This window comes from Haliotis asinina, chromosome 11 (assembly GCF_037392515.1).
Source record: "Haliotis asinina isolate JCU_RB_2024 chromosome 11, JCU_Hal_asi_v2, whole genome shotgun sequence".
NCBI lineage: Eukaryota > Metazoa > Mollusca > Gastropoda > Lepetellida > Haliotidae > Haliotis > Haliotis asinina.
In genome coordinates, this window is record NC_090290.1 from 40,737,736 (window position 1) to 40,881,914 (window position 144,179).

The window sequence follows — 144,179 nt, forward strand, 5'->3', positions numbered from 1 at the left end:
AATTAATATTCCATTCTTCTTTAGCGGAGGGGGACATAGCCATTTTAGTGGCAAACACTTGTTTTTGTTAAGCTGGATGGTATATTTCAAGTGATGCCTAGATTGTGAAATCCAAGGAGGGAACTCTCAAATATAATACATTTATGTTTAGTTCACCGAGTATAATGCTTTATCAATATTACGTATCACTTTAAACTTTTTATGCTTTTTATACTTTTTATACTTTAAACGTTGGCTGTATGACGTCATCAGTTCCTATGCAATCCCGTTCCTGCTTGAGGCTATAGCAATGATATTATCTGCATTCATCATGGAGACATCCAGTCATCAGATCAAGTCCGTCCAGTCAAACTCTAACGATGAAGTTTAACTATATTTATATGTCATTATACAATAAAGTGATACATCCACACAATAGATACTCTATACACTGACCCTGAAAATATGTATTCAATGCAGCCTAGATTGTATCACAAGTACTCTCCCAAACAGACCTTGAAACAAATACACCCAGTGCAGCCCTTGCAAGACTAGAAAGTGTGGCAAGTCTGTTCTGTCCTACAGACCCAGAAACAAATGTACCCAATGCTACCTAAAGACTAAAATGTGTGGCAAGTCTAGATTACCCTGGTTTCAGAAAAAAAACCTCTATGGGCTCCTTCATTGATTTCCTTTTAATTTTTTTCTTTGAAAAGTGCCATTTCAGAGACAATTAGTTTGTTCCTTACGTATGAGATATTTGATTGATAATGCAAGGATCAACGGAAACAACCAGCACTGCAGTGGTTGTCAGTAATCTATGATAAGGAATACTGCTCACCGACACATTGAAACTTGATCTGTCCATCAGTCAACGGCAATGTGCGTAACAGAACTCGTTCATTATAACGATAACGATCAACACTGAATGAGCAGTGGCCGCTGATGATCATCTCCCCGAAGGTGTGGATCACCTTGCATCCTAACGTTTGTGATATCATGGCGTCTCACAACAAACGGGTGGACTGTCGACGGATCGTTTGTATACTGTGGTGTCCAGATCGACATACTTGTATCCGGTACAAATGTAGTGAGCTGATTGATTCACAGCAGATCCTCAAAACCCATGCAATGTTCATATGACCGTTGCGCTATGACTGAAAACAACTGGCTCCTGACTAAACGTTCTCTTAGTGACTGACGACGTACAACAAAACCAGTTCAATTGCTTATGTAACAAGGGACATTTTTACTCTTGCCAGACATTTGTATTAAGTTTGGTCCCATCATGAATCCATGTGGAAATTTGGTTGTTGCTTAACGCCCTCTCAAAGACTTGTCTCGTAGTGGCCCCTGAATTTGGTTGTTACTAACTAAATTGCTTTTGTTAATAATAGTGAACATGTGTGTTATCTTGGGTGATTAATGAAACAACACACCAGTTTGAGAAACTTGAAACGATATCTCACTTTATCGTGTGTTAAACTGTTAAAAGACTCAAGGTATTGAACAGAATTCTTTGTGAGCTACAGATGAATGGCATATCATCCCTTTTTGATATTGCATTTTGTTTCTATTCATTTGTTGCAACATTCAACAGAACATGTTTCTTCGAGGTAAAGTGAAATGAGACTGACAGCATACAGTCGGTTGCAAACATTAAAATGTCTAGGCATTACAGCCACGTTATAAATTCACTACACGTGTAAGCAGATCGTACGGTTTTCGTGAAATGTATGCACATATGATACTAAAGCAGGTAGGACTATAAGACAAATTATAAAGACGTACATTGACTTCAAACTGTTTTAGAGGCATTTTAGAAGTTGCTGAGCTGAAGGTGACGGAACAAATTTTATGGATGATCAACTTCTTTATTTTCACAATAGAGACGTTTCGGTATGGATTCTTATACCGTTTGCAAGCTTGAACCCTTCAGCTCAGTTTTCAAGCTTGCAAACGGTATAAGAATCCAGAAAACGTGAAAAATAACGGACTATGTAAAATATCTCTGTAAAACAAAAGTAAAACACATAACGCAAAGTTTGAAAGCAATTCCTCACTTTATATGTACAAAATAACGCAGTATGTAAAATCCTGAGTGCCAGTGTCCCCCTGCTCTAGACAAATTTCTGTCTCATTGTCCGTCTGCTCGGGACAACTTTCTGTCTCGCTGTTCCCTTGTTCTGGACAACCTTTTTGTCACACCTAAACTGTGCCACCGTGTCTTTGATTCCACCTGTTCTACTCTTAAATTGATCAGCTGGTTTTAGACTCATGTAGTGTTACCTGTCATTTTCACAGTAGCCTAGATATATCGGTATACTCTGTCCCGGTAAATCTTTTTGGGTAGAACTTTGAGCGAATGAGTTAATAAGGTTAGACACCCTTTCATTAATTATTCAGCTATCAAGACGTTAGGTACAGTGATGTATAGATAACAATAGTATTACTGGTTCTCTTTGTACTAATGCTTGAGACAACGTTAATTCATCACATGCCACAACATACACAGCGAGTGGAAATCTATGTGATTATATGGCGAATTATAAATATTATTTCATAGGCGTTGTTTGTGATTGGCAGTTCTGTGTAGGTACCAATAATCATGGCATTGGCATTTTTTATGGATTCGGGTTTTTTTAAACCTTGAACGGCGAATCGTCTTACCCATGTACATCAATGTTCCATTTCCATTTCAAATACAATAACTTCATATTTCATTGATTTTGAGCGATCGACATCTGGTCCAATTTCAAAGATCTCTGGTATTATCTTGGGGTGATATAATGTACGTAAATACATCATGGTAAATATGATATTTTCATCAAATGCTTTAAAGGTGTTTCTGAAACAAAGTACCAAGTCTCTCGTAGTTGCATGCTCTTAATATTTCCAGGAGAGTATGCAGGGCTGAATTCAAAGATTGGTATCAAGACTTGCACCAGGTGCTGCCTATGACAAGAACCCAGCTGCAGCAGCAACATTCCAAAACTCCAGTTGTAGAGTAGTGTGTAAATCGTCAGAGGTTTCGGTGTATATAAACTTGATGTAGTTACCATGAAACCATAGCAACACGAAGACAAAGCTGATCCCTGTTTACATGCATTGTCATAGCCGAGAAGCGAGAAGCCTCTATGAACAGTATTGTTTTGGTGCCATAGCTATTCGAAGTGTAGGAGATAGAGGCGCTGACATATGGATGCTTATAACCTTAGACTTATTGTTGATGTATTTCTCAAAGACTGACTTGCACCTTGTGTAGGTAAGACTCATAGGTAGGTTCATTTGGCTGCAAGTAACAAAACATTTTATCAAGCCCTGATATGTATTCACCGGCATGTGACGGTGTTAATGTCATAAACATACATATATATTGTTTTACAGTCTCTGCTTATGTTCAGTGTTAAATATGGACTATATCCAAAGTAGGTAGTACATTACTAGGCAAATAATGTATATAGTGACGACCAAAATTTTGTAAACTTGTCATATAAACAAGTTGTAAAATCGATACATTTTGAGACTGGCAGTAGATTCTGAAAACGTTCTTTTGATCTAGTATTATTCCATATTTTCGGTTGCGAAAAATTGTTTGTTTAGTAAGAAGAAACATTATATTCAAAGGGTCATTTCGATTTTCATTTAATCTTATTATAGTATCAGACATGAGCCACTCTTCAATTTTCTTCCAAAGTCTATTTATCAAATGACAGTACCCCAAAAGGTGTAAAATGGTTTCATTGGAAATTTTATAATAGCTACACAGGAGTGAGTCACTGGCTTTTATTTTATGTTGATAATAGTTTGTGCCTAAGATATTGTTAATTATTTTCATTTGGAACCATGTTACTTATGTACTCTGTGTACATCATAATGTTGTAGGTTTTCCAGTCTGATTCATGAATGTTAGATTCAAGCATGGTTTCCCATTTTAAATTTGACGGGAGAAGAGTGATATAAAACAACTTACTACCCTTATCAGACTGCAACAGTTTATGAATGTAGTAAGGTGCTATAGGCAGTTCTAATGTTATGTGGTCCCAATTAAGTGTAGCAGGATTATAATATTTTTGTAGGTGTTTGACACAACTGATCATACTTTGATAAGATACGAAATGTATTAATTGGCCTTGCAATGACATTTAGTTACACATTCATTAAAATCTAAATATTTTCCATCATTATCCAGTAGATCTTTGACTGACCTTTCTCCTTTCTCGTACCAATCTGAGTAAAAGGTCTTTGATTACCAATCATTAGTTTGTTGTTGAACCACAAAGGAAATTGCTCAACACATGGTGATTGTTCCAATAATGTTTCAGAGTAATCTGCCCAAGCCATCAGTAGATCACTCCGAAAAGGATTATTCATGTTATCTGCATATTCTCTTATTTGGCTTGGGCCGATTTCAAAGAAACTTACAGGTAGTGAGCGGAGATATGTGAAGAAAAGATTTTGTAGGTTTGAGTCTTTTAACAAGATTCTTTGTATCCAAGAAAGTTCTTTGCGATTGGCTTGTTTTAAAGATATGCGGTACTTTAATTCCTCCATCTTTATGAGTACAGTGCATTTCCTCTATATATATTTTGTCAGTCTTTCCACCCCAAAGTGAACTGAAAACAATTCCTTTGGAGTTCATCAACGATACTATGAGTTGGATTAGGTAGTGTTGAGAATAAATGTTACAGTTTAGGCTTAAGAGAAGTGATTTCAGTATTGTATTTCTTCCTAATGGAGTTAATGTCCTGAATGACCAGATTTTCATTACATTTGATATGTTTTGTATTTTATTATTATAGTTTTTTTCTACCATTACATCCAAGTCAACATAAAAGTCTATTCCTAGCATATTAAAGCTCTCTGCCCATTCAAGGTTCCATTTGTTCCATAGTTTATGTTTTGATCTCGTTTTAGATCCGATCCATATAATTTTACTTTTTTCAATGTTAACTTTCAGTCCTGATAACCTAGCAAAGAAAGTGAATTCACAAATGGTTGTATATAAAGATTTCTCTGTTCCATCGAGAATAATAGTTGTGTCATCCGCAAATTATGAGAGAATATATTCAATATGTCCAATTTTCACATCTTTAATATTTTTATTATTTCGCAGCATAATGGTGAGGATTTCTACACACAGCATAAAAACGCATGGTGATAATGGGTCACCTTGACGACAGCCACGAGATATTGGAAAGAAAGGAGTAGCAAATCCATTCACAAGAAAACAAGATTTTATATCTTTGTAGAGTATATTTTGTCATGTTTTTATTACTGGGCCAAAATTGAAAAAAACTTAGTATTTTATCGATATATTCCCAGTCAACTGTATCAAACGCTTTTTCAAAGTCTACATGAAGAAGCAGTCCTGGGATTGGATAGGTTTCAGTGTAATGCATGATGTCATAAATACTAGTAAGCTGTGTTGAGCTTCGCCAATATAACGGCCTGCCATAAATCCCTTTTTGATCTTTTTTGACCAAACGTGGCAAGACAAATTTTATTTTGTGAGCAATAACAGCTGAAGCTAGCTTATAGGAAGCATTAAGGAGTGAGATTGGTCTCCATTTTTTAATCAGTTGTTTAGGTCTATTTCCCTTTATCATACAGCTTGTGTATCAAAAGAGTAATTAATTTTTCTTAAAGTTTCTTTTTGCCATTCTTTGTCATTGAGCATATTCACACATCAAGCAGCAACTGATTATGTCAATTCTGTAGCCGGTTTTCCAACAACGCCTGTGTTGTCCCTCATTCCTTACCATTCGTTTGTCATTAGTATCTTGTTTCATGGTGCCGTTAGTGGAACCATCTCTCACCCCATGCTAATGCTAATGTGTATACTGGGATAATAGCGTCTGAAGCCACTAAATAACTTATATCTTATCAAAACTGGCCATCTAGTTCGCATATAATTCCACATAACCAACTAGACAGTTTACATTAAGAAAACAATACAAAGCAGACATGACAAACAAAAACAAAACCTGAAAAAATCCCAAACCAAACAACAAGAACAAAACAAAACAAAACAACAACAAAACAGAAGAAAGATAAATAAATAAATAGATAAATAAAAGATAAATAAAGAGTTCCGCCCGTAACCTCCGCTTGAAATGTAACCATTTTGCCTCATGCGATACTTTACCAGGGAGGACGCGCTAAACATTTAATAAGTCATGTATGTTAACAAGAACAGATTAAGGTGAACATAAAATGACAGCTGGAATGTAATTGCAGTAAGGAGTGTCTTCCAGCTAGATCAACCAGACACCAGCGAGTCCGACCACCCGACCCTTGTAGCCGCTTCTTACAAGTATAGATTTATATCAGTGGTTCTTGGGGCGTTAATTGAAGCTAAATAACAAATTCTCATAATAGAAGAATGAAAGATTCTCTGAACTGTCGTTTTTCCTCGTAGAAAACATTAAAGCATAAAAGAAAATATTTTTTTTCAATTTCACCTAAAAAGATTTTGCAGTCATTATTCGGCAGAAAAGATTAAATGGGAAAATACGAGTTTTGTAATCGAATTCCGATTTTTGGTTTATTTCAAAACACTGTGATATCTAATGTTGGCTTCCACATGTAACATCATGTAAAGAATCAGCTGAATCACCATGGATTTCCAGCCAAAGCTACAGGTGAAGATCCGTGATGTTCCATGTAAGAGGCGACTAACGGGATCAGGTGGTCAGGCTCGCTGACTTTGTTAACACGTGTCATCGAACCCCACCGGCTTCGATCACTGCTCATGATGATAATCTCAATATTGTCTTGTCCAGATTTAATTATTTACATCCCCGTCATATTGCTGAGTGCGGCAACAAACAAACAATCCAGCCAAGGTCCTTTTCGGAAGCGTGACTGCTTGTCGGTGATTATCGTCATCACTGTCTTCATGGCTGTCCCTCCTTGTATATTATGAGGACGGTGGAGTGGCCTAGTGGTTAAAGCGTTCGCTAGTCACGCCGGAGACCTGGGTTTGATTCCCCATATGGGCACAATGTGTGGAGAACATTTCTGGTGCCACGTCGTGATATTGCTAAATGCGGCGTAAAACTAAAATCACTCAGTCAGTTGTATATTATATTGCCATTGAATTTGTCTTTCCACCCTTGCTTGTACTTTGTTTTGTCATTCTTTGGATATATTTAATTTTGTATTGATTTGTCTACTTGGTCAGGTTTAGAGTTGATAATGGTGTAACATTTCTTTGATCCTTGGAATTCTCTTGCAAAAGGATTATTGTTATGTGATTGTTTTCAATTAGGAAGTCCACATGTAGCATGAACAGTTGCGTGACACACCAAGACAGGCTGTACTCGCGATTCTAATTGAATATTCCATGTTTAATTTAAACAAACTGAATCAGAGACGCACCCCATGGACCATCAGGATGGAGATGAGCTTCGTGTAGACGCGGTCAAATCATCCCAGGGTCCTCCTGATGAAAGTCTGCACAATTTGATTTGCAGTCGGAGCGCTTGGTGTCAGAGCAATTGAATCTGTACTTGTCTGTGTCCAGGGACGGGTCGGTCGCGAACATTTTGGATTTGTTGGTACTTGTACCTATTTGAAACACTGCTGACCACAGACTTGGAATATTGAACAATCTGGCCACTTCACCTGGCTTCTGCTAGTTTCAGCATCAATAGTTCATACACTAGCACTGAAAGAAATGATATGTTTTATAACCTCATGATTTCATTAGCGATCGATGTGTTTCATACATGTATGATTTCGTTAAAAAGGATCGCTACTTTACTGTTTCACCATTGAATGATCTATTTAATTTAAGTCCTCATTTGATTCTTTTTTTTCTAAACGAGATTGATTTGAATCATAATGTATTATAATGCACTATAATTTACAAATTATTAAAAAAATATTCGAATGAATGCACAACTATGATTGTTAGTGGCTGTGCCCTCAGAGGGAGTTGAAGTTGAGTAAATTAATTGTCCTCCGAAGACGGTACTTAAGGCCAAATAACTCAACGTCTTTGATACTTGCCTGAGTTTTATTCGTAGAACGTTAACTCATGCATATGGCTGAATTGTTCACATTTCACCAACAGCTGACGAAATGATTTTAAATCCAGCTAGGGTGAGTGAGTGAGTGATTGAGTGAGTTTAGTTTTGCACTGCTTTATATATATCGTAGATGTGAGTGTCAGCAACGATGCGGAGGACAGGAAGGTGTCGCGACGTTATTATCTCCCAACGGTTTTCAGTATTGACTATCAGCGTCCACGTCATAATTATGTGAGTGGATGAGTGAGCTGCAGAACATTGAAATGATACCTGTGTCATGAGCAGTTTTGAACGACACTGACTGACAGTCAGCAGTCACTTTTTACTTTTACAGTCACCTGACCTCTATAATTAAGAATATTCTAGCTGCTTTTCACTGGATTGTCTGGTTCAGACTCGATTATTTAGAGACAACCGTCACATAGCTGTAATATTGCTGTGTGCGGCGTAAAAATAAACTGACAGTCGCGGTGGCTGAGCGAGCTAGGCGGCTGACTTTGTGTGCTGGCGATTGGGTGCCTGACTTTGAGGGTGCGGGTTCGAATGCCGGATGGGACTCAACCAAATAAGTACTAGAATTTGTACTTTACCGAGAAAGTGAAATCCGAAATATGACATATGTTGTAAACTCACACCCTCTATACTTATGGTGTTACCATAACCTATTACAGTTGTTTGCACGTAAATGAGAGGTCGATTTCGGAGAATCAAGCTGTAGCGTAATAGAAAACAAATTTGATACTGTTGTCGATCAAACCAGACAGAAGAAACCGACGGCACAAAGAACGCAACATCTGGCTGGGGTCACCATCACCATCTCAAAGATTATAGTAGCGCTTCAGTAGCAACAACATCCCAATGCCCAGACGTCCACTGAAGAAAAGTGAGTGAGTGTTTGTTGTTATTTCAGCAATATCACAGCGGGGGCACCAGAAATGGGGTTCACACTCTGTACCCATGTTGGGAATCGAACCCGGGTTTTCGGCGTGACGAGTGAACGCATTAACCACTAAACTATCCCACCCCATCAATTTCAGAAATGCATTCAGCTCGGGATATTGTCTATAGTTGCTAAAAGATAATGTGTTGATGAAATACAGCATTGGTTCTTTTACAATATGGATTCTTTGCTGTATAAGATAAGGGAATACATATATGATGTGTCCAATGCTTTTTCTCAGTGTGTGGACCCGTGAAGGTCCCGGGGTAGAATAGGCCTCCAGCAATCTATGTTTGCCATAAAAGGCGGCTATGCTTGTCGTAAGAGCGACGAACGAGATCGGGTGGTCAGGCTCGCTGACTTGGTTGACACATGCCATCGGTTCCCAATTGCGTGGAACGATGCTCATGTTGTCGATCAAAGGATTGTCTGGTCCCGACTCCATTATTTTCAGACTGCCGCCATATAGCTGGAATATTTGCTGAGTGCAGCGTAAAATCACACTCGCTCACTCAATGTGTGACATGAATGATTCTGTATTTCTATCCTACCGGGTACCTATACAGTGATGGATGATCAGAGGCGTGTATATAACAACGTTCGAACCTATCTGGCCAGCTCAGTCACCCGTATTTCATGCAGTGTCGGATCGGTGGTGTAGTCTAGTGGTTAAATCGTTCGCTCGTCAAGCCAAAGACCCGCGTTCAAATCCTTAAGTGGGTCCTATGTCTGAAGTTCGTTTCTGGTGTTCCCATTTCAGTGATAGTGTTGGAACATTGCTAAACGCAGCGTAAACCTCAACTCACTCACTCATGCGGTGTCACGTGGAATCGTTATCAAAGTACTTTGGTATGGTTACATGTTGATAAACATATTGTTTTATCAGTGCACGTGAACTAGTTTCGATCTGAGGCGCAGTCTAAGTGTGAGTGAGTGAGGAGATGGGCATCATGCAGCTTACAGCAGTACCATTCACGCTTAACGTCGGACAAAGGTCCGAAGTAAAGCGGGTCTGAGACTTCTGTTCAAACTCTCTTTAGTTGTTTTTAAGTACGTTTTAAAGATCATATTAATAATGGCACAGGCTCATGTGAGTAGCATGGCGTCATCTGGCACTGGGCCAGTGTCAGCTAAAGCGCCAGGGGTTATGCCCCTTTATACGAAAGTTCCTCGACTGTTCGCAGTACAGCCGCAGCTTATGTCAGCTTACTGCTCAAACATTTCGCCAGCCATTGACTAGCGTGATCGGGTTGATTCCCTACTTATAGGGGAAACATGCCGGGTGTCTTCAAGGTCTAAGTCAAGAAATGATGTTAAAAGAGTACGAAAGCACTATTAGAAAGCGTTCAAAAGGAAAAGCAGGTCTGAGTGAGTGAGTGAGTGAGAGTTTAGTTTTGCGCTGTTTTAGCAATATTCCACAGCACATCACGGCGAACGAAATGAGCTTCAAACATTGTACACATGTGGGGAATGGAACCTGGGTCTTCGGCCAGAATAGTCAACGCTTCAACCACTAGGCCACCCAACGACACCCAAATAAACGTGTAAGTGAGTATGGTTTTACGCCGCATTTGGCAATATTCCAGAAATACCACGACAGAGGGCACCAGCTATGGGCTGCACACATTGTACCCATGTCAGGGTTTGAACCCGGGTCTTGCCGAGCGAACACTTTAATCACCGGACCACTCTACAGTCCTTAACGGCTAAGGTCACATAGAGAACAAACTGACCTTATCTAGCGTTGCCGTTTTTACCACGATTCCACGCGAAGGCCCAGAAACAAAAGCCACGTGTTGTTTAACGCTGAGAATTTATTACAAACAATGTTCTGCGTGACCCAGCTTTTGACAAACTAACACATGTCGGCGTGTTTTCCCCATATTAAATTAATCATAAACGTGTGTTGTTTCTCTGCAAGTTTGTTTACACAGATCCCGAAAGCTAGCGGATCCTGAGCGCGCTGCTCAGACTCTCGCAACAGCAAAGCAATTACCGTACATCTTCTCCTAAGAACCCTTGAGTGAAAGATGTAAAGCTTTGAGCGAGTTAAAATTTAAGGATGTGAGCTTTATGTCAGCTTTATATCGGCAAATTTTGAGAAAGAAGCAGATAATAACAAAAACAAATTCACCAACGGCGATGGTGATAATGGTAGTGATGATTACGACACTGTGCGCGTCCCGTTGTCATAAAATCACTTTCATGACGTCGTACAACAAATGGATTATCAATATTGATCAGTGGACACAGAAATAAAAAAAGACAGCATTTCCCCGTGAATCATACAACCTTTAACCTTTAACGGTCTTCATTTCTGCTTCCCAGATATTTCGAAAAACACAGCTCACACATGAGTGAGTGAGTGATCGAGCGAGTGAGTGGGCGTGCGGGCGAGCGAGTGAACGGGCAGGTGAGCGGGTTGTGAGTGGGTGAGCAAGGGAGCGAGCGGGCTGGCAGAAGGGTGGGTTGTTGAGTCAGTGAGTGAGTGATTTATATTATGGAGCATCACCTTAAGTAGCAGGAAATGCTGAACAGATGCTTGTCGGCCTCAGATGTTTACCATGTTGAACACAAGGTCATGAGTCTCCGCCAAAGGGAAGCAACTCTGCATTGCACTGAGAAAGAAGCGCCCGTGACAGAGGAAATGCGGTTTCTGGGAGCTTTTCGGAATATAAAGCCAGACTTGAATCAGATCACCACAGGAAATAATCTGATCATGGTTATAGTGTCCTAAGAACTCAATAAGACCGCTGTTAAATCTATCATATTGCTAACATACATATCGATGATCTATAATGATTGATCAGAATATATATTCAGAATGATATTACATCTATAGAGGGACTGCATATGCACTTTACAGATAAATCTCCTAACGCTTCGCATTTGGGTACACGCTAAATAGAATTTTGACTAATTGATGTGCATAAAAGTGGTCACACAAGTACACAAAGCACTAGTCCACGTATATTGTTATAGTTTTAAATTCGTTGAAACATCATATACAGAAATTAGAAACCATGAGATTATGAACAGAATCAATATTTATTCCAATTCTGTTAACGCCGAAACTCTACCAGGCTTCCACGAACACAGCAAGGTTTTCGCGATCGGTTTAATAGTAAGAACATAATCAGCGCTACCTCTACCTATAAGTACGCATTGCCGGTACACGTTTACATCCGACAGTGAGTGTAGGTTTACGCGGTACTCAAGTAATATCGTGGCGCTTCATGCGCTTCAGGCATTGTACTCATGTGGGGAATCGAACCCGGGATTTTGGCGTGACGAGCAAACGCTTAACCCACTATTCTGCATCGGCGTTCCATGTCTGTCACCCAGACACTGGAGAGTCTCAGTATGGCAAGAGTAGATTTCTTCAGCTCAAACATCCAGCGATGATTTAAGGATTAATTTTTATTTAATTTTAATTTTGTATGATTTTATTCCATGTTTACCTTATTGCATGCAGACTGTACATGCTCGCAAACCCACCATTCCAAATTAAATCTTTTTATCTCTCTCCAATTTATAACTCTTTATCAGGCACTAAAGATAAGATAGGTTCGTACAAGAAGTAGACGTGTCTATCAAATACTTGGCATTATATATTGGATTTTCGTGGCCACGGTCCAGTTAAAGGCATGCACAGCCTGTAATACAACCATGGCGTTCAGGAACCTCCTACAGTGAGAGATTACTGCTATGCATTACCTTCAGATAACGGTCAGCTCACACAGACAAGAAGTCTCGTTTGGCTCTGACTTATGGCGAGGATTACAGAGGGCGCTGTTTACGGAAACCAACGAAGACAGTCGGCGTCGTTGACCGCAGTTACGATACCACCCTAACCGATAACGTTATCAATGGCCAGCGCGAGGCGGTAGGTTTATCAGGCGAACAAACGAATGTGGGATAAGGGCTCGTTAGAAACCCGCAGTTCTCGTTTCTGGTAAATGTTATGTCAACTAGACTCTCACATAAGTAGTAAACATTTGCGTATAATTACTACTTCGGGGGCTTAGGAATCTAGCGAATTTCATAAAGCAAATAAATGCAGAATAAAATGACTCTGGGGTGGTGTCGCCACATGGCCATGGTGAAACTCTACCGCGACGGATTTCTGAAAATGTCATATCAAGAAATGAATTTAGTGTTAGGAATTTCTAAGTACGATTTCGCTGCTGATTTCTTTCGGGGGTTGGGGAGGGAGATATTTGTTTCTGGATAGATCACAGAGATTGATAATCGTTAAATCGATCGATTATTGGTAAATATTGGTGAAGTAACTTTAAGCCAAAATGCCAAATAAACAATAAAGAAGCAAATATATCTTACGTCACTGTGAGTGAGATATTATTATTATTATTAAAAATATTATTGATGATTGATAGTGACTTGTTTGTGGATGGACTGCTATTTATAGCAACACCGCGATCTGAACATAGCTCAGAAGCAGCAGATGAGTGTAGTCTGTATATTGTTAGGAAATCCAATCTATATTCTCCATATCTATATAAAACAAAGGTTTTATGCACGTTTTCCCTACTTGACTTGAACGTGCCGGAATCACTGATAGATCAACTGATAGTGTATACACGGTAGTACGGTTCAGTCATTATCTTCCTGAAACTTCATTTTATCAGAAACTCTAGGCATGTTTTGAAACTGCGATATTCTAGAATTGTCAACAATCAAAGGCACTCATTGGATATATCTGTTCCAAAGATTGTATATATGATACACTAAATGCACGGCCAATTATTGTTATTAGGTAAAACTTTTTGCTAAAATGGTTCTCCAGAGAGATTGGAGAAAAAGAGCACAGCTGAGCAAAAGGTAGACTTGCTTCATTAAGAGCTTTTGGCATATAGAAAAGGACAGTTGGAAGGATAAGATGGGCTCAGGACGAGGTTTCATCAAAATGCCTCGACCTGCAAATAGACACTGAAACGGTCCCTTACACCCTCTGACATAATCCTCTCCAGACTTTGAAATGAACCAAAAATATTTCTAAAAATTCCAAAAGTCTACGATATGTTGTAGATTGAGTTTTGGGTATTCTGAAAATGAATAGATTCTCCTGGTTCCTTTCCAATGAAATTCAGCTAACATGCTGATTAGAGACTGATTTCAAGTACCACGGCACTGTTATTGTTCTGTAGCACGTCGACTAGCTTCCTGGTACATCGCATAATTACATTTAATTGAGACTCATCAAAGCGATCCATTATTCATCCACCACCATCCCGACGAGAAGAAATTAGGACAATATGATACAATGCCTCTAATTATATCCCGTTATGAATACACACACCATGCCGCTTAAGATAAACACCACTTACAACTGACCCGAAGGTCAAAGGTCAGGGGTGACGTTCGACTGGGCTATACAGTATAGACTGGTTCTGCGTGTCCGTTACGGAAACAACTGCCAGATGTCCTAAGCGGCATGAAGATAAGTCGCGCGAGTGCCGGTTGAAGTTCATGGGGCAAGACCGAGCCTTAGTCATGATGGGCAAGTCCTAGGCGGACGGACATACCGCTAACAGTGCGTTCGAGGTCCGCGGATTACTACACAGATGGAAGAAGGTCGTTTACCGAAGAGGACCATGTGGAGCCAAGTGATACTTTTAGGATCTGTATTAAGTGGTGAGTGAGTCTATATTTTCATGGCGTCATTTCCTAAACGAGCCGTTTTAACGATGTTCGCCGGATGTGAAGTCGGAGGTGTGTTTACTACATGGGCTTAGGCTATTTTTTCATGTCGACTTCTTGAAAACTGTTGCTCGTGCTGTTGTTGAAAACAACCCATTGTAAATGTAGCCCATGTGTTTTCACGATGCTTTGCCCTTTAAATGTTGCTCTATCTGTCTTCGTGAGCATAAATACCAGGCTTATTTCTGTCAGACAGTTGTAACTATATGGTTGACTGACAGTCGCCAGCCCCGTCCGTGTGGGTGCAGACAGAGCCTTATCATGAAATCAGGGATTGAACTGACAGTTCATGATTAATACGTTAATACGTCAGAACCTCTGTTAGACATAGATTCGCTTTTACTGTCCGCATACGTTGGGAGTTTGTGTCTGTGTGTATTTCGACGCTGTCATTCAATTACGAAAGTCGGGTGGCGGGTAGCCATACGATTAAAGTGTTCGCTCGTCACGCCGAAGACCTTAGCTCGATACCCCACATGGTTCTGAAGCCAATTTCTGATATCCCATGCAGTGATGCCGCTGGAATATATCTAAAAGAGGCACAAATCTCACAAATCAAGATACGCAGTGGGACTGGTCAATACTGATTACTGACCACTGTCCAGTGACATTTTTGTCCATACTATTTTGATACTGATGGGTATTCGGTCAAACAGATACGAACTAAAGAAATAAGATTGATGTATTATTTATGTGAGTTGTCAGGGCCGGAGGTGGTCAAATGTTATTCATCAAAGGTTCCTTCTAAGGTGAGGCATGTATCGTCTTAGGTTCGAATCCCGATAGTGGTTTACTGCAATACCCATACTCGTGATTTCCATAAAAGTTGAGAGCGCCTGCATCAACTTTAATTTTCAACGTCAGTGAAACTGACAGGCCCAGCCACGTAAAACTAAATTCACTCACTCATAATATGTCCGCTGGGGATATAATACGTGTCCAATGGTATGACTATAAATAATGCTATTGTCGCATTGTGTTCAATAGCGGATTGAAACTGTATGCTATCAAATACCAGCGTCAAATCTATAACGGGATGAAAGTCCAAATTTAACGATTTGGTGAACCGACAACCACGGGTATGGTGGGAACATTGATGGTTACAATTGCATCCCATCGGGTACCCATTTTCTGCAAGGCGATTAGAGACACGTTTGAACAAACCCATTTCCTTAAGGTGAGACCACCAGTATCACGTGCATATATCCTAGTGGTTGAAGGGTTCGCCAATCCCGACGAAGTCAAAGGTTCTATTCCCGCCATGGATACGAAGTGTAAAACCCATTTCTGGTGTTCCCCGTTTTGATATTGCTGGAATTTTCCTTAAAGTGGTGTTAAACTAAACCCATTCACGAACATTTCATGGCTCTGTTTAATCTGTTAGCTTTGAGTACTTGATCTAATTAAACACAAAGTTCGAGAGGGTGGACAAAAGGCTTATTTCAATAACAGCTCAATCAAGGAAGTCATCAAACAATGGTATGGTGACTCCATCCTGTTTATGACGGCAAACAATGACAATAAACTATTGTGTAACCTCGCTGAAATTGTCTCTTAATGTTCAGCAGCTGAATGTAGCGAATAGTGAACAGCAAATAAACGCAACGTTTTTGTCACGCTTATAAATAGAACACACAAAAATGAACGCTTACCTTTACGACATTTCATTTTGTCTTCATTTTTTTAAAAGTTGCGTTTCTTTTGTTGTTCAGTAGATATTTTGTGAAGGCTTACAGGATGTGCTATTTTCAAATGTTAGTTCAAGTCATTGTAGGCCCGCCATGATCCGCAGTAACCCATGTTTGTCGTAAGAGGCGACTAACGGGATCGGGTGGTATGGCTCGTTGACCTGTCACCGTGTCCCAACTGTTTAGATTTTCGCTCATGGCGTTGATCACTGAATTGTGTAGTCCAGACTCGATTGTCTAAAGTCATGAAGCAGGAGCATCGCTAGGTGCGGCGTTGCACAATAACCAAAACAAGCCTTCTTCGTGAAGTGACGATAGTGAGTAAACAATACCGTATTGTGATCTAACACTGAAGCAGTGGCAGGAAGCCCAGTAGCTGTTTGTGTCGTATATTGTGACAAGGATTGGGGCATGGTCTGTGTTTGAGTTGGTAGTTCTTTACATGGCATTGCATAAAGGTATTTTTATTCACATGTGTCAGCCTGGCGTATGGCCTTACCCTCACTTCCCCGAATAATTCCGTGCGTCCCTTGTACATTGTACCCGCTGCCCGCCTAGTGAAGTGAGAATATGGGCTACAGGATTGTGCCTCGACGGTTGTTATTTATTTAGATTGTAGTATTTTGACGGCGGTTAGACTGGTGCTAAGACTCTGAATATATTTAATGTTGATTGCAACAAATAAACCAATTTGAATTGAAAAAGAGCCACAGGTAGACTAGAAATTCACAAATGATGCGAACTCTCCAAGGTTTCATTAATCTGTTACAACAATAAAACTTATATAAAAGATGAGGATGATGATGATGATGGTGATGATGATGATGATGATGATGAGGAGGAGGAGGAGGAGGAGGAGGAGGAGGACAATACGCAATACCACCACCACCACCACCCCCACCCCCCAAAAAAATCAAACAAAACACATTAATCTCAGAAATATAATTTTTTTCAGTTTTTTTCTCATTAATCTTATTTTTTTTTAAAAAAAATATCTACAGACCAAACTCAAACGGAGCTCAGAGCAATCCTTAATTTCTGAGCTGACTTCTGCACTTACAAATCCTTCGAAACTTCGACACTTTTCAGCAATATTCCACTAATATTACAGCCAGGGACGCCATTGGCTTTACACAGTGACCCATGTGGGGAGTCTCTACAGTTAGTTAACATTTCAAGCACGAGGGACATGATTTTGAACTTGCCTGTACAGCTAAACCTCGTTTATCCGATCGCAGCTATTTTCAGTACATATAAATACACGTCCGGATCAGTGGATCAAAGGCATAGTCAGTAACATCATTTTTTTATCCTGCCATCTGTGTAATCCGGTGAATCTGTGAATCCGGTGAAAAAATATGGGATGGCTGTGTTTAGAGATAAAGAATTTCCGGAAGGGTGGGGAGGAATGGAAAACAATATGTTTCACATGCTGTGAGGCAGACGAAATAATATGTGGTCTCTGCTAACATTCACTGTCCTCAGAAATCTGTTATCATACAAACTGGTGTATAGTGCAGATATATACTGTCGAATCGAAGCGGCATCAATCACACATCGTTGATTGAGATGTATGTCGAAGTAACAGCAAAATTTATAAGCTTCTGTTTGTGCGTGGACTTGTGCACTCGGAGTATATTTCAGATGTATGAGTAATTAACGGAATCTGGGAGAGGTCATCAAGTGATTGACCTCCTTTGCATCCATCACCCCAGTTTGATGTCATGACATTTATTAATGACGTCAAGAGCTTGACCGTTTAATCACGTTAATTGTTACATTGATGGACACATGCAGATGGAGAAGTCTCATCACACAAATGTCGAGGTTGATTGGAAGCAATGGACCTTTCTGTTTTGTGTTGTTGTGGGGGTTGGCGGTAGGATTGTGGGTCTCAATTAATATTGTCCATTTTTTTCCAGTTGCCCGAGCACCCTCTGAGCAAGAGTCTTTAAAATCTTGGTAAAAATCAGCATGTGCAATTGTACCTTGGACTAACAACTAGTCTCTGAAATGAACATGTTGATATAGAAAGTTAGTTCATATTAACATAAATAAATAAATAAATAAATAAATAAATAAATAAATAAATAAATAAATAAATAAATAAATAAATAAATAAATAAATTGTAATGAAAAGGAGCCCTGATGCTTTCTTCATTTTCTGAAATCTAGACTTGCCACATCTGTAGACATTCGTGATCTTTCTCGGGTGTATTTCCTTAAGGTTCTGTATGACAGACGACATTGTACCTCAACAGTGAAATGTTAACAACAAAGGCTGTTGAAATATTTCTCGACATGAAGGGAATGTAGGCTATTAAAACGTGATCCCCAAAACAGGGAAACACAATTGGTATTTGGTGTTGCTCTATGCGAAACCTTGTAGGTCAGGTCTTGACTTGTAATTACAAACAACGGCGGAAATGGACAACAAACAATAGCCTAATTACAAACAGTAGGCGCAATCTGACCTGATGAACCCCCGCTGTTACCCCTCTGTCAGAGCCCATCCCATGGTCGGCCTCCATCGTGAAGTGGAAGCAGGAAGCTGGAAGCGGTTTTCGGCGTTATCCTAGACACATGTTGCCTTCATCATAGCCATAAAGCTTGTAAACTTTGTGGTACAGTGAGTTTACGAGTGGCCATCGACAGAGGGGCACGGCAAACTCCTATTGTAATGAACCCAAAAGCAACATTAATTTTATTCCGGTACAGCTGTAGTTCGTTACGCATTTCGAGTAAAATGTACAGCTGGTGAATAAATAAGGCTATTCGTAATATCCATTACATGTCAGATCGCTATAAAGACAGCTTACTCAAGTTACACTTGTTGCATGAACTTATACTAACAACTAGTCTCTGAAATGAGCATATTTTACTGAAACATAGTTCATAGTAAAAAAGAAAATAATATCACAAAATGGATCCCTGAGACTAAGGAAATCTAGACTTGCCACATTTCCTAGACACTCGTGGGCTTTCTTGGATATATCTGGTTCAGGGTATGTTCGACAGACTAGTGTGAACTGTGAGAGAGGAGACAGAACAATACCTAAGGAATCATGATTCAATATCCATCGAATATTCTTTGCAGGGGAAAGGGTCACCGCCATGGTATTGCTGGAATATTGTAGCAGCGTCGTAAATCCAAATTCACTCACTCATTCACTGGAATATTCCTCGACATGAAATGTACTGACGCATCTAATAATTTCTGCAGGTGAAGTCCTATTATCACGTACCAGTTGAACGTAATACTATTGTCTTTGCAAAGACCATGACATCATTATATTATTCAGTCCTTATGTTAATACAATCTTCACAATAACGTGCATATATTTGTGACGCAGCGGGATGGACACACAGTTTCCTGACTATGTCTCATCATGACTATATTTTGATCAGTATCAGTCAGAAGCATATATGGTGTCATGGTTACTGTACCAAGTGACCCTCATGCTAAATACACTGGACGTAGAATTGACACTTTTGTGCTTGATGATCCAATTGATTACAAGGCTGCAGAACTGACTGACCCCGCACTGAGCGCCATTATGTATACAGACTATATAATACTTTCTAATGTCTGTTTACCGTTCCCACGTAGAAATATTACCTAACGGATGGGCAAGTGAAACAATACCAATTCGAAAATACTGAATTTGCAAAACGGCAAGCCACCATTGTGAAAAAGGAAAGTGGATTTTAAGAGCAAGAGCATGGGCAACACGCACGCAGTCGTTTCATGAGAGTAGCACCAAAACAAGTCCACTGAATCACCGTATGAATGAAGGAGTGAAGTGTCCAGTATTCGATCACAAATGCAACACAACACACGTGGTCAGTATTTGGAATGTCCACGTGAGCATCAAATTCGTGCTGAGACGTCAGACGCCGTATACCTTGAGCAGGGATTCTTCGCCTTTATCATGAAGGTGTTACTGTTACAAATTTGCCGTGACAAAAGGTGTAAGAAATCCCCTCAGAATCTGAAAAATATAACACTGACCAGTCTAAAGTTTTCAATATTATGTATTGAGAAGTAAAATAGAAAGATACAGAGATTCACAATGGAAGTTTCATGTTCAATGCAGCTGAGCCAAATCTCAATCAATGGGTCACAGATATATTATCAACTCATCAAAGTCTTAGTTTGAGACTGAGAAACAGTTATACTGAATGCAACACGGCGAGCGGTCAGGCAGCGGTCATGTAAGTTGAGCTTTGACAGAGGCAGGCAGTTTGATGTACTCCAGTTGTACTGATTCCTGAATATACGAGCACTTTGTGGCAACATCGCCGCCAACTCAGAACTTTCTCACAGTCTCCCGGAAGCAAAGACAACTAGGGAGGGAGGGAACTCTAGAGCACTAGGCCTGCAGCTAAAGTACTAATAGCACTGAGCATTTATGATACGAAATGTGACCCATAATAACTATCACTTAATCAATAATACGAACTACAATAAAAACGTCAACAAACGTAACAAAGGGTTTGTGTGTTTCGGGGGCTCTTGCACGAATCTGACGATCCAAAGTATCCCACTAGTGTTCAATTAGTGATATGTCAGGTGACCTGGAGGGCAAAGGAAGCACACTGACGTTGTTTCCCTCATGAAGGAATCCATGACAGTATGTGCTGAATGAGAACGGGCGTTGTTTTGCGCGAACACGATCCGGTTAGGGCGTTAGCGTAGGGATGGCTGCACAACCGGACGCAGAATTTGATCATATCGTCTTCATATCGCCATATATGCCACCCCAAACCATGACACCGTCATCACCAAACGGTTCCACTTCCTGTACACAGCAACATTGCACACGTTCTCCACGAGGTCTGTAGACAAGAGCCCCAGGTGGTCACATAATTCTGAACATGGGTCGGTCGGGAAGAAGAAAAAAAATTAAAAACTAATAAAGACAATATTCTCCACATAATGTTCTTGATTCTCAATATTGTAATTCTTCTTACAAAAGAATTACAATGTCTCGAGGTCTTTGGACTTGTGTCAACAACTGATTAAAACATTTTACATAGGTAAACATATTATATGACCAGGCGAGGCGGTACGTTTTAGGATCGAGTCGGGGATGCTGGAATAAAAACAATGGAGGGGTCGGCAACAAAGTTAAAAGGGTCGGCGATGAGAAACACAAAAATATAAGCGCTGTCCTACTGAGGTATGACGTAAAATATGGTGTATTTGGTACGATTATGATCACTAGTGAATCCGAACTATGGATATAATGATAAAAAGCAAGCCAGAAGAGGAGTTGGCCATTTTAGGAGACGTTTTCTCTTAAACCGCTTCACCATGTGTGTAGTCAGTGTTTGGAATAGAACAGCTACTTTGCCTATTCTGCTGGCCTTAAAAGAGAAACTGGGGGCGTTCATTCTTCTTGCCAGGTCCGACCACTTAGAACTACCGATGTAACGATGCATCGAACTATCGATTGTTTGCAGTTGTTGAGTCTCCGATAGCAATTCGCCGTTGGTAGGGACGAAAATCTATCAATGAATCGATAATACGTGTGACGAACGATAGTTTTGTGCTGATAGTTAATGCTTAAACTGTTTATTTGATCTGGTTTGCGAGTTTCGTGATCGCTATTAAAAGAGACGAAACTTGTTTTTGTCGCATATACCTTGTACATTCGTTTGGGAAATAATATCAGGAAAGACACGAGGGGGAGAAAAATACAATACTAATTGCAATAGTTCGTCGCAATACTATGTTGCAATAGACTATCGCAATTGTTGTTTTCTCCTAAATAGTCATCCCTACTTCCAACTCGCAGTCAGCATTATATGATTCTCAGTGAGGATGATAATATGAAATGTAGACTTCCTGAGGAATCCACCGAGATTGCTGAATCAGATCACTCTGACAGCGGATGCCCTTCTTTGACACAAATTACGTATATTTAACGACCACATGGAGCTGATCTTCAGAAAGACGATAAACTAACTATACGCATTTCCCAGAAGAGCATTTCTGAGATGTTTCAAATTTCAAAGCTGCAATGGTAGTTTATTCAGATCTAGTTTAGTACCTTTATGTGCATGGCATGGAAGGATCTTTGTCTCTTAGGAACGCAATGGTTCACATTTTGGGTTCGAGTCCGAGTTTAAGCAACCGTTTCTTCGCACAGATCTCCGGAGAGTTAATTTTGTATCTGGCGTAATGTAAACTCATATTTCTGTGACAATTTTCATCACAAACTTGCCCTCTGGCACGTCATGTACGTTTTTCAGTACGAACATACCTCGCCACAAACTCCAGCAAGGAAAGTACCAACATAAATGTGTTGTATCTTTCTAGATGAGCATATGGTTCGCGTTCTGGAACATGACATGTTAAGGCTTCATCCGTTTACATTAGTGTATAACTCCTGACATATCTCTGCCTTGCCAAGAACGTGGTGTTATTTTTAAGCATGATTTGTATATATGGAAATAATTGAAAAATATATCATAATTATGTCATGGCCTCATATACTGACCTCATTTGGATAAATCTTAACACAAGATCCTTTGCAGAACAGGCACCTGTTATCGGAGGATGCTTTTAAGGTGCAATGAGTTAATCAAATACACCCCACTCTCTTTAATATACTGATAGAGTGGCAGATGTATTTCACGCGGTCCCTCATCACAGATATATTGCCGATGACAGGTGGTGATAACGGATGTTATCCTACTTCTGGTCTCTTTGCCATGGTTTCCATAACGGCGATCTAGTGACTGGTATAATACTGACTAGTCACTGAAATTAAGATGTTTTACAGAAAAAGATGTTCATAGTAGAAACCAACATATAATGAAAAGGAACCCTGAGAATTTCTATATTTTCAGAAGCTGTGTAAGTCTAGACTTGCCACATTTTCTATTTTCTTGACTTGCGTGGGATTTCTTAAATATATATACTTCAGGTCTGTATGCCAGACAATGACTGTCATATAAGCATGGGAAAATATTTATTCGACACTCAATATCTGTTGTGTCGAGTAAGATACCTGATCTTTCTGTTTTTCGAAGTGGAAGAGTATCCTAGCTGAAATTAACTGATACATTTATGGTCATTTGTACCCGCTGTGAAAACGGGACGTACCGGATACAACCACACAATAGCGGTTTCCCTATAAGAAGTATATTTAGTTACGTCTCGGTTCGATGTCATCACGTTTGTATTATAGCACGAGAATACCCGTTTCAGTGAAGTGATGTATTGTTTCATATGACTTGGTGCTGCTTGTTTTATTATATTATTGTGTGATACGAGTTTCATGTTATTGTGTGATATGTATTTCGTGTTATGTGGTATGTTTTTCATGACATTGTGACATGTGTGTTTCATGTTATTGTGTGATGTTTGTGTCTTATTATAGTGTGGTATTACTCCTATATTATTGCGTGGTACAGTCAGTGTATGTGACACATGTTATTGTGTGGTATATTTCTTACGTTATTGTGTGGTATGCTTCTGACGTTACTGCGTGGTAGTGTGCTTCTGATGTTATTGAGTGATATATGTTTCGTGTCATTGTGTGAGATATGTGTAGGCATATGTGAATGTCGTTCATGCTATTGTGTGGTATGTGTTTTCGTGTTATCGTGTGGTATTGTTTCGTGTTATTTCGTGGTATATGTATCATGTTATTGTGGGTTGGCTGTTTCATGCTATTGTAGGGTATGTGTTACATGTTGTTGTGTGGTACGTGTTCCAGTGATAGTGAGATGAGTGTTTCATTTTACTGTATGGCATTCGTATCATGCTCTTGTGAGATATGTGTCTCATGTTTTGTGTGGTATATTATATATACATATACACGTCGCATGTTATTGTATTGTATATGCCTCAGATTATTGTATGGCATGAGTTTCATGTTGTGCGGTAAACGTTTCATGCTATCGTGTGGTTTGTGTTTCATGTTATCGTACGATATGTCTCATGTTATTGTGTGGTATTTGTATCTTGTTACTGTGTGGTATTCGTCTCGTCATATTGTATGGTGTATCGTTCATGTTACTGTGTAGTATTTTTGTCTTGTAATTGTACGGTATGCGCCTCGTGTTATTGTGCGGTATGTGTTTCATGTTAATGTGTGGTATATGCCTCCTGTTAATGTGCGGTATGTGTTTCATGTTATTGTGTGGTATGCGTTTCATGTTATTGTGTGGTATGTGTTTCGTGTTATTGTGGTATGTGTTTCATGTTATTTTGTAGCGTGTCTTTCGTGCTATTGTGTCATGTGCTTCATGTCTTTGTGTGGTGTGTGTTTCATGCTATTGTGTGGTATGTGTTTCGTGTTATTGTGTGGTATGTGTTTCATGTTATTGTGTGGTATGTGTTTCAGCCTGCTATGCTTGTCAAGGAAGGACATGCGCCCAGTGTGTGACGTCAGGAGGAAACTGTGCCTGGTGCTCTGAACTGGTAGGCTGCGTCATATACACATCCTTCAATCAGAAACCGACGTGCTTCCCACTCAGAACGCATCAAATGATATCCGATGATATCGCAGTTTGGTTGGAGTGACAAGATCGCTTTGGGGAACTTTGATATCGTGCAATGTACCAATAAGACCAAATACACCTTACTTATGTGTTTATACACGAGCCCCTGTTTTCAAGTCAATTTTTCATTTATTATTCTTACAAGCACATGCACATTCCTTACACGTATATATCCCTATATGAATTTTCTTACATACATACATGTATATAGATTTGTTGAACTCATATCATTAGCTTACGAAATTTACATATATATGTTACAGTCAGATCGTGAAATCAGTCATTTCGTGAAATGAAATGATAAAAGTGTTAATAATTTCGCTTCATTTTGAGTGACAATATGCTTCAGTCATTTGTGCATTGCACACATACACGAAATGACTAATTTCACAATCTGACTTAACATATACATACACAATACACATACACGTGCATACACATGCACGTACAGATGCACATACACATACATACAGATGTACATACAGATACATATACACGTGCACACACATACTCATACACATACACATGTACATTCACATACACACACATACTCACACACGTGCATATACATATATACCAACCCATGCATGTAGTCATACATATGCACGTTCGCATACATTGACTCCTGCACACGCATATAGACACACATAGACACATACACGTACACATACACAGATGCATACACGTGCATATACACATATTCATGCATATTACCATACACATACATGTACATTCACATATGCACCTACACATACGAATACACATACATGTACATATGCTGCACATGTCAGTTGACATATGGTTGATCATGGGGGTCATGGTGTCGACAATGATCAGAGCACTGCCCACCTCTTCACTCACTCATTTACGTCTACTATCAGTTGTTGGAAATATATAACCTGTTTTACCTTGTATTGCCGCCTATATTTAAACTGTTTTAGATCTAATAACTAGTTTTAAAGTCGAATCTGTCATAATCTAGCTTTTGTTTTTGCTGTCCTTCGGTTTTTTTTCGATTTACCATTAATTATTGTCTATAAAATTAATTGTCCTCGTCAAGATATGGTTGAAATATTGCCGAAATTTTAACTCACTCATTCACACAGTTCAGTATAATTGAAAAGCTTGGTCACAATATCAGAAGTGGCTCTTACAGACAGACAGACAGTTACACAGACAAGTTTATTACTTCACCAACCAAAAGTGACAGATGGGATTACATAAACTCATCGTTAAGCAAATATATACATGTCAGTAAATATATACATGTCAAGTGACTGGACAGGGTCATTTGAATATTACTTAAGGGACATAAACAATACATTCAGAAAAGACGTTAAGACGTTTTAGTTCGTTTAGTGCTTTTATTAAGCAATAATTTATTTTACAATGAATGTTTGTGGAGACCATGTGTCTGTGTGTGTGTGTGTGCGCGCGCGCGTGCGTGTGTGTGTACGTACGTGTGTGCGTGTGTGTCTTTTCGGGGTATGTGTGTCACGAGATGGGTATTTCGTCGTTTGAGAAGGGTTTCACATTTAAAGTTATAGTGAAACTCACCTCCAAAAATTATTAGCGTTGCACAGTTTGCGAAATGTTAATTCATTTCAATTTTAATTCACTGTCATCAGCCTGTTTCAATTGGTAGATTAGTGTTATTTATAGATTATTGTCGTCGCCATTGAAAGGTGTCTACTCATAATGCTTTCTCACTCTGGTAAAACTGGACACACAGGGCCATTAAACATCCGGCTATCGTGTCGTGACCCATCATTTCGTCATATAATTAATTAAGATTTATTTTTCATGTTTCATTTTTTGTTATATAGTTGAAAGCAGAATAATGCTTAACAAAATAACCATGATTCAGATTTTAGCGGTAATATTTGAAACATAACACCAGATTTCTGGCAGTTTTCTAAGGGTGACGATGTATCCAGAGATCTACTGATTTTGTTGGATAATGAGGATGTACCTTAGCAGTAAGGATGCAAGCTAAAATTAGAACGTATTCTAGCGATGACAGGCAATTCTACGAGTAAGGATGTGCCTTAAAAGTAAGGACACATTCAAGGGATGATAATGCACTCTGAATGTAAGGGGGGCATATATACAAGAGATGAACGTGTGTCTTTCGAAAGAAAGGTAACGGGTTATTCAGTATTTTGATGGTCAAAGTGACGTATAGTGGCACCGATACAGTTTAGAAGTTCAAGATATTTCAGAAACAATTGCATATGACCGTAAACAGAGCCTTACCGGAGTCAGAGTAAACAGAGCATGAACAGAGCGGGAACAGAACGTGAACAGGGTGGGAAACAGTATGTCATGAGTTCTCGGAAGAATATCCGGTGACGATATGAGAAAACGGGTTATTATGCATTTTGATAGTCATATTGACGATTGGTGGCGCCAATACAATTTAGAAGTCCAAGACATTTCAGAAACATTTGCATATCAGAGTAAACAGAACCTTACCGGAGTCAGGGTAAACAGAACGTGAACGGAACGTTAATAGAGTGGAAACAGTGCGTCATTAGTGTACGCCACACGCCGCGTCAGTCACCGTTTGCTACTCCAGACATTTGCTCTCCCAGACAGCACTTAAATCAGCTGTGCAATTATCCAATTACTGTCATGCGGAACTACAACTCGGAATCAGCAAGACAGCATGTCCCATTCTGGCAAATCGGTATCTCTTGAATGTCAGTTTAGCCCCGATTATCACAATTTGAATTAATTATCCCTCCTGCGATGTGTTCATCTCGTTACAATGGTTCAAAAACATGCATACATGTCAAAGAACAAATTTTAGTAACACAGTCGTATTTGTTTCTCATTTGCGTTCGGACGTGAAAAGAAATCAAAATTTTACCCTGGAAATTAGGAAACCGATGTTAAAACAAAAAATACTCCTTTCATCTCTCGGTCCCGGCTCATTGGGATCTGTCTTAAGCTACATTTCTTCAAAATGCGTTTCCAAATCACATCGACTCATTCTTCGTTAAATATACCAAACGTTTGATGTCAAGTGTTATCAAATTCAATGCACAATTTATCAGAGAAAAAATATGAGTTTAATCGTCCTCTTGACCGATATCTTGCTAACTTAAATGTGAAACCCTTCTCCAACGACAAAATACTCATCTCGCGACACACACACCGAACACACACACACACACACCGAACACACACACACACACACACACACACACACACACACACACACACACACCGAAAAACAGACACACACACATACACACGCACACGCACGCACCTACGCACACACACACACATCTAACGTCGATTTCAAGTGACTGTTCCAAATTTTATTTTGTTCAATTTTTGTGTGAGCATCGGTCTCAAATGAAATCAAACGGTCGACTGATGTAACCAATGATTGCGTCTCTCTCATGACACCTATACGATCACACTTGACCATTTTATTCCTAATTGCCACTTTGCAAGTTTAAAAGACGTCTTGCTCAGGTCTATAAGGTAAGGATTAACAGTTAAAATGATATTTTCTAAATGAATACACTAAGGTACACAATGTTACGCTCACATACTGACTGTTCGCTTATCAAGAGTTGCCCCTTTAAAGGATGACACTACCAATCATTCACGTGGTTAGCACTTCGTGCAGTCATCTAAGAAAGCTAACTGGCCGCGAAGTCTGGCTGCTAAGCGTTTCATACAAGTTTGATTGTCGTGCTCTGCCCTGTCGAGTTCAGTCTGCTGTCTTGCTGTGACAAAACATGGCCGGAAATAGCACTTGGCCAACAGGAAGTCGATGGTATGTCTAGTACGCATGTACAGCTGCCTCAGGAGGTCACCGTGATACACTCAGTATGACCAGCCTGGGCACAGGACATGTAACGAAGAGTTTTGTTAGCTGTGTTTATACTGAACTAACGTATATAACCGACTGTCGTATATGGCGGTCTGACGTATATGACGAACTGATGCGTATGACGAACTAACGTATATAACGAACTGATGTTTTGGCCAAAGGTCAAAATGACCACAATTCCTAGTCGAAATGGCCCTACCAAAACGTCAAAATGTCCATAGAAAAAGTGAAAATGGTCATACATTAATTTTCCATGTTAATATATCGTTCTTGAAATGCTTTCTCAACTGCTAGTTTGAATTTGTTACTTAATATTCTGACACGTATTTTTTAAACTTTTTATCCTGTACTTTGAGATGTTTTCTTATCTAAAAGATTGATCTGTTTACGTATTTTACTCTCGCAATGTTTTCTTGATAAAAGAACTAATGTTGTCATTTATACAATCAGCAGCCAGGAACATTATTGTGCACCAGATATCAATATCAATGTCAGCAGTACATTCATGAAAACCACCAAGTAGAAAATATGATCATAATATCATCATCGTTTGCCCACAAGATGACAGAGCAATCTGTGTATATTGCTACATCAAGTATATCAATGACATTTTCATACAACGGAAATCCAGAACCAGGACACCTTTACTAAGGGATCTTCACCACGCTTCAGGAGACACAAGTGAAAATGAAGGTACGATGCATGGGCATTGAAAGATGACCACCTATCCTTTAATTGGCTCGTTAACTACTAATCAGCAGTTAATGGCACACATCGTTTAACCTTATACAAGATATGAATTAGGAGGCCTTGTTAACTAATTAAACCGTAATTGATTAATTACTTGTTAATCTCTGTACTTGTTGTAACTGTTCTTATGCTTTTCAGGTGAATGAAGCAGCCATGGCAAGTCTACAGAATTCTGTTCGTTCCACAGCTGAAAAGCTGACCATCAAGGTTGTACGCGACAACCCAGTAGAAAAGTACATGTACATGAAGAAATAATATGTATAGCTTATGTATTGTCGCCTGAAAACCAGAGTTTCCAAAGTTGACTTTTTGGGAAAACAACGAGTTTTGTCTGTCATACATAAGGTGAGTTGCTATTCTGTCCTCCGATGAATCGGATTTCAGTGTTGGTGTCCAGTTTTTCCAAGTTAGGTCCAAGTGACAAGGACCTATCTGGTTTTTGAGGCGACGATATGTCTTGTTATTTGTTGAACACGGGATTTGTTGATGTGTAATAAACACCAAGCTTTGTCTGATATGACTTCTTTTGTCATTTTTACGCCTTGATATCAACTAATGCAACATGGGAAAATGTTATGAGTATTTGAAAAAAATAGTAATTGTGAATGGTCGTTTTCACTTTTTGGTGTGCCCATTTTGACGACGAATTTGTGGCCATTTTTTTTGTGTGGCCATTTTGACGAGTGACCATGTTGATTAAGACTCTATAACGAACTGGAGTATATAACGGACTGACGTATATGACCGACTGGCGTATATGACGAACCTACGCATATAACGGACTGACGTATATGACGAACTGATGTATACAACGAACTGTCGTATATAACGAACTGATGATATATAACGAACTGATATATATGACGAACTAATGTATATAACGGACTGTCGCCATATAACAGGAATATTGCTGAGTGCTGTGCCAAACTAAACTCACTCACTCACTCCTCATCGTCATCCTACTACTTTAACTACAATTACTACTTTTACGTTTAGTAAAAACACCGTTACTGCTATCACTTTTACTTACTTAACTGGAAAATTGCCTAAGTGGCGTTAAATATTAACTTACAAGTACTTTTACCACTACTACTACTTAAACCAAAACATACCTGTCATAGTGTGAAGTAGGGATGGTAATAGCATTCAGTGCAGATTAAATTAAAACAAAACCTAAACAATGATAAAGTTAAAGAAAGAACCCCATGAAGTTAAGGTTCCATACATGCATATATATAAGGGATTATGGAATCGTGTTCTATATATCATGCGTTACAATATCAATGTTCTCCAACTGCACTCCATCAGAACTTCCCTTGTCTCATACCTTGACTCGATGTTCATGCTTTGGGTCCCTAGATAGTCTGATCCAGACTCGATTATTTACAAACCGCCGCAATAAAGATGGTATTTTGCTGACTGTGGCGTAATTTTAAACATACTCACCCATGACCTGCGTTGTTTCCAGGTGATTGTCAACCCAGAAGACAGATGCGGCACCATAGAGGAAATAAACAAGACCTGCTCCTTAGCGAACATCACCTTCCCCAGCAACAACATCGAATATAACGAAGTGAGTACCGACTGCATTGGAATTATCTGGGTTAGATACATCTGTTAGTTGTAAAGGTCAATCAGTTATATACGTCAGTCCGTTCTATACGTAAGTTCGTCACATGCGTCAGTTTGTTATTTACATCAGTCCGTCATATACGTCAGTATGTTATACATCAATCAGTTATATACGGCAGTCAGTCATAAACGTCAGACCGTTATATACGTCAGTACGTTATACGTCAATCAGTTATATACGGCAGTCGGTGATATACGGCAGTCCGTTATATACGTTAGTCGGTTATATACATCAGTACGTTATGTCAATCAGTTATATTCGTCAGTTTGTTATGTTATACTTGTTAGTCCGTGATGAACATCAGTACGTTATACGTCAATCAGTTATGTTCGTCAGTTTGTTATGCTGTACTTGTTAGTCCGTTATGAACATCAGTGCGCCGCTATGTACGCTCGTTATATGTAAATTCGTCACATAAATCAATTCGTCACATGCTTCGATTCGTTATATACGTCAGTCTGTCATATACATCGTATATTAAAGTGGTTTTGAGATGTCATCTAGCTTGTCGTCATAGAAACTTACTAGAAGGGGATAGGTGGTCAGTTTGCCTGAATTGGTTGATGCTTGCCGGGTGATCACGATGTCAGTCACTGGGTTGTCTGATCCTTATGGCTTGTGCTGACTACGGCGGTTATTAGTACACCAACAAACAATATGCAAAGGAGCTTTGACTTTTGTATTACGCCATTTCGACTCTCTAAATCAGTCCTCATGTGTTCATTGTAGGGCGGTGGGGTATTCTAGTTGTTGAATGAGTGAGTGGGTGAGTTTAGTTTTACGCCACACTCAGCAATATTCCAGCTATATGGCGGCTGTCTGTAAATAATCGAGTCTGGACCAGACAATCCAGTGACCAACAACATGAGCATCGATCTACGCAATTGGGAACCGATGACATGTGCCAAACAAGTCAGCGAGCCTGACCACCCGATCCCGTTAGTCGCCTCTTACGACAAGCATAGTCGCCTTTTATGGCAAGCATGGGTTGCTGAAGGCCTATTCTACCCCAGAACCTTCACGGGTCTCTAGTGGTTGAAGCTTTCGCTCGTCACAATTAAGACCCGGGTTCTGGTACTCACAATGGTACAATATGTAAAGTCCATAGCTGGTGATCCCGCCGTTTCGACTATTTCGAAAGAAGGGTCATGATTATTGCTTAAACTTCGGTTGAATCGAAGATCGAGCAAGACGTCAATTCGTGATTTAATTTATGATCTAACCAAAACACAAACATCGTTTGTTTTAGCATGTCGTCAGCGTGTTGACAATGGCCTAGCTTTTCCAAGTTCTCTTCGCGCTAAGACAATCCTAAGTGCCATTAACTTACGGCTACTTTAGCGTTAGCAGAACTACGAAAATCTAGGTCCATGTTCTTTGTGGAAAGAGACGTTCAAAGACCCTGTTTCGATTCCCCATATCGAAGGGTTAGTGCCAGAACAAATTAAGTAAAAATTGTGTCAAATTTAGGTAATTGTATTAATGCATTCACAAACAGGTATGCTACTCATACACAAAAGCCCACAGAAATCAGGGACCTAATTAGCTAGTTATGCGTCAGAGTTTAAACAACTTATCAATTATCTCTCTCTTCAGTTTAGACCAGGTTATATTATGTTAATTTACACCGTTCAGTCCTGCTCAACTCCTCTAATCACGCTTGATATTCTCATGCCAGAAACCGTTAACAATAAGTGAAGCGCATTTCAATTATCACCCTGTGCAGTGTATAAAATAGTTTTTCAGGCTAACCGTGCTGGAATGTCTTAAAAGTTAATTTACTAACCAAGCTAAATAATGATACAAAACTCTAATAAGAAGTTATTTATTATTTATTTCCTGAAGTTCAAAGTTAAACATCAACGTTACAAATTGTCAGGAGCAGTTGATTCAGGAGAAATGTCAGGTTCATAACCATTTGTACAGTGACAGTCCAGATAAGAACTCAGTCAATCAAGATACACACGAAACCATGGCACCATTTGCAAATGATGAAGGATGCGTCGGGTATTTTGACTGATGTTTATTTGTTAACACTTCTTATCACGACGCCTCATAGAGACGGGTAAGGATTTCGGCTTCGTGTGTACTTTCAATAAGCTTAGAATTGTCGGCTTCAAAACAAAACAAAAAATGCTAAAAGAATTAGGACATTATGGTAGAAAACGCCATAGAGATAATTGTTCACCGACTGAACATTCGCAATAGCAACCCGGCTACCGTGATTTTCTTTTTATTTGCCCGTGGAAGTTTTACCTTAGCATCAGACTAACGGGCGAGAGGTTATTTCTAACGCTGACCCTGTGATATTGCTGGGATATTGCCAAAAGTGGATTAAAACTAAACTCACTCACTCATTATATAAACTAGAACCATGAAAATGGTGAAATGGAATTTCACCCCAGGGAACTCACGCCCATACGATGTTTAGTCTATATATACACAGGGTATGATTATACAATGCCATTTTAGAAAGTGTACAACCAAAATCCAAGTGTACTTTACTAGGAAAGTGTAATGATAAATACAACACGTGTTATACAACAAGGAACTCATCCATTATTGCATGTAGGGCGTGGTGGCAAGATACGATTTCTGGCTACATAACATCATGCGCCACATTGAGAACACCCACTATCCTGCTTCCTTCCCTTGTGTTGGCATGTGGGGGAAGGGTCTGTCCGATGGACCTCTTTGTTATTTATGCGTATAGTTATTAAATTCATGTATGAATGTATGTACTGCCCAGGGCCCAAAGTCTGGGAAATTTGTATTTTTTCACAAAAACGAAATATTCCTTGGCTGTTCTATTTGTGACAACCGCGGTAAATATGTGGATCAGGTCGCTGTGTTTATGTGGTGGCGAAAAGGCGCCTTATCCTTAGAGTGTGGTTTTGGAACCCTTATGGGACCCAACCCTCGAAAAACTACAATCTGTACCGAGGCAGTCTTACATGGCTCGTAGCGCATCCTCGGATGTGAAAGTGATAAGGGACCAATAAACAAACAACAGCACACATATACACACGCGCACGCTTGTCTTGCAAACGATCGATATCGATCATGACAGACATTTGAGATGGGACAGTCCTGAGGTTTAGGCGTTTGTTCGTCACGTCGAAGACCCGAGTTCCATTCCAAGATGGTTGCAAAGTGCGATGCCCATTTGTGATATCCCATGGCGTGACATTTCTGGAATATTGATAAAAGCGGCATAAACCAACTCACTCACTAACGCAAGATTAACACAAGAAGGCACACTTATGCACGTACATTAATAGACATTAAGTGCAATAATCGTGATGACATAAACCCCGTTTCACTTTATTTTGAAAGCTTGAAATAAATTCGCCGATCGGGAACCCACGTCACTGATGAATGAACAAAGACCAATGCAAGGTAAAGCCACAGATCTGCTTTGCTTTCGCGCCTAAAGGATAATAGTTAGAGTGAATCGAACACGACGACACCATAGCTACATCCGGTCAGAACCGGGGGGCGCAACTCTCGTAAAATGATACGTTGCCAGTCGTTATCAACGTGGTCGTAATTAGTCGGAATGTAATTATAATATTTTAACACCAATGTAATAAAGAACATTTGTCTAGCAGAAATATAACATGGACTACTCGGCTAACATGAGCTGAATCGCGATGTTCGTTCATGTGTCTGGTGTAAGAAGACGGTTGAAGTGACGTCTAGGCTTACGTTTGTTTGTGTTTGGTTCCGAGATTTAGCCACAAAAGACGACTATGCTGTCGTAAGAGGCGACTAACGGGATCGGGTGGTCAGGCTCGCTGACTTGGTTGACACATGTCATCGGTTCCCAATTGCGCAGATCGATATATGCTCATGTTGCTGATCACTGGATTGTCTGGTCCAGACTCGATTATTTACAGACAGCCACCATATACATGTAGCTGGAGTGCGACGTAAAACTAAACTCACTCACTCCGAGATTTAGATATTACACTGGTTCTGTTAGACTGTTGTGTATTGACACAATGAGTAATAGTCCAGTTTTATGACACATATCTGTACCAACAGCACTGGGCCAATCGATCGTTCTGCTACGACAGACGTAAGTCTATGTTAACGTATAGGAGTTACGGTCACCTTAGTGCTACGGTCGATTTGTGAAACGGGGCCCTGATCTATTCAACATGGGTCAACCTTAGCGCTACGGTCGATTTGTGAAACGGGGCCCTGATCTATTCACCATGGGTCAACCAAGTCAGCGAGTCTGACCACCTGTTCCGGGCGACAAATTTATACTTCACAAACATTGGAATGTTTATCAAAATGACGCTATTGATCTGCTTTTGTTGATATTCATTTTATGCTGGAGTTATGCTGGATATTGCGAGAGTACTAATGCGTGCGTGAGTATGGCTTCACGCAGGTGTTTAAGACACAGGTATATACTTGCTGAAATGTTTAAGAGATTTTAGACGTAGAGGAAATCTCACACATGCCCGTTATTCACAACTGAATAACCAGTGATCATGTGCTAAAATATGAAGATGCACCAGTTCTGTTGTGTTCCCTTTTCATGAACGCAGTGGAGCCAGGTGGTTCTCTAGTGGTTAATGGCGTTCGCACGTCGCGCCAAAACCCGGGTTCGATTCACACATGGGTACAATGTATGAAGCCCATTTTTCTGTCCCCTGCCGCGTCGTGATCTTGCTGGAATATTCCTAAAAGGGGCGTAAAGCTAAAGTGACGTCACTCACTCACTCACTGACACAGATGTGAAATATTGTCTCCATGAAATATGTATACATCAACGCTAAGATTTAGGAGTTAATCGCTATTTGCATAAATTTAAATAAACACGGGTAAATTAGCGATGTATACGTGCTTTTCGTCATCTTCATCTTGTTTTCAGAACACCAATGTAACCGATGGCGTGGACGGCAAGGAATCGGTGCAGCTGCAGCCACAACGACTGACACTGCAGATCCGCCCCAGTGAGTAAACTCCACATCTTCTGAACAGCAAAACAAACGCAACTCTTATTTTTTCTTTGTCAATTTTTCAATAAAAAGACATAAACATAAACCATTCTTTTATAAGATTTCATGCTTTTCGAAACTTGCGTTTCTTTTGCTGTTCGGTATATATACTCAATGCCATGGATAGCGCAAGATGCAATGATACTAAACCTGAAGTGACAACTAGAAGTAATAGTGCACGGGATCACATTATCAGTTCAAGGCTTCAACGCAAAATATATTCTCGTGTTAACAGATTCGAGATGAGATTTTTACATTTTGCATTTACATTTTACGAATAATTGTTTGGTTTGGGCTCAGCAATACTCCTGCCTCGTCACGTCGGGACGAGTAAACAAAGAAACCAGTGATTGATATTGTGAGCACCGATCCATACCATCGAAATATAACACCGAGGTATCAACCAGACAACAAGTCAACTGAGGAAGGAGTACCGACGAGTGAATGATGGACGCAAGTTTTACGGCGCTTTTAACAATGTCACGGCGTCACACATTGTACTCATCTCGGGATTCGAACCCGCGACTTCGGCGTGACAGGCGAATGTTTCAACCACAAGGCCACCCCACCTCCCGAGTTCCTGGAAACTTCTTCAAAGTGCTCCAATATGCTATTCTGTACAATTGTAGATGAAAGAGTTTGGTTATTTTTTCTGAGGCGCAAAGGAATATTTATGTTTATTTAATAACCGACACTGTCATTAGGCTGGGAGCGGTGGGGTAGTCAAGTAATTTAGGCATGTGATCGATTCCGCACATGGGTACAATGTGAGAGACCCATATCTGGTGTTTCCCGGGGTGATATTACTGCAATATTGCTAAAGGCGGCATGAAACCCAACTCACTCAATCACTCATTTCAGTAACCCAAGGTTGTCGTGAGAGACGACGAAAGGGATCGGATTGTCAGGCTCTCTGAACTGGGTGACTCATGTCAACGGTTCCCAATTGCACAGGTCGATGCTCTTGATGCTGATCACTGGATGGTCTGATCCAGACGCGATTATGCATATCCCCAGCTTATCACTGTAATATTGCCGAGTGCGGTGTAAAACTAAACTCATTCACTCACTCACCCATAAGTAACCTGGAAGATTGCTGAATAAGGCATTTGCAAATCCCCTTGTTACCTCACACGAGTCACAACACACGTATAGCTCGTTCAACAACGGGTCTACTACACAAGCCTTTGTGTGTAAATTGACATACTATTGGCATACAAACGCCAAATACATTTCACACAATGCAGCAATTATCCTTCGTCCTTGTCCATGGTTGGTAGTCGTTACGACCGTCGTTACACAATTTTCAAATTACGATGTCATTATGTTGTTTATCATGTCATCCCCTGGATATATTACAAACATATGGCAGCAAGAGCACCAGAGATGTGTCTGTCTCCCTGTAATTACTGGCAATTTAAGATGCGTCTTTCTGAGTCAGGATGACAAATAGGCATATCTGACATTTACACACACGTGAGTACAAGGAGGGTGTTAAATGGACCTTTAGTAAGTTGCAACGAACAAAAGCAGTTATACCGTTGAATCATTGTCATTGCTGCGCTAGATCAGAGGGTAGCACTGTCTATTTATGGGAAATATTTTTAAAATGATCAATGATTTTTAAGATCACTTCATCAGAGTGTTCATATAAACCAGCGACCAAAATAAAAACGACTGTAAACTGTCAAAACAATTGTCAGTCTGTTTGTAAATAGCGAAAAACACATCATGTCTATTCACAGAGAACACTTGCAAGTGTACTGCAGACAGTGCAAAGTGCGGTACTGCAGACAGTGCAAACAGCGGTATACTGAAAGTCTATGTTCGGAAACGCCAAAATCAGTCTTTGACGAGTAATGCTTTGGCAGTTGCCTTGCAAAAAGAATGGCTTCGGATCCCTAATGAAGACGTCAGAAGACACAGCTACTCAGTTTAATGCGGGGTTCTGGGGTGGCCACACCCGGTAGTGAACGATATGTGCTGCCAAGAGAGTTGTAAAATCTTCCCATCGATTCTACATCGGTGATCGAATACTGGATAATGCTGAATGACTGCTTTTCACAATAGAACATTTAATGTTACCATGTTTTGCTTTAGTTTTGTTTTAGACCAGAAAAATATTTGGTGGCGTTTCTTTTGGACGTTAGTTCATGTGAAACCGATTATAATTCAAGAAATTCTACGTTTGCTAAGGATCTTCAGATTTTGGTCTTGCGTGCGTGTGTGTGTGTGTGTGTGTGTGTGTGTTGGAGACTTTGGGTCGCCTAGTGGCTAAAGCCTTCACTGAGGAACCAGTTTCGATTTCTCACATGGGTACAGTTTGTGAAGGCCATGTCTGATGTCCCCCGCCGTGTTACTGCTGGAGTATTGCTAACAGGGGTGAATATGGTATGACGAATTGAACAGCCGGGGCGATAGAGTAGGTGCTTGTATTTCTTTGCAACATCCAATTTTCGAGGGGACCTTGCAGTATTCCATTATATGTCCTTCTGGAAGTAGAATAAAATGAAAATGAAAAGGAAAAGAATTAAATAAAAACCGTAATAATCAATTATTCATCTTTCATGCGTGTACCAAGAGGTGCACAGTGGTAGTGATGTCTCTTGTGCGAAGACACTGACCTTGAACTACCAATACCTTGACAGGATGACTTTGACAAAGTACGAATAAGGTAGATGCGACGATAAAGTTCGAGATATCGCATGTGCCATTTATCTTCCAGATTCCAAAGTGACGGTTCCGCTGCGGTATCAGGCTGCCAGGAACTATCCAGTGGATCTCTACTTTCTCTTTGATTTATCCTTCACCATGAACACTCACAAACAAAAATTGGCTAACTTAGCGGGAAAGATAGGTGAGTAGTGTATGTTTTGAAATCGTATATAATTACAACACCTTGATCTCAATATATTTCGTGAATAGATACTAAATTACAGTACTAATGATAAACACTTTACTTGGATCCTGTTCTTGAAATTCAGTTATTTGCTCTTTAGTTCAATTTAATTTTAAAGCACCTAATTTCGTAAATTTGAAAGAAGAAGGGAATAATGGAAGTAATGATAAAAAACTCGACCTTTTGAGGAAATATTTGAAATAACGATAAAATAGTCGAAACTTTTTTTTTCGCAGTATATTTAAAATAAGAAAATGATGGCAATTATGACGAAGCATTTATGCCACGATAAAGACATTAGCATTTACCAGAAAGAGTTGATACACTTTTTTACCTCGTCCTTTTAATTTGCCAGTACAAGGGGCTGGCTAGTAAGCTATGCTGAAGGCCCGGGTACGATTCCCGTAACTACTTAGCTGCTTGTTTAGCGCCACACTCGAAATGTGTGCTTCGTAAAAAGTCAAAAAGTTTGTTTATCAGCAACACAATCAATTGTTGTAGTCATTGGTGAATTTCGTAAAATAATATCTATTTCTTCATTTACAGCTAACAAAATAGGGTCGATTTCCAACAATTACCGTCTTGGATTTGGATATTTTCAAGACAAGGTCATTCTTCCATTCACTAATACAGTTCCCAGTCGGTAAGTCAGATCCTGATTCTGATACCCGCTAGGTCTTTGATTACGTATGTAATTTAGTTGCATGAACGGCTTCACGTAAGGGGACATGGTGTGGTTCAAGAACTTTTGGAGAAATTAGAGTTTGCACTTTGGGATTGAATGCCTGTTTCTTCTTTCGAAAAGGCTGAATATACGTGATTTTCAAAATGCGATAGAGTGGCTAACAAAGGCGATGGGAATGTATTAGATGTGGAGGCATGAACAATGAACCCCGGCAGCGGAAATACGGGCCTTGTCGTAAAGGATACTTGTACTGAAGGTCTTTAAAGAGCCGTTGTCATCAAAGGTCGTTGTGCACAAACGAGGTAAAAGAGGGCAGGTGAAGACGAATGTTTGTGGCAACGCGTCCTTATGTAAAGGGGGCTTGCAACTAAAGGGTCCTAGCTGTCAAGAATCCTTCTATAAACAATGTCCAAGTTGTGAAGGGTTCTTGTGTTTTGTAATCCAAATCCTACTTGTAAAGGTTCCTTGTAGTAAAAAGTCCCACTTTTACAGGGTATTTGTATTAAACAGTACAGTTTCCTTGTTGTAAATGATCCGTATGTAGATCGGGAACCAGGAAGCGTTCAAACCTACATGCATCCAAAATTAGCTTCTATGTCCAACACAGTACTACGATAGGATACGTCAGTTTGGACCATGTGTTGGCAGCCCCCAAGGTTCTTCGTAGTAAAAGGTCGTACTTTTATGAGCTCCCTGAAGTAAAAGGTCCTAGTTGTACCGGTTCCTTGTAGTCTAAGGTCCTCTTTGTAAAGATTCTTGACTCATTATTCTCGTATATTTTTTAAAATCCTCCTGAATTCGCAAAATTAAGTCAGATCAGTTGAATTTTGTGTCATGATACTCGTAAAGCCACTTTCATTCACTTACATCCTTCAAAACATTGGAAAAGATGTATTTGGAGTAAAAGGAAATATTCTCGCCCATGGGCGAGATTGTTTTTAAATCGCTCTAAATTAGCAGAATTAAGTCAAAATGAGTTGGATGTCGTGTCATGATACTCATGAATATGCTTGCATTCATTTACAAACTGCAAAACATGTAAAAAGATCTGTTTTGAGTGAAAAAAATATTTTCTCGGCCATGGGCCAAAATGTTTTTCGCCCATGGGCGGGAGTTTTTAAAATCGCTCTCAATTAGCGGAATTAAGTAAAATGAGTTGACATTTCTGTCATGATGCTCATAAATGTACTTTCATTCATTTACATCCTCCAAAACACGTGAAAAGATATATTTGGGGTAAAAGGCAATGTTCTCGCCCATGGGCCAAAATGTTTTTCACCCATGGGCGAGATTTTTAAACATTTCTCTAAATTAACGGAATTAAGTCAAAATAAATTGAAATTTGTATTATGATACTTATGAACATACTTTCACTCATTTACAACCCCCAAAACATGCAAAAAAATGTAATTTAAGTAAAGGTCAATATTCTCACCCATGGGCCAAATGATATTTTTAAATCAGCTCTAAATTATCAGAATTAAGTCACAATAAGCTGATTTTCGTGTCACGACACTAATAAATATACTTTCATTTATTTTGCAAACTGCAAAACATGGAAAAAAACATGTATTTTCAGTGAAAGTAAATATTCTCGTCCATGGGCCAATATGTTTTTCACCCATGGGCGAGATTTTTTAAAATCACTGTCAGTTAGCGGAGTCAAGTCAAATCGAGCTGAAATTTGAGTCATGATACTTATTAACATTTTTTCATTCATTTACAACCTCCAAAACATTTGTTTTGGACGAAATTAAACACTCTCGCCCATGGGCCTGCCCATGGGCCGCTGTTCGACCGCTGTTCGCCCATGGGCGAGCGAGTTTAAATTTTCAGTTTTCGAAAAAATTGTTTTTCATTTTTTCATCCTTAGCGCATATTCATAATAGCTGCATGTTTATTTTTGCCAAATCTCTTGTGAGAGAGTGGCCACAGTGCGGAGAGTTTCTGGACTATTGTGAGTCCAGAATTAAATTGTGACGTGTTTTGTAGTAAAAGATCCCATCTTACAGGGTACTTGTGTTAATAGTACAAGTTCCTTGTAATAGTAAGGGGTCCCAATGCTTGCATCTCGTGAACCAGGAAACACACAAACCTACATTAATCCAAAACAAGCCTAGAGCTACGCCCAGCACAGTAAATGCGATAGGACACTGTAGTTTGAACCATGTGTTGGCAGCTCCCATAGTGGGCTATTTACACACCACTGACCCGACAGTTGCCCTACAACCTATGCTTAACTATAATCATAGCACTCCATCTTCTCGCGATAAACAAATACCATTACATCTGGCGTCATTTACACTTCCTGTGTATGGTGTATAGTGTGCAACAGCGTTGTAGTGGCTCGTCTTTCAAGACTAATTGGGTAAATATATTTATACACCAGATGAGTGAGTGCACGTGAGTACAGTGTTACGGCGCTTTTAGCAATATTCCAGCAATATGGTTTGTAGAGGGGGAAGGGGGGCTAGAAAATAGTTTAATACATTGTACCCATGTGGGGAATCGAACCTTGGCCCATCGGCGTGCCGAGCCAACGCTTTAGCCACTAGGCTACCCCACCGCCCCGAGCGACTGATGAATCTCCTTAATCCGGACAGTAGCAATGTGGACTCTGCCGCTCAACAGACAAACAGATCCTTGTATAGTTTCATGTTCTGTGACCTCGCGCCCAGGACTAATGCTTCGTCACTGAAGCATTAAACGTTTATTGACAGAACCAAATGACTGCAGTTCAAATGAAAAATGCCACTGAAGGGTTAAGGTTTCAGAAACTGTCCAAGAAATCCAATTTTCTTATCGGTGTATAAATTAGTAAGGATGACTGGGAAAAAGGATATGTTCCCCGGACTATGAGTCAGACTGCAGCTTGAGTGTAGATCGGTTGCTATTACGGTAACAGATAATTATATTTAGTGGTTTCTAAGGTTCAGTATTATGATATGAGCATGAGCATGAGCATGGGTTAACTCCCCTTACCCCCAACCCCTACATCGAATCATTTTTGCCAAAATCTATGCATTTTCCTGCGGGACTACTGCTATTGTCCCGCAATTCACATCTACTGAACCGAAGGCCATGTACCGCAATATGTACTGTACCGTGGTAAGAACGTACCGTTTCACCCCTACATGACATAATCGACATGTTGTTTGAATGACGCCATACAACATTTAGTCAGACTTGTGAGGTAGCTCAGTGGTTAAAGAGTTCTCTCATCACGCCGGAGACCCCGTTTCGATTACCCACATGGTACAAAGTTTTAGTCAAATCCTGGTGAGATGTTGCTGAAATATTGCTAAAAGTAGCGTTTAAACTATACTTACGCACTCACATTCGCTCACTCACTCATTCAAAAAGAGACCATACCATATGCGTTACTCCTATTCTGAAATATGTATTACCGTGCGGCTTCACTTATTTTCCCCAGTCTTTTGTTTGCCGAGAGTTGACCGTGTATCGCCAAAGCCTCACATGTTAACTTGTTTTGTAAACTGGTCCAATTATTCGAGAGCTGTGATAATAGCCGCAATAATGATCGTTAATGTCAGAAGGTCAACGGAGTGACTGGGTGCCGTCTCTCTCAATTACATCAGTGTCAATGATATTGAAAGGTCGGGCGATAAACCCCGGCGTCTTCGTCAATCTGCACTTGTCATCATATCACATTGACTGAATTTAATAATTTATAAGATTTCATATGATTGACCCTTACCGTTAAAACCAGAAAGATCCGGGTTAGAATTGACCTCCAGCAACACACGCAACACAGGCAACTAACGGGATTGGGTGGTCAGGCTCGCTCCCAAGTGTGTACATCAATGCTCATGCTGTTGATCACTGGTCCAAACTCGATTATTTACCTTTGACAATATGATATGCCATAGATATAAATCTTATGAATATTTATGAGTCGTTGATACAAAAGTAATACGAAAAGTTGATACGAAACTATAGCAATCGAAAGTCAATTTTCAAGTGCGGAAGCTGCGTCAACGATAGACTTGTGACCGTTGTTTGAACACGTCCTTGGCCCTTTCCAAGCGGTCATTCAGCGAAGCGGATAACGAAACATTAAGGAAGCGGAACGGTTTCAAAACTTCCGACAATCGCTTTAAGTGTCACAATTTCAACATAAATATTTCCCTCTGTAAAGAAAACCAAATTTCATAAATAATACAGAAAACAGATATGAGAAAGGCCCATTTTATGTTGATGTCCATATAATTGGGTGCTGAAAATAATTCAGATATTCCATGGTGCTTTTGAACAGGTCAGTGTAAAACAGCGACAACCTCATCGTGCTTTTTACAGATAATTATGTATAGTGGTTTACAAGGTTCAGTATTACTATATAAGGATGAGTTATCTCCCCTTATTTGACAAGGTGCGGTGATGCAATATGCCTGTATTACGTGCACGGTGCCCTTTTCGCAAGACCACAACAATCCACAACATCATGGCATGACATATGCCACCTGATTGAACAATTGACTTGTCTGTGCATGTGTTTGTTCCAGTATTCAATCATCAAACAGTTGATGATATGCAGTGACTCAAAATTGTTACATAATCAGGATCGACAATGCCTTCAGTACATTTCATTGATATATTTAGGTTTGTTTCCGAAATGGAAAATATCGTGTCGGGTTTTTTTTCCATTCATATGTGTTAAATTTCAGACTAGTAGACCCGTGTAATAAAGACGAGCGACCAAGGTGTTCGGCTCCATACGGGTACCGACACCGGCTAAACTTCACGAAAGACGTGTCTATGTTCGTGGTAAGTATTGCCAGAGTTCTAGTATTCTTCAAACCCCAGTTCGTTCAGTCTTGTGAGTAATAGCTGAAGTGGTTTAGTGAGTGAGTGAGGGAGGGAAAGAGTGAGTAAAGTTTTATGCCGCTCTTTATGATCAACAGTCATAAAACACCTTCAGATCAAAACAAAATCAGTTTTAAAGTATTTCGTCAAATTCCGCCAGCGTTATTCAATTTTCATTCGGAAACGAGATAACTCAGTTAATACACAGACTTGTGAATGTTGATATCATGCGCTCAGTCTGACACAGTTCCTGACGCAAGAATTTCCGAGATGACGTTTATTTATAAAGGGAAAATAAGTGACCATATATTTCAGTCCTCTAGCAAAAGTAAGTCTTGTTGATAACAACTTTTTTATTATGCCGTTATCAAGCATGAGTTAAAAGTAAGTAATTTTTCTCGACAGATATCTCGATTTGGCAAGGTCCAAATATGTTCGATGTATCGTAGCTCATTTGAAGTATCGTATCGAGATATACATCAATATATAACTTTGTATCGATTCACTGTATCGGCCGACCTACGGATCGCTACCCCATAAGCATCTACGCTTATCGATTAATCGTCACACCACTAGCCAAACCACCACCTGACACACAACTCACTCCGAGCTGACACTACATCAGGCTAAAGTGATCGATATTTGGAAATGTCATTGATAGGAAAACTTACTAATGATTATCGCCATGAAAGCTATATATCCTATCGAAAGTATCGTATATACTTTCATTCTTGTGATAGAAAACAAATATTTTTCACACACAATATGTAATATTTTAGGACTGTAATATTTTCAGACATTTTTGTCCTTTTTTATAAAAGTCTCCGATATATAGCGATAATCAAATTATTTTTAGATTGTCTTATTATTGATCTCTATGATCTAAATCGATAGATAGCCATATTAACTCGACATTACTATATACATATGTATTCGATAGTCCATATCGACAATACATCGAAACCATTCTCAAACTACGGACAGATCGACCGTCCCCAAGAATTGCATTTATCAAGTAAATGAGTCAGCGGGTGAGTTTAGGTTTACGTCGCTTTTATCGATAATCCCGCAATATCACAGCGGGAAACACCAGACATGAGCTTCATTCATTGTACCCATGTGAGGGTTCGAACCCCTCTCTTCTGCGTGACTGTTGAATGGTTAAACGATCCCACGGCTCAGTATGTGGGAATGTTTCATCTGCACTTGCAGGATTTTTTAAAAATTATTCCTAAAGACTTGCATTCGAATTGGTCTGTGTTCACTAAACCAGGAGAGTGTTGAATCTGCTAACGTCACTGGGAACATAGACGTACCTGAAGGAGGCCTTGATGCCATCATGCAGGCTGTAACATGTGAGGTGAGTACAGATACCACAGATACTTCAGACTGGGTGTTACAGTCAATGTGTGTTTGTTTGCTAATTGTTTATCGCCGAACTCAGTAAACAGTCCAGCTCTATGGCGGCTGTCAGTAAAAGGTCGAATCTGAATCAGACAATCCAATGATCAGCATCATGTGCATCAATTTACGCCATTGGGATACAATGACATTTGTCAGCCAAGTCTCCCAGTCCCGTTAGTTGCCACTTTTGACAAGCATGGGTGGCTGACGACCAGTTCTAAGATAAGAAAAGATAATATTTTATCATCCCCAAAGAAATTTGCTGTACATCGCTCACACTGAAAACACATACAATACAACAAAGGCAGCTATCAACAGCTCCCAATATATGAGGTAAATATATGTGATGAATTAATGGTAATATATTTAAGATTCTAACCCGGATCTTCACGGGTCTAACAGTTAATGCAGGTGTACTAGAACATTTTATACCCAGTCAGAAGGATTAGAAAGTGTAGAACAAGCCAGACTGAAACATCGAATGTATTACATCTTTACACCTCATGCGTTCATATGTTTGCAATGGAACTGGTGAATGTTGTCTGACTGGCATCTAATCGACAGACAGAAAATATCATATGTAAAATCTCCTACAAAGCAACTTTATCTCCTTAACAACGCTCTGATAATTAGGAAGTAATGCAAGGCAGATCAGTCATGTCATGTCGATCTGAATCCCGAGACACTAACCCGTACAAACCGTCCTGCAAAAACGGGTATAAAATATCTATCTTCCCTTGATGTATGCTTTGTTTGTTTATAGCTGCCGTCAGTAATAGTTCAGCTGTGTGATGATGTCTGTAAATAATCGAGTTGGATCAAACAATCTTGTGATTGACATCGAGAGCATCTATTTCCGTCTTAGTAATGCTATGACATGCTGAAGCCTAATTCTAACCCTGTTTGGCAAGACTTAGAAAGACAGTCACTATTTGGAAGTTTCGAAAAGAGTAACGTGTGTTTCCAAATACCTATTTTGCGCCACACAACCAGATCTTGAACTTTAGAGGCATGAAGAATATTTTGAAGTTTCGAAGCACTGGGTCTCACTTAACCGTTGTATCCTCTGTAAAAAGTAGCGTGATTTATCAAAAGCAAGTTTGCTACACACAATAACATCTTCGTCTTCAGAGGCAAGATGCATGCCTATGACATGTACAGTACAGTACCTACACTTTGAGCTAATGTGATTTCACTGTCTCGATTACAGAAGCAGCTTGGGTGGCGCGAGTCTGCAAGGAAACTTCTCATCTACTCCTCCGACTCAACGTTCCATGCTGCCGGGGACGGAAGGGTGAGTACAGGTCCAGGAAGCGTAACATTTCGACTTGTCGTAACTCGATGTGTACCACTGGCTTTCGAATGACGTAGTGCTGAGAATGCTTAGTGGATAAGCCTCGATCCACAAAGCGTCCTTAAGGTTACGACTTGTCGTAACTTACCACGCATCACTGGCTTACGAATGACGTAGTGTAACGAATGCTTTGTGGTTAGGGTTCATGGGTCTCCATAGGGTTCATGGGTCTCGATAGTGTTCATGGGTCTCTATTAGGTTCCTGGGTTTCGAACCGCAAAATGTTTGTTATGCAACGACCTTCTTAAGTCAATGATAAACTATTGCGTAACATTACGAACTCGTGGATAGCGGCCGAGGATAACGAAAACAGGTTTACAGGAGTACAGGAATAATGATGTGAGTATGATATGCAAGATGGTGAGCTCTAATGTACGAATGGATATTTTGTACAGAGTTTTGTTGTGTGGGACGATGAATTCTAATTTTCACGTAGCGTGTTGGAACTCATTTACAGGTGTGCACCAATGTTTTATTATTTATTTATTTATTTATTTATTTATTTATTTATTTATTTATTTATTCCGGTTCCGACAATTATAGTTCATCACCGTCCGGTCATCATATGATTTTTAACATTATGTCTTTATTGAGTGTTCTACTAATGATAGCTATCTTGTTCAGTAAATCGTGTTCCTCGTCAGTATATGGTTGACACAATTTTGAAGTCACGTTAAAGGTTTAACTCACCCACTGTGTGTCACCTTGTTTGTGAAGCTATATGACAGTGGTCTGTACCAGATAATCCCGTGAGTAAACGTATGAGCATCGATAGATGCAGTTGATTTACGATGACATACATCAGTGAAGTCAGCGAGCGTGACCACTCGATCTCGTTAGTCTCCTCTGATGACAAACACGGGTTGCTGAAGACCAGTTCTAAACCGGGTCGTCATATTGCATAGGACGGTTACCTTTATTCGTAGCTGCTAACACTGTATGATGGCACTGGTATTTGTCTGTGTTCTAGCTGGCTGGCATAGTCATCCCTAATGATGGACAGTGCCATCTGGACAGGACTGGAAAGAACCCACAAGAGTTAATCCAGGTAAGTTTAACTCCCTGTACTCAGTGCGAGAGTGATTTTAGCTTTACGAAGATGTTGGCAATATTCCAGCAATATCATGGGGACACCAGAAATGGGCTTTACACACTGTACACATGTGGGGAATCGAACCCAGAAATTCTGCGTGACGAACACATGAACAATTACACTACCCATATGTATTCAGGAATTGAGAAGCAGAGATAATGTGTCCGTGAAGATTCTAATGATTATGGCCTGATAAAAATGTTCATCATATCAGAAACTTAATGAAGAAACCCGTATCATATCGATGATGCCTTACTATCATCGTTTGTGTATCTTTTACTAAATTTCTACATTCATTTATCTGCTAGCGAGTTATTGTGTGGGCGATTAACTTTCTGGCAGAACTAGCAATCATAGCAAAACTATTTTGCACATATCTGCGATTTTCATTCGTCTAGACTCCGATAAAACGGACTCCTTAGCATTAGGAAGCGTCGATCAATGCTTGGCGTACATTTGATCAAAATGTTTGATATTTTCTGTGTGTTTTCAGGATTATCCGTCGGTGGGTCAGATCGCCTACTGGGTGTCCAAGAGAAAGGTCAACATAATTTTTGCCATTGCTAAACAAGATGCCAAAGAGGACTACGACAAACTGAGTGAAGTAATCGTTGGTTCTAGCGTGGATGTCCTTGACGCAAATTCCAGCAATGTCATCAAGATAGTGAAAGACAACTACGAGGTTTGGTACAGCTGCGGCTGTTATTAAATTATCAAAGTCTAATTACTGTATCTCGCTCCTCGGAACTATTTTAATGCCAAGATGACTGATTGTAGATACCATGCCGTAATAGTCTATCACAGCCGCGGTGCTAAGGCCGCCTAATTAAAAAGAATACCGTTCATCAAAGCGACCTTGAGGCGCAATGGACTGTAATTACGATAATTAGATCTGAAGTGGTTGTCGGAAGAGGTGTAGTTCTAAGTCTGTTGGACTAACACCAACTAACTTCTTATACAAACAAATAACGTCATATACGTTGAAAGGGAACCCTAGTGAGCTCTGAGATTCATGGACCTTATATAGTGTGGTCCAGGGCGTGAGAGACAGACTTTAACAGAGTCGCAATCCATTTTGTCTGTACGAGAGTTAAAACAACCATACACTGTAACACATGCTCCAGTCATATGAAATTCATTACCCACCAAGTATAACAGTCATATGAAACTCATTAAACATGAAGTGTGACAGCTCGTCTGGAGTCATATGAAATTCATTACTCACCAACTATGACAGCTTATCTGGTGTTATATGAAAGTCATTATCCACCATTCATGGTAGCTTATCAAGGGTCATATGACCTTGACCGAGATGTGCTAATCATCAAGTTAAATCTTAATTTCATGACTTATTTTCGTTCTACCACAGTGATGCCTCTCTCTTACATACACCCTTCCAATATGTGATATTTTTGGTACTCAAAGACCCACTAATCCGCACTAACTAGGTTACAGTTTACCCAACCTCTGTCTCGTTATCAGTTGCAAAAATGGTCATTTAAAGCCAAACGCACTAATACAACCCTCGTCAACTCGATTTGAGGATCATCGAAATAAGATCAATTCATCCGATGTTTGAGACAGGCGAGGTCCAAGAATACTAATTCCGCATTAGACGATGTCTGGAGCTATTTCATATCGTGCTAAAAGGTCATAAACATGCGTAGAGTTGATCACCCACTTGGGTAATGCAATACTGATTCTATTTTTAAAACGACAGGCTATCATTTCGGAAGTGACGCTGAAAGTGGACGCACCGCCGAATGTGACGGTGACTCTGATTCCTGATTGTACTTCGTAAGTCGACAAATATATTACTTAAGGCCTGTTCGATTATTGCGTAACTGGTTTGTGTTTCTGACGAGTATCTTGTTTCGCCTACATGGTTTCAAAGTGAAACTAGTTTCTAGTTTTATAAACGATTGGATTGTTTCACCGTTTGGTTAAAAAAGAACACACCAAAATGTCGCAGCTACGATATATATAGAACGAATTGGATGATATCATTGCCCATGGTATTTTTATCTCATTTTTTATGTCAGAGAATTAACAAATAATAAAGAGATGAGATGCTTGTGGAGGTAAATATAATTCTTTGTATACAAGATACATAAAATAGTTAGGTTCATTTGACTGGGGATTTAGATAACAGTTTCCTTGTATCTGAGCGTCTGTTTACCTGTCCTTTCAGTTTTGTTTGCGGCAGGTGTGTTGTCAGAGAACGCGAAATTGCCTCGGAGATGGTTTCAGTGTTTCAGAACCCAGTTTTAAGTTTCAACATAATCCGGTTTTGTTTTTCAAGCAACCAAAACCGGTTTAGCGTAATCGAATAGCCTATTAATGTACTGTGTATTAGACTACAGGTTTAATGAAAATTTATTATTATTATCATTTTTTTTCAATAAATCTTTTAAACAAAATAGTCGCTGTATGTACAGCAATTTTGGTGTATGCATTACATGTAGAGAAATCCTTAAAATTTGGTAATAAACCATTATCTGCCATGCTGAAAGTTGGAATCTGATTTTAACGGATGATATTTATGAGTTTTAAAACCTCTGTTGTCGCTTTTCACCATTGCCATTTTATCAAACTTCGATACAGTCTTTCATGAAGTACAGTTATGTACCTACTTCCTCAATGCATCTTTTTTTTCAATCAGTTGACTTCATTTATTTGTCTATGTCATTTTCAGGAAAAACAAGGTTTTACCGGAGAAGTGTAAAGGAATAACTATAGGGAAACCGGTAAATATCGATTTGATTCTTATAGCTTGAAAAGGGGTATAGAGTTGTGCACCTTTATCATGGCGATTCTATCATTCTGGGTGCTGATATGACCGTTAAATGTTTCTTAGTTCATCATCGCCTGCGGCAGTGGGGTAGCCTAGGGGATAAACCGATCGATCGTCATGCCGGAGAACCGGTTCAAATCCCTACATGGGTACAGCTGTGTGAAGCCCATTTCTGACATCCCGGTCCGGATGATGTGGCTGGAATATTGCAAAATGCGGCGTAAAACTAAACTCACTCACTCACTCACCAAATGGAGCTGATCTACACTCTGTCAAATCACTGGAATACTGATAAAAGTGGTGTAACAACAACTTACTCACGAATATGTAGCACGTGCACAGAGGATTGTCACATGCACTGTGTGCATCATCATTTGGAGAACCCATCTGATAGGAAAAGCGGATTGTCCATTCTTTAATACAGTTTTTGATGCGCATGTTGTTTTACGCTGCACTCAACAGTATTCCAGCTATATGGCGGCGGTCCGTAAATAATCGAGTCAGGACCAGACAATCCAGTGATCAACGGTATTAGCATCGGTTAGCGCAATTGGGACACGGTGACATGTATGAGCCAGGTCAGTGAGCCTGACCAGCCGATTCCATTAGCCGCCTGTTACGACAAGCGTGGGTTGCTGATAGGTCTTTCACACTTAAGGCGATTTTAGCCGGAATGCTGTCGGAATGAACATTTCTGGATATTCCTGGAAATTAGAACTGAATTCTAAAACTTCTTACTGCACTCCGAATGCACCCCATCTATTCCTGGCAATTATTACAATATGCCCAAATCATTTGAACATGTTCAAAACTTTCGAAGTACATACTGAGTGGACAAATATCAAACAGCATTTGAGGTGCAATCAAACTGCATTATAAGCCTCTTTACTGCATTCTAAGTATTCTTACTGCATTCGAAGTGCATTTCATAACCGAGGAAGACTAGAAAATGCAAGCCACTTTCAAATCCTGTTAGAATATTTCGACTGAAGTTGGAATACAGTTCGAATGTGCAGCCAGACCGTTCCGAATGCTTTTCAAATGATCCCGACGTCGCCACAACGGCGCCGTATCGCACAACAACATGTCCACCTTACACTGAAATGACCGATAGCATTTGGGGGTCGCATTCTTAATAAAGCTTCAAAGAATTGGTTATTTTGATATTCTCTTCCGAATGCGGTTCCAATTTTGGATTTTTTTTTCTGGCTGATTCTCTTTGATTCCTGTCAATTGAGTGTGAAGGAATCTCGAAGACGTTTTATCCCGAAGTCCCTCACTTATAGATGAGGACGATTTTATAGCATTGACACTTGCCGTCATTCTCAGCTATGACAAGCTTATTTTACTGAAGGTCCATTCTATCACGAATAGGGTAGCCTAGTGGTTAAAGCGTTTGTTCGAAACGCCGAAGACTCAGGTTCGATTTCCTGTATGGGCACAATATGTGAAGACCATTTCTGCTGTGACCGGCCGTGATATTGCTTTAATATTGCTAAAAGCGGCGTAAAACCATACTCGCTCACTCAGTGCAGTAGGTTACAATATGGATTTACTTTGCTATCAAATCCTATAAACACAACCGTTGCTGATGCTTTGTTTGTAACGGACAATCTATTTGAAACATTTGATCTACTGGGGATTGGATGGACACAGTGATCGCCTAGTGTAATGTATGGCAGCGTTACCGTGGTCCTATAATATGTTCGAAAAATATTTTACAAGGGATATATAATTAAGTTGTCAGTTTTCTCCTTAGTGACTACACTATGCAATGATGCTTTCTTTTCAGGTAGATTTTGAGGTTGAGATTCTGGCCACCGGGTGTCCGGCTGACCCCGCTGATCGGGTTCAGAACATCACGATAACACCGGTCAATCTGCCCGAGACTATGACAGTCACCTTGGAGTTTATATGTCAGTGTGACTGCGAGAAACCGGGAAGAGGGGTCAGTTTGTTTGTTTATCTGTTTGTTTGAAGCCGCACTCACCATTGTTCCAGCTATTTGTCAGTGGTCTGTAAATAACAGAGTCTGGTCCAGACAATCCAGTGATCATCATACAATGACACGTGTCAAGCAAGTCAGCGAGCCTGTCCACGTGGTCTGTTAATAGACGATTCTTGGCGAGACAACCCAGTGGTTAACATCATGAGCATCGACGCATGCTACTGGGATGCGATGTCAACGAGTTGTTTGTTTTGGTTGTTTTGAACGCCCCACTCTGCAATATAACACTTATATGGCGGCGGTCTGCAAATAATTAAGACCAGACAATCCAGTGATCATTGTCATCATAATTATAATTATCTTTTTAGGAGGCAAACAGTACCCGCTGCAGTGGGGGTAATGGTACCTATCAGTGTGGGGTGTGTTCCTGCAACGAGGGACGGTTCGGCAAAACCTGCGAATGCAGCAAAAAAGACCTGTCAACAAGCGAGACGGATTCATGTCAAGGGTACGCTCCTATTTGTTTATTGTTTTACGCAACACTCAAGCATATCCCGGCCAAATCAACACCAGGAAGCTTCAGGAGAAAAAAAGGAAAGTGGGCTAGTGCTAATGACTAGTTTTGTTCTTTTCAACACTTGGTGTTCCTTTAGTTACTGGAGCAGGAAGTATCACTGAAAATGAGTAAACTGACTGTTTATATCGCTACACACGTGCATAATGTATAATGTTTCCTGTTAAGTTTGTCTACAATGGTTATATGTCGTTACACGAGCACAGGAAAACACTTTGCATATAACGTTTCCTGTAAACCTTTCACAATTAATACAGTTATTGTCAATACAGTTATGCCACACATGTGCTATTACATTTGTACATTTATCATCAACTCTATACTCCGGCACATTGTCTAAGTCGGATTCTTTCTTCAAGCCCTATGAGTGCCGAATTACACAGCTTCCACTCTAATTTGGTTTTGTGGGTGTGAAAGTTCAGCAGGATGTTAAGCACTTGTCAAATTTTGTTCTTATTTTGTCATAGTTTTAACTTCTTCAGTACGGTCGTTTTGGCAGTGTTACTATTTGCATAAAATGTACTGCACGTATACTGAGTCAAGGTCTCGTTGGTACTTATTCACCATACATTTTAGCTTCCTTGACTGTATCCAATAGGACCCGTGAAGATCCAGTTTAGATTTGATCTTCAGTAACCCTTGCTTGTCGTGATATTTAGGTACTAACGGGATCAAGTGGTCAGTCGTCGTATCCCAATTGCAGAAAATTATATCGATGTTCATGATGTTGATCACAGGATTATTTGGTCCAGACCTGATTATTTACTGACAGCTTCCATGAAAGGTGGAATATTGCTTTTGCGACGATTAAAAGAAAACAAAGCTGTGCCCTTAATATATATATATTTATAGTGGAAGCTGTCAAAACCGTCATCTCTCCAATCCGGCCAGTTGTCAACACTGGCTTAAAATCTCAGTCCCATCCGTGGCTTGTACATTTATCATCAGCTCTGCAATCCGGCACATTGTCTAAACCAGATTATTTCTTCTGTCCCAGTGTGTGCCAGACTGAGTTCAGGCAGCTTCCACTGTATTCGGAGTGGTAAGTGTTCGGATTAATGAGGTTTGACAGTATGTGTCTGTGTCTGCAGCCCCAACTCGACTGTCCCGTGTTCTGGTGTTGGGAAGTGCGAGTGTGGACAATGTGTCTGTAGACGAGGTTATAGCGGATCCTTCTGTCAGTGTCATGACAACGCCTGTCCAACCTACGCCGGACGCACGTGTGGGGGTAAGTCACCGTAATGCATTGGCCTCCTTTCACAAAACACTAAGGTGATCGTAAGTCACTAAGGTAACCGTAAAAGCAAGGGAGAGAAGGTTAATCTTGGTAAAGATTGCTTAGTGAAGGAAGTCCTTGTTGAATATAACCCGTGAACAAAGATGGGTTCGTTGAAGACGACATGCAGTGAAGGGAGTTCGAGTTAGCAAGACATGTTTTGTGGTTTATAAAATTATATAATGTGAAAGTGATGCTTTTGTTGGCCATGTACTGAAGGAGGTTCGAGTTAGCCAGTTTCACCGTCAGGAAAATCATTAACTGTAAACGCGATGTTTTTGTACACTCAACAAAAGCCGGTGTTCAATTAATACGACATGTAGTGAAAGAGGTTCGAGCTAAACAGATTTTACGATCAGTGAAACTATTAAATGGGGAGACCATGTTTTTGTAGGCCCGACCCAAGGCCGGTGTTCGTGTGGAGTGTGTCTCTGTAACGATGGCTACACTGGCAAGAGCTGTGAGTGTGCAACCAGCACGGCCGGCTGTCTGGATGACAAACAGGTACTTGATGGATCGTGGGACTGATGATATGGATCATAGCACGATAAATAGTCGTGTTCATTTCGGGGTCAAAATGTAGCTGTAACATTGCTGAATACAGGCCAGCTTGGTATAGCTGTAACATTTGCTGATTACAGACCAGCTTGGTACAGCTGTAACGTTGCTGATTACAGACCAGCTTGACATATCTGTAACATTGTTGTCTACAGACCAGCGTGATATATCTGCAACATTGCTGACCAGGCTAGCTATTCTCCAAACGTTCGTAGCCCTACGAAGTTCTTAAGCCCATTCTTAACACATTGGCTACGACCCAAATTAAGAATTCTTAGGGCTACGAACGTTTCGACAATAAGGGCCCAGGGCTCCTTTTCTTGAAAAGTTGTGTAGCCCTAAGAATTCTTAACTTTGATCGTAGCCAGTATGTTAAGAACGAGCTTACGAATTTCGAAGGGCTACGAACGTTTGGAGAAAAGTAAGTCAGGCTGGTATATCTGTAACAGTGCTGACTGAAGACAAGCTTGGTATAGCTGTATCATTGCTGATTACATAAGGCTCCGTGTAGTTGTAACACTACTAAAATTGCTGACTGCAACTTAGTATAGCTGTAACATTGCTGATGGAGACCGTTTTTGTTTACCTGTAGCACTACAGACTACAGGCAAGCACGGTATACCTATACCATTAGAACCTAGTCACGTATGAACTCGCGTTATGTTGCAGGAACTGTGTAGTGGTAACGGTACCTGTGTGTGTGGTCAGTGCAAGTGCCGGGAAGGCTATGTGGGTCGACTCTGCGACAAGTGTCCGGTAGGTCAACATAGCTCATGTCATGTTCATCTTAATGATGGACATGGTGGATTTCAAGAACAAAATATTTCAAGTGGACCCTGTTTGTTGGCGAGGTTATATTTGTTTTGTTACTTTTTAATTTTTTAATAAAATTTACTTTTTAAAAGATATCTTCATCAGAAGATACAACATGTTGAGAAAAGCACGTTCCTTGTCACAACGGTTGTGGCAAATCTTCCCCAGGTACCCCGAAACATATCACTCTATGGTGTGTATTCCGTATTTAATGGTAACCTATTTATATCTCATCTAAATAGTTGCTCCGTCTTTACAAAGGCAATGTATGAAAAAATTAAACAAATACGCTCATAACGATAGATTCATAAATAGATAAAGGCATGGATGAATGGCCGAATGAATGAATATTTTTCGTCGATAGATAATGTATGGGCGAACGAATAAATTGGTGGAGAGGAGGAGAGGATGAATGGATGGATGTGTTGAAGAATGAAAGGTGCTCGGCAGTTAGGACGTTTATACCATGCCTTACGCCAGATCCAAAAACCTCGATTGATTTAGCGCTTAAATGTGACTTGAATTACCTCGGAACTTTGAAGTGCTAACTCCAATACCGTGGTTGAAGAGTGTAATGCAGTGTGGCAGGTGTGTGTGGCTATCGTCCTGCAAATCACCACAGTTCAGATAAGCAGCTGTATGTGGTATCGCCCCATAAACATTATCAGCACGCCCCATCACTTATTCAGACATAAATGATTCTGCTTTTCATTGCATGACATCCATGTGTGTACCATGATGGAGAGAAGGGGTTGTCTCAGTATTTGTAATGCAATTAATAGGAACCTGTTTATGAATTTATGAGTAAGTGAATTTAGTTTTACACCGCTTTTAACAGTAGTCCAGAAATATCACGGTGGGGACGCTGTAGTCCAGAAATATCACAAGAGATGCCTTCATCAGGGTGTGTTTCTGAGATGCATGTATATGTGTGTAATCTGTGTGCGTACGTATCTGTGTTTCTGTATGTGTGGAGATGTTATAGTGGAGGGAGTGAGTGAGTTTAGTTTTACACCGCATTCAGCAATATTCCAGCTATATGGCGGCAGTCTGTAAATAATCGAGTCTGGACCAGACAATCCAGTGTTCAACAACATGAGCATCGATCTGCGCAGTTGGGAACCGATGACATGTGTCAACCCAGTCAGCGAGCCTGACCACCCGATCCCGTTAGTCGCCACTTACGACAAGCATGGTCGCGTTTTATGGCAAGCATGGATTGTTGAAGACCTATTCTACCGAGGGACCTTCACGGGTCAGTTATAGTGGACAAGTTCCCAGTTTTAACTGATCTTCAGCAACTCATGCCTGTGGGAATGATCGATGATCATATGGTGTTAATCACTAGATTGTCTGGTCCATATTCGATTCTTTACGGACCGTCGCCAAATACCTAGAATATTGTTGAGTACGGCGCAAAACTAAATTCATTCACTTACTTACTCTCTACAACGTCCTTCAGTTCTTATGTAGCCTACCGCGCTTGTATAATTTGGAATATCGATAACAAATGGAGAGAACCAATACTCATTCTGTTTTGATGCTGCCAAATAACGTTTCACATCTATAGTCTCAGCAACAATTGCTCATTTGATTTCTTGTCTGTTTAATAGATTTTGTTTTCTTGTCTCCATTACAACAGGAGCGTTTCTGTGTTACAGACATGCCCAGGCGTATGTGCCGACAGTCGCACTTGCGCAGAGTGTGTAGCCTTTGGGACCGGACTTCCGGAAATTGAATGTCTAAAGAAGTGTGGTCACGTGATAAAGGTCGACAACATAGAGGGTATAAATGAAATGGCGTATTTTTATTGAATCATGTACATGCACGCGAAAAAACCTGATTATTTGGCGAAAAATATAATGTAAACGAGGTTCAATGGTCATGGTGTGCATAGGCGGATCCAGAGGGAGGTGCCAATCCCCAACCCCTTTTGTCCTGAAATTTTGTTAAATAATTATTTAAATTCGGGTGAAAATGAAGTATGCACCCTACCCCCATCTTTTCTCAAAAGTGTGACATATTACTAATTTATCTATGCTAAATGACATTATTGTCACGCAGTAAACGCGGGTTCACTAAGTTATATTTGTATTTGCATGGTGGTGGTGTACATGTAGCCTAGTGATTAAAGCGTTCACTCGTCACGTCGAAGACCTCCGTTCGATTCCCGATATGAGTACAATGTATGAAGCCCATTTCCGGTGTCTCCCGCCGTGATATATGCTGGAATATTGCTAAAAGCGCCGTAAAACTTAACTCACTCACTTCCTATTTGCAGAAGATGACAATGGTACGTGTAGACTCAAGGACGAGGATAGATGCACAATGAAGTTCAAGGTCATTTACAACAGTGACCGGAACACGACGATACTGGTTCAAGACGCTAAAGGTGAACGAACCCAAAACATATGATCTTATATATTATCGTTAATGACCATGGGGACACTGGGATTTGAACAGATAGTGTACCCACAGGCCATGTCATTGTGAGGATTAAAGATTTTTTAGAAAACATATATATAAAATTTGAGGTGACCCCGACTCGAAATGTCCCTCAGTACAATACACCACGTCATAATACATTGCGCCGTGGAGTCATCTCAAAAAGAATAGTTTTTAAATTTCCTTAATTGCAAAGACACGAGCGCCTGTGGGTGTACCGGCAAAAGTAATCTGCGCCGTATTATTCATCGCGTTTACAGGAGGATGTGACTTCCCCCATCACACCCCCTTCACACACTGACACATTACAGTGTAAGCTGCCTACCACTTTTATTCTGCACCGCATTACCCTGTCTCTGCTTAACATTGAAAAGAGATATTCATATCGAGTTATTTTCAGATTGCCCTAAAGAGGTGGACATCGTGCCCATTGTACTTGGAGTCATCGGCGGGATTTTGGCAGTGGGACTGCTGCTCCTGATCTTGTGGAAAATACTGACCTCCCTATATGACGGAATTGAGTACGCTCGTTTTAAAGAAGAGATAGATAACCCCCGATGGGGCCAGGTAATTACCTTGCTTCTGTCTAACCTTGAATCTTTTCACCACGTTTTTAGGGAAGTAGGGTAGCCTAGTGGTTAAAGTGTCGCTCGTCAAGTCGAAGACTCGGGTTCGATTTCTCACACGGAACACCATTTCTGACGTTCCCGCTTGATTTGGCTGAAATATTGTTAAAAGCAACGTAAAACTATACTCACTCACTTGACGTTTTTGTTAGTTATTGCTAAAAATGCGAAAACGCCCCTGCTGTGGTGTGCAAATTAAGATGATATATTCTGCATATTAATGATAAATTAAATGTATTTATCATACTGCCGTATGCGTTACGTCTAGACTCATGAAGAACCGGGATGGATTTTGTCTCTACCAATCTATGCGACTGACCGGATGTGGTGGTCTTAGTTGACCATGCCGTCGTATCGAGATCAATATATATCTGTGCTCATGATGTCAATCAAAACTTAGTCTGGTCCATTATTACAGAAAGCCGGTTTTATTGCGGCTGGATTATTGCTGAGTACAAACAAACAAACAAAACACCCTCGAAGGGACACCTGCAAGATTTACACGGGTTGTCTCCCTTACATAAGGCGCTGGTCGACATGGCCATTTTGATGATATTTTATGAACGCTTCGATATATATTGTGAGCTACGTCGATATTGCGCTCATTAATGTGCAATTTTCTTTTTCATTTTAGGTGAGGAATCCAATCTTTAGAGACCCTACAACAACTTTCAACAATCCAAATTTTGAAAAAAGTGAACCTTTGGCGGACGATTAGCCGAGAGTTAGAGAATAACATCATCATCATTTATTTATATCCATGTTATCTTACCCGAAGTCGGTGTTTTGAAAGACAAGAAGATTTGATTACAATCAGCTGACATGGGCTCACATAATTATATAATTAAATGTCTTAAATGCGATCCACGTGATGTAGCACCCCTGTAATACGACCACCTCAGTTAACCAACAGGATCAACCAAACATAATATGAACAATTCATGATCCGACTCTTTCTTTAAATACAAACCCACTTTTATTTTTCCATTATAACGCCGAAATTGACAGGGTGCATCATATATTAGAAAGAGGGTTACTATTCTGTATTTTGCATAGGGATTCGGCAAGTGCTTCAGTGAGAATCGCTTCCCATAACGGGTTTGCTACGACTTTGCTGTCTGTTGAGCAATACAGATACGTCCCTAGTCTGCTTTGGCAATACTATTTCAAGACGTTTTGGTCACACTCAGTTCTGGTAATTTAGTTTGAAATGCTATATCTAAATTCTAAGACTCTAAACGGAGAATGATCACCCCCCTACTGGAAATATAAAATATATATAAAAACGGAAATGCTTATCTCAATTCCGATTCCGATTCCGATTCTTAAGAATTTGTTTCGAAGGTTTACTTTGTGATGATTTCTGAAACGTCCTTGTCCTGGTGTATTCACGATAACTTTACCAACTTCATCAGGATCCTCTTTAAGGTCAAGGTGAAAGATGCCCCCAGACTTGCACTGAAGTGGGTATTGCAGTGAGTTGAAATGCGTGTCACGGTTTTACACAGTGTCCCAAGAAAGGCACACGACCGAAAACGAAATATGATCCATTTGCATCCTTAGACACACCAATAGACGGCAGTTTTGACGTTTCCATTCTACCCTTGACGTCTACGTTTCTTAGTGCGTGTGTACCCAGATGAACCAATGTATGAGAGTTGGGGTACAATTCAACAGGGTGGTATACGAAGCAAATGTTTATCCGTTCATTTATGATTCCACCGCCAAAGCGGTTCCCCATGAAACAGTTAAATGTAGTCATCGATCGACCTTATCAAGCGGAGTTAATTCTCAGAGTAATGCCATCCTCTGCTTTATTTAACGTTACGATTTTATAATCATTTGCGAGATACGAACAGTTTGGTTATGCTGGGTGTAATAACCCCGTGTCGTATGCAAAAAAGGTCACGTGATAATTTGCGCCGTCCTGTCTTAATGGTATCAGTCGATGACTCCCTTTAACTGTGAATGTAACTGAACTAGAAATAACCTAAACAAATGTCCGATATACCTAGCTTCGGTTTTTCAGAATTCAAGAGTATTGAGGACATGCTGTACAGTAAATATTTGTATATATTGGATGTATGTTATTTACCAGAATACCCGTCTATGTATATTGGGTGATTAATTAAACTAAATTACTGCCAGCATTCCAGTGCTAAGATGTCAGCCGGTATCACAGTATACCTCTCGCGTCAAAGTGTGTCATTCCCCAAATACAAGTGGAAAAAAGATAAGCACCCAATTTTTATTTTCATATTGCCATCTTTTAATTACTCGGGTATACCATTATCATGGCAGAATTGAATATTTTTGTAATATATGTCTTATAACCTAACAACGCCTGATGAGAACGTCACACGAATGCACAGGGAATTCTTTCCAGCCACCAGTATCGCGTGGTTTCGTCCCCCTCAGCGCATCATGTCTGAACGCGCACGTAAAATCTCCAAAACATCATCACCGCTTGATGAATGAGTATTGTTTTACAGCGCTTTTAGCAATATTCCTGCAAAAATATCAAGGTGGGGATGCCTGAATTCGCTTCCGGCATCGTACACATGTGACGAATAGAATCGGGATATGCGTGGCGACATGCGACCTTTTCAGCCACTAGGTTAGCCCTGTGCCCTTTTCTGAATCTTCCATCGCATTAGCACACAAGCGCACACGCACACACGCACACACGCACACACGCACACACACAGTGCAACTCACGTCCAAAATGATTTGGCAAGTCTTAACACAGAAGGCATTTTATTGATATCAATTGGGGTTTCCGTATTCTTGTTTAGTTCATGTATTAAGATCGTTTTCATATTTCTAGTAAGAAACGTTTGTCAATGAACGTATACACAGGGCAACTTTACATAACGAAAACATATGAAATTATTAGAAGACAGTTAAATACTCAGTATCCTATACATATATCTATTTAATAATTACATTTTGTTTCGATTTGTTTTTATAGAAGATACGTATTCTTAAAAATGGCAAATTCGTGCATGGATGTATTTGGTGCTTAACTTTTTTCCAAGTGTATATGTATATGTTTTACATTCTTTGAGAGAACATTCCTTGTAATACATGTATAACAATATTTTAAGATATATTTTGCGCATATTTGGACTGAGTTTGCTGGTGGGTTAGATTTTGGCAGCAACTGGTGAGTGATTTACGTGCGTTTAACGCTACTTTCATCAGGACTTCCGTTATATCAGGGCAGTTTGATGTGGAAAACTAGAATTTCCCCAGTGACCTCCATATATCCTGCATCATACCATGTACGAAAGAAGTTCCCAAATTTTGCTAGCCATTCCGGCTTGCTATTCTTGAAAGTTAATATCGCACAAAATAATTCACCGAAGTTTGAATGTAGAAACTAAGCAAATTATATTTGTAAAATTACCCCATGTAAATTCTCTAGCCAGTCGGGCCAGTGACTGGAGATTTACAGTCACGACCGGAAGTTTACTAGCCACGGGAGTCCTACAGTCCTTTAGTAACGGTAGTTTGAAATTATACCGTTGTTTTCACGGGTATTTTTCTCACAACTCTGCTGACTATTAATATACAAGTGCAGCATAACAAGATATTGATATGTATTGATGATACCTGTCATTTGACAATAGAATAGGTCATCTGACAGGTGAGGTGGATGAGATTGTCTTTGTCCTAAATTTCTAAATTTCATTTTATATTGTCATCCTCCACACAAACTCGTCCAAATATTCGTGAACTGTTGCTGTGGAACCTTGGACTATTGCAAAAAGCTAAATAATCTGGCACGTACGACTTAATTACTTTCTGTCTGAATGAATGAGTTAAGTTTTACGCCGTTTTTAACTTTAGCAATATCCTAACAGCAGAAATGGACTTCACATATTATACCCATCTGGGAAATCGAACCCGGGTCTGCGACGTGACGGACGAACGCTTTAACCACTAGGCTACCCCACCCACCCACTTAACTTCTGAAGTCACCAGGGCATATATAGACCTTGGCTGAAAAGCCGCCTGGTTGTCCACTTTAATGAGGTTCCCTTGTACAAAGACTGATGCTGAGGATGCTCCAAAGTGTCTTAATACATACTGAAGGGTATTATTAACATGTTATGAAACGTTGGAATTTTACACTGACAGGTTGCTATCTTCTTGTCCACTATAACGAGGTTTCATTATATAATGTATTTATGCCATATTGTGCTAATCACTGGTGTCATGAGTCGGGAATATTTTTTCAAACTTTTGACATAGAATATACATTGATGAAAGGCTCACACTTGTAAAGGAGGCATTGATATATTGGTGTCCGGTATAATGAGGTACCATTTTATAAACTATGGTATGTTTTGATGCACTATAGTGCATTAATCACTCGTGTGAAGTATTAGTTCTGTCGTTAAACCCTTCAGGAATACACAATGTACAATGAGGTACCATTGTACAAAGAACATATATTGAACAAAAAAAGAAACGCAAGTTTAGAAAAAGCATGAAATCTCATTAAAGTAACCGCTCATGTTTATGCCTGCTATTTGAAAGCCTGTCAGAAAGAGTTCTGTTTCTTTTGCTGTTCAGTATATGTCGATGTGTCAATGTGTCTTAACACCAAGTGCAATGAATCAGTAACATGTTTCCAACCACTTAACGGAGAATTCACTTTTAGCTGAAATGTTTACACCCATTTTACATTGAACGACTAAGTGTCTAGAACACACGGCATGGGAGTATGTTTAATGATATATTTTATTGTATATATTGTAATATAGACGAACCGTTCCATATCTATCGCTGCGTGTTATTTTTGTATACCAAAGTTGATCATTTTACCAATGTGTATAGTTATTGATTGTTTCCACAGTCATTTGTTTTGGGGCGTTTTTCGGACGCTGTCGTGACTTTCTGTGTGAAGATGAATTTCTCCTCCGCTGACGTTGAAAGTCATTCTACCGTTACTTGATTGTGATTGGGTAATCAAAGTCATTCAGTGTATCTCACAGTTCAGTAGTATCGTAAAACACCCGGTGTATAAATCTAGATGCGCAAAGACCCCCTTTAAGAACACGATATCTGTGTTTACCTCGCCATGTTCTATTAGGGACCATGCCAGGCAGGAGAATACTCAGTTTCGCTTAGATTCCTGTAAGTGAATTAGGTTTTAGCAATATTCCAGCAATAGCACGTCAGGAAACACCCAAAAAGGGCTTTACATATTATACCCATGTGTGAAACGAACCCGGGTCTCCGACATGACGATCGAACACTTTAACCACTAGGCTACCAGTACATGTTTGTTACCTCGCGTCGAATGTGTTGACGTTGCATGAAAGCGATTCGAGCAGAGTTTGTATTAGCATATGTGATAATTGGAAAATATTTCACGATTATAAAATACCGTTTCAGCTCCTCGCGAGGTGTTTTCGGTGTTCCCCATCAATTACACCAATCACTACATCTATTCTTGTATACTCTATACCAAAAGAGACCAACAATTTACACGTTTGAGGCGAAATATACTCTTAGAGTAAAGTAAGGCTATACAGCGGTCACCGTAACAAAACATTTAGTTCGTTATACAGTTACGACTTACGACAGGTCGACTTACACTTACGACAGGTAGCCGGGACAAAAGAAACAATTCCTTATATCCGTCAGTTCGTTATAAGCGTGTTCGTTATAACCGTATTTTACTCTGTATGAAGACACCCGCTTTAATACTGAGACCTCCGTGAAACACCCTGGATAATATCAGTCAGAGAGTTGAACTAAGTACACTTGAACATTGAGATACTACTGTAACTTGACTTTATCCAGTGGTATTCGTCTGTCAAAATCTCCTTGGTGGAATTCAAATAGATTATGGATTATGAAAATGTATTATCCCTAACAAAGTATAAGTAAAGTTTACACCAACGAACACGTCATTGATGATTTCATATTTTTATCGCCTAATGCATACTATTGAGTCCATTGTTCTATTTGCATTGCTTTTTCAACGCTTCAATGTATTGCACTGTTTAAGCTTGATTTGTTGAGTGTGTTTTACCCGTCTTAAATGATTTTAGTAAAATAATTTAATACAAACCAATAAAGCTTGTTTTTATTTTCCTCTTGTATTTGCGAGGAACTGGTATTCACACTTAGGCAGTGCTGACTAAACTTTTGACATGCTTTAGCCGGAAACACACTCTCCCCGCTGGTTGGTTTGTTGGTTGTTTTACGCCGCACTGAGCAATACTGCAGCTATAAATATATAAGCGGCGGTCTGTAAATATTCTAGTCTTGACCAGACCATCATATCATAAACAGCATGAGCATCGATCTAAGCAATTTGTATGTGTCAGCCAAGTCAGCGGGACTGACCACCTGATCGTTTTAGTCGCCCTTTACGACAATCATGGGTTGTTGAAGGTCAATTCTAACCCCGGTCTTCACGAATCCGCGTGGACTGAGTATGGTACTGTCCAGGAGTGGCTGTTTACTGCTCACAAAAGCGGAACGGTTTTCCAGCTGGACTGTGTTTGGATTAGCAGGTCATCTTTACTCGGAGTTAATATCAAGGCGAGGTTCTGATCACGAAGAACAGTTCACGCAGGTCACGCATTCTGACGATCTACTATCGCAGCAGGCATATATACATATTGGTACGGTTATATGATGCAAATGAATGAATGAATGAATGAATGAATGAATGAATGACTCAGAGAGTATATGTTTGGGTCTGTATGACCCGGGAAATGTCGCATATGTATGCGTGCTTCTGTATGTCAGTCTCTGTGTTTCTGTACTTCCCTTCTCGACGCCCACCACTCGCGTACTTGCCTCCCTTGCCTGTGGCAGGATCGCTTGGATTATAATCACAGTGACCATACTACATACAATGTTACATGCATTTAGTCCTTGACACCCACCCACGAAGACGTATTAACTGAATATTATATATTTACTATAATTCATTTATCGTTCTACTTTGAACGATATCATGAAACGTTTCAAGCTTAGAGTAGGGAAAATGATGTCCCCTTTTCACTACCAGCAGCATCCGCAATTCGTGCAGTTTGAAGGTTGGAACAGGCTCAAAACAGCAGTGAACTTCTTGACTCACAAATCATCAGCTCATTTGGTAACATGTTCAGAAGACAAGATTTGCAAGGTTATCATATTTATTATAAAAATGTGCAATAATATAAATACAAATACATTTAGTATATACAGTATAATAGACAATAAAATCATCACTATATTCATCATCACCATCAACATCATCACACTAACGTTGTCGGGACACGCCCCATACACATATGCTAATATATTTATAAGGGTTTTTAATCCGTTTCTGTGCAACACCATGGCTCGAGAACTGAGAAATCAATCAATAGCTTCTCTGTATCTGAGAGCGACCATTCTTAATAACTATTAAGGAAATATCGCCACAAAATTGTGTCAGTTCTACACGTATTTATTATAAGCAAATCAACAAATGTATATCTACATCTGATTCTTTTCAATATACCATTCATAATTAAAAATTAGTTCAAACTGCTTCAAGTTTTTTGTATGTATGTCATACTAAAAAATATCCCTTTCATATCTCACTCCTTGTGAGTGTGCCTGTCCCTTGCATTCTGTTTATTCGTACCGCATATATATTCATTCTGCTGCTGGCAGAGTGTTTTTCCTTTTCAATTTTGCACAAGGCTAAAGACGATGAAATGTTCCGCATCAGCGCGTCACTTTTATTTGTGCGCGTGACATTTTTATTGCCATCTGAAAAACATAATTTTGACTTTGACGCGTCCAGATCATCCATTTGTCCACTATAAAATGAGTGTCTGTAAGAACAAATGTGACTGAACCTACATCTCATTAACACGTGCTAAACATCCCAACCCGTATTTCTGAGAGAACAAGAAATGAAAATGTGTTCCTCCCTCGTCACTTATTTTCAAACAAAACTTTAAAAAAAGTCCTATCGCCGTCGTGACTTTTGACAAAAATGTGCCCGAGAAACATTTAATTATTTCTATGCAGCCTAACCTGTGCTCAAACCCTTTCTGTCATGAATACACTATGTTTATATCAAGATAATTCCCCTTGGCATATGGTGATGGACGTCATGGAGTGAAGAAATATCACTAATAATTGCTGTTCAAAGTAAACCATTTACAGATCGTTAGTACCATTCAGAACTATGCACTGTTTGCCATTTCAGGTCAATAAGACTTTGGATATAGATGATACAGCACCTCTAAGAACACTTAAATAATTCAGTTATACAAGATGGCTGCTTGCAGCCGCACACATGATCTGATGTTTTCGTGTTAATTAGGTTCCGTTCGTTCACAAAAGTACAAATTGAGAATTTTTCCTCGTGACCATTTACAATGGCCATATGAACTATGTCCTGTTCTGCAAGGCCACTAAAGATGCCCACAGTGTCCTCATCATATGACAATTCTTTTAATTACATGGACAGAAACAAACGGTGAAAAATATCCAGTGAGTATTCACTTCTTCTCGCATACCCACATTGGCCGGACGTCGCCGTATAAACACCTAGCGAGCTTGCGCAGTAGATAGTTCACTCTGCACACGGTAAGTCCGATAACTTGTATTGTCAAAGTGAAACCATAGAGGGCGCCACTTATGACGCCATAGACGTTAAGACGGGACAGTGGCGATGACACTCCCATGTAGAAAAACGACAGCAGCGCCAACCATAGAGCGTTGATAACCAGCACTGCTGTCAAACTCCTATTCCTTAGTATCCGCAAACGTTCCGCCAGTTCTTCCTTCTCAAGGCCAAGGTTGACGTCATTTCCGAGAAGTGATCCCCGTAGGTTTTCCCAGAATGCATTTTCGTTCCGGTCTTCTTCACTTCCGTCCGTCAGATTTGTAATTTGTGAGGAAACGGTCTCTTTCAACAGTTCGCCGTCATCTAATTGGGAAAAAAATATATCTTACACGTCACTTTACATGAAACTAAATGAATTTATTGAGAACGTTTCTATTGTCATTAAACTTGATTGCATACACACATAATTGTATGATTACTGTGACAGTTATATGTATTTTTAAAAAGAAAATTGAACAAAATAAACAAAGCAAACAACACACCCTCACTCCGAACTCCCTTGTTTTTCTTCTTTCGTCTGAACTTCTTCAAAGGCGCAAAGCATGTCAGCTTAGGTATTTTAGCCTTGGTCTAAGAGAGAAGGCAGAACATTACATCACCGTTTATTATGAGTACTGTAGAGTCACGAAGGTTGCATTCGATACTGGGAAAGTGAAATGATCCTACATATACCCATTCAATTTATACACTTAAAAAAAGTAGGAGATCTTCATTTCTTTAAATTTACGATTGAAAATATTTAGGAGATTTATCGGAGTCAATCAGTGTTGATATGATATTATTGAATGTTTTGTTTTCCTTACAACCATAGTTATTTGGCATGTAGTCGTTTTTGAAGGATGATTGGTGTATGGCATGTAATTTGCATGTATACGATTTTCATTTTAATTTTTAAGTTTAGAAACAAACACTAACAAATGTTTGATGCATGCTGAGTGTCAAAATTAATGTTCTAAGTGATTTCTCCACCTTCTTAAAAAAAACGTCAAAATCAAGAATGGGATCCCATGCGCGTGTGTGTGGCTACTGCGTTGTGCACGTGCATATCATGCGTTGTGTTTAGGGGTGGTAATAGAGGGAAATGGTGGTGCGTTCAAAGGATCTCTGTCCTTGAAACGTTTGTTAACGTTTACACTTCCTATCCAAATTGAAAGTTCATTATCCCTTACTTTTGAAGAGTATATTACACCTAAAGTTGATCAAATGTTGATCAAATATCTTTAAATGTCTACTAAGCAGCATGTAACTACACTTCATTTAACAACTGAATGTCGTATCTTTATGGCGTGTTTACTTGGCGCCATAACTGGTTTATCCACCAAGACAGTGAGAGAGTGAATGAAAATGATTTTACGCCGCTTCTAGCAAAATTCCGGCAATATTACTGCACCAGAAATGTTCATCACACATTGTGGGGAATCGAACTTGGGTTTAGGCGTGACGAGCGAACGCTTGAACCACTATGCTAACTCCCACCAAACAGGCGTTAACATGCCGAAATACTTCTAGAACATTATAGTAGCTAAGCCATATTCCTGCTACGTCTCCAATTACAAATAAAAGCTCTCTTACCAGCAAAAAGAGTGACTGATATTATGAACACAGGATTGCGGCAGAGAGTTACAATGAAACCAGTTGTACTACATCATGTAAGACACTGAGGACACTGAGGACTTACCGAGTCTCTCGTGCCCCAACTCTGGTCAATGATGTTGGCGATGCTGTATATGGGGAGAAGGACGTGCATGGCAGGGAAGATGAAGAGGTAGGCGAAGCCGTATACAATCTGGTAACTCTCTCGTGGATGGGCCAAAGCAGCGTACACCAGACTCAAGGTCAACATCAAAATGACGTAATGTTGCTGGAACCGGAAGTGACCGACAAAGATTTCTGAAAAGAACCGAAATGAATACGATGATATGCTCATGATGTCAACCACTAGTTGTTCTAGTCCAGAAACGATTCCATACAGTGCGCCGCCGTAGAGCTCTAATATTACAGAGTACAAAGTTAATAAACAGGCAAAACGAAAAACATATATTGATGATGTGGGTTATGTGTTTTAGATTCCGTATCGTCACTTTACTTTCACTTTTGCTGGAATAACCATTGGCGTAAAACCATTTTCACTCACTCACTCACTTTCAGCATTGTATTGACCTCCATTTTCGGATAAGTGCATATATTACTTTGTTCTAAAGAACATCGAGTTATTGAAATGTTACTTTACTTATGTGCAACATTTCGACCCACCGTTGACCATTGTAGCAACGATCTTATACGATCCCCAGACTGCAACCGCAAAGAATACAATTCCCATGAAGAAAGTCAACACTGACGTCGCTATGGTCTGCCACCGAGTGCTGGCTTTGGTACAGAATATGGCGTAAACATAGACTATGACAGCCATTGGCACCGTGGTGTATATGTAGGGGACATCGAACACCAGTTCCAGACCAGCAGTGATCATGACGATGGCAGTGCCGGGGGTGATGACGTTGTTAACGAACATGTTGACGAGGTAGCTGACGTAGACGAAGGTAAAGCAGTCGTTGTTGCGAACGAGGCGTACAAGGTTCTGGACCACTAGGAGAGCGTTGGCGATGTCGGAGAGAATCCACCGACGTCTTTGTTTGAAGAATTCCTCGAAAGTGTCGGGGCAGTAGGTGGTGTTGTCGGCGAAGGCGGAGAAACGAAGACGCCATCCGTTGATCATCATCAGCGTTGCCATCCATCGGTCCTCACCTTCCAAAACACAATGAATGAATGAATGAATGAGTGAGTGAGTTTTATTTTATGCCGCTATTGGTTCTATTCAAACTATATGACGACAGGGGTAACATGTGGAAAATCGGACCCTGAGAGACGCCAGACTCCACAACCCGCCCACACAACATTCCATCTAAGTCTATTTATATTTGATAAATATATGATGAATGCCCAAATATGTGCTATATCAACAAACTGTAAACATCTTTGCTGAACTGAAAAGCTGATAGAATGAATTCGACTGCACCATGAACATATGCCTAACAGGCGGCAGGCGTCTCTAAATACACGTAAAGACAAGTCAATTCAGAAGCCCGTTAATCAGATTCAGTGTTTCCGGGTAATTGGTACTTCCATAATCGGTGGAACAGAGGTATATATGTCACCGACTTCTTCACGTATCAACTTTTTGTTTGTGGTCTTTGTCGATTTTTTCCCACTTTGTTTATCTATTCTTTAATACCTCCACTCTGTTACATCTGCCCTACAAAACAGATTTTACATCCATCTTTCGTGAGCGGGAATCAAATGTCTATCCGATGCTGATGTGTTTGATAACGAAATGTGTTTCGCATTTTAGACCTAGAATTTGTTTCAGTTTTCATTTTTGCTAAAAAGCTTTTATAACTTGTAAAGCTTCGGTCGAAACACTGAGCGACCAATGCATGTCACTACCGTTCAACTTGTCTCTTTGCTTTGAGTGAATAACTTTGGTTTTACGCTGTTTTTAGCAACATTCGAGCAATGTCACAATGGACGCCAGAAACTTGCTTCACACAATGTATCCATGCTTGGAATCGAACCCGGGTCTTCAGCGTGACGAGCGACCGCTTTCATCACTAACCTTATCTACCATCACCTCTTCGCTTTGACATAAGCTGATGTTAGAAACAAATCTTTTATCAACTCAAATGGTAAATCCGAATTGAATCCCTTGTTCATAATTGGAGAAATTAAGTTTGCACTTAAGGATCACTGAGTTTTTATGCTTAAACGTACTTGCCCTGCAACCTTTCAAGACATACAAGACTGACCCGTTATGGTCCGGGGTAGAATATGGCTTCAGCAACCCACGTTTGCCATAAAAGGCGACTATGCTTCCCGTAAGAGGTGACTAACTGTATCTGGTGGTGAGGCTCGCTGACTTGGTTGACACATGTCATCGGTTCCCAATTGAGCAGATCGATGCTCATGCTGTTGATCACTGTATTGTCTGGTACAGACTCGATTATTTACAGACCGCCGCCATGTAGTTAGAATATTGCTGAGTACGGTATGAAACTCAACTCCCTCTCTCACATACAAGACTAGGCTTTTCGTTTACGTTTTCCAACCAATTCCAGAATATGTAAATAGAAAAGCCACCATGCGAAGTCTACACGCAATGGCGATTCCGTTGTACAATATTTGACGAACAACTAGTCACATTCAAAGCAAAAACACTATCGCAGCATCCACCTCTCGTCATTTCTACCGTGATATGTTTTTAACACCTTGATAGAATTCTTAAACAAACACGTCTCTTAACACAAGCCCGTCACCTGGGTCAACGTGGACTTCAAAAGTAGGTAGGGCATTTTTCTCTAACCCCCTCGTCCCCTCCCCCAACCCCGCTGACGTTAAAGACGTAACCACACGTCGGTGTTGAGACGTGGGGTTGGCCGTGACACTCTCGGCGGCGGGCGACCATGCATCACGACCCCTGGGAAAGATTATCTGATGTGCGTTAGACACACGTGAGGAATGCCCAGCGTGGGATGTGACGACATTCTCGACGCCCATATACACATGTACCTTTTTACTTCTGTTTAAAGTCGAATAGCTTAGGTAAACATAAAATTCTGCACTTAAACTTCCGTTACTGTTGAACGAATATATGTGAATATAGCGGGTTAAACAATAGGACTAAGAGAGTAAAATGTAATAGTTCGAACGAATTGTTTCCCTGCTCTCATGGCATCTTCGAATTCATTACAAAATACCCAAAAGCACAAGTATGACGTTATATATTTAATATAAACGCTCTGATCTTGCATTAATCTCTTAAGCTTTCGACCAGGACGACACCCGGGTAAGTCTTTAACAACCCATGATTGTCGTAAGGGGCAACTAAAGTGGTCGGGTGGTCAGGCTCGCTGACTTAGTTGACACATTGTCAGCGTTGACACATTGTCAGATCGATGCTCATGCTGTTTCCTCGCTGGATTATCAAGGACCCGATTATGTACAGACCGCCGCCACATACATGGAATATTATTGAGTGTGGCGTTAAATAAGAAACACACTAACCACATGTTAACGATGAGTTGCAAAATGTCACATTGTCTTCGAACAGGAGATATTTTTACAAAAAGGAACCGTTTACAAGTTATCTTAATAAAACGTATCTAAAAGGTGTCCACATAATTCCTTAATGTTCAGAAAGTGTAAAATTCAACACAGCAAATATTATAGATGTGACCGGGCTGTATCACACGGGCAGATGTACGCGCCAAAAACCAACCAATTTATGAAACACATTGCAGTGAATTTATCATCCCATTGGAACTGTTTGATGAAACATTCAAAATGATAACAGAGAGGGAAAATGTACTTGTTTCTTTTAGATAAATTTAAGTCAATCTTTTCCTATAATATTCGAGCAAGCACTACCCAGGTTGACTGGTACTACGTGTAACAGGGAATCAGAAATAGAATATTACTTATAAAAAGAAATTATTTAATTTTAAACCATGATGTGTCGAACTCAGGCCAATGGAAACGTTCGACTTATCCGAATGTTCGACATATCCTATAGAAATAGTGAGAAATATAAGACAATGGGCAGGGGCCGAGGGATACGTTCGATACAACCGAAAATTCGTCTCAACCGAGTTCGAGACATTGGACTTCGACTGAACAGTTAACTACAGTTGTAACGAGCTCATTTGCGCTATAACAGTAGTTCCTTGCAACGGCCATGTTTCACGGTGGCTGAAATTTAAACAAGCAAGAAATGATCATTAAATGGTAAATAATGCATTTTTATCACGAATACCCCAGCTCTGGTATTAACCAAACGTTTGCTGCAATTTAATAACTTCCTAAATGTTTGGTCAGATTGTATTCTTATGTGTATCATTCCCATGAAGTTTATCTATGAAATTCAGGTTGACATTCCTGTGTTGCCCTACTATGTATGCTGGCATATGAGCACGGCCCGAGTCTCCAGTGCCACACTGTCGCCGCGTAAAGGTCATCAAAGGTCATTTCCGCCAGTGTTCTCACTTGCCTTGACCTTTATAAGGAAAATACGTAGTATAGGTTCACAGAGACAAAAATTCGAGAAATGCTGAAAAAGTCGTCGGTACAAAGGGTGAAAACTGGTGCAGCAAACATAAGCGCTGAACTGAAATAGTTGACAATGTTCCAACAGCCGCATTAAATCATAAGAGTGATGTATCCTCCAACATCAACCACCCGTGAAGGTCCCGGGGTAGAATAAGCCTTCAGCAACCCATGTTTGCCATAAAAGGCGACTATGCTTGTCGTAAGAGGTGACTTACGGGTCCGATTCGCTGATTTGGTTAACACATGTCATCGGTTCCCAATTGCGCAGATCGTTGTTCATGTTGTTGGTCACTGGATTGTCTGGTCCAGACTTGATTATCAACAGACTACCGCCATATAGCTGGAATAGTGCTGAGTGCGGCGTAAAACTAAACTCACTCACTCACTCCAACGTCAACCAATATAAAACTTTTCGAACCTGCGTGAAAAGAATCCAGTCATTCACTTGACGATATGGATATGGAAGCCTAAATTCGGAGGATCGGCATCAACCCATTCCGATGCTTCAATGGCTAAGTGTCCAACAAACCTCCAGTGATAATACTATTGTTCTCGAGAGGCAATATTTCTTGTCATATCCCGATGCGATGAGGGAGTCATTACTTTAATATCATCCCTCTGCCCTGGGATATTACTTCAATATCATCCCTCTGCCCCCGAACTTTGAATTGGTACTTGTTTTGCCGATTGACATGACTACGTCTTGTCATCTCTAAATATGATAGTAAAACGTGACATTGTTGACAAGTTCCAACATGCATAGTGCCGACACCCGGTTTCGAAAACGTATCCTTTCCCTTACTAGCACGGCGATTTTATCCATTTGGCTACGAAGAATCGTGTGAAGAGAGATTGTTTCTCGTTATGAACCGTGTGTTCCTCGCAAAACGGTTAGTGCAAACAGTGCATGTGTAGGGCACGGGCAGCCCGTGCGAAGCACATGTATTGCGCGTGCAAGGCGAGGCGTCGACTGACAGTCTCATCCCAGTTAATCTTCATCACTGAGAACCACATACTGAACTTATATCTGAAGTATATCCTTGGTAGGTGTATGAGATCGGTAAAGCATGACCCGTGGCCATTACGAAGAAGAAAGGCAGTTTTGCCGAGGGCATTCCTGAGGGAAAACAACCTTTCTTCTTCGCAATGCCCACGGGTCATGCTTTATCCTGTACTTAGTTTCTTAAACATCATAAATCTGCTCTCTTCTGCAGCGTAGTCTAAATAGCTAATGTCATAAGAACTCAAAATCTTCAGTTTTATCAGAGTGCCGTTGTACAAAGCGCTCTAAGGGCCAAGTTGGTCGTTATCTCGTATATCGACTTGTCTAAAGTCCTTGTTCATGGGTGCACCCTCTTTAGGAAGCAAAGAACGTGGAAAACTATAACCCTGGTAAATCAACTAAAGGCTAACAAGCTCCAATTAAACGGATTATCGATAGGAAAATGCAATGCGGTTATAAAAAGGAATGGCGCGGGTTAAACATGTAACCATGTAACATTAAACCCGTGAAGATCAGCGTCCTTTGCTTGTCGTAAGAGGCGACTAACTGGGTCGTGTGGTCGGGCTCGCTGACTTGGTTGAAATACCATCGTATCCCACTTGATTAGATCGATAACCATGCTTTTGATCAGCGGGTTGTCTGGTCCAGACTCGATTATTTATAGACCACAGCCGTATAGCTGGACTATTCATGAGTAAGTCAGCGAAAACAACATGTGTCCGCCGTGAAAGATAACCGGCAACACCGGTGGCATTAAGTTTGGCAAAAATGAGTGTGGTTAATACTAAATCCACACAGTACGACAAACAGATAAACATATTCGTCATTTTTACTGTTTAACACTGATACGGATATTTCTGGAACTATCAGCAGGTGTTATTGTCATCATTCGCCATGCAAATTTTGCAGTCACAGCACAACTTCAAAATCCCAACAATAGAAAACTATGCACCCATAAAATTATCAGGGAGGCACAATAAAGGAAACTAACAATAGTCACAAAGGATATTGTCAATACAACGATGAAAGCATACCTGTGTCTTTGACGTAGACAGTGAACGGGGTTTGTGTGGGCGTGGCATATTTCTTCATGACGTCCCTGATGGCGCTGGCCCGATAGAGACTGAAGCATCCTGGAGCGCACATCACCGACCCGATCACGTTCTGGGCGTTCTTGATCATCCAGAAATCTGAAAATTCAAGAAGGGCATTTTATACAAATTGTTTTCGTTTTCTCCATCACAGAAGCAATGCATTACATATTTCGATATTAATATTTGGTAAACATTATGATATTGTTGACTTAATGGAAATAATATAACAAGTAGAAAAGGCTAATTAATGACTCCCAATTTGATATTGAGAGACCATTGATTCAAAGTAAAGAAACAGCTGTGGGATTAACCGTCGTAAAGTCAAATAAAATCAATCATGGTGACTTAGCTCTGTAATACAAGTAAAGGATCTGAAATTATGGAAAAATAAAATGCAGTGAAGAAAGGTTAAACTTGGAACGCACCTTTAGCATATTCAAACTTCTGATGCCATACGATGGAACTGACATGTTTTCCAACCGGATGTGTTCGTCCACAGGCGCCACCTAGTCGGTTGTCGCTGTTACAAAGGTGAAGTAACTCTAAGACTGCATCATCTTTAAACTCCATGTCAGCATCGGTAGCAAGGATGTACGTGTGGTCATCATCGTACTCGGTGTCTAGGTTAACCCGAACTTGACCTCCTTCCTTTGACCAGGGGTCACGTTCTCCGTCCAGTTGCCTTCCTTCCGGGATGAATCCTGCACCGGAAGTTACTCCTGGTTGACCTTCCTTGACTGGAAATGGTTTCCCGTTGTCGTCAATAAATCCAATATTGAAAACTCCTTTCCGATGTTCTTCCTTCTGGTCCATTTCCACGGAGTTAGAGTCTGTGCTCTCCGTGTCAAGTCGAGCTTGTGAACTACTGTGGCTAATGGGAGGGGATGATTCGTCGACTGAAGCAAACCCTTGGTCATCGCTGTCCATGTTATCTGTCTTGGTGTATCTTTCAAGATTGGGGTACAATGACTCCATTGTCTTGTTGAACTCTTTCAGCACAAAGCTGTTGGTTTTGGCTGGCTCGGCATCGTAAGTGGAATCAGTTGAAGCTAAGGTTTCTCTTGTGGGTGATTTGGTGAGTTTCACGTTCTTACAGTTTTTCTCCCCAAGAAGTTTTCTGTACTTCATGACGTAGTTAATGTACATGCACTGACTCCATCTTTTCTTCGGTTTAACCTTACCGGGATCCTTAAAATGTACAAACATAGGCATTCCTCCTGGGAAAGTCCATCTTAGCTGTACCCCATACGGTGTCTCTATCGTCCTAGCATGGTTTATGTCCATGCCAAGATTATGGATCAATAACCCGATAAGTTGTTGACCAAACTCTTGTAGTTCTCTGCCCCGGACGCCATTATCCATGAATATGTGAGCCTCCAGTAAACACCGAGTGAATTTCTCAGACAAGCTCAACCCTCTCAGACTGTATAGCAGTCTTTCTGTCTCATAATCAGCTTCTCTGTACATTGTTGTACAAACGTAAATCCTGCTCGTCTTTCCAGCGTTCTTCCCCAAGGTGAATGCTCTGTCAAATCCATCATGACGGTACGATAAAAGAAGGTGCTGGTCAAAGAACACGCTACTCCATCCGTATGAGAGGAACATTGTCTCAAACGGTATGTACAATGAAGACGGCTTTCTCACAAACTCTGACGTCCTGATGATATAGGGAACTGCCCAGGATATCGCGAGAATTCCGCTTGCGATGAGAAGAGGGGTTGTCCCGCCGAAATCCTGGACCTCCTCAGCAAGGTACACATAGGGAGCCAGAACTCCTACGCACAATAATATGGCGGTGACTGTTGATGAGAGCGAAGGTAATACCATCCCTGCTAAAGGTTGGCAGAAGGCAACAGAAAGGTACGTGAATCCATGAGCTAAGAGCCCTGCCAACATGTTCAGTCCCAGAGGGAGGAGCAGCTTGTAAGACAGCACCCCTGAGAAATTATCTCTAAACTGTGTCAGCATCTCCTGCACGCTGGAGTCCGAAGTTCTGAGGAAGACTTCAAAGGCAAGGAACACGATAACAAAGATAGTCCTTAGAAATCCATAGAATAGCTGGACCCTCTTTGGGCTTGGAGTAAACCCGAGGCTTGTTGTCTGAATCTGTGTCTGAACTGATGATGTCCAGACGATGGCCAGTCCAAGAGTTGACACACCCATGCTGATTGCCTGCAGCCAGCCCAGAACTCCGTAGAACCAAAGAACTCCTGCCGCCAAGCTAGGGGCGATTACTGTGTACACACCTCCTATAGCCCTTCGCCGGAAGCAGTGAGACCCTTTTGACTCGCCACTTTCATCATCAGTCTTTATAAAAAAGAAATATTAGTATTAAGAAATCATATAATGTACTAACATTTCATATAATATATACACCAGTCAAGCAATGTTGTGTCGGACTCTGATAATTCGATATCTTGGAGAAAGCTATACATACACTTAAATATACATAAAATGTACAAGATTTTTTTTTCAGAATGATACGTGATGATATGCCCTTGTCGGATGCCTCGATCGCGAAGTTCGGTTAACTCGATATATTTTCTTGAGTATCGGTACAAAGGTGTTCGACTGTATATCAAACCATTTATTTACACTGAACAAAACAATAACACTGATGCAATTAGAGTGGACATAAAATATTTAGGTCTTAGTACTCAAGGCTGCCCAAAAAATAGAGGATTGAAATTACCTTCTTGATGTCATTCATGATGATTGAGATTGAGAACACGCCACTCATCGCCGGAAGTATGATGTATACCGGAAGTACTGTAGCCACCACGGTGGTAAACACAACTACGCATGCGCTTTCCACGATGCAAGCAGTAATGCCCTACAACAATATTTGCATTTTCTCTTATTATTCCCGACAAAGGAAACATTCCTGCACATGTATTAGATTAATGAAGGAAGTATGAGAATAGACTTTACAAATATAAAAGTAGAATTTCAATCAGACTTTAAATCTTGAAAACACTCTCTTTCGTTCAATTCATTTTCTTTATTCAGTATAAATATCAACGGCCCCTGAACAAAATAATACAAAATAATCATTATCAGGACAGTGAATGTCTGAGAAATAGAGAGTGTCCCTAATAAATGTTGCAACATTCAACGAAATATTTGTGCCTCGTTCATGCACCTACCAAGACGAGATTTTTCAAGGGAGGTAACTGTGTTTCCTTTGCCACAGTAAGAAAGGAGATGTTCCACAGCATCTCAAACATGGAGAACACATACGGAAACAGGATCAGTAGTCCCACAGTGAAATACCTGGCAAAGAAAGGCACACATAAGGTGAAAAAAGCAGACCAGCAATAAAGAATTGAACGCGATTGAAAACAGTGTTTAAACCAACACAATACATGTTATCAAAGCTGTTTATGCATTTACGCCAAGTAGAGAACACGGCAGTGTGTTGAATTTGACAACTCTGGTCTGACCTGCAACGTTTCGCCTTTATTATTGTCTTTGCTGAATCACAGCCATTGATCCTGATCTACATGAGAAAATACCAGTGAGTGAGGTTTTTTTTACGCAGCAATTAGAAATTTTCCAGCAATACTCCGTCAGGGGACACCAGAAATGGACGTCACACATTGTACCCATGTGGGAATTTCAAACCGCGCCTTCAGCGTGATTAGGGAATGGTTTAACCACCAGGCTCCCTCACCGCCTCAGAAGATAACAAAAGCACATGACCAGGGCCCACTTGCACAAAGTGATCTTAGCGCTACAACTATCTTAAGCCTATACTGGAGAATGGGAGTTACAATCATTGTAGTGCTAAGATCGCTTTGTGCAAGTGGGCCCTGATAATATGTACTGATAAATAAGACGTTAAACTCGCTCATTCACTCACTTACTCACGCACGTGCCAGCTGACTTACCCCGCTTCAAAGGAGACGTCAGAATGTCGAAGAACCCTGAGCGTCCACACCAACGTCACCTTCTCCATCGTCATCAGCACCCACATGATGACGAAGAGCAGGCTCGGAAACACCACCTGGTAACAGAGGGAAGCAAGAACCTTGTCACTTAAAAATCGTAAAATACATGTGTACCTTTCACCCGAAGGAGTAAATATTACGAATAAACCTACGAAATTTCGTGGTTAACAATCTATGAAATTTCGTGGTTAACAATCAACGATTTTGATGTCCGAAAACGGTCTTTGACGTTTACAGTCAAAATGTTCAATCCCAACCTTAATACAGGCGTCTCATCTACGAGACAGTATTGTCGGAATGCCCTGTGATATCTACTTTCTCCAGCACCTCCACTCCCAGCCCCATCTCCAATATTTTTAACCTCAGGGCCCACTTGCCCAAAGCGATCTTAGCGCCACGATTATCCTAATCTTGTGTTGAAGAATGGGAGTTACAATCATTGTAGCGCTTACATCGCTTTGAGCCAGTCAGCCCGGAAAGTTTAATTATATGGTAATTATCCCAATCGGTACCCATTTTCTTTGGGATCAACGGAGTATTTGTTGGGAATCCTAGAAACTCTCAAGAATCAAGCAGACAACGCATCCATCCTCCATGGAAAGTACTCACTGTCTGTGATTAACGGTGTAGTAATAGTAATATACGTTTTACGCCACTTTTAGCAATATTCCAGCAATATCACGGCTGGGGACACCAAAAGTGGGCTTCACTGTACCCATGTGGAGAATTGAAACCGGGTTTTCAGCGTGACGAGCGAACTCTTTAACCAGTAAACCACCCCAACCCCCCACGCGTTGCACATCCCACGCGTTGCACATCATGAATTGCAAACGTAGAAAGCAAGGAGATATTTAAGGCATTCGTTGTATTAACTGGTACATGTATATGTAACCCATTGAGATAAGCGGATGAAAGAGGTCACTCATTCATGAGGAACATTGCTTTCGTGCTGTCGCCATGAAATTGAATCTGAATTATTGTTTGTCTTCATCAGAGCTGGTTGTCTCATCTGCTTTAACTATTTGTGTTCCTTGTTACCACACACGCGAAAAGGAGATTAATGGATAGACAGACACCTGTAAAGCTTTCATTCCCCTACAGTGTTTGTTTACACCTGTGTCCAACAGGTGTAAGTTCGTGCTTCAATATGGCACTACTTTCCTACTTCCGCGTGACGCTCTCTGTAACAGATTCATACGCCTGGTGGCCCTTGAAACGGGACAAAAAGCAGGTTTAATGTTTAGGGACATGTGTACTTGGTATTATGAGTTTTAGTGACAACGTTCAGAATATTACAAAATAACACTACCAACTGTAATTCAGTCTCTAACAGTTCCTGGAACCATTGCTAGCGGACGATGACAAAGAAACATATGCTAACACTTTTCACAAGACTTTTATGATATTTTTCGCTTTTATTTACTTTATAACATTTGTATAATATCACGAATTTGTCACTCTTCACATTATTTCTATCTTTTCGGCATATCGTTTTTGAAAAGTTTACAAAGTTATCGTGTTAATGATGATATAATACAGTACAGCTCAAATTCATGATGGAAAAGGATAGGTTGGGCCTCTATAGCAGTGGATACTTGACCATCGTTTTTTTCCAAATAAGCTGATGGGTAAGTGGATAATTATATTGTATATATGTATTTTATTAAGAGGGCAATATTTTAATTATACGTTAGACATTTAACGGAAGATATGTGGCATCTTGGATACATCAGCAGCAGCAGCAGCAGCACTGTCTTCATCAACGACATCGTCCACAGCTATGTTATGTGGCGTCATATTCATGAACGTCATCCATTCATCTATAAATCACGCATGGTCAAACCGACTACATAATCGAGAGTGATTTTATTTTGACGCCGAGCTCTGCAATATTCCAGCCACATGGCGGCTGTCGGTAAATACCTAAGTCTGTATAATCAAATCAAGACCAAACAATCAAATGATAAACAGCGTGAGCAGCGATATCCGTATATGGGATTGGATGGCGTGTGCTAAACAATTCAGCGAACCTGACCACCGAACGACAAGCACGGGTTACTGAAGATCACCGGCGTGATATTGCTAGAAGACTGCTAAAAGCGGCGCCAAATCATGCTCACTACTGAAGATCAGATATTAGCGTTTACAACGAAATTATCTATTTCAAGCAGTTGAGTAAAGAATCCTTATAACTTGTGATTTATTGTCAAAATTGTCAACATTTTGCCTTGAAAGCAAAGATGTCAAGAATTACTAAATCATAAAATCAATGTTGCTTAACTGCGAAACAGATAAAAGAGCATATATCGCATGACGACAAGACAATCCAGTGATCAACAGCATGATTAACTACGGTATGTTGTGGAAATGCAACACTGTTGCAGTTGTGACTGTAACTGCATATGCTTTGACACCAACCTCGACCTTACAGGCAAAATAACGGTGAACACTAAGTCGGTGATATATGGTAAGTGAGTAAGAAAGTGAGTTTAGTTTTACGCCGCAATCAGCATTATTCTAGCTGTACAGGTAATTGGGTAATTAATCTGGACCAGGCAATCCAGTGATCAGCAGCATGAGCATCGATCTCCGTCACTGGGATACGAGTAAAACCAACTCGGCGAACCTGACCGTTAATTGCCTTTTACGACAAGCATGTGTTACTGAAGATCAGTTAAACCCAGGATCTTGATCGCTTACAGTATATAAACTTGATACCCAACAGACAGCTAACGATGCAGTAGTGATGTAAGCTGTGAGTCATAAGTCGTGAAGATTCCTTTTTTCGATTTTGCAGGAAATTTTGTTAATCATAATTATGGAAGTCCCCCCCGCCCCCCCCCCCCCTCCCCAAAAAAAAAAAAAAAAAAAATCATAACGCAGAATCCTATATATTTTCTGACACCTGACTAAAGTTTAAAAGCTGTTCCAAATTTGTCTTACCTTTGCAACCATCTGCATGGTTGTCGACTGCGTCATGTCCGTCCACGATAAGCGTATCCTTGCACAAATCTGTAACTCTGATGTACTGAATATTCCGGAGGTTCTGTGAACAAACCGTTTGACCACTGGCTACTTTCCACTGATACAGTTCACCATATCCTGCATCTGAAACCATCATCATCATCATCATCATCATCATCATCAAAACAATTTTATAGCACCAATTCCAGTCCAAAAGTATTTCTTTGTAGCGCTCCCTGAACAACTCGAAAAAGAAGAGTTAGACACTCTGTTTTTTTTTCAAACAAAAACTCTTAACCTTATATAATGACAAAAGTTTTGAAACCGCAAAATAATCATTGAAACACACATAAACAACACAATGTGTTGACAGAATATGAAGCTGTAAAGCTATAACCTAAGGGTACACAGATCTAAGAATGGTCTGAATATACTTCAAATTGTTAACAATGTCGCTTATTTAATGGAATGCATATAAAGAAACATACATTTGCATTTACAAATATATAAATCTGAAAATATTTTATATCTGAAACAGAATGATTTAATAAAATATTTCTCTTTTTGTAATCAATAAAAAATATATAGACAAAAAAAGTCCCCGGGGATGGCGAGACCACTTACCCCTGTCATGCGCCTCAACTCTAAAACGCGAACATGCAAAATTCTCATTTTATACTCGCGAGGAACTATGGGATGAAAAAGTCATCTTCTACTTTCCCGTAAGTTGACCTCCAATCTCAAAGGTCAAACGAAGAATTCTTGTACGTCGTTTGTAGTCACGTGATAGAAACATGCCTCACCGCGCATGTCTGAGATTTAGCCTGGGGGATCAGTGCGGGCCAAGCGCACGGACACACATGTAACATATAGGGATTTAGGAATTGCGCTTGAATTTTCAAATACGATTTTAGGGATGAGGCCGTTGTTCCTAGCCGTATCTTATGTTAGGAGGAAGTTTATATCATCGTACTTACGCGATTTTAGGACTCTGTATCCTTTAAACCTAAGATTACTACTTAATGTTCCTCAAGTCGTGACGCACGTATGTTAAGGACCGTGATTACTTCCCGTGCATATTAATATTACAGAGAGCGATCTTCTCTCTGGAAAAAGATATGGTATTACAAGGCGCGAAACATCTGTAGAAAAGATGGCATGGAGAACATGTAAGAAGATATTCCGTGAATGTAAAAACTAGATCAAGTGCAATACATGTTCAACCTCCCCGAACGTCTTGTGTTTTGAGTGATATTTGTTTCGTTTTACATCCAGAATTTTCTAACTCATGGTACCAGTTGGAATCTGTTTCTGAAGATCTTCGAGATCGGGTATTCTTTTGCATTGACGTTTCATATCTTTTTCTGTCGAAAGAAAACAAACCAACTTACAATAGTGAGTGAGCTGGGTTTTACGCCGCTTTTAGCAAAATTCCAGCAATACCAAGGGGTGGGACACATCACAATGTACCCATGTGAGGAATCGAACACGGGCCTTTGGTGTGACAGGGAAACGTTTTAACCACCAATGCTAACAATATAAGCGAATCGTTTGTTAATAAGAAACCTTGTCTTTGGGATATTTTTTCTGGTTTTGCTTACTGAACAATATTCCAGTTTTTTGACAGAGGTGCGACTCTCGTACAGACGTGTGGTTGATGTGGTGAGCAAAGATCCACCCCACAGTCAAAAACGCCACAAAACCATAAACACGCCATAAGACCACCCGTTCCACTTAGCTGCCCTTTATGATAAGCATGGATTTCTGGGAGCCAATTTTACCTCAGAAACACCATGGCTAGGAAGCAGAATTGGATCTTTTTTGCCAACATAAAGGCCGTGGGGTACGCTTGCTGCGCCAAAGACCCGTGTTCGATTCCCCACATGTGTACATGGTATATTTCTGGATTTCTGGCGTTAAACTAAACTTACTCGGTGCGAACGTTTTTAATTCTATGACTCCCTTGCTCAGTATGTGCACGGACAAAGTCGGACATAGATGTACGTATGTTTTCAGGCAGTTTTAAAAATTTGGAAAGTTGGCGTGTCAACAGAAAATAGATGAGGCTGTTCCACGACCCGGCGTTTCCTTCCTGGTGAATCGCGGAAGTTTATACAATTATGCAGTCAACCTGAGGTTTCGTACCGTTATGAAATACTGTATCGTCACGTTGTTGGATGTGGTTTTTGCTGCGGTGGCTGCAGAGGAGCGGATACGACACCATTGGTTTCCTTTTCCGCTACGAGCGTTGAAACCTTCGCATCAACATCATATCTCCACCAACGTCAAATATTTTTATTTATGACAAGATTTTTATGGTGTTTGGTTTTTGTCATAGGGTGGCTACGTGGTCAGAAGAACGTATCTTGCTTCAAATAAATAAATAAATAAATAAATAAATAAATAAATAAATAAATAAATAAATAAACTTACGTTAGACTAAATCTGGTTCTAAAGAGATGGCTTTTCACTTGTGCTTAAAACAAACATCGTCACCCACGTTGGAAACATTACTGACTGCTTTCGGAAAACAACTTGTTTCAGTTGGGAATCCCAAATAATAGTACAATGTTTGATTCTGGTTCTGTTTGCTTTTGCCTTGTAAACCGGTGCTGACATGGTGATTATATCTTAAAACAGTTCGAGGTAAAAAAAACAATATAAACGGAATCAGTGTGATATACATCCAGGAGTTTTCGCAATGTTATTGGTAATAAATTCACTGGTTCGCTGTTAACCTCTACGCCGCTTCTGACAATATTCCAGCGATATCACGGCAGGGAACACCAGAAATGGTCTACACACGTTGTGCCACATCTGGGAAATCGAACCTGTCTTCGGCATAACACACAAATGCTTTAACCACTGGGCCAACCTAGCGCACAGTTAAATGATGACAACTATTTTTTGTCTCTCTCATACTCCCCTTGTGGTTATTTATGGAACAATAAATATTTACTTTTTCTCAAAGTGAATGAAAAAAGATTCAAATATTTAACCTTTTTGAAGGTGACGTGAGGGGCAAAGAGGTGCAACATTGCTTTCAAGTGTTTTACACTTACGTAGCGAAGTGCATGCGTTATTAACACCAAGCCCGGCAGTCCTTTCAGCAATGCAGCAAACACGGGGTGACGTCTTTTGAAGACCCTTGGTACGTTGAGGTCGAAATCGAACCACCGACCTATCACTCTCAGGGGAGGCGCTCTATCCTCAAAACAGTGACTGTGTTTTTTGAGAACTGTCAACAGCACTTGATCAAAACTTACAAGCATGTTCAGCGTAGATTTATTAACTGTGTGAAAGAGTATATGTTTACGCCGATTATAGTAATATTCCAGGACTATCGGTGCGGGGGATACCAGAAATGGGCTTCTGCTTTTGTGGGGAATCGAACCCGGGTCGTTGACGTAACGAGCGAACACTTTAACAATAAGGCTACCTCCGATCCCGAACCTTTATGTAACATGTCAGCTGTCAAACTCTTGATGTTTTACAACAAAATCGGTCAACGTGGGTGTAATGTCAGTCAAATTTCATAGTAACATTAATATTCTGTATCCGTTTCTTCCTCTTTGCCTATTTTCACCGCTTTTCAAAACACCGAGGCTGTCCAATTAGGAACGTAGAAACAGCATCGCTCCTACTGACACTGGGGCCTTACATTAGGCACTTCTTTTAACTGGACACATCGAATTAAATAGATTATATATGCAATATATTAATGCAGGACTACAATCTGATTTGAAATTCTTGACAAAGTCTGTTTGGCATGTCTTGTGACTGTAGTATCTGAAAATGAAGTTATATGTCTGTTTAAGTCATGAGTAAAACTGTGGACATTGTAACACAGTACAAGTACCAAGGCACTGTTATCAACAATAAACTACAGAGGGGCCAAAACACTGATTTTATTTTTAGGAAATGCCAGCAAAGATTGCATTTTACGTGCAAACAGGTATTTACACATAATCAAACAGGTGATGCTATTTTATTATTGTTTTGTTGAAAGTATTTTTACCTTTTCAAATCAATGGCGGTCTAAATATCAATAGGAAATCTCATCTTAACAAAATGTGTGCAGTTGCAAGTAAAATCTCTGTCTGTTTCCAATATACCACTTTTTAATTCCTATGTCCTTGGTCTCGCTGAAAGAATTTTATGTGATTCCAGCCATGTTTTATTTTCTGAACACATGTATAATGTCTCACCCTCAGACCGCCGACACCAAACGCCTCGTTTTAAGACAAAAAGAGTTCATTTTTCCTATTCTAGAAGGTATTCGCCTCTTAAATGACTGCTAACTTTGTTGTGTTCTTTTGCATTTTCTTTACCTTTTGTGTAATTTTAATACTTAATTATGTGACAACTTTTGAATGCAAAATGATTTACCATTAGTTAATAAAGTATTATTGTGATTGTTATTGTCATCGAGCGTTTCTGGACTCCTATTCATAAAATGTTATTGAGACAATTTATAAAATCTGTTTCTTTCGGCTCAATATGTTCGTTTTGGCGACTACAGATGTCGGACTAGGGGCGCATGACATTAGTGCGACAGGACATGCATTGGATTTCGGAAACCTGTTTTGTGTTCGTTATTTATCGCCTCTCTAAGACATTTTGCAGCTATGTCTATAACGAAAAACTAGTCCAGAGTCCATCAGCTTGCATGAACATCGATCTCCGCATCGGAGATACGAAGACATTTGTCAAGCGAAAGAGCGTGCCTGATCACCCGATCGTGTATATCTACATGGGATTTCATACATTTAGGAATATCTATACGAATATTTGAACTATTAGCCCTTTCAATGTTATTATTCCCCCGAAAGAATGGGATTTTAGTTTAGGATTAATACTTTGAATATGCCATCAAAGTAATGATCTCAAATGGCTACATAAAACGTGGTACTTGAGTGCATCTTATCAAACAGACAACATAAAACCAAAGAACAAACTCTTCAATACAAATGCCAATGAGAATAAAATTACAGATTTAATATATAACAAAAGGCACTCAGAAAATATTCAAAGCACAAGAATGTATATTAACAGTACAAGTAGTTATTAAAAATTAAACTAATTTTTAAAGCGTTCTTTTGCAGAAAAGAGGGATATTTATGATATTGTGATACTTATTGCTCGAGGAAGATTATAATTTTTAAATGTATCTTTTCATAAAACCGTTCTTGTATGCACATTGCGCTGCAGAATGATTACCTGTCACAGACACCTCTCGACTTCATTGGCAGGTATGTGTCCAACCTCCAAGCTTTTCAGTCGTCTGTTAACAAGAGGAATACAGATGCTGAATGAAGTTCAACAAGCCTCTGAGAATTTATGCAATATCGTGCCAATGGCGCATGCTCCTGCAGCTTGCAGCTGACGATGCGCCGTATACTAGAAGTACGGTAATTGACGTTGATTATGCAACGGTTGTGTGAAATCCTTGTGTGCAGAGTTTGGCTTAGACGGTCAGTCTTTCCAAGTGGGCATCGACACGTTCTTCAAACACTGGGATACTTTAAACTCGGCGAAGAACACACTACACAAGATTCATGTGTTGTCACTACGTGGCATTGGTGTATTCTGCCTTGGCCTGTGCGTACGTTATATCGTGTCTGAGGACAATATGACAGCTTGTTGTCTTGTACAGAGTCAGTTTTAGATACTTGTTGAGAATTTACGCATTTCTTGACGTGAATGGTCAACGTATCTACATCCCCATCTCCCACCATCCCTCCTCCACCATCGCCACCAACCCTCCACTACCACCCCCACCCTCCCAGTCGTCATTATTTGAGCATTCATGTACCTACAATATGGCTGAATTAATCCCAACTGAAATTACTCCCGATCTTTATCGCTATCCGTTATGCATGATTATGTATTATACTAGACACTTATACTAGACACTGATACTAGACACTTATACTAGACACTTATACTAGACATTTGTATAGCTTCGATATTCACTTCGTCAGTTCAACTGCTCAAGGGCGCTTTGTTTTTCCCCCGATCATTGGATGTCTATCACAACGGCACATCGTATTTTCAATCTCAACTCCGTGGGGAACATACACTATACACTAAATCATAGGAGGTATTTGAAGTGCAAGTGATGGACATATTACCGATGGACATATGAACTCACCTTCAGTCAGATATTCATGAAACACATGGCATGACACACAACCACAATTAATAATACTGAATCAATTAACACGGCGCCAACTCCAAACACTATGTGCATACTCATACCGCTGCAAATATTAATATCAACTCTGTTAATGGAGACAAACGCAAGACAGTCGAATTTAGTCCATGTCTGACTGTCGGATGAAATGTTTTTAGCTGGGATTTGAAAAGCGAAAATGTTTCGATTTCATTTAGTTTAGTTCCGAGTTTGTTCTGTGAACTGCACAATTGAAAGATCTTCAGCCAGATCGTTAGAAGCTAGTCTCTGGAATGTGGAAGAGATGCTGGTGTGCTGAAAAGTAAATATAGTTTCATTCTACTGAAAAGTAGGATCAATGCCAGTATTGATGTCATTATATCAACACGAGTATAAACGTATGAATGAGAAAAAGGAGAGGAAAACATTTTTTTTGCAGATAAACATTTTTTTTCATTCACAGAGATGCGATGTTATGGGAGGGATTCTTTTATAACGGTGATAGTATCTACTCCAAAACGTTGCATCTCTTACAATAAAAAGTATTCTACCCATAAAAAAGGTGTCCCTCGTTCCATCATACCAGGGTCTAAATACCACTTAAAGACAGAATCAGAAATAGATACCATAATCGATAGATGAACCAACATCGGCATGCATCAATAACATCGGCAGTATCGATGTATGATTCAATGAAAGTAGCAGTAGGTATCAATACCATTGATTAGTATCTGAATCAACACATCAAGCATTACAGTAAATACGAATACTATAGATTAGTATAAGAATCAATGCAAACATTATCAATAGTTCCATGCCATAGGTCAGAATCAATACAAGCACCATCAATACGTATCAATTCCAAGTGTCAGTATTGGATCAGTGAAAGCGCAATTACATAGTATGAATGAGTACCATTGATCGGTATTACAATCCATCTAAGGATTATTAGTATGAATAGATATCATTGATCGGTATCACAATCCAAGCATTTTTAGTATGAATGAATACCGCCGATCAGTCTTACAATCCATTTAAGCATTGTTAGTATGTATTCAAACTATGGCTCAATGTCAGAATCAGTGAAGGCTTTGTTAGTATGCATCCAAACTGTACTACGGGTCTATATCATAATTAATACAAACATTATATACTGAACAGTTAGAAAAAGTTTCGAAAAGATTAATTATCATTAAGGTAAGCTTTCTTCTCTTCTGCGTCTTCTCTCTAAAAAAACATGACAAAAACATGACAAAAACATTGTTGCGTTTCTTTTCCTATTACGTACGGATATGTAACAAAACCTGGGTGTACCGCCCCTGGGCAGCACGTAAACTTCACGTTCCTATACACTATTTTCAAGAATAACAGAAATTATCTTAAAGAAACAGATCAAACACAAATAACTAAATCATTTGACCATTTCTTGGTGCATGTATGGAAGTACAGGAAGTGCTGTTGCGTACAGTAATGCATTGGTGTTGTTGATGGACATACAGTTCCGCATGGCTCAAGACTTTAAATGATTCACTACAAGATGTGTGAAACGTAGGGGCTTTAGATGATGTGGCGGCAGAACATAATCTCTCAGAACAAGAGACAAAGCCCAGTACCTTTGACCTTACCGCTCACGGAACTACTTCAGATGTCTTCACGTGAGACAGTTTAATGCTGACAGTAAAACCACGTGTGATGACGTAGGCGGAGACCGAGAGACCTTATAAAGCTAGAGACCTTCCAGGCTCATGGTTCAAGTGTCTCTGTATCAGCGTGCCCTCGATCCGGACTTGACGGCTTAAGCTTTAAGCATGTAGTTTCTCAGTTCGTGATTTTGTACATGGATACTCTACGTGTTAATACTGCAAACGTTTTATTTTGTTTTGACTGAAAGAAAAAGAGCATCTCTGATGTAGGTGAAGTCCCTATGATGATTAGGAAACATTTTGGATATTAATGACTGCGTTTAGTTTAACGCCGCACTCAGCAATATCATAGCTATATGACGGGTTAGCGACATTAACAACATTGTACTAGTATTTCAAATCTTTAACCGACATTTAGAAGTGGAATTCATCAGAAAAGCAAGATTTATGGATGTCAACTTGTTTGTTTGTTGTTTCGGACGTGAAGGATCAAGCATACACTCCGAAACGTCGTACTATTCAGAATAAAGAAGTTGGTGTCAATAAGCCATGCTTATCTTGCTAAATTGTTTATTGAACAGAGCGATGTTTCGGTGTAGATTCTGACATCAAGCTGAATGTGTTTGTTTATCCTTAGCGTGATAATAAACAGGAAGTTGTTATCCATAAATTTTATCATTGACACGCTACCGTGAAGAATGCCTATAAAAACACGTGTATATGGAATATGTTATAAGCAGGAAGTGAGTGAGTTTAGTTTTACACTGCACTCAATAATATTCTAGCTATATGGTGGTTTGGAAACAATCGAGTCTGGACCAGACAATCCAGTGATCAACAGCATGAACATCGATCCACGCAACTGGGAGACGGTGAAATGTGTCAACACGCCAGGGAGCCTAAACACCTGATCCCGTTAGTAGCCTCTTACCACACGCGTGGGCTACTGAAGATCAATCTTCACGGCTATATACAAACAGGATGGGATGTGGTCATTGGTTTATGGAAGAATTGCTTTTTTACTTTTCCTTCTCACAGCTTCAGTTTTCGTTTTATTTTCCAAAACATCTGTTACTGTTTTAAGCTTTTGCAAGAACAGCTTTGTGCTCTAATATATCAGGGTTATTGAAAGGTGTTTTAATGAAAACGGGTTGTTAAAACAGAAAATATATCACAAAAACAAAACAAGCTCGTTTTACAAACAAAACAGAAAATGTGTTAGATGGGCTAGATGTTTGAAATGGTGTGTAATGTCAAACTGGTCTGACCTGCTTATCCGGGCACAGGCCGTCGTCTTGTTGTTTATAGAAGATTTCAATAATCTGCTAATTAAGAAACAAAGTCTATACACACGAATGAGTATCAAAATTAAACAAAACTAAGGCGTTAAATCTTTGAGAATACACATGGCATGACTGAATGAGAGAAAAAGAAATAAATCAAGCTCTTAAAGAAACATTCCATTCAATACATGATGTAGGGTTGCTGAGTCTATGGTATGTCGAATCTTAGGGGACGTGTTGGAAAAAAAGTGCTCTAACGAACTTGACGTGATATTGATGTTAGTCCTGGCAGTAATGTCTGAAGACATCTGGAGGGGAGGCTCTGACCATTGTGTAGTCGAGTGTTTAGACCATGGAAATCCTCTGTGATGGTCACCATTATAGTTATGTCTTAATTTGCATATGCAAATATGTGAGTCCACCATCCCCTTTGTCAACATATGGAGAATCAAGGATGAATTAGGTCCCCTAGATCCACATGTGACTAATGGGGTGAGACCGGATCCACATCTGTTTACGTAAGTATGAAGCGCCGACTTGACATATGGAGACAGACACTAACAAATAAAACAAGTAAATATACAGAAACAGAACAAATGCACAACCAGTCTAGAAAATCCTCAGACGCAGACTCTATTTGGTGCAATGGATAAGAAATCGATGGAATTTATTTCGTATTTCGACGACCGGAATTACTGTTTGTCACTCGCAATGAGACTGTCAGTGAGTACCCTATTTTGACATTCTGCATTCCCATCCATACTCTGACATGTTTAACAGCTGTATCCCCGTCTGTGATCTGACCTATCTAACAGTAATAGTAATCCCAGCCATGCTTTGACATATTTAACATCAATAGTAACTTCCCTTCTCTTACACTATTATTATCAGTAATAACATCCATACTCTGATATATTTACCGTCAGTATCCCCGTCCACAATATAACATATTTAATATCTGTATTCCCATCTGTGATATATGTTTAAAATCAGTAATAGCATCCATACTCTGGTATATTTAACATCTGTACCCCCATCTAAGATATGATATATCTAATATTAGTAATCCCAAGCATGCTTTGACATATTTAACATCAGTAATAACATCCATGCCCTGATATATTTACTATCAGTAATGACAACCTCACTCTGATATATTTAATATCAATAGTAACATCCCCCTTCTGACATACTGAAGCTGGCAGATCAACATCTCGCCATTAGTTAAAGAACCTCAGACATAAACTCTACTCCCAAGTACTATATACTTACATTGATATAATAATAATATTGTTTAATTTATGCAGGGATACACATTAAGATAATCAATTTCAATACATTTCATGTTTATATCGTGAATCATGCTAATGACTACTGTATGTTTTAACTTCTTTACAGACGGAATATGATTAAACAATGTATCTCTCAGTAAGTAAGCGCATTTGCCTATTTGAGCTAAAACTAGGTCAAGCCCCATTGTACTTTTGACGAATGGAGGCACTTTCTCTCTTTTGTCTCCTATGTGGTCAGCTCCCACCCTTATCAATGCCATAGTTACTGCTCTGTAATACCCCTTTCATTACTATGACATTGTTTGTAAGAAACTCTTTAAATTTAAACAAATTCTTGTTTCAATAAAACTTCAGAGCAAAAGATGAAGGGAATGTGAAGCAGGAAGAAAGACTACATATGAATGAAGTTTCTAACCAGGTACCAGTAAACCTCCATGCTCTCGCCTACTTTTGACAGATAAATTGCAATGTGGCCATCGTACTGAGATGGATCACTGTAAAAGAAATGATACATCGCCGAAAATTAACTTTGACCAAAATGTAGGGATCTTTTCATATCGGTGTTTGGCTGACAGACTGGCATTTTATACAGCCTGCAATACACGCTATATTCTCGTGATTGGAGGGGCTATGGGTAGCATAGTTGTTAAAGAGTCGGCCCTTCACGCTGAAAAACCGGGTTTGATTCACTATATGGGTACAATCTGTGAGGCTCATTTTCTGGTCTCCTCGGCCGCGATATTGCTGCAATAAGCAATCATACTCACTGGATATTGGACAACATCTTCATTTTCAGTTCAGCTGCTACCTAAACATTTCAGAATCGTATAGTAAACTCACCATGTAGCAGAGACTTCTTGACATTTTGTCATCATGGAAATGACTTTTGCCACTTCGATTAGTTCTACTGTTGGGTAAAAATACACTCCAATCTTATTCATAATTATATATATCTTATATGTTCAGCAACCTGTGCTTGTCGTAAGAAGGTGGTCAGGTTCACTGACTTGTTTGACGTATGTCTTCACATCAAAATTTCGTGTAACGATTCTCATGCTGTTGATCACTGGATTGTCCGGTCCAGACTCAGTTATTTACAGACCACCGCCATATAGCTGGATTTATTGCATGTGTGGCGTTAACGACAAACCAACCACCCATGTGTCCTGACTGAACTGTGCCCACATTCCAAGCTATTTAATTTTTCAGCAAAAAGATTGACCACATGACATGGACATGCAAATTCTAAAGCTTGTTAACACTAACTTCCACGCTACTGGCCAGTGAGATGAGGAAATAGGGTTGCTTTATTTAGAAATGTATTGGCATGCATTTCCTTGTCAGGGCTCAGGTTGCTGACACGCGAATATTCCCGACCCCCGGGCTGGAGTTAAAGGGTGCCACGAGTGATGAGCGTGGAGATGAGATGACGGAGTGACCTTTCACCACACGAAAAAATAGCATTTCACAAATGTACTTACGATAGGTAATACAGCAACCACATGAGCAACGTTTGTGTATTATATTTCACAATTGCAGAAGTTATCTGGCTGATCGCTTCTGAAATATCACCAGCTACACATTAAAAACAAAATGTGTATATATTAACAGTTTCCAGTGTAAAATAATCTTGTAGAAAAGTGCAAAAATTCACATCATTCTTGCAATTGAGTATGACCAAGTTTAGAATTATCCTATAGTCCATACTATCCTATATGTTATAGGTAAATGGATTATTACCATATTGATAGACATACACATTTATCTCAATGGATCCGAAACATATCACCACCAATTTTAAAACTTCACGGGTCTCCCTGGGTGATATCTGCTTGGTACCTATTCTATCAAAAATAGTTGAACCTTTAAATCCTGTATTTGTTTTAAAATGTTCACTAATCCTGTATTCAGATAATATCGTACATTTTGTGTCTTAAGTTGTTTGCGTAGGTAGTTATCGTAACATAATATCTTTTATACACGAACACGTTATTGATCCCTTAAAGTCTTGGACACAACGAAGGATGATGAGAACTTTAGAAATGTTATAGTTGCCATAACTTGTTCAGCGAAAACATTCAAATTTCTGTTCTGTTGTCAGTTTTACAAAAAATCCAAGATCTTAACTTACGCTTTAACACATTTTCACAGAAAATCAAAAGTGTTCTCGTCTGGAAATAACCTAGTGATAAAAGCGTTCGCTCGCGACACCGAAAGCCCGGGTTCGATTCCCAGCATGGGTACAGTGTGTGAAGCCTATTTCGTTTGTACCCCGTGCTAGAATAATGCGTATTCACTCATTCACAACTTCTCATAAGATGACCTGATCATCTGGCCAATCCTACCGGGACCAATGAGTCACAATACATGAGAGGCTGCTGTACAAATGTGCACGCCTCCTGGTGTGATTTTCACATTCAGTATGATAGTCGATATTACAGCAAATCTACAAAGCTGTATATAAAATGTAATGTGGTGTAATATATTTCCAGTTCAAGCTTAATTTGAACCTCATTCACACGATCTAGCTTCATAAACAGTTAATGTGACATTAGATGTCTGCTAAATGTGTCTGCCTCACAGTTCTCATTCGTATTAAAAAGACCGATTCCTTGGCGTTTAGAACGGTCCTTGTAACGATGTAAATGTACTCAATTCATTCTGAGAATTCAACATGCACATTCGTCGGTTAATCTCAAACGTACGGGTGTCTTGGATTTGCACCTTTTGAAATGTTTGAGAAATATCCAGATACCGCAAAACCTACAGCACCTTTGGTGCACATAGACTGTATTGCTTGGTGTATGTTTTCCCACAGCCTAGGTATATCTTACAATTTTCAGTACCAGCTAATTCTCGAGCAAAATCTTTGTTTTGAACTATGTGGGAGGCACTGCTATGACTGTGACTGTCATATAATTCTACATTGTGAACATTGTATTATAGCAGGAATCATTTCCTTCTCAAACTTTTAGATCTTTTTCATGTCATTGTGTCTGCACAAATAGAATTTCTACCAGACGATTAAATAGTTTCTTACTCCCTAGGTGAAATAGCGGTTATATGTAATTTCATGAAGATCGAGTACGGACATATTGTTATATGTGAGTCCTGACTATACGTAGACTAATATCTAGTCTCTCAAATGAACATATTGACCTGAAAAAGGTTCATAGTGAGAGAAACCAGAATGAACTGGTAAAAAGTCCTGAGACATTCTTCCTTTCTGAAGCTGTGGAAATCTAGACTTCCCACGTTTTATAGACGTCGTACGTGGGCGTTCTTGGTTATATTTGCTTCAGGGTCTGTACGAGAGACTAGATCATACGTAAAGCAGATAGCTGTTATAACCCATATACTATCATCGATATCCATTAAGGCAAAAACGTAAATCGTATAAATATTTATTTATATAAAATTATATTCTTACCTACTGTATTAATATGAGTACAATGTGTGAGGCCCATTTTCTGGTGTCCCCCGCCGTGATATCGCTGGAATATTGCTAAAAGCGGCGTAAAACCAAACTCGCTCACTCACTACTGTATTAATAAGCATCAATCTACACAACTGGGATACGCTGAAATGTGTCAAGCAAGTCAGCGAAGCTAACCACTTGATCCTGATATTCGCCTTATACGACAAACGTGGGCTGCTAAAAACAGGTTCTAAGTCACAACTTCACAGAAGTTATATATACAGACAATTTACACATAACATCTTAATTTCATACAAACTTCGGGGACGTCAAGGTCTGGGGACAATCGGCTTCCTTATTGCAAGTAATGACTACCCATAGAACTTGGTTTCTCTTCAATACAACATCAAGATGGCTCTACTCAGAGTAGTACACTTTTGAATGTTCTTGACAAGGGTACCAAAATATATACCAAGACGGTTACATACTAAGACGGCACATCAATCATGCATAATCATATCATATCATATCATACCATATCATATCGCAATATAAGTACATTTTTCTAAACGTTATTATGTTTATATCGTTGAGACAATGGATAGTAGATAAAGTTTGACAACTTACGGTTAAGGGCGTTGCCATCAGTACCCATTAGCAAAGGAACTTTCACCCTATCAGGATAACCATTGTAATATGCGAGGACATTTTTTTCCTAACTCCCAAAAGAACTGACAAATAAAGAGGAAGTGATACTCATCTTCTACACAATTAAGAACACAATACATGTATGTACAAATTATATTTTCTCTCTCTATTTTATGATATCTCCCTGTTTCGACTGCAAAGTTAAGTGAGGAACACCTAAACCGAGCAAATGCCTTTCGAAATTTCTTGATATTTGTGAAACATGCCCAAAACCTATTGTACATGTATTTAACAATTGTGGAAAGTTAGTCACCCAATTAGTCCTCCCGTTCTTATCGTGCATTAACATCATTTCATAACACCACCTCAGGACCAAAAGTGAGCTTCACGCATTGTACACATGTGGGGAATCAAATCACTGTTCTCTATGTGACTAGGCTACCCTTGACACAAAGTAAACAACTACTTGGTAGGTATTGTGAAACCTTTACTTATACAGTTTGTATAACTTTCAGTCATCCCCTCTTCGCACCATAAAATGGGGAGGTGGAGTAGCCTAATGGTTAACGCGTTCTCTCATCACGCTGAAGACCCAGGTTCAGTACCCCACAAGGGCACAATGTGGGGAGCCCATTTCCGGAAGCCCCGCCGTGATATGGATATATTATGTCTATAAGCGGCGTAAAAATCAGTCACTGACTACTTGCTGCCCATGCATGACATGGAACTGATATTATTTCCGGGAATACAGTGAGAGAAGAGGGATGAATACTGTTAGAGATAACGAAAACTATTCTGATTTGTTTGGATTGAAAACAAATTAAATATATTCAATGTCCATAGGCGCTTTTCTGCTCAATTCTAGCCAGAGAAGAAAAAATATTTTCCCAACGTTCTCTAGATTATTTACTGTTTGCCTGTTTTAAGAAATCTGGACCTGTGTGTGTTTGACTATTTATTAACCACAAGTGACAACGGAGATGTTTTAGCACATACTTGAGTACACAGACGCCCTTTCGTAAGCTCAAAGGTAGTTTTGACCACGACCTCGCACCACTGCTTCCCCGCCGTGATATTGATGCAATATTGCTCAAAGCGGCGTAAAGCTAAACTCACTCACTTGTATATTTAAAAACGATGAGTCTGTGCTGTAGATATGGCGTTCAGCATGTCGATGTGGACGCCGTCTCAGCGAACCCCTCGACCTATACTAATACCGAAATACCACGACCGACAGCATGACACCGGTTAATGCAACCTTTTGTGAAAATTAACGACTCCCAAAAACTGCCATTTTCAGAATTAGTTTCATTTGCCCATGAAATGCCTAGCCGACGAAGTTAAGTTCTAAACAAACAGTGGTCTGCGCATTTGGTCTGCGCAGAAATGAGGGAACGCTATAGCGATGTCACCGGTCACGTGATATCAGTTCGGCAGCAAACAATTTCCCGCCACGCAAGACGTGCCAGGGAGGAGAGTCATCGGCTGAGTGTGACATTTGGCGACGTGATGAAGTTTTAACGTTACATTCTGTGTGAAAACGGCGATGTTGGGATAATGCGGTATTAATACAAAGTGTAGCAAGCTTTTCTTTGTCTTCCGTACGACTAACACCCGATCAGTGCAGCTTACGTTGCGACGAACTTTGACTTTCCGTTGGGGCAAAACAGTACTCTTGTTAGCCTGTCTCACAGTCCGTTGTACTACATTGTACTGTTAAGCCGTTTCTGCAACGTGAATTCTCTAAATCCCTAAATGAAGCAAGCGTCTTTATTTCCTCAGCTTGAGACCAAATAACCACTTCCCCATGATATTCTTCCTCAAGAATATGAGACACACACACGCACGCACGCACACCCACGTTCGCGCGCACGAGCGCGTGTATGTGAAGCCTCGGGTTCTTGGGGAAAGGTGTCTTGGTGAAGTGCTTATTCGTTCTCAAGCTGAGGAAATAAAGACACTTGCTTCATTTAGAGAAATTACGTAACAGACAATATGTATGTATGTATGTATGTGCGTGCGTGCGTGCGCGCGCGCGTGCGTGCGCGGGTGTGTGTAGTTATGTGTGTAGGGCCTTAGTCTACGATGTGTGATATAAACACCAATGTGATTGGTGGTGATATGTACATTGTTATAAACAACGAACCATATGGTGAAACGTATAATTACGTTTGCTACAAGGAAAATGGTATGAGTATACAGTTTATTCAGCCACACAGTTTCTTCTTATCTTTATTGGAATCCATACACAGTGGCCATATGTTTAGATAGTACAAATGAATAGAGCAATACAATGAGACACAGACATAATCGTTATGTCGATGTAATGTGAATAAATACAAACAGAATGGTCATTATTCAGCATTGACGAGTATTAATCCGAACACTTCCTAGCACTGAAAAAAAGAGCAATAGACACAGCTGAGCACTAAAATATTCAATCTGGCAACAGTTCACAAGCACGTGGGGTAGTTCAAGCATTATCACATCCTGCACTGGTAGGTTATAACCTGTTCTGTTACAAAATCCATTTCATCGTCACTGAGATCTTCAAAGGTTGTATCGCCTTCATCAGATATTACGACGTTTCCAATCTGGTCCTCCAGGTGGCGCACTTCATTTCCCTGAATGGTAGAAAAGTCTGGGACAGAGTACGTTGAAAACGAGGGAAACTGTTTCTCGACACCAACATCATCAACAACTACATCACCAGTAGCTTGTTCTGCTACGTTACACAGCACCACACTGTCCCCATCCTTCTCCTCTTCATCTTCGTTCTGTTCTTCTATGATCTCCTCAAAAGATTCATCGGGGCCATCTTCTTCCTCTTCCTCTGCTGCTGCTGATGACGACTGGTTCTGTTCTTCCCCATCCCCATCTTGCTTCCATCCGCTGTCGTACATCTTGGATCGAGCGTATTCCAGATATAGGCTTCTCACGCCTTCAATGGTGGCCAGCCTCAGCCTCAAAGAGTAGAGATAGGCCGAGTTTAGGTTACCGTTGCTGATCTTGTAGCGCCTGATGATGGCGCTGATGTGGGTGTTGAGGCGTTCTACAACTTGCATGGCTTTGTGGAACTCCCTTGTAGGTCGTAAGTGGCCGCTGAGCTCAGTACGTATCCCATCCATTATCTGTGATGAAACGAAAATGACATTGAAAAAGCACGTATATCAAATTGAACACATAGATCAAGAATGAGATCCGTGAAGTCGAAAAATATTTCGATATCCATATACTGTGTGGCAACTTGTTGGCTAAATCAGCCGTGCAGTGAGAATTATTAAAAGTAAATAAATGTATTTGTGATTATGGATATGTACGACAAATCATATATGAGTAGCAAGTAAATACACTTGTGATTATGGTGATGTATAACACACCATTTGGAAGTAGTAAGTAAATGTAGAATTCCGCAAATGCAGTATTGAATATGGATATATACAACACACCACTGGTGAGCTGTCAGTAAACGTAGTAGTAAGTATAAGTACATATATAGATATAGATATATATAACACCATTTGTGAGTAGTAAGTAAATGTAGTATAAAGTAAATGTAGTAGTGTGTGTAGTAGTGAATATGGATATATACAACACACAGTTTGTGAGTAGTAAATAAATGTAGTATTAAGTAAATGTAGTAGTGTGTGTAGTAGTGAATATGGATATATACAACACACTGTTTGTGAGTAGTAAATAAATGTAGTATTAAGTAAATGTAGTAGTGTGTGTAGTAGTGAATTTTGATATATACAACACACTGTTTGTGAGTAGTAAATAAATGTAGTATTAAGTAAATATAGTATTAAGTAAATGCAGTGTTACGTAAATGTAGTAGTGAATATGGATATATACAACACGCTGTTTGTGAGTAGTAAATAAATGTAGTATTAAGTAAATATAGTATTAAGTAAATGCAGTGTTACGTAAATGTAGTAGTGAATATGGATATATACAACACGCTGTTTGTGAGTAGTAAATAAATGTAGTATTAAGTAAATATAGTATTAAGTAAATGCAGTGTTACGTAAATGTAGTAGTGAATATGGATATATACAACACGCTGTTTGTGAGTAGTAAATAAATGTAGTATTAAGTAAATATAGTATTAAGTAAATGCAGTGTTACGTAAATGTAGTAGTGAATATGGATATATACAACACACAGTTTGTGGGTAGTAAATAAATGTGGTATTAAGTAAAGGTAGTATTGAATACATGTACTAATGAGTATGGACATATATAACACTCCATCTGGGAGCAGTGTGTAAGTTAAGTACTGTGAAAAGTGTATGTATTTTCATCAAATAAACATAAACGTGTTAGAAACTATGAATAATTACATCAGGCCACGTGGACGTATCAGGTAAATGTATTACGAATAATCTATCTATCTATGTAGAAAGAATATGTAAATGTGTTATGGATAATTATGGACATTTACACACCTATCAGCCTTATCATGTACCAAGTAATCTAAAATACATTCAAGTCTGCAGGAAATAACAGGTTAACTTGCTAAGAAACAAAGTTAAGAACATTTACGTGAACCCGCAAGAGTGTACCCAGAAAAGATGGCCATATGCATCCAATAAGCACTGTGGCTAACTCTAGTTTTTGTGTAATGTCGGAAACACGTAATCAAAATAAAATAATATCAGTGCAATATATAAATATCTGAAGAAAACAAATAAAAAAAGCAACATTACTATCGAAAACACGTCCTATATAATATGTATGGTGAGAGTTACATACCTCGTCTTGCAGCTGTTGTATTCCAAGAGCAATTATCCAAGAAGGTCTGTGGTCAGGCTTTAGTCCAGTTTTATATGCCTCAAGTCCTGTCTTCGAAAATCACTTAATCTTAGTCACTAATCCACCACTGCTTCAAAAGCTGGATATTGAAGATGGGATGTGACAACGAATTAAAGTATTAAACATTAGACAATTAATGATGAGATCGGGTAGCGAAAGATTAAGGATTAGGATTAAAAGATTACACTTGACGGATGGAGAAAGTCTTAAGTGAAAGACGCTCTCACAACAAAGGCTGGATAGATAATGCACACAGATACGTGTAAGCCGAGGTTATTGCATAAACAATCATAGATCCTGGGGTAACAGCTTTCGGGGGCCTACCGGGATTTTTACTTAATCTGTAATCCTGTCAACACTGACCCGAATGTGATTTTAAGCCGGAGGTTATAAATTTAAACGGTTTACAACGTCTGGTCCGTTTTGTCCATAAATATGTCGGAAAGATTTAAATCAGGGTGAGATAATTTACTAACGCTATAAAGTTTGAAGAATTAGTTGAATGTTGCATCCTGTAACGTTGATGCCTACTTTCGTTCATATACAGCCTTTAAAACGTTCATTTTAAGCATGTTAACATTCTCACTAATCAGCGAGATAATTTGTAACCTCTAAACAAAATAATGTTAAACAGACTAATGTTACAATGAGATAGATTTTGCGCAATGATACTTATCATTCACGTACAACCTCAAACATTTTGTGAACAAATATATATATATATATATATTGTCGCCCCTATCGGCAAGGTAGTTTAAATTATATGTCTCTAAACTTTGGGATTTCTAGAATTGAATTGTGAGGTGCTAATTTCTTACTTTCATTGTGTCATTTAAGACACTAGATTGTGAAACAAACTGAAACACGCTTTGATACGTGATCCGATTCAGTTTATCTAATCAAATGGGTCATTGCAGGACATAAAACAGTTAAACACATATTATTCTTTGTATATATAGATGCAATTACTTCAAAATATATCTATATATATATAGTTCATTGATATTATACAAGCTACTTGGCAAAAAGGAAGCATATGCTTGAAAATTCACCTGTTTTCATTACTGAGTAGAGAGACCTACTGAACCCTTATACCTACTGAAGAAATATGCACATCACTTACTGTGAAATATATATTGATATAGAGTATGCAATATCGTATGTTTCCCACACGAAATACATCGCAATTGAATAACCACTTCTTGTTAGTTTTGTATCTTGCAACCGGCAACCATAGATGAATATTTTCTTTTGTAAGTCACTTTACGCGCAGTCTAAAATGCATCTCTACTATCAGTCTGACTAGGAGCTTTATGCCCGTATCTGTAATCCATATGTGAGTGTCCAAAACATTTAAACTCTCAGCATGGAGCTTGACATCTTTACAAGGCTGTCCATCTCCATCAGGATTAGGACTTTCCTCCATACATATGACATGAGCTGCCTGTAGGCTCTATAATTACTGGCATCAAATACTAACAGTAATCTTCTTAAATTGTTGCGCTGGGCACGCGATTTATTTTGAACAGATCTCAAGGCTGAATTGGTTTGATGTATTGCCTGTTGTATTTTGTAAAGTGTGAACACGTTCTTTCAAACAGAAAGTAATAAGTAATAAGTAATAAGAAAGCAGCAAGCCTCAATGGAATGACTGTCTATCTATGTATGTGTGTATGTATGTCTGTGTGAGCGTGCGTGCGTGTGTGTGTGCGAGTGTGTGCATATATATAAAATGTGTGTGTGTGTGTGCTCAGATACACAATTCACACACTGCATTTTCGATAGTTTCATAATAGTTTCAGTGACATATTGTCGTAACAATATTTTAATGGTGTTTGAGTCGTTTTGCAAACGCAAGGACAAAGTTCTCATACCCGTTGCGCAGTTATACAGACAATGTGATCGTTCACCAAGCCTGGTACCGATCGATCATTCGATCAGTTTGTTGCCTCTTACGACCAACGTGAGTGTGGGATAATTCGAAAGCGGAATCCTCATGAAAATTGTACAGACAATGTAACCAAGACCTGTAAGTTAACTATTTTACGAGTGCCTGGTCATAATCAGTCAGACACACGCACGCACGCACACACGCACGCACGCACGCACGCACGCACGCACGCGTTTACGTGTTTTGTTCCATGATACTGGGGTCCTGTTTTAATCCAGAACCACCACGGACTGCCCAGTTACAGTTAGTGAGTGAGTTTAGTTTTACGCCGCAGACAGCAATATTCCAGATATTTGGCGGCGGTCTGTAAATATTCTATACCAGACAGTCCAGTGGTCAACGACATGAGCACCGATCTGCACAGCTGGGAGCCGATGACATGTGTCAGCCAAGTCAGTGAGTCTGACCACCCGATCCCGTTAGCCTCCTTTTACGACAAGAATAATCGGCAAGCATGGGTTGCTGAAGGCCTATTTAACTCCGGACCTTCACGGGTCTGTCCAGTTACAGATAATACTAAAACTATATGACGACAGCGTGTATATCTCAACCAAACAATCCAGTGATTCATGCTGTGAACGAAGTGCCACGCCACCAAGAAAAGACCACACACTACATCAACCATGTCACTGACCCTAACCACTCGACCCACTTGGACCCTGAACAAATACACATTAGTTGCTGGGGTCAGGGTAAACCAAGAATCACAAGACGGACATACACCCCGTAACATATTTTTAAAATATCATAAACCTTTAGATGGTTTTGATCTACTCAAACAAACCGGGGTCAGACCAAGTCGACTTTCTGAAGAGGAATAATCTGATAGTAATCGACTGGGTAATTTGGGCATCAAACATTAAGAGAATACACAGTGCCATTTGGTAAGTGGTCAAATGTAACACATATTATATTTGGGATTACACTTTCACTGTAATTACGGATTCTTGCATTTTGCAAGTCCAAAACGTGATTCGAACCCATACCCAATCGTAGGCGAACAAAGTCAGACCTACGCGATTTGCCCATTAAGCCACCGTGACTTGCACAAGAAGTAAAAAAATATGGGCTATCATGTGGTAGAAAGAATATTTAAATTTCTTCTTTTGGAAAAAAATACATACTGTATTTTTCGTTTCGATACTAAATTCAACGCAGTAGTGTTTCTGTATATTTTGCTTCACCGTCCAAATAACCACATACCACGACAAACAAACATTACTTAAGATGTCTGCCAACTCATGTTTACAACCCTACGATAATCAATTACCGTAATCAAAATAGAAATAAATGCGAACAGTGTAACTTGTGTCAGTTTTCCGTTGGGGAGTAATTACGCCGTCTGCGCAGAGAGTAAAAACCTGTTTGTTTTGTTCGTGTATGCTGAAGGGCCACGAGCCTTTAGGGACTCTAGACTTCATGAAAATATTTTCCAAACAGTTTTTGAAGAGTTACGGAGAACCGTAATACCTATAACATCGTTGTTTGCGTTGCGATGAAATGTGATAGTTTGACAACAGTTGTATCGCATCACGAACATCATACCACGAAATTAAGACACGATCAGCTTAGTCCTTGTTTATTGAACTCATCAGTATTTCATCTGTTTGGCGACGGTCTGTAAATAATCTAGGCGGGACTAGACAATCCAGTGATTTACATTATGGGCATCGACCCACGAAATTGTGGTACGATGGTATGCACCAGGAAGGCAGCGAGTGGTGAAGACCTGTTCTAGCCCTAATGTTCACCGTTTTCTCCAAACCAGCCCCTTCGACCCGATCCGATTAATTTTCGCCACCTCTCCCGACAAAAAAATTGTTAGTGTACACCTGTATTCTTCCTGGGACCCTAGATATTGTACTAGATGTCCAAGCACGTCATGGGAAGGCAGACAAATGCAGGCTCGTGCACTGTGTGCCTCTGAGTGTGAAAGTATTAACACTAATCCCGTATCCAACAGCTTTAAGACGAAACAAGTGAATAAGTGCACTATGTCTGTTTACATCTATGATATCCACAAATTAAAGACTACTTCAATTTGTTTACACGACTTTTAGTTTTATGAAATATTTTAGGTTGTTTGTATTGTTTATACTTTGGGTGCAGGCTTGCAGCTTCATTAGGTTTATGTTTTAACTGTTGACTTCATCTGGGTTTCAAGGTTTGTTGTCAGGTGTTGATGGAGACTGTACATTCATGTGGAGAATGGTTTCAAATAATACAATTCAAGGGGAAAAGGTTTTTGCAACAGTGTAGCAGTTCACCTGATGAAGGGGTCTGGAAAGACCTTGAAACGTTGTGTTTGAAGAATTAAAAAGAAGTTTAATCCATGACAGAACTTGGTCATACATAACATATTATAAATGCCGCTAAAAGACATATAGTATGGCAAAAGTTAGTGGCAGTAGGCTATAGGTATGGCAACAGCTGCAGTATTGTGCAATACACTATTGCTATTGTTTCATCGTCAGTAGTCACCCCTACTTTACACAGAACCTCTGACAAGAAGAAAAGTGCGTGAAACCGTCGAACTGACTTGTCGCGATTTTTTCGAACAGACATCCAGTGAATAATCTGGATTTGTTGCGATAATGTTTTTGCATCATCTCTTGTTATAAACAGAACAGTGAAACAGTATTAATGTTGGATAATTTTGTGACCAAACGAAATTGTGTACTCAGTCTTCGATACAAACAGAATATTTTTCATTATCTCTAACACAACACATTTCCTTCCTTTCACTGTAATCCATTTGATATATTTGATGACATGCATGAGAAGCAAGTACTGAGTGAGTGAATTTGGTTTTACGCCGCTTTGGCACAATATCATGGCGGGAGACACAAAAATGGGTTTCACCCATTGTGCCCGTGTTTGGAATCGAACCCGGGTCTTCGGAGTGACGAGTGAACTCTTTAACCACTAAGCTACCCCACCACCCATGGAATCGTGTTTTCATAATCCTTCATCGATCTCATCAACAACTTCTCTTTATACCTGGCTATGTAAGATCGCTTATCACTATCGAAAAGTAAACACTGTCTTTGGGGAACACTCAATAGGAGGGAGACAACTCCGTCTGGCTTGTGTCGTTACTGGCCACTGTTAGCTGTTCGTAACACAACCTGCCAACGTAATTTCCAAAGTTTGCTAGCCACTCGGGATAGCTATGCTTGAGAGGTACTAGCCCACAAAAATATTTCACTAGCGCGAAATTTGAATGTAGACACGGGTTTTATTACATGTACTTATATGCTGATCTATTTTATTCAGGCCAAACTGTTGTATGAATAAAACATAACAAGTCGGAAAGAGTGATATATTTACGTGATTGTACAATTTTACCTATCCCTTTATATGGGTCTGAATTTTGGGGAACAAAATATTTTCACTGGTTAGAAAAGGTACAGGCTTCCCTTTTTAAAAATATTTCCCTAATCTGGAATAATTTGCTTCCAATAAGGCTATCTTGGGTGAAACCGGCGTTGTAATATCTTTGTATTAAGCAGAATAAAAGTATTAAAATTTTGGCTTATATTATTGAAAATGGAATGGTTTAGATACCCAAGGCAAGGCGATGGTTAAGTTAAACTGAACATCAGAGGTTAGACATCTACTTTTTGTAACTGGTTTCTGTTATGTGTGGATAGCACAGGATTCTGGAAATGAACAGAGTTTTCTATGTATATTTAAGCAACGCATTGAAGATATTTTTCGACAAGAATGGTTGATGTCAGTTAACAGCTCCATTTTTTTAGAACTCTTCCCAGAAAACTCTGTTAGAGCCTGAATTATATATCATGCATTTGCAAGATAAAGGTCTGTTGAGGGCCTTTTGTAAATTAAGAATAGGTTTCCATGATCTTAGAGTTAATCATGTACGTAAATCTAAAAGGGATTTGTCTGACCTAAGTGTATCCATTTGTAAAAATTGTAATTTAGGGGATATTGAAAATGAATTTAATAAAAAATTATGTTTTTGTGTACAATGTACTCAGATTTAAATTAAATAACTGCAATTTATCTCACTGCCTGTTACAGACAAACATACATTGTCCAATCTTATAAATTCTAGAAATATTGATGTTATTAAATCAACCGCAATGTTATTTAAAACATATTTTTAATATAAGGAATGTAAACAATACCACGTGAGCATAAAATGCATCTGTGTTTGTACTGTAGGCCTCAAGGCCCTAAATACTGAATAAACCGAATCTGAATCTGAGTGATATATTTACATAACAACCCCTTGAAAATTCACTTGCCACTGGGGCTAAGACTGTGGAAATTTACTGGTCTGACTGGATTTTTAACAGACATCTACTAGCAGGCCAGCGGATTTCTCACACTTTTGTGTTGGGATGGATGCAGTATAGCAGGAACACCACTAGCCAGTGTACATATCTAACTTGCAGACATCCTGATGTAGGGATTGAAATGCGAAACAATGACAGCATTATTAATATTATTAACATTTCATGGCTGTCTCACCGCATGGACACGTTGGTTGGTTGTTGTTTTACGCCGCACTCAGCAATATTCCAGCTTTAGAGCAGCGGTCCGTGTATTACCGAATCTGGACCAGCTAGTCCAGTGATCAACAGCATGAGCACCGATGTACGCAATTGGGATACGATAACATGTATCAACCACGTCAGCGGGTCTAACCACCTGATCCCGTTGGTCAATGGACAAGCATAAGATGTTGAAGATCAATTCTAATCCCGATCTTCACGGATGCCTTTTAATCTCAAATTTGTCATTCCGATTGACGTATGTACATATTGTACAGCTTTCTTACTTCTAAGGATTAACCTGAAACAGAATATGAAACGTATTGGGGTCACCCTTGGTTTTAAATATCGTCATGTTGGCGTAGGTATTTATGCCACCACCTTAGAATCAACAGACTTCTACATTGTTTCCTTAAAGGTCCTGGCTTCCAGTTAAGTCATAACCAGTTGGCTGTGAAAGGTTTCGCTATAATCTGCAGATCGGCGCGGGTTCCTGCATGGGTTGTTGAAGATCAATTTTACCCAGTATCTTGACTGGGTCGCGAGAAGAATGTAGGATTATGATTTGACGAAACAAAATCCACAAAGGTTAACAGCTTTAAATCACTGCATAATGTTACATAATACGAATGTGATACGTCCACATCGATAAAATGACTTCCATTATACACGTAGTTTCAGAAAGGCATGCATTCTTGCGCTTGTCTGTTCTTGCTCGCTCTAACCCGTGAAGGTCCCGGGGTAGAATAGGCCTTCAGCAACCCAGCCACAAAAGGCGACTATGCTTGTCGTAAGAGACGACTAACGGGATTGGGTGGTCAGGATCGCTGACTTGGTTGACACATGTCATCGGTTCCCATTTGCGCAAATCGATGCTCATGTTGTTGGTCACTGGATTGTCTGGTCCAGACTCGATTATTTACAGATCGCCGCCATATAGCCAGAATATTGTTGAGTGCGGCGTAAAACTAAACTTACTCACCCCTCTTGTTCGCTGTTGCTAACAACAATACCGGGTCTGCATTTGCAGAAATTATTCTTAAAATATCTAACATGTTACCATACGTTACCTGTGAAGGAAAACACCACGGGATATACTAACAGTGGTCACAACGATAAGTGACAGGATTTAATTTTACTTATTTTGAAGAAAATATAACATGGTAAAATTCTAACACAAGTTTCAGTTGTAGCACAGAATCCTTGTTTCACCGACACAAATTCAAGGTCAATCTCACAACGCTGATTGATTGACACCTATGTCCATCCTCCTGGAACCTCGCTGAGAGTACGCAACAATCATTCCGATGTCCCTCTCTGTGAAGCTGTCCGGGAACAGGTGGTCCACGTCAAAATCTGCGATGGCCTGCACGTGAGGATCTTCCTCATCTTCCCATGGGAAAACGTCGACGTTGGTGATGACCTCGTTGTCAAATATGTGGTCGTCCTCGTCATCCGCATCGTCGTCCTGCGAATCTGATTCATCAGGCCTTCCTGCCGCCATAGCGACGTTGTCCGCAGTTACCTCCCTTTCTGAACCTCTTCTTTCCATTATCTCCCCTTCGGAACTCTCGTCCCCACTGTCTTCATCTTCTGTATCATAGTAAAGAGCGTCGAACATCGTCAGGCGGCGGTATTCGGCAAGCTGTTTATGGGCGTACTCCAGAAAGGCACTGCACATATTCCTGGTTGTCATCAATCTCAGCTTCAGTCTGAACAGCCAGGTTTTCATGTTCAGCCTGCGTGCATTGCGGTAACGAATCCCGACTTCTTCCACCTTCCGAACCAGCAGGTACGCTTGTTCCAAGGCTTTCTTGGATTTCTGGGCTGCTCTCCGTATGGCACATCCTAAGGCTTTTCTCTCGCCCGATGACATCCTTTTGTGGACACTAGCTGTATTTGAAATATGTTAAGCTTAAATTCAGATTGAAACGTGATCCTTGAATTCTCTGCGTCACACTAACACCCCTGGTCTTCTAAGCGTCAGTGACAGGGACCCAGATACCGCGGTTTTACCCCTATCGACAGCTTTATGAGGTGTTCCTGTCAATGTACTGTTGTGATAAGTCACACAATGGACATCCACCGTTAGACAAAAGCCCCTAATAAAATGTGCATTTTGTATATTTGGGAGGTTAGAGTGTTTAGGGAGGTTGCAATGGAGAGGGTAGGAGTCGTTTAATGCTTAACATCACATTACTTGGCTTAGTCGTTGCTCGATGGTGAAATTATTAAATAAATAGTCAACGCATTCAATTTCCTGTAACGGAACGCACAGCGACTTATATAACTATGCAGTTTGTTGGGATAGTGTCATCACCGTGTTGCGACAAAGGGTGACTTTGCAACTTCATATCGCGTTGATATACGGCATCAGGACAATAAAAACATTTAGGATTTTGTGCTCATAAAAAGGCTTATTGACATACCATACCCATATGCTGAATAACTTTTTGTCTAAATCCCTGTCACTAATTGAAGTGTCTACATGAACTCAGGTACTGAACTTAAAGAACGTGTATACACTCCTGAAGTATGCGTTTGTTTCAACATTAAGTACAAGCACTACTTGTTCAACTTACACTAAAGGCAAACGTGTGGTATGGGTTTACTTACCAGGGAAATGCACTAGACGTAAATTGGTTTTATTCTTGAACTCATGCAGGTAATAATTGCCATGCAATTCCTGTTTATTGCATAATACGCTCAGGGTGTAACATTATGTAATGAATTGAGTTACAGAGTTTGAAGCGCTCGTAAATGCTGAGATGTACCTTCCTGTCATCACGATGTAATAAAACACTGATTGTTCAGTTCTCAGTCACGACCAGCTTGATGTAAATACCCATACATAATTATGTTGCTGTTTAAATGATATGCTTTTTCTAAAATAAACGGATCAGTGAACTGGTAAAATTTCTTTGCAACAACATTTATTTCACGCTAATGTATCCGTTCATTATATGTCATATTTGGGATTTCACTTTCTTAGTAAAGTATAAATTCTAGTAATTTAGAGTCAGGCACCCAATCACCAGCACACAAAGTCAGCCGCCTACCTCGCTCAGCCACCCCAAATATCCCAAATATGACATACGTTGCATTTAACTACTTTCCAAGTGGCATTGTCTACTCATAATATACACGTTCATGTATAATACATACAGTCTTACGGAATTTTTTTCGCGACAGTGTTTGGTCATTCAAAAACTACAGGTACCATCTTTTTCAAGTTTGGCATGATGCATGATAACTGTTCTACCAATGAGCATTTTGAATTTCATGACTTATGGTTTAATAATGGAAAAGTTGTCAATAAGCTATCTTTGTGCCAAGACTTAATGACATCTTCACTGTCGAGGGCGTTAAGCTACTACTCGGAACAACCACCTGACTATGTACATGTGCATAGTGTCACTACCAGTGGTGGACGAAAGTGTGAAAGGTTTTAACAAAGGAGTTTCTTTCATTTCCACAACCGAAATATTCTCTTCCTAATGAAATAGATACACACCATTCGTGCACATTCCTAAGCAATCTATTTTTTTCTTCTAAGGCTTAGTACAGGCATGTAAATCATTAGTAAACCACAATAAAATCTAAGTGGACGTGCACGTGTGCTAGTCTCTGTGTTGTCTTTCTAATTTGAAAACAAGGAACAAAAAATGACACAACTTCAATGGCTGTGCTTTGATGTTCAACAGGTGCGTTGGTGCAGCTGTGTCTTAATCTCCTCCTGTCAAAATAGACTCGCTGATTACAACACAAACAGATGGACTAACTGGCGTCAGATTATTGTGCCTCATCCTTCCATGACACGGAAACTACGAGAAATGTTTGACACACTGGGCTCTGGAGACAAACAGCTGAATGATTCTATTACCATAAGACGTAACGGTTGCTAGTAAAACCACCCTCCTGGTTCAGCTACTCCAACAAATCACGATCTAGTCTTTGAAGGGCATTTAGAAGTGAAATGCATAAGAATGAAAATTATATGGATATCAACTTCTTTATATGAGAACACAACGTTTCGGAGTTAATGCTTACTCCTTCATCAGGTGACCTGATAGGTGTTAATGCTTACTCCTTCATCAGGTGACCTGATGAAGGAGTAAGCATTAACTCCGAAACGTTGTGTTCTCATATAAAGAAGTTGATATCCATATAATCTTCATTCTTAAATCACGATCTGTTGAAGTTGACAAAAGGGGGTGTCTGTGATGCAGGTGTCTTTGAACAATCACTTTCATAGATAAGTCAAATAATTCCAACATTTTCTCTGTAATCGTTAAAATTCAAAAGGGGTAAAGGTTAGGGTCAGGGTAAGGCTTAGGGTTACGGTAGTCAAGATGGGTGTCCTTTGCACTGACTATTTAAATAATAGCTAAGACGGTTGATATATTGAACACGACAGAGGCTTAGTACCATTGTTTTGGCTAAGCTACGGGAGATACACCTTCACCACCATCTGTTGGTGGTGACCCAAATACACGACAAGACTCCGTTGATGCAGTGGGTATAGAAGCTGTAGGGGACGTTGAGGAATACCACTATCTGTCAGACGTTCTATTGGATAGATATTTGGCATTTGAAGAATATGATGACGAAGAAGATGATTTTCCTATCCTCGTCACAGTCCAATCAAAGAGCAGTCAGCATCATTCTCACCAGCTGTCGAAAAGATGAGCTATGGAGTCAGAAATGTTTAGCATTTTTACATGGACATAATGAAAACTTAAGTCAAAACATATCGCCAATCAACTAGAACATCTCGGGTTACTGACTCACCATGCTTGAGTGAGTATTGTTTAACACCAATTTTCGGAATATTGCAGCTATACCGAAACACAAATATGCACACTCCGGAGGAAACCAGGGTAGGGAAAAAGAAGTTTTAGGTACTATATGTTATTGTCCATAATATCCAGCTTTGGAAATGATACATTACGTGTAATTTCTTATTTAGTTTCGGAATTAAGGTATCAATTTCACAGTTTCTCTGTAATGGTATGGTAAAAACGAAGTACTTCGAACTGCTGCAACTATATCTCCACCTATTGGAACACTTCAATGTACTGGAGCGGCGTTAATATAAGCTTCTTGGCTTGTTCACCTATCCTGATTCCATCACATTTTGAAATAGAAATATGTTTAAACCAAAAACGAAGCAGATGAGTGAATCGTCTCGGTGGGGTAAGAACAAAAAGTGGATCGAGAGTCCTCCTGAAAGTTATGGAAGATTGATGCTTTGATTCCTGAATACCAAAAGTTTTTGGGATTAGGGGATACAAGAAAGACTGATCGGTTTTGAGATTCAGCATGCTTTGGTTTTGTCGGTAAGCCTTTTACTGAGGCATGTTACCTCAGTCTGCTATCACAATTACACGTACATCGACCGGGCTAGCGCTAGCACGAACAGACACATACATGCATGCACAACGCTGGAAGTGGAAATATACATGTGACGTAAGACTCATGCTCAGCGTCACCTCACCTCATATGCTTCAAAAATTCATGGGCGAAGGGTGCGATCTGTCAAAGCGTACGTAAAAGCTCTTTCACTCTCAGTATTAGTATTCCCAGGAACTGGCATCAGTTTTACCAATATTATGCCATAATTTATACGTCGATTCCAAGTGTGGTCAAATGCATTTGGTCAAATTGCATTGCCATTGAACCCGCCACTCAATAACATAACGTGCCTTCTCCGGAACTCGAAGTGTTAGTCTGAGTGAGCGAGATAAGTTTTTCGCCGCTTTTAGCAATATTCCAGCAACCACGGACAGGACTCAAGAAAGGGTCTTCACACGTTGTTCCGATGTGGGGAATCGAAACCCGGGTCATTGGCGCGACGCGCGAACGCTTTAACGAATAGGCTACCCAAATGCCTAGAAAAACATTTTAAAAAAAACTACTAAGAAAATATACATTGTCGTGAAGGAAGAGTTCATACATTGTAAACGCGAGAGCAATTTGAATTCGGATAAGTGGTGTGATATTGTGTGAAAAGGACCCTAAAATTGAAGGTTCAAGACGTCTGCATTTATTAAGCACTAATTGCAGTGAGGATTCCGCACCCTGTCGTAGATCTCCGACATCAAGAGATGCAATAGTGACGGACAAACCAACACTCATTTTCCAAAGATGGTTAGTTACGCAATCGTAACTGAACACTTTCAACACACGCAAATACGTCACACGGTTTGATGATTAAATTACGGTGTTTACATGGCAGCGTTAATTTAGTTAGGTTCATCGCGTCAACTTTTGTTCACTGTGAGTCAATAAACGCCCCAGTATTAATAACGTTTCGCATCGCCAAAGAAAGCTCGGTCGATAGGAAAGTTCCTGAATACTATTTTTACTGTGGGAACAAACAATGTTCATTTTTATTTCAGGATATCTCAACGAATCTAGCGAACAAATTAGTTTCCACTTCTTTGGATCGTTTTATGTTTCAAAACCAGTTTTGTATTAAGATGATGTATCTGAATCGATCCTGACATTCCATACGAACCACCATTGTACATATCAGGGCTGGGTTATCGTCTCTTCGTACTGGACAAGTTGACGTTGCGTCTCTTGCTATGCAGAAGGGTAGGTTCGAATCCCAGAGAACATTGATCATAGCTTCTTTAAACATATTTATTTTCTGAAATCTGGTTTGGTACATAGGCATTTTCATGCTTGTGTAAATACCGCACAAGCTGCAGCAACACAGCAATTTCAAGATCGTGACGGATACAAGGAAACGAATTAAGTTGGCAGCTCATGCTTTCATAAATAATAAAAGCATATGTTCATACGCAAATGACCCAAAGATGCAATTAACGGTACGATATGATGATAAGTGATGTAATGACGGCAGGTAGACATAGAGTTACAAATTGATTGCTTTTATTTATGAAGTGATGAACAGATTTTAAAATATTCATTTCAACATTTTACTTAGGCTCTTGTAGTCATATAAGACAGTTTCTAAATCACATCTGTAGATGTAAAAGAAGGCTCTTTTTCTGGATTCACTATATTTAGCAAAAGTAAAGAAATATTGACATGAATTCTCATTTGGTGCCCACAAGAAAGCAGCTTTTCTGATATAGAAATTTGTTCCAGTTAAGATTTGATTCCTAGCCTCAGTCGACTGTGGATTATTTGACATTTTATACTACCATAATATACATCAAAGTAAGTATTACATTTACACGCATCTTGTTCTTTGATAAGGGTTTTGAAATCAGATAGAGGTATACCATTTCTAATTTCGAGCGGCAGTGAATTCCAGCCTTTGATTGTGTCTGGGGTGAATGATTTGACATATCTTGCTGTTCCGCAGCAGATGCTTCTCAAATTTGTGCCATCACGTAAGGGATAACGACCACTTTGCCCGACTAACTGGGATAACAGATTGCACAGCTAACCTGGAGATAAATGATGATACATTTTGTAAAACGTTAGCAATTTATAGTATTTTCGCCTTTCACACAACGAAGTGAAGGAAGTTTTCATGTCTTGCTCCACGGACAGCACTACATATTGTTCTAGAGGCATCTAGATGTAAAAATAATCTAAAGTAAGAGCTTGATGATCTCTACAGCTGTCCCAAATATGAGAGCAGTATTCAAAAGAGGGAAGAATACATGGTTTGTACATAGTCTCTAGCGTTTTCCTAGACAAGCGATATTTGAAACTTTGAAGATAATTTATCATGATGCTAACATTTTTAATAATGGTGTGAATGTGTGATCATAGTTCCAGCTTTATCAAAATCATGATATGATATCCAGTGATCAACATCATGAGCATCGATCCAAGCAACTGAGATACGATGGCATGTGCCAACCAAATCAGGAAGCCTGACTGCCCGATCCTGATAGTTACCTCCAACGACAGACAAGGATTACCGATGGCCAGTTCAAACCCGGATTTTCACGTGTATTAGAACGTGAGCTCACCATGAGCAGTGTTTTGACAACGTTTTTGATAACGAATAACGGTCGAATCAAACTTTTAAGAACGAAGTTTCCCTTGCTCGCGAGTTAGTACACGTGTTGTGGATGCATGTGTCTAAAAGGGACTTGCTCTGTTCCCGCCTACATTACGGACGTCAACAAACTGGTCCTATTTCTCTGCGCCTACATACCGCGACACGTCGACACTGCAAATGAAATGTATACAAACTAATTAACCTTTGAGTTTCAGGAATCAGGCGTATCATGTGCTCACAAAGGTCAGAAAATGTATAATGTTATAACTTACCAATACAGAATGGATACTTTATCTTATCTAATTTATATTTAAGATGGATCCTGATATCCAGGAGAAAATATACCTGCTGTATTACTTGAGCACACGGCTATGTCTGAAAATTTAGTGCAAGATGAAGAGAGATGGTTACAACTGATTAATTAGGTTTCTAACGAGATTTGTAAGATTTAAAGCTATGGCAATATTTCATGTAACTGTACCTTTAATATACCAAGTATAATTTTAATACACTGTATTTGTTCATAAAAGAAGACACTTGAAGATTAAAATTAAATTCAGTTATCTCCGGTAAATTGACACTTATAGAGAGTCAAATAACATTTCCTCTTTAATACCAAATGTCTTGCTCTTCATACAGTGTGATCACTGAGGGTTATAATTATGGTAAATTAGTTTTTATTTTCAATATGCTTGTTTTACTGACCTTTAGAAAAGTTAGATCATGCTCCACTGTGTGGCTGTATCAACGGGTATGAGCACATTTTACCGCTGATACCACGTACAAAATGAGAGTAGACACATAAAGTTTAAAAGCGGTAACTGAAAATAGGTAACTATGCTTAATTCTTTAAATCGATTTGGAGTTATCGAACACATCTTCTGTAGGTGTAGCAGACATCTTTATTGAATATTCCATTTGTATATTTAGAATATGTTACTCACCAATTTCACACATCTAAGAAGTCTCGAATATCCGTTTAACATACCTAAAATATCGAGTATCAGTTTGACGCATCTAAAATATCTGGAATATCCGTTCAACACAGCAGGATTATATCAAGCATCATTTTAAAGTCTCTATAAGATCTTGTTGATCAGTTTTCGGATACGGAAGATAAACATTTATGGCGTGAATATAAGACAACATTGGCACCAAAAATGTTTCCCATCGCAAAGATAAAAGAAAATTCTGTAGCATTTTAATATTTGTATGTTTTCATTGCATGCTGTATCGATTCAGATTTTCCATTTCTTGAGTCCTTTTCGATTCCAAAATTTCTTTTTCTAAACCTTTCTCGCGAGAGTGCTTGAAGAGACTCTTTGTGGTTTCGCATTTATCATTTTTGTCGTAATGTCTTAACTCAGTTGGCAGAATGAAAAGATAAATCCCCCACTTAAATGTGTGCCATCAATTCATGTTTTAACTTGTTGTCTTTTAACACATGGCTGTATTATGTATATGCGCATTTATATATGTGTTTTCAACAGCGGATATATCCTTTTCAAATGGACAAACAGAATATTTAGATGACATGAGATATAGGGTAGGACCTCAAACAGCGAAATATATCCGTGGAAGCTGTCTAAACCAGCACTCATCGGGACTGAAGAAATAATCCGGTTAAGACAGTGTGCCGGATGGTACAGCTGATGATAGATATACAAGCCACCGACGGGGCGGAGATTTAATACCGGCATTGACAACTTGCCGGATCGAACAGATGCTGGTTTTGACAGCTTCCATTGAATCACATTCGCACCAGATACATTAAGACAGATGTTAGGAGTTCCTTGAGTTCCTTTCATTCTTTGCCATCTCGTTTACACATCCATTTATTACAGAAAAAACCCATATGGGTAATGGAAAGAGAGAATCATTTATCTTAAGGCTGTACATCAAGTGAAACACGTGAAATATTGAGACATGCTAATAAATAGTACATTTGCACTCACAGATCGTTATATCAAGTGATAAATGGCATAACACATCTACAATAAAGAATGTATGATTTACCCATGCAAACAATTCTTTGTATGTCCCAATATTTATAAAAAAAGATCTGGTCAGTAACTTGTTTGATTGCACAGAGCTTTCCACGGATTAAACGCTTGGAACTCAGTCGTTAAACTCGATAGCTATGTAAATCTTAGGCCTGTAATAGGTCATATCAAAGCATGCATGGCTACCTATTGTCTGGTTCAGAATCAATAACTTTTAAACTGCCGACATATCACTGATTTTTGTCTTCTGAGCGTACCGCGGAACGAAGGAACGAACGAAGAAACGAATGAAGGGCATACCTCCGCTTGCGATGGTTGAGGTCTTATACCGTAGCTCATAGAAATGCTATTTGTCTCCCAGACCAGGACCTCTGCACCAGGTGAGGCCATTGAAACTCATCCTCGACCGTCTGGGGAAGAATATCTCCCTATCGAGATATGTACCATGTGTCCACTCACAACCTCAGGTTAGGATGTGACGTCACTTCTCAAGCCCGTTAATGGAATGCTTTGGACGAATATTACTGGCCATGTGTTCGAGTTTTCCACGAAGCGACGCTGGAGAACGATTCCTAGGGATTAGTCTAAATGAATACATTAGATTCAGATTATTATTTGTTCAAGAATTCAGACGTATAAAAACACACATGTACGTCATGAAATCTCAGACAAATAGCCTGTCTAAGAGGATGTGTCATATCTGGAATCATACTCACCAGGTGCATTGAAGCCAGCTAGGAAACAACTATTAAGAACTATCCTGTGGTTCATATTGCGAAACAAAGTCCAGATTCCAGAATCTTTTGATTTTGAGTAAGTGGGCGAATTTAGTTTTGCGCCGCTGTTAGCAATATTCCAGTAATATCACGGCGGGGAAACCAGAAATTTGCCTTCACACATTGTACCCATGTGGGAATCGAACCCGACTTGTTGTGTGACGAGCTAACGCCTTGCCCAATGCCCGTTGATGTTCAGTCTCAGAAGTGTAATGGTGAGTTAAACGTAAAGAAATTCTAGAATCTGTACACTTTTTTTATAAAGTGCAATCATTTTGCATGAGGTGCCTTCCTTAAAAATGAAGCGTTTTACAAAAACAGAGACTGGCGCATTATGTCTTCTTAACAAATAGGCAATGTGGACAACGAACAGGTCATATCCCAGCGCTGTATCATTCTCTACGTTTTGTTGAGTACAACGTTCACAACTGGGAGTTAGATTGTTGGCTTGGGAGTTGATAGATTGCCTTCTGCCAGCTGATTACCGCCATTTGTATGGCAGTCCATTGATGACGTATGGCGCTTGTCTTTCCGAGAACCCGGATGACGAATCTTTTCTGTCAGCTTCAGGTCGAAGTGACACGCGACATTTTTTGCGAGGTCGCAGAGTGTACACACGTTAACCTTTGCCTCGAATGTCAAATAAACGACTCCAGCCATCTCAGACTTCCATGTTTGACCACCGGAAATCCCAAGGGACGCTGACATGTAAGTTGCTCGAAAACATTCATAAGGACAATTTATTCCTGTCGTTCTTAACAGGGGCGAGTACAGCTCTATTAGAAAGTGGGGTGCACACTATTGAAAAAAGGATGATGGTGGTGGTGTGTGTGTGTGGTGTGGTGGGTGGGGTGGGGGTTGGGGGAGCTGGATACTTTATTTCATTGGAGGGGGTACCCCTGCATATTAAATGTACATTTAACATGAGGTATGCTGTTTGTAATTTTGGTTTTTGATGGGGATGGGGAGTAAGGGCGGAACTCTTACCCCGAGGCCATGGGACACTGGATACTGTGGTTAGAAGACTGACTCTGAAGTCTGGTTCAGTTCCTTTCCCTCGCCACAATGTATATTTTCTTAGTATTTTCTATGTTTTCTGTGCAGAGGAGTAGCCTAGTAGTTAAATCGCCCGCTTGTCACGCCGAAGACCCTGGTTCGATTACCCATATGAGTACAATGTGTTAAGACCATTTGTGGTGTCACCGATGTGATATTGCTGGAATATTGCTGAAAGCGGCGTAAAACTAACGTCATTCACTTACTTTAATTTCTGTTACAAATATGAACATAAAGTGACATAATGTTGTTTCAAGCCGCAATTAGCACTATTCCAGCTATATCGCTATCGGCATTAAATAATCGTATCTCATCCTGACAAACAGTTTTAGATTTTATGAACGCCAGCCTGCTGTAGTGGACTTAGGACACGTGATCAACCACATCACATAATCTGACGACTTCTCTAAATTTTCGTCACCTACAACAGACGGAAATACAGAAGCGTTAGTTAAGGGGTGATTCTTAATCATTAAATACAACAGACATGTATAATCTTTATCATATGCATCCATTAACCAATCTCATATCACCTTATGTTTTGTGTTAGTTGACGTTGCACTCAGAGATATTCCGTGTATATGGCTGCGGCCCGTATGTAATTAAGTCTGGCTCAGACAATCCAGTGATGAACAGCATGAGCATCGATCTACCCAGTGGGGACACGATGACATGAAGTTGTGTCATCCATGTCAACAAGTCGGACCACCGATCCCGCTAGTCGTCTCTCACGACATGCATGGTTTCCTTAAGATCACTTCTCAGATGGATCTTCACGGGTGCAAGCATTATGCCAAATAGTTTCCAAATTTTGCTACCCAGTCGGACTAGCTATGCTTGAAAGGTACAAGCCGACATAATAATTTACTAGCCTAAACTTTAAATGCAAAATGATTACAAAAAGCTGAAATATCATTTTTCAGACATTAATGTTACACGATTTACACGTGCATAATAACTTCATACCGAAACATTAACCTATTCAGACAGTGACCTACTTCTCAGTCGATTCGAATTTTCTAGTGTGAAAGTGAAAATAGACACCACAAACGACTATGGTTAAACTAAATTCCAATTCCTTACTCCGTAAGAAAATGGTATTTAAAAATCAATTTTATTTTTAAACTTTAATAACACCGTATTTCTATAATTTATGTCGAGATTCAGGCAGCATACTTTAACTAAGGAATCACAGACTGCTCCTTTTGATGAGATCGCAAAATGATTCACAATGCGTCTGCTTCACTGGTTAAACCTGTAATGTATTTTTGCGCATATTCAGCGTACGTCTGTGACGCACAGTGAGGTTGATGTAATATCATTTCCTTACCAGACCGACAAACTCTTCTATCGACACAGCCTAGTTTTGAGATTTCCACTATTTCGAGATTTCCTTTTGTCAGGGCTCGCTATAGCACGATGTATGACATGTTTGGAATGAATAGAAGGAGCGTGGTGTTGCAATAGCCAAGAGTGTAGACTTATCAAATCATACTGATTCATCCAGTTAAATGAAAGTAAAAAAAATCTGGACTGGTTATCGCACAAGTTGCGCAATAGGACGAAACCCAGTAAACAGGAAAAGAAGACTGTTCTGTAATCAATGTTTTGACAAGAACCAGTGGGTGAGAGTGATATATTCAGAAAATGACTTAATGAAAATGCACTAGCGAGTCGAGCCAGTGGCCTGGAGATTTGCTGGCCCGACTAGAGTTACCGGGCCAATGACTATTTCACACACTGGGTGAAACCATCTACTAGACGGGACGTCGCACAACGTTAGTATGAACCATTGCGTGCATGTTCCAAACAGTTTCAGCATGTCAGTACAACAAAAAAAGGTTCATTTTATGGGATAATAAGATCATTAACATTTACTTACCCTCAGTTAACAAATTAAAACTTTAACATCTTTGAATGCATGCATTCATAAGTGTTTTTCTTCCATTCCACAATAAAATGGACATGACGGTAAACGTGTGGTTCATCTCCTGCAATCTCTTTACAATCAGGCATTAGGTAGCTAATTTCTTAGAAGAAAAGAAAAAAAACCGATATGGTGTATTTTATGCTTAGTTCTACGCACAGATCATCGAATTATTACGACAAGCAAAATAATGCTATACATATGAACTGAACCTCGTCCTTTAAGAAGAACATGCTGGAATAAGGAAAGGCAAATAGTATCTGCTTGTGGCGTACATGTGCTTGGCATATACTGAACAGTAAAAGAAACGCAAGTTTCGAAAAGAAAGCTCATAAAAATAAACCTTTATGTTAATGTCTTGTATTTACAACTTGACAAAAAACAGTGTTGCAATTCTTTTGATGTTCAGTATAGTTCAACAATCAAACTCACATTCGTTCCTGTCGTATTGTTGTTGATGACGACGTTGATGACGACGTATCGCCATCCACGCTCATGCTTGTCTAATGACATGAATGTCCTCCCTCAAAGCACCATCCCTCAAAGGATAGAGGGAAGATTTCCGAATGTAGAACCTGCTTCCAACTTTTAACCTAACCCTACTCATAAATATTATTACCCAACTCTTTCTCGTCGTATTTAGGTATTACATTGAAGGGTTTAATGCTTCTATCCTGGCGTTATCGCTTAACTCGAGACAGGAGTTACGGCCAAATGTTCCAGCAACACAAATACTGGCGGTCCCCTTTCAATAAATGCAGTAAGGGAGTGGGAGGCTCAAGCTGAATTTTAGTTTGAATTAACTAAATCTTGATTTTCTATCGAATGTTCCTTCCGATTATTTTCGAAACCGTCTTAATGATTTCCCGTGGGAGAAGTGATACTGTTCTCAAAGCATGACACAGCATTCTGTCTACTTGAAAATGACAAATGTCACTTTCTGAAGGTGATGCATGTACATGACATTCAAATGTACTGTCTCTATTGATACTGAGAAAAGCGTTTTCATCATTTGTTTCATCGTCTGTTGAACATAGTGACCAATAAACATTCATTTCTGGACTGACTGCAAATGAGAAAATTCAAGGCGAAAAAAATACTTACAGCATTGCAATTATGGGACTCGATAGACTGTCGCCATGTCAATAATGTTTTGCAAAGACTATCGCTGTACCAATAGTTGTTTCCCTTCAATAGTCACCCCTACGGTAGTAATACGGACTAATGACCTATGAACGAATTCACATAAGTATCCTAAATGTATATTTTTGACAGATGATGGAGAAACCGAAGTCCTATCACCAGTGGAAGAGTTGATGCAGCACCACAGCAAGAACATGACCCTTTTCAAGAAATGTCGCACTCAAATGATTGTCCTTTACAGACGGTTGATGGAGATTCAAGACCGGCTCCAGCATGCTCGGGACAACCGGAAGGAGCAGTGGGTGTACACACACTACTTGCGCATGCTCATTGTGGAAGGACTCATTATGGCGTTCCAAGCCCTGGCTTCCAAAACGTTCGACAGACTTCTGGAACTGGAAGTGAGGATGGGTATGGAGGAGGACTCTGAAATGGACGTGTCTGATTCTGAAGACGACCTGGACGACGCCTGGGTACAGTTGTAGGTCCACACCTAGCTACCGATTGTTCAACTGTACTGAGGATTATTGCTTTGAACATGGATCCGTTAGACCGACTGCACAGATATTTAAACCAGGGGGTGCATTCCCACTGCTCAATCATGCTGCGTCTGCTCAATCCCATGGAAACAGGACCCATATGTAGTGCAGGTAGTGTCGCTTAACACTCACAGTGGACAATGACTTCACTGAAAGTGTGTGTGGAAAGCCAAGACTTGAAGTGGTAAAACTTATTCTGGTACCTCTTTTCAGAGTATTTTGTGTCTCTTTTTGGATATCACTGTTCAATCTCCCCATCTTCCACACAACACAGCCCACAACCCAACCCCCTACCCACATCCCCTAAACACCCCTTCCCTACATACTGAAACACTCAGCAGTATTCCAGCTGTATGACGCCGGTCTGTAACTTTGCTTAGCAGATGACTAGTTGTATAAAACCGGCAAGGACCAGATACGTTCAAGCGGCCTCAGATATCCATGCACGTTGTTGTTACCTTGACCTCGACGGATGATCCCTATTTCACACAACGTCTTTAAACTTCAAGAAGTAACCGCACTGTTCATTCCATACCGGCTATACAGACACCGAGAAAGACCGGTAACCAAAGCCGGTCCAAACACAGTGATACATAATACAACAAAGTCTAACCTAAATTGCTTTGCGTCTTGAACAATCGACCACGTCGTAAAGGTCGGTTGATGCCAGCGTCCATGCTGTCAGCGCGCTGTAAACAACGTCGATTCATTGCGTTCATGAATGTTTATGCCTGTCCGCCGGAAATTTCAGTTCCAACAAGTAAAGCTAACTGTAAGTCATTATAGGTCGTTTACATCACCGCCAACATTCAGGCTGGAGAGTCTTTCGACTACAACGTCTCGAAAGGCAACACCCATCCGGAATATTTTAGTCGATGACGTCATCGACATGTAATCCCTGCTTAATCCAACATTCGGCAGGTTTATCGTTCCTGGAATTATTGACTTTCGGGAAATAGCGGGGTGTTTCCATTGATTGTGGTATTATCATTTCAGCACGAAGTGTGGACAATGTGAATTTCAGTTTGAATGCTATTAAATCCATTGCGAAGAAGGGCCGCTTAACTGGCCAGTCGATTCTATCTCTGTTATCGACCAGCGTTGCCTCCTCGGCGAAGACAATCAGTTAATTGCCGTATGTTTTCTTATCATCAACACATCAAAGGCAGACTGTATGGGGACTTGGTCTGAGCAACGTGGTCCGTTGATGTTGACTGTTACAGTTGGTCTCTGACACGAGGGATTAGACGGCTGATGTCAGGCTGAAGATGTAATTATGATAATGACAAAGGTGACGGAGTCAGTAGATTAAAAGTTATCGACTTTAGTACCGTTATCAAACACTGAGTGTGCGCTTTCACTACATCCATCCTCGTCGTTCGATACCTAGTTTTAGGTCTTCAAGCAGCTGGTCATCTAGGTTTTATATTCTGTGAACGGATTTGTTTTGTTTCTTTATGTCTTAACGTCACATGCACTAATGTTTCAGCTGTGTGATGACGCTCTGTATAAACTCGAGTCTGGACTAGTGATTGGCATCATGGCCATCAACAGAGCCAGCGAATCTGAAACACCCGATCCAGTTGGTCTTTGTAGAGGGTGGATGTTTTCCTATTCGCACCTATTTCATACACTTAAGAGTGCCAATTATAGGAACCAATGCTACATTTATATGATGAATTAAATGTACACTAACATAAGTGAAATGTCCTATTTAGAAGAATAAGGTTGCTGAAATGCATTAAACTGCGCTATAGCGGACTCTGAATGCATTTCTATAGCAGCTTATATTGAATCCTAAGTGTAGATCTTTAGCAGTTCATACTGAATCCTAAGTGTAGTTCTTTAGTAGTTCACACTGAATCCTAAGTTTAGATCTTTAGTGGTTTATATTGAATCCTAAGTGTAGTTCTTTAGCAGTTCATGTTGAATCCTAAGTGTAGTTCTTTATATAATTAATGGTTTACATTGAAACCTAAGTGTAGTTCTTTAATGGTTTACATTGAATCCAAAGTGTATTTCTTTCGTGGTTAGTAGTTTATATTGAATCCTACGTGTAGTTTTTTCTTACTTCCTATTGACTCCTGTGTGTAGTTCTTTAGTAGTTTATGTTGAATGCATGTATACACGCACACGCGCGAGCACACGCGCGCGCACACGCACGCACGCACGCACGCACGCACATACATACATACATACATACACACACATACATACACACATACATAAACACATACATACATACATACATACATACATACATACATACATACATACATACACACATACACACATACACACATACACATACATACACATACATACACACACACACACATACACACACACATACATACACATACACATACACACACATATACATACACACATACATGATTGTCTATATTAACACTTGGCCAATGTTCTGACGATGAAACCAGAATTAGCGGCAAACGTTCTTATAAGGAACGAAAGAGGTTTCCCATAAAACGTGTCATGTTTTCATTTTCTTCCAGCTTGTAAAATATCATTACAGACATCAAACACGGGAACATATGGCACAAGTCCACGAAGGGAATTGCCGGGGAATTATTTGTGTTACTCATGCGCCCAATTTAGAAATGTCCCCCACGTGCTATCATAAAGCGTTGAAAACATTACTGATGCCTTGAGTGCTTGAACTGTGATGAAAGCGCTGCAAACGTGTTGAATGACGTTCTTTGAATCGATCCTAGATGAAGACGAGCGATAGTATCCAACAGCTGTGAAATGTACACTCTCGTTTCATATTCCAAAGAAGTATTTTTGTTTCTTTGTTCTCTTATAATCTTTAAAAACCCATGTCATTCCCCCTCCTACCTCCCACCCCTACCTCCCAAAATCATTAGATATACACAGAAAGTTTTAGGACTAACTACTGGATTAATTGGAAGATGTAAAATCGTTATTTCATTCGACTGGAACATGAATTAACACCACAGCTATTTCAGCAAACCGGTGGGTTTTTTTTTCACTTTTTATAATTGGCCTTATACAAGTTGGTGATTCAAAATTGAAAGATACAGCTTTATGGATTACAACTTCTTGTTTTTAACGAATTATCATTCAGGATAGCGATGTAAGAATCAACATCGAAACGCCGCTCTACGTAATAAACAATAAACAAGAAGTTGTAATCCATAAAGTTTCATTTTAGGTGATTTTGTTCAGTTTATTGGGCGGGGAGGCCGTTTTTCCTAAGAATATTCATCCTGTTCATGGTGTGTCAGCTTCATGTTGAAGGAAATGCACAGGAGATGCTTGCTTCAGACATTTCACACGTTGGTGAAACCCGAGAGCAGGTTTACGCTGACATCCTTTGAACATAATCAAGTCAACACGCGATTCGAACCCACAATTATAGGTTTATGGCCCAGTGGTCAACAATGCACAGCAAATTACGGCGCTGAAAATGACCTTTGTCCTGAATAAGATCATGACGGTAACACAAATACCAAATAAATAGAACATTTGTCTTCATTTGTAGTTATGTCATCTATCCTGTGTGTAATATAAATGTGACTGGCCTGAAACAAATTGCAGAAATTCTGCGTTTGTGTCCGACAAATGATAACATGATATCACCCTTAGGAATTCACCTGTATAAGACAGTTTCTTATCTCAGCTGATGAGAACACAGAGAACAAACCCAAGCCTCCTTGTCGGGGGCAGCTCGGCAAGTGTCCAGGCGTGTCTGTATTGTATTTCCAGGAACCTTCCCATTGTCTAACGCAGTTTCCTCGTTCGTTCGTTCGTGAGCGAGCGAGTGTGGGTGAGTGCGTGGGTAAGAATGGTGGGAGGTTGGTGTGGTGAGTGTGTGGGTGAGGTGGGGATGGATGCTGGTAGAAGGCTGCTTGCGTATTCGAGCCTGTAAGTGGTCGGGTTTTCAACTGATCAGTGAGTGAGAGTGAATATAATGAGAGGAGGTAGACAGGAAAAGGAGAGAGAGAAGGGAGTTACTGACGATGTAGAGAATGAGAATGTTCAAGACGTTCACACATCACATGATATGGCAGTCGTTGAAAACTGCCATCCAATTGTCAATCCTCATGCTGTAGGGTAAACTCATCTTTTTTCCCTCACTGATCGCCAACTAATGCCTTGAAGATGCGCCGGGGCGACATGCTGGCACCGACTTTCATCTGCTGTGGTTCAACATCTAGAAGGTGGACGCTTTTTACCTTGTTAATCACAGGCTGAAAGAACATTGACTTCAACAATTGAAATTCCAGATCAATTGCCAGAGAAAGAAAACAAACCAAACCAGAATTGACATGCCCAATGCATTACAAATTATTCAATGAATTAGAAGCCCAGAGTGTAGCCGTCTATCTTTGTCCATACGATGATGCATTTCTGTCTAAATGTTTTTGTTTGCGGACCAAATATCTTTCACAATTTTGGATTTTTACTCTCTGTCATAGGACAAACACAACAATTTGACAGCATATTCTTCGAGTTAACAACAAACACTAAACAACATTATGAAGATACAGGCACCCTTCGTCAACATTATGACAATTTATGCACGCTGCAAAACATTGTGACGATACATGCATGGTGCACGAACATTGTGACGATATATGTATGTTGCACCATATTGTGACGATGTATGTAATAATGCACCAACATTGTGACGTTACTGTTATATTTATGCACACTGTTCAAATTCCAATTGCGCAGATCGATGTTCATGCTGTTGATCACTGGGGTGTCTCCTCCAGACTCGATTATTTACAGACCGCCGCCATATGACTGAAATATTGCTGCCGGAGTGTGGCGTAAAACTAAATTCACTCACTCACTCGTACTGCATCACCGTTATGACGATGTATGCACGTTGCACCAATGTTACGACGGCATATGCACACATCGCCAACAATATTACTACAGGAAATATGAGGTGACATTTCTGGAAGTATATTAGTTTTAAAAAATGCGTTACACATGTTTACATTTGGACTAGACCGAACAAATTATGACAAGCGTTTACGTAAGTACAGAACGTTTACGTAAGTGCAGAACGTTTACGCAAGTACAGAACGTTTACGTAAGTACGTAAGTACAGAACGTTTACGTAAGTACAGAACGTTTACGTTAGTACAGAAGGAACAAAAGCTGACCTGAACATTTCTCACAATCATGTGCAAATTATCTTCGAAAAAGTCTTATGAGAAGTTGAGAGGCTTAAGCACCATCTCTAGTAAACTTCCATCATGTCAAAGCGTGTCTTCTCAGTTCGAAAACATGAAATGCCTTTCTGTAATTTTCCCCGAACACAATTTTAGTAACATCTGCAGAGAATTTTAAAAGGCATAATTTGTTTTTTCCCATTGTAAAAGTTGAAGACTTTCGAGAGAATCGCAACCTCTACACATAATAGCCGTTTTGACCTGCTCGATTGTTTTTATATCGACCTGACCAAGTAGGTCCGTCTCTCCCTCAGCGTCCACACCAATCACATACAAGTTATCTGAATCCCCAGTTAGCGTGACAAGTAGGAACTCACTTGGAGCTTCCGCCAGCGGAAGGACAATAATGCCAGGAGTGCTGCGCGTCTCCACGGGTACTACTTCTTCTAACAGATATTCATCCACAGAATGTGATTACTGTTTCCACAAACGGAAACTCCTTCTGCCACGTCAGCTTTACCCGATGCCGTTCCAGCGACATCACGGTGATGATGGCGCCCTTTGATAACGCAGACATTGGATTCAATATAAGTGCGCCATGGCCAGCTGTGAAACAACGAGAGCCGACGTGTAGTTAACATGTGGAGATACAATTATTGTCGTGTAAACTTCCGGCCAGTGTAACTCACATGCGGAGTAATACATGCAATTCGACTGCACCACTACTGGGTAGTCAACAGTGAAAGTACTATATTTCCACTTCGAAATTGCTCCTCCACCCGATCACACATAACAAGTTTGAACAAGAATATCATGCCTCGTCTTGTAAACTGAACGCAGTACCACTGTCTGTTACTCTAACATTCAATAATATTTTGCACAAGCCAATGAAATCTGTTTCAGTGTATATTAACGTAGTACAATCATTCGATATAGGAGTGAGAAACTGACAATGCTAGAGCTTATTTCTTTTAGATCAAACCCCAATCAAGATAACATTATATTCATATATCATATTGCTTACCGTTATATATCCCGTCATGGGAACAGGTGTGGAAGAACGTTGCAAAAACCAGCAGGTAACTGTGCCTTTACCTCACCACATAAACGATATAAATGGTTATTGTAACAATATATATTTCTCTTTTCGTACCTTGCTTGCTGGTAGGCATTAAGAGATAAACCAACGACTAATGGCGTCATTGTGTCAGTGGGTCATTAAAGTGAGGTTGCTGTTCTTAGCTGATCAGGACCATATGGACAGCGCAAGTCGAGACTAACTTTTGAGAGTCATTTCGTCTTGAAGGCTACAATAAATCTCACTTTGTCTCATCTAAGTCGTTTCAAGACATGGTGCTCCCAGTGAGATGACCATTTGTATAGCACCTGGTTTTATTATAAGAAGCGCTCTTAGTGCTAAGGTGATCGAAACTCATATACTCTCAGGGGTAAACATTACACTTTGTAGTCTTACTTTCTTTACTTTGTGCACATGCTACAAGCCCTCTGAATTTACAATTGTTATGTTCGCTTGAAAATATATATTTAATTTCTTGTAACATTTATTATTAGAATCATCAGTAAAATTCTATGACTCTATGTTGTTACCCCATTCTCTCTGACCTAACTTAATGCTTGCAACAACCCCCTTCCTCATAAACTCGCAAACTTCGACAAAATATCTTGGGCTACATTTTCAAATGTCGAAATGAAAAATAAAAGCGAAACCTTACGGTGATGTGAAATAAATAAAGTGTCCTCATTTCTATTAAACTGTGCATGTGTGTGATGCGACAAGGAGAGGAAACCATGGCAACGCCTTGCAATTTAATATAGCTTTACTTTAAAAGTTGATTCTACTGATTTTTTCTATTGAAATAGAATGAAGCTATTACGTACGTCAGCTAATGTTGATGACTGGTGGGCACAAATGGATGAAATGTGCTAGTAACCTTTTCGCCGGTGATGCCCACGCGATTGTTTATACGTGAATGCAACTGTACACTTTACAACCGGAATAGCTCTAAATGTGTCTGTGTAATCGCTCAAAATGTCAAAGATCGACATCAGAAAGTAAATCTAAAGTATTTTTTTCTTGAATTAAATCGCTTTGTCATATATCATTAGGAATACGGTATACCAACATTTCAACATTGACTTAGTGAGTGAGTTTAGTTCGGTGCCGCTTTTACCAATATTCCAGGAATATGGCCTCACACATTGTACCAATATGGAGAATCGAACCTCGGCGTGACGAGCGAAAGCTGGCACTTGACCACCCCACCACCTCTCATTTGTTTAATCGTAATATGCTAAAGTTGGGTAGTCTTGTCGTTAAAAATCCCTCAGGCTCTAGCACAGTATACTGTGGTTCCATTCGTCACGTGATTAATACAAGTTTTGTGTTTTCGCCAAGGTCTTTGCTGAAATGAATGGGTGAGTAACAAATTACTGTAGTGATTTTGTGGAATTACAGACTGTCTACAAATAATTTGCCTTTCGACCTGCGCGCTCAGTAGGACGAGATGGTGTTCCTGCCATGGTGTTGCTGAAGTGAATGAGTGAGGTAATATGTAAAGTCATGTAGGCAATGTTTCTGCCATATAGTTCGTGAAGGGTGTTGCTGAAGTAGTGCTGAAACCGGCATAAAGCCAAACGCACCCTACACGTAAAATATTTACTCAAAACAATTGTTAGCGTTTTGAGACGATGAAACCAATCACAAAAGGTGAAAACCCAGCGATTTCAAATTGCGTTGGACCTATTTCACACAAGCACGTGGAGATGTTGATGGTGCCTTTTTTTCACTCAATTCCAGCTATTGTGAAATCTAGCAATATTCATGAAATCCACTTTCCTTGCCCTTTAGCAACAGTAGATGGACATAAATAGGTCGCTGCAATCTGTTTGGTTCAGATGCAGCGTCATGTTACAAATAGCTATTGTTTTTTGTCCGCATCTCCCCTTCTCCCTTTTCCCACAGAAGAGGTAAACGCCAAGAGCGCCCTTCACTTCCGGCGTCCTACCCACGTAAAGCTGGCAAAAGCGTGATAAAACTGGTCTACTGTCTGCGTTTAACCTTATTGCAGTACTGTCTTATAAGGCAAGGACAAAAACGTAGAGAGTAGTTTGAGAAAATCGACTGTAAGTCTTGTATTCAAACCCCGAGACGGTAATTTTATCCAAGGACAAGAACTTAACTTATGCCAAAGGGTTAATTGTCTTAGCGATTTCATGACAAATATCAAATGTTTGGGGGATGCTTGTAGACGTCCGACTGCGGTGCTGCTGTAATGGAAGCTTTCTCCATGCCGGTCAGACACTGTCTTGCTCTTACTTGCCACTTGAACTTCTGAAAGTATCCTGTTTGAAGCAGACAAACCGCCGATTGATAGCATAAGCCGTCATGGTTCGATGGCGACCAGTGATATACAATCTTATCCACTAGGCGTTCGACAGACGGTAACAAATGTTCTGTATTGTTTTTGTGGAATTACAGAGTGTCTACAAATAATTCGCCTTAAGTCCTAAGGAAGGAAATGGCATAGGTATGTTTTTTAGCCGTGTTTGGCAGTATTCTAGCAATGTCACGACGGCGGACATTATAAATAGGTTTCACACATTGTACTCATGTGGGGAATCGAAACTGGGTAAGCGACGTGACGGACGGACGCTTTAACCACTAGGCTACCCCACCGACACACTTAACTTCTGAAGTCACCAGGGCATATATAGACCTTGGCTGAAAAGCAGACGCTTTTACCAGTATGGTACCCCGGATAGAGAGTATAGTATGGTTCCGAAGAAACAACAGCAGTGTGACATGGTTTCATTTTCGAAACTGGATATCGACCCCGTGAACACGTGGTCATCGGACATCCCTCTTCTCGCGGGAATGGAAGTCCGGAGTACTATAGTTGATCAACGTGTTAAATACATCGGCCTGTTTCTTAGCATCAGCATATCTTTGCTTTTAAATTAACTCATATTTGTCTCCTGAGTGGGGTTCAGTTTTAAACAACGATTTGTGTTAAGACGTTTTGCTAGTTTATAAGGGTGGGTTAGCCTAGTGGTTAAAGCGTTCGCTCATCACGCTGAAGACCGGTTGTATTCCCCATATGGATCTAATGTGTTAAGTCCATTTCTGGTGTTCCCCGCTGTGTTATTTTTGGGATATTGGCAAACGCGTCGTAAATATGAATACACTCACTCACTCGTTGTTTAAACTTTTTCTATAACTGAGGAACGTTAAGCAATTAAAGTAATCAAGAGTTTTAAGTTTCGCGTAGGGATACATTTCTTTTGGATTACTGCAGCTCACAATTTCGATTAAGATATAGCAATCCTAGCTGCAAAATGTAATTATGAGAAAGAAAGAAAATAACCAAATCGAAACTCGGAACTACAGTTTTTCTTGCCCATTGGACATGATTTTCTGAATCCCTTGTTTGCCCGCGGAATGATAAATTGGAATGTCTAGGAGTTCTTTTGGCATTTAAATAGTATCCAACCGATATTATATTTAATGCGTTTATCTCAAACAATGTATAGTCAGTAGACCCTTTAGACACAATTGCATGCATTGTATTTTGGGTAGCCTAGAGCTTAAAGCGTTGACACGTCACACCAAAGTCCCGGTGTTAATTCCCTCCATGGATTCAATGTGTGAAATCCATTTCTGGTATCTCACACACTTATGTTGCTAGAACATTGCTGTAGATGGCGTAAAACTACATTTGCTCACTCATCTTGTTTGATATAAAGGCCATCAACGTTTGCCAAATGTAGAGCTGTCTACATTCATCCTTTGTGATGTGTGGGTACAATTGCCTTCCTCTTGAACGATGAGTTGATGTAGCTGTCCCTTCAACGCCATGTAAATAGGCGGCTTTTGTCTTCAATGATATGTGGCCGTAAATCTTGAAAACAAAAACCGTTGTCGCCATTTAATTGGCGTTTAAGAGAGAGCCCATCGCCTAGCCAATACACCCAATGGGCAGTTGCACAGATTGTGTGTAACATATATTTGGAGAAAATTACGTTGGACAAAAGTCAATGAAGTCATGAAAATTTTATGCTAAATCAGGGTAAACCATTTGCATCCATCGAGTTCGATTTCTAAAGAAGAATTAGTATTGGTTTCCTCCTAATTTCAGAAGATATGTGAAGATTTGACTGATGCAAGCTGTAGATGCTGTAGGAGGGCGACGCACGTCGCCTTGATCAACCTCCTACTTAGAAGACGGCAGTGTGCAGTCAACTGATATTTCTTGCTGGCGTGGTCTGTCAGCTGTCACCACATCAAAGCTGGAGCGGATTCAGAAATAATCATTTAATCATGATTTTATCTTTGAAATGGCAATCCAAAAGAGAAACAACACAGATTTCTTGCCAAATACATTTCTTATAACCTTTTTGTAATTATCGGTAGATTTCGAAATGACGATTGCCATGATTTCAAATCAGCTCAGTGGCGTTGAATGATGATCAAATGGGTCACATTTGTTTTGAGTTGGAACGTGTCGAATATCCAGCTACTTTCGTTTGGTGATGGTGAAAGAGTATCACTGTCGCCTCATGAACACTTTTTAGAATTTACAGAATCGCCTGTACCATGGCGGCAATTGCAGTGAGGATCATGGCATCGTAATATAGTTCTAGCTCCGCCTCCGTATGTCACCGTCCAACTGTTTCAGTTATATCACTGCCCCAGTATTTCAGTTATATCACTGCCCCAGTATTTCAGTTATATCACTGCATCAGTATTTAAGTTATATCACTGTCTCAGTGTTTCAGCTATATCACTGCCTCAGTGTTTCAGTTATATCACTGCCGAAGTATTTAAGTTATATCACTGCCGAAGTATTTAAGTTATATCACTGCCGAAGTATTTAAGTTATATCACTGCCGAAGTATTTTAGTTATATCACTGCCGAAGTATTTCAGTTATATCACTGCATCAGTATTTAAGTTATATCACTGCCGAAGTATTTCAGTTATATCACTGCCTCAGTATTTCAGTTATATCACTGCCTCAGTGTTTCAGTTATATCACTGCCTCAGTATTTCAGTTATATCACTGCCTCAGTGTTTCAGTTATATCACTACCGAAGTATTTCAGTTATATCACTGCCTCAGTGTTTCAGTTATATCACTACCGAAGTATTTCAGTTATATCACTACCGAAGTATTTCAGTTATATCACTGCCGAAGTATTTCAGTTATATCACTACCGAAGTATTTCAGTTATATCACTACCGAAGTATTTCAGTTATATCACTGCCGAAGTATTTAAGTTATATCACTGCCTCAGTATTTCAGTTATATCACTGCCTCAGTATTTCAGTTAAATCACTCCCTCAGTGTTTCAGTTATATCACTGCCTCAGTATTTCAGCTATATCACTGCCTCAGTGTTTCAGTTATATCACTGCCTCAGTGTTTCAGTTATATCACTGCCTCAGTATTTCAGTTATATCACTGCCTCAGTGTTTCAGTTATATCACTCCCTGAGTGTTTCAGTTATATCACTTCCTCAGTGTTTCAGTTATATCACTGCCTCAGTGTTTCAGTTATATCACTGCCTCAGTATTTCAGCTATATCACTGCCTCAGTGTTTCAGTTATATCACTGCCTCAGTGTTTCAGTTATATCACTGCCTCAGTATTTCAGTTATATCACTGCCTCAGTGTTTCAGTTATATCACTGCCTCAGTGTTTCAGTTATATTACTGCCTCAGCGTTCCAGTTATATCACTGCCTCAGTGTTTCAGTTATATCACTGCCGAAATATTTCAGTTATATCACTGCCTCAGTGTTTCAGTTATATCACCGCCCTAGTATTTCAGTTATATCACTGCCTCGGTATTTTCAATATACCACCGCTTCAGTATTTTCTATATACCACTGACTCAGTATTTCAGTTTACCACCTCCTCAGTATTTGTACATCATCGCCACAGTATATTCATCACACTTTCGACTCAGTATTTCTTTCATTTCACCCCTAGTACATTATATCACCGCCTCAGTATTTAAGTTATATGACACTCCAGTACATCAGGTATTTCCCTTCCTCAGTATTTACATCATACTATCGCCTCAGTATTTCTGTTATACAACCGACTCGATATTTCAATTACATAATCTCACCAGTGTTTCAGTTCTATCACCAACACAGTATATCAGCTATATGACCAACCCAGCTGTAAAGTTATATCACTATCCCATTTTCATCAGAGCATATGTAACTGTAATATTATAACCCAGTATTTGTGCCATGTGACAACTTCAGTATTGCAATTGAATAATTGCTTCAGACTTTGCGATATTCTTAGTTAATGCACGGGCACCAACACTGAGTCGTGCTACAGAATCGAATACTGACGTTGAAAGTTCACGATCTTTTGCCACGTGTAAATATTCCGTGTACTGGTTTCCGCTATCAATCTGTTTCCGTTTTATTCTGCTTGTCCTGAAGCTAACGGGTCTCTGGGGCTCATAAAAGTCAAAATATGCCGTCCTCATGCCCGCAGAAGGAAATGTCCGTTAACGATTGATTCTAGAATGCAACCAGGAAAGTATTAATAACCATCCATCACTTGTTTCTCTTGACACGCCAGGTCTGCTGGGTGTAAGATATCATCGCTTTATTTTTTTTCTGATTCAGCCTATTTCAACCCTCGCAAGAACTTCAACAGAGGCCGTTGTCAAAGGAATATATTAACAGCTATATATTGACCGTGAACTACTTTCAATACTAGTAATTACTATACAGGAATCATTGAAACAGCAATCGACGGCGAGCTGATGGAATGAAATACAAGAAGAAACCTGTAGAATGGTCTTGAACCGACCCATTGGTACCGTTCATCAGTAAAACCCGACATGGAAGCGAAAAAGAATGGTATAAGTTACGACTCTGAAAAACACAGAACGAATGGCAATGTCTGGGGCAAGAAGTCCTTCAATTCTCAAGGTCATATTGCACAAGGTTATGTTCCACATTTGACCCTACTTCACTCACCAACAGTTTTGGGATGGTCATCCTTTACTAATTGGGTTCTTATTACAATGCACTCCGGACCATGTGAGATCGTTACTTTAGCACTCCAACGGTCTTTCCTTAAGACATTGATGAAATTTGGGGTATTATTCGGTTTTATTTCGACAGCAATGCTTTGGAAATGTCATTTGTTACCAGATATCAGCTGGTTAAAAATAGTGACGTCAAGATTTTGTATTTACACTTTAGAAATTGGGGTTGTTAAGCAGTAAAAATGTTTCTGCAACATATAGAAAGACAATAAGTTTTCAAATGAGTCAGACCGAAACCCTCCAGTGATTTAGAAAGTTGACAAGACAAATTATACAGGTCACTTTGGTGAAATTCAGGTTCAAAACCAGGGGTTTAACAGTACATACCGTTTGAATGTTATGTATCACTGTATGTATAGATCTAACCTATTCTGTACATGTTATTCAATAACACAGAACGTAGGAGACAATAGCAACCACAGACTGGTTATCTTATGACATTTTAGTTGACGACAAATCAGCAACGTTTTGTGCGGTGAGTCCCATACAAACACCGTATATGATAGCTTGATTGGGACATTCAAGGACAACCACACCGAAGCAGACGTGATACATGTGGTCACGCCTTAGGCAAGTGAATTTGATCAAAACTGCCACTGTTCACCCAGCACCAATGGAACAAAGTCATAAGACTGTAGCCATAAATTATAAATGTCCTTATGATTATTAGTAGTGCTATTTACAGTTGTGGGTGGGTAAGGTTTGCGTCACTATAGTTGGAACTGGAACGTGGTTGTCAGCGTCACGAGCGAACGTCATCACCACGAGGCAACACCGCCACCCCATAACATGATAATAATGGTATATGCCGACGTCAGTGTCACCCCGAGAATAACGTCCTCTGCCAAATATCCTCCAACCCCGGTCATTTAATCAGATGGGAAACAGTGATTATTTGCTAAATGTTGACATACAATTCTAAAATGGTAGCCTCTAGTGGCCGATTAATTTGGCAGAGTCGAAATGCGATCGCTTTTTATCCACCTTTTAATTTCCGCTAAAAGCATAATTCACTGCAATCAAAACACGATTCAGTGAAAAAATACACATGTATTAAATGCGTCTGTTTGGGGGAATTGTATCCATTTCTTTACATCAACACTGATAGCGTGATCTTGAAGCTGAGAGGATGAGTGAGGGCTAGATTCTCGTATTTTCAACCACGACGCAAAGACGTAGTCCAAAAACCCATCCAGTCCCTACAGATTTGTTCATTTTGTAGGAAAGCGCATAAAGCTGTTGTTGAAGTTCTAGAGTATTGCTGTTGGGTTTAGAAAATCGAAAATGCATAGTGGATTTCCGGATTTAAGAATAACATTCAAATGTACAGAAACTTCAGGTAATCGATTTGTTTTTACAAATTTAGCGGTAGAACTAGCTATATAGTATATACCTAGGACCTTTAAAATTAGTGTATTAAAAAAATGATACTTGTAGCCTTGTCAAAAATAAAAGGGCAATGGATGATCAAAAAAAGTAAATCAGATACGTTCTTACGATACGGAGCAGTGAATAAAATACCGATATATTGAACTCTATTTAATCTATACAAATTAACATCATCTAAAGAGGAACCTGATGTTTGGCTATTTTTGTGTGTATGTTTGTGTGTTTGTTCCGCTATTTGGTGATCATTTTTATCAATCCTGCCACACACTATTGTCCTCAAATAGTTTTTTCAGACGTTGCACTTTGTATGGATTAACAAAGTTAGAAAGTCGAAATTGTAGAAATACGGATTAGCCTCCTACCCAGATAATAATACATCGTAATATAATGCATGCTCTTTGTTACATTCTTCACTTGTTCATTATTCCACGCCGCATAAAAACTGGGAGGACATTTGTAAAACCCCAAAACATATAAAACACGGAGTCATGGACATAAGGATTTCTGATTTTAGCCTTCTGTTGTGGTAAGATCACAAGACGTAGATCAGAACAATGCATGAAAAACAAGCTAACATTCCACAGCAACACTTGAATACTAATAATGTTTTTTTATCAATGGAAGCAATTTACCTTTCAGACACGCGAACGCTTAGACCCAGGCTAATCATGACGGTTGTAAAATTCTCGCTGGTCTGGACATGTCTAAGCTTTCCAAATGCGTCGCCAGACAGTAAAGAGGCGATCTGCCCCTTGCTAATAGGACCAGGGAGCTCTGGGGTGTCACCGGGGATTTAGCAGAATTCTACAAAAACAACAGTTTCGATGCACAGTTTTCAAGAACGGTAGCTGCTTAGGTCAATCAAGTCTTATAGCGCGCCAATCATAAAAACCCAGACCAAACAGGTTATGATCTGATATGATTCCGCTTAAGTCAATCACTCCACAAACCGATCATCATTATTAGATGGGCTTGGTCCGGTGGCAGAATTCTCTGACGTGGTCTCATTCGGATTTTCCGGATTATTGTAAACTGACTCATCAACAAGTCATTCCTGCTTGGTAGCTCGACGGAACAATGCAGAAACCTGTGCATCTCTACTTGTTTAATGGACATTCTAGATGTTGGTGAGTCAAAAATGAAACATCCAGCGTTATGGATTATGCTACTCAAGTGAAATTTGTTACCAGCTAGGGAGAGATGAAGTGTTTGTGAGTTACATACATGGACTATACAGAACGTGAGCGAGAACTTTAAATAACATTGTTTACGGCATCAAGTATCTTTTGTATGATAAGTGAATAGATTAACCGAATATTGACTAACACAAATTACACGTTTATTTTCAGGGCGAATTTATTTAGCTTATATATAACATGCCAAAATACAGGATAAATGTTCAGTTTGCATACTCTTTGTATTATTTGTCTCGAGCTAACGCGTTACCAGCTCTAGATGTTCATGTATGCCTAAACAATCGCCAAAACGCATTATGGATCATGCAAAGAAACACATCCTTGATGAAACAACCGTATCTTGTAATCATGATGACATCGTCTCAGCTCGGCGTAACCTTATTCCTGTAAAATATATCTTCTCTCCTGCCTCCAGTCCTCATAACATTGCCCTTCCCAATACATGATGAGTGTCCTTCATTACCCGCGACGTTGCTCGCTGGTTTATCGACCGTCACCTATTGGTAAATCATCTTCAAGCGCACCCGGCAATCGAACCAGTCGATGTAATGATGTAATGTTTTCCTGACGTTATGCTGTTGTTTACAACTACTGATGTGTAATCGTCTTCGACTCAGAGTTGTGTGAGTCACTGTTTGATCAGCTTGAATTCCATTTTTCAGGTCGTGAAATACAGAAACTTATTTCATAAACTATTTTGGATAAATATTGGGCACTAGGATAATGTTTGAATTGTTTTAGTGGCATTTCAGGAGTTGAATATAAAAATTCTAATTTTGTACAAGTTCGTTTAAAAGTTTATGGAAGATGTATTGAGTCCCAGAAAGGGCATTGCTGCACTGTTGTTGGGGGATTTTTTATTTCATTGTATTTTCTTGTTTGTTGGGGTTTTTTTCTTCTTCTTTAAACATGAATCAGAAATGAAGTAAGGCTCGATATTCGCGTCGATTATGTCTCTTGGTTTTTCAGCATCATGGATGTCACCAAAGTGGATAACGTCAGAGATTTTATCACTTCTGAATTTTACCAACAGTTGAGAAGATGTGACACCCATCAGGATGTAACTTCTTCACTCACTCTAACTCTGACCGTCTCTCATTGTATATTCATTATCCGAAGGAATTATACAGACTCAACATTCTCAATACTCTTTTCTTCAGTATGTTTTTCTATCAAATTCTTCTGAAATTAATCCCCAGTAACTGTATTCTATTCACTTTCACCATTTTGATACCATGGACAAGAAGACGGCCACACGAAGTAATTTATTCCATGTTAGGCGACTCCAGTTTAACCGATAACGTCGTATGTGAAAGAAATGGGATATATTTTATATTCGGTATGGAGGGTTACGTCGAAAATTCTCCAACAAGGAACAGTTGGTGAAGAGTGTCCCTCGGTGTAGTATTGCTGGGCTATTGTTTGAGGAGGCGTAAAATCATACTCAATCATTCTCGGAATGAATCAGCCCTTTGGCATAAATGGAATCATGGTTGAAATAAAACTTCATGCGTTCCATCCTGGAACAAACAGACAATCTCTCTCTCTCTCTCACACACACACGCACGCACGCACGCACACGCGCGCGGTAACACACACACACGCAAGAAGTACAACAACCCACAACGCCGTCTTCAGCAACCCCAAAGACGCACATACACGTATACCCCACATACAATCACACTTGCGTGCCAACACTAACTCACACAAGCGTACTGCCTATTGGGAATTAACATGCAGCATCTATTACAAACCAGCTTCCCTTTCTCAAAGTCATCATATACACAAGCTGAAAATCCGTACACTTTTGACAGCAATGTGACATCCCATTCAAGACACTTGACAAACAAAGTCGAACGGAATACGGAGCTGACTTGCTTCAAACCAGGAACTCTCTCGCTGAGACTGGACTGGCAATGAAGTCAAACGAGCGTCGCCCACGATAATTGATGTCGACAGCAGTGACGGCATGTTCAGAATAGAGATCTTAATTTAAACGTTGCATTACATGTCAGCAGTTTGGGTAAAGTGTAAAGTAGACTGGGGTTAAAATCGCTCTATAGACAATAATTTTTTAAAACTGTAAATCCGACACTGAAAAAACAAAATCATTTATTATCTATTTTTGTTTCTAATGCATAATAGAAAAATAATTGATAAAGTTCAATCCACTGTTTTCTTAACTGTGGGTGTGCTTTTAAAATGATCGACTCTCAGCAACATAAACACAGAAAAAATACATTCCTTGTCTTACGTTACTGTTGGTATATACAATTTTTAGAAAAACAGATCCATCCATGTACATCCTTTTTTGTAAAGAATGTTGTGTCATTGAGTGTCTGAACTGGTTCGCAAAACAACATGAGAAAGTTCTATCAATATTCGGAAATGTTTATCATTAGAATACATTCAGTCAACTATGAAAAGCAGGTAGATAAATAGAATACAATGAGCAGAAAGGTAACAGAATGACCTTCACGCTCAGTACAGTCTGACTCGTGATAATAACATTCCGATACACTGTGCACGGTGTGGATTTGGGCACTTGGTCAAAAATACCACCCCCGCACCCGATCACGCTATCTTCAGGATCAGCTGTAACGTGGATTCATATTCACTGGCGGCTTATCAGCAAGCATCCATCATTTCAAAAGAAATCCTATTAAGAATAAACTAATATTTTCTCAGACTCATAGTAAACATGACAAGAGAAACCATCACCGTATGGGAGTCGTGCCAGTGTGGAACACGTGGGAAAATATTGAGACAGACGCTTGGGACACGATAGACCAAACAGCAGAGTTTATGTTATATAGATCTGTCTTCAGAAACCTACATTGACTGAATAAGCATGTGCTTCACAACGAAGAGGATGAAAGGCTTAGAGGACTGACAGGTCCCCTTCTTTGACGTAACTATGTTCTGCCTGGACATATCAACTCAATTTGAGGTATTTGTTAATATTCTATAGACATTTGAGCAATATGCCAAGCTGACCTTCTTGAAGGAGTGCAGTTTGGCAGGCATCAGGGAAGATACAGCGTTTGGGGAGATGGGGGATGCACCTCAGGTTCGTAGACAAGTGCTGAAGGAATATCTCTTCGCAATTTGCGTCTGTTTTGTTTTCGAACAATGTCTTAACGTCATGTTCAGTAACAAAGAAAATTATGAAACTTCCAAATGTGTTCATGTTTGTTGTACTTGCTGTTGCTGGTATCTGGGAAGATACAGCAGTTTGGGAAATGGCGCATGCACCTTCCTATCTCATGTTCGAGCAGGCAGCGATATAACTAACTCAGTCAATGTCAGTCTGACTTCCATGTGTGCAAATACGGCGGTGGCTGAGTGGGTTCGATGTAACATCTGACAAACATTTAAGTCGCATTTCATATTAATTATATCTATTAGTATGCGAAATTAGTTAAATCTGTCCGTGTTTAACGCCACTCCCCCTGTGTAGCTGCAATAATAAACCAAGATAGCAGTCGTTCCTGATATGTGAATTTCGGGAACACATGCACTCACTACCTGACGTAATGGTATACGACCACTAGCAGTGATTGCACGACATGACTGTTTGTTTCTGTATTGATCAAGCCGCTCACAGCGACATTCTTACTGTTCGTGTTAATGTGTGACGCTAAAATTGTATGCAGATAATATCATTGAGTTCGTGCTGTGTACAGTATGGATACAGTGTGAACACAGAAGTGATTTCATGATGTGTACGGTATATGGATGCTAGCAATGGTTTCATGATATGTACAGTATATTGACCGCTTGTAAGGATTCCATTATGCGAGCGGCATATGGACACTGCTTGTTGTAAGCGGCGACTAACGGGATCGGGTGGTCAGACTCGGTAACTTGGTTGACACGTCATCGGTTCCGACGTCGATGCTTATGCTGTTGAGCACAGGATTGTCTCGTCCAGACTGGATTATTTGCAGACCGCCGCAACATATCTGGAATATTGCTGAG

The 144,179-nt window shown here is 39.8% G+C and overlaps 3 protein-coding genes across 3 annotated transcripts; 2 read left to right on the forward strand and 1 right to left on the reverse strand.

Moving 5' to 3' along the window:
• Window positions 1-14,460: 14,460 nt before the first annotated feature.
• Window positions 14,461-63,899, forward strand: LOC137256580 (integrin beta-1-like). Its single transcript, XM_067794450.1, has 22 exons — window positions 14,461-14,610; window positions 24,725-24,801; window positions 30,950-31,054; window positions 36,003-36,084; window positions 38,855-38,986; window positions 39,575-39,671; window positions 44,399-44,498; window positions 45,811-45,897; window positions 47,152-47,235; window positions 48,266-48,343; window positions 48,882-49,070; window positions 50,109-50,185; window positions 51,084-51,135; window positions 52,975-53,130; window positions 53,499-53,638; window positions 54,796-54,932; window positions 55,375-55,484; window positions 56,208-56,294; window positions 58,013-58,136; window positions 58,633-58,743; window positions 59,197-59,363; window positions 60,057-63,899. The coding sequence occupies exons 1-22, from the start codon at window positions 14,541-14,543 to the stop codon at window positions 60,138-60,140; spliced, it is 2,346 nt and encodes a 781-aa protein (XP_067650551.1). The 5' UTR covers window positions 14,461-14,540; the 3' UTR covers window positions 60,141-63,899.
• A 2,671-nt stretch (window positions 63,900-66,570) lies between these two features.
• Window positions 66,571-83,185, reverse strand: LOC137256578 (uncharacterized). The gene is made up of 10 exons (XM_067794447.1): window positions 83,150-83,185; window positions 80,147-80,262; window positions 79,403-79,529; window positions 78,949-79,089; window positions 76,682-78,563; window positions 76,197-76,352; window positions 70,314-70,805; window positions 69,739-69,950; window positions 68,543-68,630; window positions 66,571-68,363 (listed from the first exon to the last, which is right to left on the reverse strand). The coding sequence occupies exons 1-10, from the start codon at window positions 83,183-83,185 to the stop codon at window positions 67,933-67,935; spliced, it is 3,681 nt and encodes a 1,226-aa protein (XP_067650548.1). The 3' UTR covers window positions 66,571-67,932.
• Window positions 83,186-120,318: 37,133 nt separating this feature from the next.
• Window positions 120,319-124,294, forward strand: LOC137255961 (uncharacterized). The gene is made up of 2 exons (XM_067793574.1): window positions 120,319-120,391; window positions 123,942-124,294. Exons 1-2 carry the CDS (start codon window positions 120,319-120,321, stop codon window positions 124,292-124,294), a joined length of 426 nt encoding a protein of 141 aa, XP_067649675.1.
• The last annotated feature ends 19,885 nt before the right edge of the window (window positions 124,295-144,179 follow it).

Bases quoted from the DNA above. Each gene is read 5' to 3' on its own strand.
- LOC137255961 (XM_067793574.1), top strand. From the start codon at position 120,319: ATGTCAAATAAACGACTCCAGCCATCTCAGACTTCCATGTTTGACCAC. The intron at 120,392-123,941 runs GTAAGTTGCTCG...TATTTTTGACAG, and splicing joins ATCCCAAGGGACGCTGACAT to ATGATGGAGAAACCGAAGTC.
- LOC137256580 (XM_067794450.1), top strand. From the start codon at position 14,541: ATGGAAGAAGGTCGTTTACCGAAGAGGACCATGTGGAGCCAAGTGATA. The intron at 31,055-36,002 runs GTGAGTACCGAC...TCTTGTTTTCAG, and splicing joins ACAACATCGAATATAACGAA to AACACCAATGTAACCGATGG. The intron at 36,085-38,854 runs GTGAGTAAACTC...TTTATCTTCCAG, and splicing joins GACACTGCAGATCCGCCCCA to ATTCCAAAGTGACGGTTCCG.
- LOC137256578 (XM_067794447.1), bottom strand. From the start codon at position 83,185: ATGACGCAGTCGACAACCATGCAGATGGTTGCAAAG. The intron at 79,530-80,146 runs GTAAGTCAGCTG...TTTCTTTGCCAG, and splicing joins GACGTCTCCTTTGAAGCGGG to GTATTTCACTGTGGGACTAC. The intron at 68,631-69,738 runs GTAAGTCCTCAG...CTTCTCTCTTAG, and splicing joins GTTGGGGCACGAGAGACTCG to ACCAAGGCTAAAATACCTAA.